Genomic DNA, 144,179 nt, shown 5'->3' on the forward strand with positions numbered 1-144,179 from the left:
CTGAGGTTGTCCTTCTCAAAACAGCTTTCTTCAAATGCAGGCAATGCTGCAGCTGCCTGCAGCAGTTAGATTTACGTGTTAGCCTAGACTGATGGTGTTAACAAGGATGCTACATTAACTCAGTCTTTACCCTTTGCTGTCTGTCAGGCCAACCAATTTAAATAAAAAGGCTCTCCATAGCATTTTGTACATTCGAGTGTTGATTTATGAGCCATGCACAAGGCAGGATTCTAGCCAAATTCCTAATGAGACTCCAAATACCCGGGGTTACTGCTGCTCTCAGTGAGTTACAGTATCACTTTTCCTCATATTCCTATCCACAAGGGGACAGTCTTTCCATCTCTTACTACCAACTAAAATAATTTAAAAGTTAGCTCCTTGAAAAACTACCATTCAGTGAATGAAATGTATTTTTTTTAAATACATGTTTCATGCTTTAGAAAAAAGTTCCAGAACTTTGTATATATGATATTACTGTACTTACAGGGCTAATCATAAGCAAAGTTTGTTTAGTGAAGCTAATGACTTGAAAATAATGACCGTGGCTACAAAATAATCAGTTTCCATTATGCTTATTGAGATATCTTTGGAAAGAATGTATTTTCTTCTCATTCAGCTTTTTTGATTGTTCACTTACATTTCTTGACTCCATCCAAAACCATGATTAATAGTACTAGTAATAAAGACATAATTTTAAAAGGGGCTTTAGTGGGACATCTTTGAATTTTCATGCAGAAAAATTACTAGACTTATTATAATATAATGTTATAAACCGTTAGATTATGAAAACATCACATTCATTTTTCTTCAGTATTTGTAAATTGTTCCAGTTGGTCTCATAGATATGATTCTTACATTTTTGCTTCTTACCTGAAACATTTGGTTTAGAAATAACTGCTTAATTTACTCTGAGTACAGAATACTTTGGGCAAAGCAGATAATTTTAAATTTTCAAACTGCTCACACCTCCCAGTTTTCATTAGTGTGGCATATGGCCCCAGTCTCTCCTGATAAGTTGATAAAGCAGTCATTTTTTCGTAGAGCCAAATCCCCACAAAAGTGGGCCAATTCCTCACTGCAGTTACAGAAAGTACTGCAAAGTGCTCTGAATGCAGGAAGAAACCAGCTATATTCTTCAGCAAAATATTTCATGCAAACCATGCAGCATAATCTTGTCACTAAGCCTGCTTTGCACATACTTGCAAGCAACCATCATTTAAAAGAAAAAGTTAAGGAGAAGAACATAAATATGAACCAAAGATGAAGAAACATTTTTTTGAAACATAATGGTATTGTTACAGATGCCACAGCCTCCTTAATAAATGAAGCTTCCTCCTTAATGAAGTAAAGCTTACAAAATATTGCAAAGTGGTTCAATGTATTCCATCTGAAATTATTTTTATGGAATATTAGAATACTAATGCAATTACAAATATTAGCAGCATATTCATGAAAGTTTTCCTGAGCTGGAAATATAAGCTAAAAATGATAATGAGAAGAAAGAGAGAGGCTTAATTGGGATTTAAAATGCTCAGTACTAAGTTACTGCTCATGTCAAGATTACTCACTGAATAGATTCTCTTAAGTGACCAAAGTGGAACTTTTTTCTTTCATTTCTGTTAAGATAAAACCACTTCTGAGTGGACAAAATTGAGGTAAATTACTCATGATAGGCAAAACAGGGTTCACTAATCCTTAAATGAAATTTCTGGGGCAACAGTAAAGTATTTTAGTTATTTAAGAGGCAGGATTCTCTGTCAAACCAGTATATAATTTTTAAGATTTCATCAGAGAAGAGGACATCTCTCTCTACATATCAGAATGACTCAAATGTGTGGTTACTAATAAAAACTGCTGAAAAGTGATTGCAATGAGTTGCCCATTGTTTGTAGCAGCTCATTATCCACTTGGGATTTGCAATAGGCTTTAATTTTACTTTATTCAATGGCAGAAGTCGTTACTACATTCTGCCTTGGCTTATTATCTTCAGTTCGTGTATCCCTTGATATCTCTGGATTCAAAGCCATGTTTCTCAATATATTTGAAAGAGGCAGTGCAGCAGTCACAGTAACAGGCAATTTCAGCTGATTCAAGAGCAGCAAGGAGAATAAATGAAAGATGTGAGGATTTCTGTAATCAGAGGGAGAGGTAATTGAGGCTAAGAGAAATATTTTAGTTACAAAGACAAGTAAGAAGGATTCTGATACATTACAGAGAAAAAAGTAGGGTCACAAGTCCTGCCAGAAGCTTGCTCCAGTGCAGGCTTCCCACAGGGTCATGGCCTCCTTTAGCATCCACCTGCTCCAGCATGGCTTCCTCCACAGGCTGTAGGTATATTTCTGCTCCACCATGGATCTCCATGGGCTGCAGGGACACAGCTGCCTCACTATGATCTGCACCACAGGCTGCAGGGGAATCTCTCTCTGGTGCCTGGAGCACCTTCTCCCCCTGCTTCTGCACTGACCTTGGTGTCTACAGAGTTGTTGTTCTCACATATTCTCACTTCTCTCTCTGGCTGTGGTTGCTCCCTCCGTCCCCCTGCCTTCTTGACCTGGACAAACTTGGGAGAATTGTGATTGTTCAGCCTGGAGAAAAGAAGGTTTCCAGTAGACCATCCAGTTCCTCAAGAGGCTTCATAAAAAGGAGAGACAGGGACTTTTCATATGGGCAGGTAGTGATAGGACAAGGGGCAATGGTTTTAAACTGATAGAAGGCTAGTTTAGTTTAGATGTTAGGAAGAAAAAGAGAATAGTGAAGCATTGAAACAGGTTGTCCAGAGAAGTTGTGGGTGGCCCATGCCTGAAAGTGTTCAGGACCAGGTTGGATTATTGCCAGGAGCAACCTGGTCTAATGAATGGCAGTCCTGCCAGGGCAGGGCTTGGAACGAGATGATCCTTAAGGCCCCTTCCAACCCAAACCATTCTGTGGTTCTGTGATTAATGCTGTTGTCCCAGGTGTGCTACCACCATTGCTGATGGGCTCAGCCTTTGCCAGCTGCAGGTCCATTTTGGAACAAGCTGGCATTGACTCTGTTGGATATGGGAGAAGCTTTTAGCAGCTTCTTACGGAAGCCACCCATGTGGCCCGCCCCACCTACAAAAATCTGGCTTTACAAAAACAATATAGAAGATATCTTGATAAACAGAACCACAGGAATCTCTATTATTTGAAAAAAAAAAAAAAAAAACAACAAACTTGAGAAGCATCACAAAATGCTTCCTGTCATAGGAAGAGGAGTGAAAGGAAATGTTATGATCAAGATATTAGGAGTAGGAGGAAGACTCTTAGTACATGTGCTTATTCTGATTTTTCTTCACACCTGTAATGTCAGGAGCAGTGTGGACTGAGGGAGATGATTGATCTCCAAATCAGAGGGATGGAGAGTAGAAAATTAGAGCAGATGTAGAGGTGAAGGACTGAATTCATCCTTGCAGGGGCCTTTAGGTACAATTTATGGGAATTATTTCCTACAGCAGTTTTAGAGGATCTAAATGGAGTATGTGGCTTAGAGAGGTCACAAACTGAAGGCTAAGCAGCCGTGACAGTCATCTTTGAAGGTAAGCTTTGACTTACTCTTCTGATAATTTTTTTACCCAGTGATGGAAACAAATAGGAGACAATGCAAGCAGACTGCTTATAGATGAGCCTGAGAATACACAGGCTCCATCTGTATCACGTTCAGTAGAAATACCCATATTTCAGTTCAAGTTCACCAAGCGAAGTTGCTGGAGGAGTAAACCAGTGAAAATGCTCCATCTATGCTGTAGACATTAGCTCATTTCCCTGGCTGTCACTCACTGGCTTGCTCTTGTCTCCATGTGATAGGCCACAGCTGGTCCTGCTAACTCCCATGCCACATGCTCCTCTTCTATGTCTAGACTTGCTATTCCATCTAGGAAGTGTCTATCAGCCCATCACAGACAGTTGAGGCCGCAGGCCTGCTGCCTTTGGTGGAGCAGTGTTTTTGGAGAAGAGGTGTTGGTAGTTGCTGATAGTGGTGTTTAATCCTCTGAACCTTGATTAGCAAACTGTAAGGCAGCTGGCAGCTCTCCAGACAATTCAGCTTTCCATGGCAGGAGACTCCATACATGTCCAAAAGCACTCATCTACCGCAAAACTATATACAAAGGGCAACATGAACTTGTATCCTCTCCTTTTCATCCTGGTGAAGAGCTCTCTCATTTGGGTGGTACCATTCCCCTGTGAAATTGCCTAATTCCTTTGACCTTCAGATCTGATGGAGCAAAAAGCCAGAACTGGTGTACTCAGAGCTTGGCATTTTTTAAATGCTCTTAAGATTTGAAGGCACCCTCTCCAGTTGGCCTCATGGTTTTGGTTAGTGGAGGTTATCTGAATGACTGTCTGGAGCAGGCAATGGTTTTTAATTTATTTTTCAGTGACTGTTTTCTGATTTAATGGAAGTTGTTGTGTTGTTGTCACTAGTCTGACTATATTTTCCTATATATCTAAAGCATGCAGAGTTGCAGATTGACTTTTTAATGTATTATATAAATCTATTTAAGTGAATAAATAACAGTTCCAGAATGGAATAAGAGTGGAAGATTGCATTGATGCTATTATGAGTAGAAATATTTTGGAAGTACCACTATCAAATCATCTGTGAAAATGCCACATAGGCACATACACATATATAATCCCCAGAGAATATGTTTTCCTTGGGATGAATGTCAAAAATTCAGGCATCCATTTTCATTTAAGTATCTGACATACTCTTCAAATCCACAGTGCTTGGCAGATACCACAGCATTTTCCACTAATCGTAAAAAGATTTAAATTGCTTTTTATTTATATTTAGCCTTCTGAAAGCAAAGTAGGGAATATTAAGATTATTTGATGTCTAGATCCTATAGGCTTTCTTTCCTGGAAAAGTCTGGTAGAAGAATAAGGCTAAATTAGTAGTACCCTAATCTGTTGTAGATAATCTAATTTATGTTGCTATGTATCACATTAATGACTCTAAACCAATGTGTACATTATATTTCTTTTTCATCTGCAGTTTGTGATTCTCAGAATAGGAGGTGCAGAGACAAGGATAATCCATGTTTTCCATGAGAGATTCATGGAAACTGAAAAATAAGGTCTTTTAATATCTTTCATGATAATTGTTTTTCTTGGCTTAAGTGTAGGTTTTAAAAAATGGTGCTCATTGTTTCGCTTGTAGTTCTTTCATGCATGAAAAACATGCTGATGATGCATTTACTTCAAGTGAATTTTCCAATTGAGAAAGTGCTCTTGAGTAGTTTAAGTACTATGAATCACCAAAACCTCATCTAAGTCCCATAAAAGTACTGGCTGAAGAAAACAGCCTTGGAAAGAAGACATATTGGGATTGTACTGCATGATTCAGCTGAAGGGAAGTATATTTGGTCAACACAGAAGAAGCTGAGGAACCTGACAGTTCTGTAAAAATGAAATTATAACATGCTAGACAGACAGAAATTAACTGCTGCAACCCCCTCTTATATGCCTCACTTGTTCCTCACAGCTTTGAAGCAGTGATTCTAAATATGAGAACCTCAGCCTTTGAAACAGAGGATTTTTGTGGGGCATATTTCATTCCTTATCTCTTTCTCAACTTGTTGGTTTCACTATTGTCTTTCTTTCTCCCTAGTTTCCCTTGTAGTCTGACTGTTGGAAGGTCTCCTTTTCCCTGGTATCACTGCCTGCACCATTTGGATGAATAGCGTTTCTGATACAATGTTTTCTTACTATTAACAAATGCAGTCTAATTATTTCTTATATATTTTGACTGAAACAACTTTGAGTCATAAGTATTTGTCAGGGAAACATTAGTGATCTTTTGAAAGCAGATAAAACTATTCAGTAAATTACAGTGTTTGAAAATTGCAAACTGTTTAATGATAACTTTAAAATATTAAACTATTGCCTTAGTTTTTTTTTTAAATTTATGATGCAACTTAATGTTACAAGTTCTTAACAGTATCGTAAATATGTTGAGAGTTAAAAAAAATTAATGTAGCTTTCTGTATCTTTCATAGAAATGTATTGTCTCAAGTGAGCAACACAAGTGTAGTGGGTTTCCTTATGCTTGGAATTTTTGTCACGATCCAAGGGTTTGGGGCCCAGATCTGGTCACAGATTGATGAGCTCTATGGTGCTCCTTTAAAGGCTCAGAGGGTCACTGTGGCCACACCACCTTTTCTGCTTGCTGCCATTTATGCAGTTGCAGTTCCTTGTTGCTGAAGTAGATGGCTTCCATGTTGTCCTGGTGAAAAAAAGTATTTTTGCCCACATGAAGCTATATAAAACATTTGCATTTTGGTTGTTTTTCCAAGAAAATTTGGATACAGTTTAAAATGTTTAGTATGAGCCTAGGGGACTTTGCACAAGAGGTCTAGCCAGCAGTGCTGACAGGCTGACCACTGATACCCAGTATCATTTTGTGATTGGCACTGCTCCTTGGGATTCTGGAAGCAGAGTGCCTGAAATGCACCTTTAGGGTAGAAGATATCTGAGAAAATTAGATGATTTATATAAAGTTTTATTTTTGGTGACACCATTGCTGCACAAGCCTTGCTTTGGGGATTAGCATTCTTGTGCTGTTCTTTGAGATAAAACATTTGTTGAAAGTAAAATGTAATTAATGTAATCACACCCTCTGATAAATTATTAGAACAATAACTGTAAAACAAGAAAGAATAAATAAATTGCCTTTTGGTCTCTACAGCTTCCTAAGGAACAGGGATGGTATCTTCCCCTTCCCCTTGTATAAAAAATATTAAAAATGCCTTGAGGGTGGTATGCAAGGGAGGGAAGCTATATGAAACATGAATGCTTAATACCCATTGAAGAGAGGAAAAAACATAAGGTGCAGTTTTGCCACAAAGGTATGAAATAATCAATGCTCACTTCTAACTCAATCTAACCTTCTTAAAGGCATGCCTCCCTTAAGTAAAAGCAATTTTTAAATCAAGAACATTTTCTTTGATTTAGAGTTAAAAAAACCCAAAACTTTCATCCAGGTCCCCACACACACACAAAGGTGAAGGAGTGATTGTGCACATCATTTGAAATATCGATCAAGCAGTTGAGAGTTATTTGGACAGAGAGTAAAAAAATGTTGAGAAAGGCCACATGTGCCTTGTTTAGCAAAACAGACTCTTGCAGTGGGACACGCAGGTTGTAGACCAGCATGACAAGCTCTCGAGCCCTCTTCCATTCCAACAGAAAGTCACTGCTAGGACTTTTTAAAGGAGCATGGCTGAGTGATGTTGTGCTGCCCAGTGTGCTACATACAGCACATTTTCCCCATATGCTACTCTTGAAAATGGGTAGTTTAGGCCATTTTAGTATTAGCAAAAGCAGGTTTTAGTATTGATTTGCAAAAGTGTGGCGTAACAGAGTTCAATGGCAAGGTTCACTCTGTTACTACAGAAAAGAAGTCAGTTTAGGATCAATTTAGAATGATTTACACTGAGACTAAGGATGCAAAAGGGTAAGAGTGCAAAAGAATAAGGGAGACCCTTCTGTTAAGTCACAAAGTTCAAAGAGGACCCCTTTGCTTTCTAAACTCCTGAGAGATCCTAGATGTAGCTAAGTCCAGTCTGAATGCCATATTTGACCAACGATTCTAATGGGCTTAGCGACACATAATTATTGATTAGTATTTATAAAGTGATCCAACAGGATTTACTGCACTCACAACAACTAAATTGTAGATTGAGGATAGCAACATTCATACTATGCATGTTAGTGGGCATTTGGATCAATTCACAAATGCATATGCACAGATGCAGAGGTATGTATATATATAAAAATATACATGTATGTATATAGGAACCCATTAGAAATCCCCTTGAGTTCTGTGAAATACTCCTGTTGAATGTCAATGCACTTCTCAAAGGGTCAGGGCTGAGCATCGGAAGAGTGGAGGGTATCAGCCCGTGCCCCATCAGCTTTTGGTGATGGTCCTTCAAGTATCATAAACTTGAGAGTTTGTGGGCTCTGAGAGGCATCCCCCTCACAGAGAGGTACTGTCACCACAGTCCATCAAAGGGCCTCACTTAGGTCCCCTGTTTATAGGGTCACAAAATGACTGACTTTAATCAATATGGCCATAATCCTGGCCACAACCCAAGTCGGTAACTACTGAAGTTTTTCAAAAGTCTGACAACAATGGTGCCATTCCACTTTAGCTACAATTCAGCTAAGTAATGTTCCAAGGCTGTCAGGGCATAATTGATTGTCCCTTATTCTCCACCCTGGTCAGGAAATGGATGTACTGTGTATGAACAGTGCCACTCCCAGCTGTGCAATTCAAGAGTTCCTGGTATGGTCAAGGAATACTTCGTTGCCCAACTCATACAGTCAAGGGACGCTTCACTGCCCAACTGGTATGGTCAAGGCTTAATGGGAATTGCTGAAGTCACAGAGCAGATCCAAGGGGGCCATGAGGGTGTGGGAAATGCACTACCACAACCCACCCCATGACTTAAAGTCGATTTGTCTTGCTCCACAGAGTGGTGATGGGTGGTGACCACCTTGTGCCTCTGGGCATATAAACAGATTAATGCCATATTCCAGTTGTAATTTGAGGGAAATTTTTAGTTGTTACAGAATTATTTAAGTTTTATTAAACATGATTGAGTAGTATTACATATGTAAGGAGGACTTTGCAACTGTGCCACCCATCTAGCTATTTTCCACACTGTTAAATAACAAGCATAATATGACATAAATAAAATTACAATGAGATTCAATTTAGAGCTCCTGTTGATGATGAGAACCACTCAAATAAAGTATCCCACTAGTGATGTTCCCTGTCCTTCTTGCTCTTTCTAGGACAGGGTGTATATCTTCTATATTAATATCTTAATGAACAGTGCTTAGAGCTCTATGTCCATGGTTTTAGACATGTATGTTGTGGGTTTTGACTCAGGTCATAGTTTTCTAGTAGTTTCTTCACCAAGGTAAAACTCATGCCAGTGGGGGTAGGCGGTAAATCTTGATGCGAGATGCGGTTAATTTGCAGCAATTGGTGGGTTGTGACAGGAGCTGAATGGTTAAAAGTGCATCCCAATTTGGTAAAATTATAGACACAAATATTTGACTGATTGCTTGTCTCTACAGTGGTGTCATCACAAAGAGTTCTCAAAATACCCGAAATCCAATTCCAACATATACAAGTACAATTTCGGGGTTTCATCAGGATACATTTCAAAATGACAAACAATTGTTTCAGTATCAAACAAATGTCTTGGCTCATAAGGGTATATCTTTCACAAATAAATCCCTGTTGTTTCTGAACAACACGTGCACCAACATCAACAGCTTTGTGTCCATTTTGTTGGCCCCATAGTCTATGTTCTGTCAGATACAGTTTCATGCTGATTTAATCCCATCGCAATGATTAGCTTTATGGTGTATCCCAAAGTATTGTCAAAATGATGTCTCCTTTAGGTCCATTTAAAGATGGAATTTGTTGGTTATCATTTTCATCTGTATGAATCCATTCCTGCCTATAAAAGGAGATGTTATTGTGTAGTGCTACTGTTGATATATTTAGATCAGGCATAGCTACATTTAGAATTACATATGCATCAACCCATAGACACCCTGTTGTACGCAAATTCCACATTTTGTGCTTAACAATAATGAAATCAAATAATAGTTCTACACTATGTTTATCCAGAGGCAAAATGTGAGTATGAGTTGTATAAAAGTAAAATTGAACCAATGGTCTGGTTCTGACAATTTATAGAAAGATTTCTTATTATTTCTTAGGTTGAAAAAAATCAGTATAATGTTTATTAATCTTGATGGGACTTTCTGGGATAGAGCTGTCAATTGCCCAGTACCCTATTTTTATTTTTTTATCTCCTATCCTAGTATTACAATTATTATTATTATTCTAATTCTTTTCCCATGAAACATCTTCCATCTTCACTTATCTTCTAGATATACCTAATTTCAATGTATAAACAAAGTAGCAAGGCTTAAGCTTGCATTACCTTTTGGCAAGATCCCCCGATGTTCCAGTACAATGCAGTGCATGATCCCAAGGCTTTTGTGTTTGATCTGGAGGGATTCTATTTTCTCAATCAAGAGGAAAACCAAGACTGTGTTAGGCCTATACAGCTATTTTCATTGCTATCAATATAGATTCTTTTTCTGCTGTAAAAGAAAAGAAATAAAATATTTTGATGGGGAAAGTGGAATTGGTTATCCCTTTTGTGATGCAGGATAAATCCACTGTGCATTGATCCTGTATTTTTCAACACTCCTATCAGTAGCTTCCCAAGCAATAAGCCGTAGGGTTTAGTCAGAGTCATAGGCACAGTTCCCATTTGTGGTAAATTTACCATACTGGGTTGTGCTGGCTGTAATGGTATCTGGTAATTTCTTTCATTGGAAGGCAAAGCATCAAGTTCAGCTTTTGCAGAGAATGCTTGATTCACAGATTGTCAATTATTCAATTGTTGAAACACTTTGGAAAGTCAAGTATCCCACTGAACCTTGTGTGTCTTAAGGCTTCTTACAATAATCCCTTAGGTCTTTCTACCATCTCGTTTTATTTGGGATAATTTGGGATGTGTAATACCCATTGCATTTCTTCTTGTTTGGCCCATCCTTCTACCTTTGTACATGAGAAGTGTGAGCCAGTATCACATTATGGGAAGTAAGTAGACTCAAGAACCAAGATCATAACCCCTGCACTTTTATTCATCAGCCTTTCAGCACTTAGTCACTGTAGGTAAGCTGGAAGACTACTGCTTCACTCTGTGAGGACAGGTTGGTATCCTACAGAGGATTTGAATGGCCTGATCCAATCAGTTTGCCATGTAGACCATAAAGTTTTCCCCTGGTTGATGCTTTAGCAGGGTGATCTGGTTGTATTTTAAGCTGCATTGATGACATTCTATAAGAGTAGCTCGACAAGTTTTTCAGCTTTTGCTCTGTGCAGCAAAATGATGTGCTGATTTGCCATTGTGACCTAATTTCTGATGTGACTGTTCTCTCAGTTGATACCACTCAGGATTTAAAAGAGTTCCCTATTTTTATCTCCCTAATTTTAGTCAATTCATCTACCTTTTCATAACAGTTTGTGCCTGGTTTATTACCCTTGGCATGAGCTTTCACCCATCCCATTTTGAATGATGTTTTCCTGTCTGTATCAAGAAGTAATTGCCAGTCTTAAGTTCTCCAAACTGAAGATCTGCCTACTTCCCAGTTCAGATATTTCCATTGACTGTGTGATGCCTATCTATACAGCATAGGACTCTACATATATCATTTTTCATCTATTTTGAGCTTCCAAAATAACTGCCCCTAATTTTCCTACTTCTGTACTACCTTCACCTTCTTCTATTATTTGTCTGCCAGTGTTACTGTTTAGTGCAGCAGCCTTACATTGCCATTTACCATTTATCTTTTTTGCTGAAGCATCAGTGAAACACTTTGAAATAGGTTACTGGAAGTACCCTGTTCAGCAAATCCCCATTCTGTTATGACAGGGTCATGAGGGTATACTGGTCTCAGTGACTGATGGTTTTAATTCCTGTATTAAGGTTTTGACTGCCTCTCCATGTTCCAAATTCCATCTCCACAGTTTTCCCACTCATAAAAGCGAATATAATGTGCAAGCAGTGGTAGAAAATCCAGATACTTGTTTTCTCTCCTATCGTAGAGTTCTCATTAACTTTTGTAACTCTTTCCTAGATTGGGATGACTGCAGCTGTTTTGTTTTTCTTAAGGTGTTTTCCTACTGCCATCTATCTTACTGCCTGCTATCCTCCAAGCACCCAGATTCTTTTGCTTCTTCACTTGGCCCTTGATATATGTTTCTGGTCAGGTCTCACCTTCTTTATGCAGTGCTTGCACTGTTACTGATGCTTCCCCATCTTTTCAGGCAAATCTCCTGCAATTACAATATCATCTATATTAACATAATTTCGCATTTGAGGAAGTGAGGCTGTCTGTAAAAGTTCAGCAAGTTCAGCAAGCACAGTATGAGCAGTTGTGGGTGAATGTTTGTACCCCCATGGGAGTCTGCTAAAGGTACATTGGCATGTTCCCAAGTAAAAGCAAATTTCTCTTTATTGTCTTCCTGTAAGGAGACCATAAAGATCATATCTTTTCTATCCAGTGCTGCCATCCATGCATGTGTGGCTACTTGTAGTGTGGCTGCTGGGTTTGCAGCATTGGGTACTGTAGCTTTTAGTGGGGCCATGTTGGTATTTAAGCACCAATAATCCATAGAAAGTTATCACCTCCCGTCTTGTTTTTGAACTGATGAAACCAACAGTTCTGGAGACAGTCTGTCATTTTTTAAAATCAACTATAACTTCCTAAATTCTGCTTCATGCTGCAACAGAAATTGAATTGGGAGGATGGGGAGAAGGTGGAGGTGGGCTGTGGGTTGAATGCACCACCACAGATGTTGCATACAACTCTTCTCTTTTCACAGCCGCCTCATCTATCATCTTCCACACTCTCCTGGGTTTTCCACCTTGCATATTTCTCCAACATTGTGCTTTACAAGGCATAGGTAGGGCCTGAGGAAATGGAAAGACCAAAAGGATGAGAGGTGCCAGGATGGGAGACACAGGGTCTGGTGAGTTGTTAGAAGATTGAAGCAGATTGTGAAACCTGACCCTTCCGGCTATACTGGTGGCATGTGTTTCTTAAATTAAATCAAAATCCAAGACGTGACCTGCCTCAAAGATGACTTTGAAATTTGGAGTTTGTAGTTTTTAAGGTGGAGGAACAAAATTACCATGGGCTACTGCAGGCTGTGGCTAAGCAAAGGAGAGCAGACAAGTGGTGCTGTGGTTGTGGAGACTAAGGCAGCTGTGGCTGTAGTTTATCCACAAGTGTGAGCACTGATACCTTCTGTGAAATAAGGATAGTTAGCACTGAGGTAGTGCTCCAAAGCTCTTCTGGAGCCATTGATCATGCACATTACAAAGTGCACAGGAGTGTGTCAGCTTAAAAGAGTGCTGCTTGATGACCGGTGAAGTTGACCAAATCTCACCTTCAGAGGAAGCTGGAGATGAAAACAAATAATGAAATGTGTGCCAGATAAGTTACACAGGATAAGCCTGGAAAATGATAAATGTAAAGCTTATCTTTAGAAAGCAGGGAAAGGAAGAGCCTGAGACTAAAGGAACAAATAATCAAACAAGCCTCAAGGACAAATGGGATTTGTCAAGTACAAATTGTATTAAACTAGCCTAATTTCTTTCTGTGACAGGATAACAGGCTTTGTGGATTAGGGAAGAAGGAATAAGAGTCTGTAAATCACAACTTCAGGGAGAGTTTTTTCATGATTACACATGGAATTCCCATAAGCATGCCAGGAAAGTACACTCTGGGTATGTCAGTCCTAAGCTACTTCAAAAACTAAAGGGAACAATTAGTAGATCACTGTCACACTGAAGCATGTTTCAAGAGAGAATGTCCCAGAGATCTGTCATGGGCCTGGTATTAGTGTTGAATATTCATTCAGAGTAAATTTCAGTGAAACATGGCTGTTGAAGTACATAGCACATTTATTAAATTTGCAGAAAACACCAAGCTAAGAGAGCTGCATACAGTTTTCAGGACAGAGCTAGGATCTAGACTATTCTTGGTGTCTTGGAGAAGGAGATAAGAAAAAAACACTGGGTGAGTTCACAAGGAAAAACCCTACACTCAGAAATGAGAACCTGCATTTCAAACCCCACAAACCTGGAAATAGCTGCAGCGCCATAAAAGCCATGGAGAAGATCTGGAATTTACCGTGAATCTGCGTTAATGATATGGCAAAAAGGCAAATATTGTACTGAAATGTATTTTTAAAAATGTCCTTTATCTGCAATGTAGATGAAGTTTTCTTACTCTGCTCAGTGCAGGTGTGGTGTTCAGCTGGAGAATGGTGTCCAGTTTTGAACACTTTTAGGACTTAAAGAAAGATGAAGGTGAAGGAAGTAAGGTGGATCTGGAAATTTTCTTTATTTTCCTCCAAACAAGATTAAGGGAAAAAGGCTTTTTCGAGCTAAAGCTTACTTCTTTGAGAAGATTTTGGCTGGTTTTGCAGAGGAGTGAGATGCCATTCCTGATAAATGATAAATTCTTTTCTCTCTCTGACTTTCTCAGCTGCCAAAATTTAGTGATTCTTTTGTTAGAGTCAGCTTTGTCTGAGGAATACAGACATGTCAAACGACAACCTGAAAATGTATGGTGTCCTTCCCTGTGGTCATGTGTTAAAAGCCAACGGGATTGTGAATTGAAGATAATTGTACACACAAATGAGCTAAAGACCCGCATGACAATTACTAATTCTAATTAAGTAAAGGTCAAATTCAGTATTTTTGGTAATGGAACACTAAATGCAATAGAATAAAAGAATATTTTCTTTCTCAAGTTTTCACAGGTAAGTTAGACTAACCCTGCCTGCATGCTTAGCTTGACATCAGCAAGGCAGTTGGTAAGTATGCAAATTAAAGGGGATGGACAAGCATGGATTTACAAGAGGCACTAAATGGTATCAGTAGAATAAAACCAATACATTCTTGTTCCATGTGATGTGCCAGCACTCTTTTAACTGCACAGTCTCTGGATTCTCTCATTATGATCAGAGTTGCAGATAGGCAATGGTGCAAGTCTTCATACATACAGTATATTTCTTTCTTGAAGTCTAAGACCATTGAACATTGAGCACCTCTTGTCATTAAAAGTAGAAGCTTTTCAACTGGGTTCTTTCCTGTCTTCTGGAGCCAGAAACACTCTACATATAATACAATAATATGGAACTCCTGGGGCAGAAGTACCACAACAAGGAAGAAAAAAGCAGCTGAACCTTTGTGGTTTCACTGTGTCCCTGATAGAATCACAAGACAGAAAGTTCAAAGCCCAAATTGATTTCAAGTTTTTGAAGAATCCATTTGGTGATTATTTCAGGTCTTCACTAAAGCTTTTGACAATAGTTTTAACATCAAAACTCTCTCAGAAACATGGATGTATAACATCAGTAAGAGGAACGATTTGTGTATTGCCAACCTGTTTTTTGCAGTCACGTGTTAAAGGTGAAATGCAGACATTTTCTGTCAATCCACGGCTTTTGAAGTACCCAGCCTCCACTAAGTCAATTACCTTTGCTGCTATCCTATCATTAGTTATATGTTATATGTAATAGCTATATGTAAAAAATATAGGTGCTTCTCTCATGCAAAAAGGAATCCCAATAGCGTGTTAAGACACTCCAGGCTTCAGTTCCAATTTTCTACCACTTTCCATGCTGTGTAAATAAATTCTGGTGACTGTAAAGGTCAGGTTGAACATATACAGGTTGCAATTAAAAAATGGTTTAACATGCACTTGTGTCTCTTGGACAGCATTTCAGCAGGCACGGATCTGCAGCTCACACTGAATGGCATGTGCTAAATTCCAAATCATGATGTAGCTGTGATACATATCTACAGATATAACAGATACAGATTGCATTAAGAAATTACACTATTTTTTTTCTTGGAGCAACTGATATAGCTGGGAAGAAACGTGTTTTCAGGCACAAGTTTCTCTGCAGGTAAAAAAAAAACCCAAAAAACTAGGAAGCTTTTCTGTGGTTTTACAACCAAGTAACCAAGAATATAATTTCTTCTGACAGATTTCCCCACTGCAACCTAGGCAGCAGAACTTGTCAGTGCTTGCTGGTGGTTTATGCTGGGACTCTGATGTCATCTGCTGCGGAACCCTTCATGGGGACTGTGGTCCTCCCGACACACTGGAAGCAGGACAAGGCAGGGATGTGGCAGCAGCCAGTGAATGAGGAGATAGAAGGAAAAACCTCACATTTGTCCCCACAAACCCTGTATCTATCCCTGAAAACCCCTCAGGTGCCCCAGCTTTGTCCCTTATTTGGACAATGTCCTGCCATCTCTATCCAACCAGGCTTCTGCCCTTTTGCTCTTTGTCCCATCTTTCCAGAAAAACCACTCACCACCCCAGCAGCAGCAGTCATCCAGCAGCCATCTGTTCCATCATTGCCAACAAGCAGCCATCACTTGCCACAGACACCAAAGATGGAAAAGGAGGAATGCCACAGCTCTTCATTGAGTTCCAGTGCAAAGCATTGCTTTCCAGAGAGTGAAATTATGGCAGAATAAGCCATACAACTGCAAGACTGATTCAGAAGTGCTAAAAGAAGCAACACAAAATATGGACATTCCCTCTTAAAGTTAAAATATGCAATCTGAAATTATGAAAGGGGTCTAAGGAGCTTTTAAAAAGGGCAAATATTTTAAGTCACATGCTACTTTTGCAGACTTGCTGACTTCAACTTCTGAATGCTGTGCTCAAATCCAGAAGTGCATAATGTCCTGCATTAACTAGACTGTATTTCCACAAAATACAGCCTAGGTACTGTTTTTTTGCCTTCTTCATATATTTACTGCGACATGAATTTGTGGTAAATGCAGAACTGTGACATTTTTGAATGCTGAGTCAAGCTCCTAATGAGGAAAACAACAGAAGTCATAAGAGAACTAATATGTACAGAGAATCTCTTTCACCCTGGAGCTGCTTCCACCTCTGTCTTTCCCTGTGTATGAGTCTGGAGAAATGATGTCTATTCAAAAGCATCAATTTCTACAGCAAGCTGGTATTCAGTGAGTGAGGTGTTCCACAAGGCGGTGCTGGTACTCCAGAGGCTGTACACACTGGGGGTTGGTTCTTTTGGAGCAAAAAGTGTCATCCTGTGCCCAAAGTAAGGGCTTTGCCTTACAAACTGCAGGTCTTTGCCCTAGCTAGTGCCTCAATACCTTTAAGGAAGCCAAAGCAATATTGCCCTCCACTGGTCCTGAAACTAGTTTAACTGCTAATGTGAGTTGGACAAAATCTTTGTTGGTGCCATCAGGGGCACTTTGAAACCAGAATTTGACTCAGATTCCTGGGGCATTGGTGTTGCCACATCTGTGCTAGGAGCTTTTGCTCTTCAGTCCCAGCTGTGGAGGCACAGTCATTACGTGCACGGCACGGCACGGCTGTGCAGCAGGAGGGGGATACAAGCAGCATCATCTCCTGTGAGGGATCTTTGTTCAGGGGATCTGTGGCTCAGCTTTTGCTCAAAACATAGAAAATCATATCAAATCAGATTTTTCAGATAGAAACTTCACTCAGCACAACTTCTGGCACTGTCCAGCCTGAGCCTGCCCGAAGGTTGGATTTGCTCTTGACAGTGAACAGTGACATTGCCATCAGGTAAAACCTGCAGGTCTACTAAGCATTTGAGATTTCTAAAGTTTGTGATGCTGTGTTGAATACCCATGTTTTCAACTATTATGTCTGCTGCTTCTCACTACTGGCGGAGGAGGAGGTGACATACAGAGGTTACAAAACCTCAAGGTCTTGCAGGCACCAGAGCTGGCTCTAAGGCACCCAACAAAGGAAGCCTCACTTTAAAAACCCAGGCAAACACCTGCATCCAACAGCTTCATGCTAAGAGGGGCTTTAAATAGTTTCCCTCGTGCTTTGAGGACCATCTGAGGACTGTGCAGGCAGGCACAGTCAGGCTGCAGGTTTATTCCTTGGGTGTGAAGATGTGAGCGCATTGGTGGGTTTTTCACTTGTGTGCTGGTGGCACATGGGAAGTCTGTTATATTATAGGGATTTCTGGTGTGGTGAGCAGCAGTGGAAAGATTAACTGTCCTGGCATTTAAGTGACCAAAATTAGGCTTCCAGTGAACAACCCTTTGAAATAAATAATAGAAATTCACACCTATCAGGATCCTACAGCTTTTCAGACTATTTGGGGCAGGCTGAAATTGGGTGTGTAAATCTCCTTGAGTACTTTGGGCGCTCTGCAGTTGTCTTAAGGAGCTCTGGCAGTCGTTGGCTTTGCCTCCCTAGTTCAGTCTTTTAACCTGCTGTTCCCAGCAGCACCTCCATGAATAAAAATGTTCCTGGTTTGCAAGGCATGCTTCCCAAAAAATTACTCTTCTAAGCACCCACAAATCTTACTTCTGTCTTGATACATCTAGAATAGCTGTGGGAAATACGTCCAAGACCCATGTGAATGGTTGAAATATGAAAGATTTTAATATTGATACATTTATTGTGACTTATCGCACATCAGAAAAACTTATTTAATTTCCACCATTGATTTCTTTCAATGAAGTTGGAAGAGGTGCATGGGAGCAGCTTGGATGTCAGAGACGTTTTTGCAGACTTAAGGACTTAATTTTAGAATAATTTTCAATAAGTTGCTAGGAAAGATTATGGGCTGAGGGTTTTTGCAGGATATTGAGAATTATATTACCCCTTCCAGAGCTATCTGCAAATCCTGTGCTGGTGTGATAAATAACCCCACACTTGTCAAAAGACAGCGAGCAACCAATGTCCTTGCAAACTAAAAGAGGTCTGTTTTCCAGACAGTGAGGTAGTGAGAGCTACAGTTGTTGTTCTAATGCTGTTAATGGGTGACTGTATGCTAATTAGTCAGATTAACTAAGCGGGTGAGTCATACACTAACCCTTCTTGAGAGAAAGTGCCCATTTTGAGATGCTAAATGAGAACATAAATGCAATCAGGTAGAGAATTCTTGAAAGATAAGATGAGAGCAGACCTGCTCGTTAATGGAGTTAGTGAAATTAATTCTGCTCTGGAAAGGGGTGCACATTTTCATGTTCAGGGTTCATTTTAATGGGGAAGGGTTCAAAACCTTCAGATCTATATAAAGCATTTTGCTAAGTAGCTTTAATGAGCTAACATAACCAAGGAATTTCTGATATTCTCTGTTATGTTTGCACCTTCAGAAAGATTTCTTTTTTCTTTTTTATTTTTTTTTAATTAGAGGCATTCAGATGTTTCAAATGAAGACAAAACTATAATATTCTGAAAAAAAAACATAAAGCCCTCTCATCTGTGATTGATGGGAAAACAGAAAAAATGTTTCTTGTGAATGCTCAAGCTATTATACAGAAAAACTACAGCCTTGCCACATTTGAGAAGCCAGCATCAATGCTGACAGGGACTGCAGGTGTAGTTCTGCTGTGGTGTTGGGAGTCACCACTGAGGGTAAGGGAAAGAGGGCTGGGGTGCCCTTCAGTGGAGAAGATCTGCATCCTTTTTTGGTGTGTGCAATCCCTTCCTGCCAGGGTGGCCACCCACTATGTGTGTTCGCCTATTTTTGCTTTTTTTTTCTTCATTGCTCATAACCCTGCAGGCATCAAGGAAGTGTAGCAGTGGTGCTAGCAGCCATCCCACACTGCATGGGATGCTTTAGGTCCTGGGATAAACAGGGCTCAGACAGCCAGGAAACCCCAGTTTCTGCTCTGAAATCCCTGTCAGCTTCCCAAGTGCCTGTCATGGTGAGAGGAGGAAGCACCAGTCCTGGCTCCCAGTAGCTGTTCAGTGATCCAGCCTGTCCATGGCATTTATTCATGGCAGCCCCCACCCACCCTTTGGGCAGTGTGAGGCTTTTGGGGAAGTTGGTCAGTGCTGCAAGGAGGCTGATGCTGGGCAGAAGTTCTGAAGGAATGATGCCCAGAGGGGTTCTGTGGTCTTCAGGACCTCCTGAAAAAACACAGGCCTTGCCACAGCCCTTAGGCACTGAATTCACCATGAAAATATTCTGCCTCAAGCTTGCTTTTGAGCATATTCTGTTGACTCATTATTTTCCAGAAATAATATTTTTTCTTAAAGTTTTTTGACTCTTCCAGTCTGATAGCAAGGCAGCAGCTTGGCAGTAGAACTGTTAGAAGTGTTGGTTCCACAATCCTGCCTTCTTTTCTAACTCAGACTCTTCCCAGTGCCACTGCAGTGGCCACCAGTTTCCAGCCCAGAGGTGGCTGCACTGAGGTGATTGGTGAAGTCATCCTTATATATATTTTCAAGACTCTGAAGTGCCTTGAGGCTTGCAAAAGGCACTATATAAATCAATTAATAACAGTATCAGAGGTCAGTCAGCCAATAAGAATACAATTTAGTTTAATGAGAGATAAATAAGACAGACAGAGTGAGAGGGAAAGGGAGCTACAATGCTACGAGCTGGCTCTAAGTACTCCAGTTCCTGGCTTTATCATAGGGATCATCAGAAACATAGAAGATAATTGTGTCATTGCCATTTCTTAGTCCAGTGTAATATCTATTACTGGTTTTGATGTCTTACTCAGCTCTGTACCAGTATGATTTTAGGAAGAGTGTACATTATTTTCATGAAAACAAATATGAGCATGAGGAAGCATTTTTCCCTTGCGTGCAATTCCTACTAAAGAATTTACATTCTTCTAATTTACTGGTTTACTGCACCACTTAGTGCACTCCTGAGATGTGCAGAATGTCCTCGCAGTTAAGAATGTGCAGATGAAATTTACCCTTTTTGCACTGAATCACTCACTCTTCCCTTGGAAGTCACCATGCTCTTTCCTCCCTCTAAATCTCCTTTAACCACTCTAATAAAAGAACAGATTATTCTGCACAGTTACAAAATGGATCCAAAACGGATGGTTGGCAGTTTATTTGGGTTTTAGGGTACTTATATATTTTTGTAACCAGTCTGCTACTAAATAGATGAATGGAAAGACACTGTTTTACATTTGATTCTTCCATTTATATGAGACTGTGGATGTCGGAGTAAAAATTCTCTATTGTAGCGCAGACAAAATGCTGGGCTACCACACCATCATCAAAGCAGTATTTGTTAAGTTGCCAGAAGATGCAGAGGACATGGAACAATAACCCTGAGGGGGGTAGGACAGGGGACTGGGGAGCCCTGTGTGGCTAAACAAGGAGGTGTTCCATGTTTGTGCCACAGCAGAACACAAGCACCACAACCCATTGCTGTGTCTGTGTCCACGTGGACCTGTTGGAATGCACTGAACAGCACTTTGGGCTCCACTGCCTGGGATGTGAAGCCTTAAGAGCTGTCAGGGAAGGCAGCAGCTCCTGTTCAACCTCTGCACATGCCCTTCCTGTGGGTCTGGAGGGAGCCTGTGCATTGCTACACATTGGTACATGGAATGTAGCTAGGGAATGTTCCAAGGCTCAGTATTATAGAAACTACCATTAGCAGCAGAGCATGAAACGTGTATCTAAAGCAGAATTAAGCACTATGAAGCACTCGTGGTGAGCAAGTCCATAGCTGTAGGGCAAGGCTGACTTGGGTTCAGATTTGACACAGTTTAGTGTAGCATCGTTACATGCAGAATTGTCTCACCTGGTTATTCCTAGATTCTTCTTTTTTTTTTTTTTTTTTCAGCTGTGTCTGCACTCACTGCATCTCTCTTTGTCTGACATTTGCATACATCTTGCTCCAGGGTGGTACTTGTTCAGACCTCAACCTGTGGCGAAGGGAGGCAAAGGAGGAAAACAGACCATCCTAAAGCTCTTTCATAAGAATCCAAAGTCAAACGGTGCTGACTTCAAGCACATCAGCACTTCCAATGCTGTGCCCCCAAAAATCTCACTTATATTTTTGAGTCCTTTCACGTGCTTCAAAACAGCAGCCTGTGGGGCTGTCTCCTTCACACTTAGGTAATCCATTTTCAGCCACTCAGACCTGGACATGAAAACATTTCTTCTGCAAGGAGGACTGCTCTTTGTTCTCTCTTCCCCATGCCAAAAAAATCCAGCCCTGAACACTGTGACAAAGGATTAGCTCAAGCTGAGGCCAGGCTTTAATGTAAATAGCCAGACAGAGAACAGAATGGCTCCTTTTATCCAACTTAACATCCCAAAGCTCTACTGATTTCATTGTCATTATGGTGGTGATTAATTTGACCCAGAGTACTGCCACCCACTGTTAAAGCCTTCACTGCATCCCTGTTGATAGCTCTCATGACAGAGATTACAGTCTGCCACTGCGTTGTCCATAATTAGTACTTGTCAAAATGAGATTTGCCTATGGTAGCCCACTGCTCATGAGAAACCCATTCAAAATTAAACATGCTTTGGAAAATAGAGGACAGTTCATCCTCTAATTGGAACCAATAAGTACAGAATGACAACTCTTTTTCTCATTTGTTAAGTGTTGTTCAGGTCTTAAAAATTATTTTTTGAGTTCTCTCCATAGCTACCAATAAGCGCCCTCTGGTAAAATATGAGAGTGTCAGTTTTGTTCTGCAGCTGGTTCCTAAAATGTTTGCACAGTTAATTCCCCAAAGCAACGTAGTTTAATTACTTCATCTGAAAGAGGGACATGGTCAGGGTACAGTGGCAGACCCTGACACATGGCCAATGCCAGCCCTGCTGCCCATCCATGAGTGACAGTGGGCCCTGGGGAAGGCCAGGGCTGGACACAGCCTGGGGAATACCAAGAGTGACAGCAGGGAGGGGGCATTTGGAAGAGCTGTCGCTTATCTCCAGGGAATGGAGGAGAGAGGAGGGAGTGAAGCCACACAGCCTGTGGCCTGCCCGATGGGCTGGCATGGAAATGTGGTGTTTGTAGTGACTGGGGTGTGGGCTACTCCAAGGCTTCATGCATTGATGTTTTGGGTTGGACTAGTCATGGAGCTGAATACACAGCTCACTTTGCAGACCAAGGCTACAGCTCTTTGGGTTTTTTTTCCTCCACTGTAAGAGCAATGGCCAGTGTTACTGCAACCCTGACTGCAAAGACTTAGTTACTAGATACAGTATCACTAAGGATTGCAACAAAAGGTTTTCGGATTAAACTCTGAACTACAGGGCCAGGGATGGAGTTAAGTATCCACATTGGAATCAACTAAAGTTCATGTCCAATGACGTTTTTTACAGGACAAGCAGGAGAGCTGGTGTTTTTCAGAAGCATAAATACATCTGTCTATGAAACTAATTGCCCTGACCAACTGCCTAAAAACAAGAGCAGGCAATCCCGAGCACGAGACCCTTGTGCTAGTCAAAATAGACCATTGTTGGAGAAATATATAAATATATCTTTTCAGTTCAGGTACTGGAAGTGCTCAGCAGCTCTTGAAAACACTAGAATATATCATGGCAAAAGCAAATGCTTGGAGAATAATTCACAGAGGTGATGATATGCCAGACATAATTCTTCACCAATATCTTTCATTTTATTCCACTAGAAGAGGCAAAAGCATATAAAAGACATCAGTAATTTTGTCCTGAATGCCCACTGATTAAGTGCCACACTTTCTTTCAGCAGGGTAATTAATCCCAGTCCTGTATGTAAACTAAAGTTTATTGGATTCCCTACCTGAATCTCACACAGTCAGATGACAGCTTTCACCCTTATCTTCAGTGGAAGCACTGGTAAGAGTGGGATGTTTTGTCTTGTGCCAAAATATCAGTCTGATCAGCTGGGACCTGGGCAAGGTTTCCTAGGGATGGAAAGACCTCGTTGCAAAGCTTCAGTCCGTTGTGATCCTGGGCTGCATTACTATAATCTAGACAGAAACCTCCTGGTCACTGTGCAGGTGAAGATGTGGGACAGGTGATGAGCTAAAAAGGGAAAACCAGAACTGCTGGTGGATATAAATTCCATAGTTAGGGAGAGATTGAGTCACAGGCTTAGAGAAAAGTGAAGACTGCTAGTCTTTGGGTTTGCAAAAAAAGCTGTTGCAAAGTGGGAATAAACAGTTCTCCTGTTTATTCCACTGAAAGCAGGAGAAGAAAAAGCAGCTTTAAAGATTCTGTCTGTTGTGTTAAGTTTTAGATTATTTAGTTATGGACTTACACTTTTGGAAAATATTTGTTTTCTATTTCAGGTTTTTCCAGGAATCGCCCCTTTAAATTAATGAGACATTTAAGCTAGACATTAGGAGGCATTTTCTGATGATGACGGTGACTCCATCCCGTCACACATGGCTACGAAGGTTAGGCGAGTCAGCAAATGTCTGCTGGGAGCGCGCCGGACATCACCGGCCCCGCCGTGCTGGGGGGGAGGCAGGGGATGACCTTGGCAAGCCCCAGCCAGTCCTGTTCCCTCTCACTCCGGCAAGTGTGAAGATTTACTTTCACCCTGAAGGTAATCAGTCAGTCGTGATTTTGACCTACAGTTTAATGTGCTCTCTTGCTATAGTTACAGACATCCTCCTTCTGGTGATGCTCCCTGCTGTGACTAATGGCATCATCGCAGTTAAGAGGTGGTTTTTAAAGAAAAACATCCAAGTTTCAGTGCTGTTACTGAGTTAACAGTTTTAGCAAAAACAGTGTCACAGCAGTCCTTGCTATGGCCTATGAACTTGTCATTTTTTGAGTGTACATGTATATTTGTATACATTTTGCAAAACCCCTACATTCGCAGGAAGCAACAATTTTTTTCTGTTAGTGTTTATGAAAAGGATCATCAGTCTTGGTATTCACTATTCACAGTGAAATACATTTTAAGTTCAGCCTCCATTCATACAAAACAGTCTTGGTCAGTCAAAGTTTTTTGAAAACTGAATTATTTTGCACAAATGGAAAGAAAAATAGAAATCAGTTTTCAAAGATCAGGAACTGAATACCACACAATATACCAAGATATTAAGGAAGCTCTACAAATCTTTACAAATCCTGCAAGTGTGATTTTTCTGGAAGATATTTAAGGGTGACATGAGAAATCATTTTTTAAAGATAAAACCAAAATGATTTTTATGATATTTTGCAAAATACCTCAACCATTTGTAACTAGTCCTTTTTAAAACACTGCAATGATTGAAGGTAATTCTCCAAACTGAAGAACAGGTTTTTAGATTTAATGATGAGACCCCTTTAAATAAATAAAACTAATTTTTTTTTTGTCTGTGTAGATGCTGATGAAAAATTTTGGAAAATGTTACATTCATTTAAATCTCCTTCCCTTGTTTTCACTTTGCAAATAGGTTGCCTGTATCTGTTCACCAAATTAAATTCAGGGCAGCAGATCACAAAAGCTAGTGCTACTAGACCAAAATTTCTACTCTGTGTGGCAAGAAAATCAGCAGAAAGTAGCTCAAGTTTTTTTTTTCTTTGCTATATAAAACTGCAGATGTTATTTGGATACTAATTGGAGTCATTGTACAATCATGTTAGATGCCCTGTTCTCATTCAATATGTGGCAGGTAACACAGTACCTATGTTCTTCAAGAAAAGATCAATGACAAAAAGGTAGTTTTCTGCTGCAGGGAGAAGACAGACAATTAGAAAATCACTATTTGTATTCAATCTCTGTTTACACTGGTTGACCACATCTCTCGCAAGTGCACATTTCTCTCCAGCTTCAGAAATACACAAATATATCAGCACCAGAAGTCTCCTCTCGTTTTAGTTTGCAATTCAGGATTGCTTTATTAATCAACGCAAGATGCATTCATTGAACTGGATTAATCCTGCATAAGTAATTTTGAAATTTCCTGCTGAAGTTATTTTTCATTTCTGGGAACAAATCATTTATTTGGATTTTCATATATCAGGATCACAGAGATTTGCCACAGTCAGATTTTAATTTTAGTTACATCTGAGCTGGCTTATATATTAGGGCGCATAGTTTTGCATGAGAGCATCTTCTAAAATCTGTAATTGGTGTGGAACACTGACATGCATAGAATACATCTGACAAGGTCCAGAGAGTTAGGTTCAGTTTTGCTGATCAACATCTATGCTGCAGATTAACTGAATCTTTTATGGCATTACAAGCCCTCTAGAATTCATTAGTGTGCTTTCCCTTCCTGCAAACCACTCTGACCTCCAGTGCTGCCATCACTGCTTCCTTGGACTGGACCCGAGAGGCTGAAACACTGACTCCTTTCCACTACTGCACTAATAACAGAAATTAAATGTGTATCTTAAAACTGCCCTGGAGTGTGTGCATTGGCACTTACCTTGGGCCTTTTAGCACTGCTTGGGATTTCTTTTTCCTTTGTCTGTACCAGAAAACTCTATTTAAATTGAAATACATCCTCTCCCTTAAAAGCAAGGGAAGTAGAGTACTTTATTGATGAGTGATTATAATACAATAGAAACCAGTACATATAATGAGGTTTGGCATGGATTTTTCTCAGAAATTGACTCACAGATGCAGCTAGCATAGGAAATCATTGTATTAAAAGCAGAAAGGGGAACGAAAACTTGAGGGAAAGCAATGCCAGCTTTTGGGAGGTGGGTGCAGAGTACCTTCAAAGACAGCACTGTAATTATTGAAAAGCATATTTTTCAAATGCCCTCTTTGTCATTCTTAAGGGCATGGGTACAGGTTGCAAGTCACCAGCAAATCAACCTTCTCACACTTCTTGGCCAGTGGATGGGACCATAGCTCAAGATCAGGGAAATACCTTCAGTCATCAGTCTGTTGTTTTCCAGGTCCTACTCTGCAAAAGTACCTAGGCAAATTTGTCATGCTGAGGATGAAATGGAGAAGATTAAGGTTTGGCAGGAAGGACAGCAGAGAAAGAGAACTATAGAACATGTGTCCAGCTCCCAAAGATGACTCTCATCCAAGAATCAGAAATGGAAAGGGCTCTTCCCTCCAATGCAGCTGGGACCAGGAATTGTGGCTCATCTGCTCTTCTTGTGCTTCCCACCACCAGCATCAGCTCTCCTCCCTTGTCACAGGTGCTGGCTGTGGTTGGGTGTTTGCCACAGCCCAGGCTGGGCAGAGAGGTGCCACTGGGCATCTCTTTGATAGGTTTTGTTGTGCTGAAGTCTGTGCATTAAAGCTTGAACACTGCAACGCCTAAGCCCTTCTGCATGTTAGCTAGACCACAGAAAATGATTGGCTGAATATCATCACCCAGTTAATTTCATGTTTATCTCATGTTGTCTTCTATTGAATTTTCTTATGTTTCTCTTCTGCCCTTTGTATTGCCTTTCCTCTAATTTTTTCCAGCCTTGCTCTGATATGTGCTTCTCAAAAACCATCTTTGCTTTCCTCATTAATCCTGATTTTTTCTGTGCTCTTGATCCTCAAAAACTTCCCACCTTCTCCTCTCACAGTCTCATTTTTGGTTCTTTCCTTTCATTTTCTTTGTCCCCTTCCTTTCTAAATCATATTTCTGCCCATTGCTTCTAGTTTTTCCTCTTCATTCTTCTTCCACATTACTTAAAAAAAAAAAAAAGCATAAATCTCCCTTCCTTCCTCTGCTGCAATAAACTCATTAATGAAACAGAAACAATTCTATTCATTGTGCTATCTTAGTGCTATCCTAGTGCTATCCAGTACCGCCCACACCTGCTTTAAACATGGGGGCCACTTTGCTCAGTGCACCCCCCTGGTTTGCATAGGCAGATTCTGGTCCCTGACAAAGGTTTGTAGGCACGAATAAGCAATGCATGAATAGTAACTGCCATCGATGATGCTTCTGCGTCCTGGTAGAACCTCCTGCTTTTACCTTCTCAGCCTGGCAATACCTCTTGTCCCAACTCCTCTACAGCATGCCCATGCCAGCACTTTCCCTCCAAGAACTGAAATACCCATAGTTACAATGGTCAGTTGCCATGGGAGGAACATTTTGAAGAGGTATGAAGTTGCCACAACAAGCACTAAATTCCCCAAAGCAAGACTGAGCTTAACAAAGCAGGGTCCTTTCCACTTACTGTGGGACAGAGGAACAGAGGGAGCAGCGCAAGGCAGAGGCATTTCACAGGCATGCAGTGGCTTCTCCAGTGTGACTAGGCACAAGGGTGGAGCTTTCCCTGCTGGAAAAAGGTGCTGCTTTCCCAGGCCAGGCACTGTGCTCTGGGGAAGACTGACTCACTACAGACCCAGGTTTTACTGTGGTCACTGCACTGACAAGCACTGAGTAATGACACTTGGAAAACAATGAGGCTGTTATGTAACACCAGAAAATAAATGAAGTTCACACATCTACATGATAAAAAAAGTTCCAAAGAATTTAATGTAGATATTATTTATACATACACTTTATAAGTAGGAATATGGCAGACAGTTGAATTAGTACATAAAGTTTTATTTAAAGTTTCCCCCCTACAGCAAGCTTCATTTACACAGTCTAATACTGTACAAAATTTACATTCTTTGTGTGACTTACTTAGTTAGCATTGTTTCCTTGGTCATGCCTTCCTGATAGAAAGATTTAGATACAGTCCTCATAAATTTTTAAATTATTTTGGTAAAAAAAGGGACCATTTAAAAGGACAAGAAGCATCCTTTAAAAATGGTACATTTTAGTAGAGACAGGTGACAGTCAATGTTCAGTGGCAGACCTTTTAAATGTCATACAAGGTTTCCTCATTTAGTATCTTAACAGTTTCCTTTTTTATATATATTTATATTTATATACTTTCAACAGGAAAGGAAAAAAAAAATCATGATTGCACCAAATATATTTTACAAGGGATCCCTTGGATCTGAATAATATAAATAAATACAAAACCAACTAAGATTGCACTATGTAGGAGAAATGGATTGAGATTTCAGGATATACACTCCACCTTTATGAGTTCCTTAGTGATGCTCACTGGAAAACTCCCCAAGGGCACATTCAAAATTAGCATCTTCAGATAATTATTTTGTTTAAACATTTTTTCTAGGAATGCAGCTACCTCATCAATTGGATTATTGCATTTGTGTGGTACCAGTCTTTACTGCATTACTCCAATTTTACAAGTTATGTAATTCTGATGCAAGCAAGGGAGTTGCAATAAAACTGGACTGATGTCAGAGAGAAACAGTCCCATGATATTTGCTCTCAAGCATCAATATATAGTGTAATTTCTGTGTACATTCACCCTTTTTCTATTTTGCAAAGCAAATAATGAAGTCTTTTTCCCATTTATTGCCTCTGCAGCCGAAACCAACCTCCAGTAGCTGCCCACTCCTTGCTTAATGCACTAGCGTTAAGTCCTGTTGTGAAAGATATGTGCAGGGCTGAAAATGCAGGATCAGAGTGTCCTTTGCCTTTTATCTGGTGAAGCCAGCTACAACTAGGCAAATTAAAGGCCAGATATTTAGCTGACATAAAGTACATCCATTGGCTTCGATGGTGCAATGTCACTTTACACTACTAAAGAGGATGGTCCTGAGAGTAATGGATGCAGCACTAGTAAACCACAGTGGAAGAATTATGCACATACTTTAATGAGGTGCAGGGTGGTGAAGAATCAGGCTCAGATTTTGTCACTGCTTTTGCAAAGCCAGGACAGAAAGACATAAGCTTAACACATAGACAGTCTGATTTGTGCAAGCAGCTATGACTTCATGAAGCAAGTCCTAAATGCTACTGATCCTGTGTGGGAGCATTCTGAACTCGCTTTGCAATGTGTAAATAATTACACAGGCTATAAGGCAGTGGAAAGTCTAGCCTTGAATTACTTTGGATCAACAGTAAAACTCTCTCAGAGTGCATCTTAAGATCAACCACACAGGACTACTTTAACTACTCACCAGTGTCTCTCCAAAAATGTGCATAAGCATTTCAGAGTCCAAAGCAATAAATTTATGATTAAATACAGTTTTCTTGTCTTTGGACAGAACTTGCACAGATGCTGATATCTAACAGGTTTGTGAAAAGGAAGTAAGGTTTCTGGTTCTTTGTTAAGTGGTCAGAGAAATAACTTATTTTACAAAGCCAGATTTTAAGCTGTAGGATCCAAATTCTGTTATACTAATGTACAACCAGTCATTCCATGTGATTTCAGTGAAATGGTTCTGATTTTACACAAGTGTGATTAGAAGAATTTGATCCTAATCCCTAAGCTGCTATTGCAAGAAGTGCTCTGTAAAGCATAGCTTTCATTGTAGTCTGCTTTCTGCTGCACTTGCACATGGGGACTTTGAAGGCAGAGTGTATTATTTGCCAAGCTGTGCAAAAACTGAATGATGTTTCTTTACCTTTTATAATCTTCTGATGCTGTGTTGCTTGCAGAGCATATGAAGTAGTTGTAGGTTAGGATTACAGAGGAGGAGACAATTCTGCAATGCAGTGTGAGCTTTTCACTATCTGAATTCTGAAACATTCATGAAAACAACATCCTCATGACTTCAACACAGATTACATGCAGGTAGATACAATGCACAATACTGATCTTGTCTCTTCAGGCTCTATTTGAACAGTTAGCCATCATTTTTTTTTTTTTAAGTTAAATTTGATGTGAGGAATGTCTCTGCAGCAGGAAAAGTTTAAATCAGTCTGAAATGGCAGTCTGTCAGCATGTAATATTCGGTGTGTTTTAGCTTCTCGCTTCATAAGACACCGGCACCTATCTGAGATGGGACAACGCTTGGTTTCTCTTGTCTTTTAGTTTGCTCCTAAAGCATAAACATGGAATGAGGGGTCAATTATGGTAGCTTTGTTTTAACAGGAATTCTTTTCTAATAAAATATTACGTCACCCGTCATTATTTTCCCAAATGCACGCAGTGTTCGTGTCAGTGCTCCTGGCCCATCACTTGTTGTACGGAACGCAGGCCGGCAATACCACAGTCGAACACGCAGGTCCTGCTAGGGGCTCCGCAACGTCACCTTCCAGTTCTGTCCAAGTCCCTTTCTCAGGACTGTAGCAAATAGTAGAAGATTTGTAGGCTCCCTGGTAGTAGAACAAAACGTTGTATTAAACGTGGCTTTGGTAAAATCCAAGTCACACATCAGCTGTAACAGTGTTTGAAAGTGACTCAGGGTCACTCTAACTTAGAAGCTCTTCAAGAGGTTTTGGTTTTTTCAGCACCCAGCCTCTGAAAATCAGTATCCTTTACAAGCACCTCATAAGCAGAGCTGTAAGCATACAGTCCCATCAATCACTTTTTCAAAATTCCTTCTGGGTTTTAAATTACTCTATATAGGTGAATAGAGTGTAATAATAACTTATCTAAATAGAGAAGCACAAAGGTGAAAAAAAACCTCCATGTTCTCTATAAGCTAAAAACCAATCTGACCCTGCTCCAGTAGCTAATTCCCCTCTCCTCTCCATCCCATCTGCATACTATGTGGACTGGCCACAAGAACTCAGAAGGAATAGAAAGGTGATTGTAGAAAGCAGGTACACACCATACTCCAGCTGTAGCCTCCTACAAGGTAAATACTGTCATCAAGGACTGCGCAGCCAGGGCCACTGCGACCCTCCAGAATAGGAGTCTGGAGGATATTCCATTGGTCACCTTTTGGATCGTAACATTCCACAAGCATTACGTCGAGATGGGAGAAACCTGGATGAGGGCATTAAGAAAAGAGAACATGTGTTATGACATTCTGTTTTATTACATATTTTACTGTTACATTTATTATAGTTACAATTATATTATTACAATGATAACATAATTGTTAAATATTTTTTTGGAAAATATTTTCATATACATTTAAGCCAACTTCTAGAACATTAATGCTTCATTATTTCAGTTCAAATAAATCTGTTGAAGGTTTTTAACATAGTTCTACAATCTACAAATCACAAGTCCATATAAGACCTGACCACTTCAGGAAACACTCAGTAATAACTTATTAGTGACACAAGCAGATTCAAACTAAATTCTTCCTTGGCTATCAGTGGTAATACAAGTTTGAACATGTAGGAAAAGATTGTCCTGGCAGTCTTTCTCAAAATTCAGCAGATCCAATCTATTCAAAATTTAACAGATTGAATTTTGCTCAGAAATCAATGTCTAACAAGTCCAGGGAGAGCTTAGACAACTGAAGCCACTTGGTTCTAGAGGGACGAAGTGCTTAGCATGATGGACATGATGTGCAGGACTAGTTTCAATTTTCCAGCTGATTTAAGGTACACTCTAAAGCACACAGCTGGGGTAAAATCTTTAAGGCAACAAAAAATGTAACCACAAAAATGGTCGTCCCATCTTTCCCTGGTAGGCCAAAAAATGCTCCGAGCAACTGCTGCTGTTTGATCACCAAAGGGCAGAGGGGTCTCAGCTCAAGATTCGCAAGCTGTATCAGTTAATATGAATTGAGTGAGCTGAACACAGACATTGAACACAGGAGTCCTGGTTCCTGCTCTAATATTTTGGCAATTCCCTATTTCAAACTACCTTCTTTATCAGAGCACTGCAGTAAAAGTATAGCTTTCTTAATATGCTGACATGCTTTTCTTAACCTTTCTGTTTTCAAGATATGACAGCAAAGAGAAGTAAGATTTTCTGTAAAAAGGGTATTTGGTGATATTGGCACTTCACAAGGGAGCTGCTTGCTTGAATATTATTTATGTCTGGAATGACTATGAAATAATATGAAATAATTCATGATGATAAACAGTTGTAGAGGCAAAAAATGCAAAGCTTATTAGAAGTAGGTGAAACTATGTGGGAAAAAAAAAAAAAAAGAAGGTGGCAGAATAAGAATAGAAGCAATTCAAGCCTCTGCAAATCAAAGTATGTGCTTTAGCTTGAGGAGAGCTGTGACAGGTTTTACTTTTGTAGGAAGAAAATCCAGCACTGCAAAGCACTGAAACCTGGCAGTTGTTCATGTGCAAGCAGCTTTTGCCCTCTTCACCTTATAAGGTCCAGTCCATAAACACCCATCCCAGCTGGGGGTGGGGAGTGGAGGCACAGCAGCACTGAACCTGCCTGCAGGGGTTTATGCACCAGTACTATTTATCAGGGAAAATTTACATCTGGGACTTTGTCCCTTGCATGCTCCACAGACACTCAGATCTCCAAAAGCAGCATGTGGCTTTAGAGTGTCATGAGGACCTGGGAACTGGAGTCAGACATGACCTGATCTTACTGGCTGTTAACACATTTTTTTACTTTTTCTTCTACAGTATGATTTTATCTTTTGTTGTTGGGAGTCTTTTACTTTTAGTTTTAAACATTAAAGGAGAAAGAAGAAAAAAGAGCATATAAACTATAAAATATTATCACAGGAGAAAGGAGCAGGAGATGTGTTTTTTGTCTAAGTGGCTGGATTAAGAAGTATCTTTAACAGCAATGACATATGGGTATTAAGATGAAAGTACTAGATGCCTAAGCAATAGTTATTTTAATATGAGACCTTTTCAAAAGATGAAAACAAGAGACCTCTAAAAAAGAATTATAATAAACAAGCTGCATTTAATACTAAAAAGGGATTTAAAGAACTTAGTCCTAATATTTAATGGCTGGAAGTTTGCTTCTTTTTTCTCTTCATTAAATCAAGAGCTTGTTTTTTGTGTGTTGCTCTGAATAAAGCTCTCTTTAACTGCACATTTTGGAAAATGATTTACAGAGGAAAATATTGCTGGTACTTTCGGGTCAAAGAATAATCTGTTTGTTTCATTGAATTCTTGGTAATGACAAATTGTCCATGCTTTTGAGTAATGGAAGCTCCCATTTTTATTATCTAAAGCATTCATTACTCATATATTTAATGTACTGTTATAATTTTAAAATAATTTGCATAAAATGTTTTTAAAATTGCTGGCTCAAGTGTCCTGTTAAATTGTGTTGCTTGGCTTTCAATGTATTTAAGAGTGACTGTCTAACAAAAATATTCTTTATCAGAGATGTGGGACACTGAGATACTTTTTCGCTATTAAAAATGTGACCTTTCAAATGGTTTCCTCCAATTGCATACAGGCGATCATTCATCACAGCCAAAGTGTGGATTGCTCGTTTTGTGTTCATGTCCTGTTTTCGGGCCCAGACATCCATCACAGGGTCATAGCAGTACAGCCAGGGGACATATTCTCCATTGTGAACACCTCCTGCAAAGTAAATACACATCAGTTCATTCATATAAATAAAGACATTGTGCTGCAGCAGGAATTTAGCTCTCTGGTTTTGGGGTTCTGCGGTTTATTTATTTTTTTATGGTGGTTTTGGGTTGGTTTTCTTGTCATACAGCAGGAATTATTCAAGACACTGGCCTGAAATATATATCTTGCCATTGTGAACGGCTCCTGCATGGGCTGCCAGGGGTTGTGGTAGCGAAGACACGTAACGCCACTCGTTTGTCTCCAGGTTGTAGCACTCAACGCTGGACAAGTAGCCAGTTTCGTTTCTTCCACCGATGACATACAAGTTCTTGTCAAGGCGGCAGGCGTAGAAACTGGCTCTCCTGGAGGACAGGGCAGAGCAGAACAAACAAGCCAACAACAAACCAATTAGCCATGTCAAACATTTCTTTTCCTTCTCCAGCTGACTCCCTGAACTAAGAGAGCTGCTCCTTCAAATGCTACATCAGAGAGAAGTAGCTTCCAGGAAGCTTCACATGTTTACAGCTATCCTAGAGACTGTGGCTGCTTTCCTAATCAAATACACAATACTCCACATCAAAAAATACTTCATTTTTTTTTGTGTCAAAACAATTAGGCACACATAAAACTGCCAGAAAATGCCCCTTTTCAAATCTGTTTGTTTCGTTTTCACACTCGTGAACGATAAAAAGGTGCTCATTAATGTATGGGGCATTACCTTGTAAGGGATATAACAACTCAGTAAGACAAAGTGAAAAATGAGGTAGATAATGTAACAATAATAAATTATCTTGACATTCACTTTCTTTATGGTCCTTCAAGGGTCATTGTTCCCAATTTACTAAGAGAACCACATCATCAAAATTTTTCTTCAATTATCATTTTTTTCTTCCTTCTGCAGTACTGCAAATAGAACAATTTCCTTATGCTAGCCACAACACTACATTTCCACCCTTTAACTCAAATGAGGTCTGTCTCCATCCAACTAACCCTGAGAAAAGTTTTAGTCACCTGTCTGCTTTTACATGCAACTCAGGTGTGTAGGAAAACAATTAAGTTTTCTGGCCAGGACTGTTGGGCAAATATTAGTTTGTCTTCCTTGTGCCTCCAAAATCAATGTTGAGTGTTTGTTGCTGAAGTAAAAATTGAGCAGTAGATGATTTTGAGAGACTTTGGTTGGTGTAATCCACTCCAGGGAAAAGCTCCCTGGATCATTCAGCAACAGGAAGGTTTACTAGAGTAGAGACCTTTAATTTCAAGCTGCAATAACATGAGAAAGAAAATTGCAAAAGAGCACAGCTAGGCTAGGATGAAGAGCTGAACAAAATATTGAACGGCAAGAGTCATCAGTGCCCAACATAAAATTTTCTCCTGGGTGAAACCAGAATGACATGGGAGCCCAGAAATGAGCAGGCAGGACAGGCACAGCAAAGATAGGTCTGACAGCTCCTGCAAAGCAGGCACTCTGGAGTGTGGCTGTAGCTTGCCAAACCCTGCTCTGTGGCTGATTCAATGCACTCTGGTTCCTGCCCAGATGCCTTAATTTGAATCTGGGAGTAGCTGCATATTTCACTCCTGAATCATGCACTAAATCTTGAGGCCTTGATGGTCAGCTGCACCACCAAGGACTTGAACCTGCAGATGACTGCAAAGCACTTGGATGAGCAGTGGTACACACAGAGCACAGCATCCTCCGTGAACAGCTTCGGCATGTCCAACTCCTTCTCGGGCTTCCTGAGAGCCATCCTGTGACCAGGCCAGCTACCAAAGCCTGGTGTGCCCTGTCCCTAACCTGACATCTAGCCAGGCATGTTCAGGAGCATTTCCTTCAGTGAAGGCAGGAATAAGATCTTGCTCTTTTGCACAGCTACCTATTTTCACAAAATTTGCAGCATCCTTTAACATTTTGGAGAAATTTCCCTCTTAGTTAAAAGTGCCTGAGACTGGCTGGTGGTTTATAAGCTGGAAGAGAAGTCAGGCAGACACCAAGGAATACAGCCATGGAAACAGCAGGGCTTGCTGGGCATCCAGGGAACTGATTTGATGCATCACTGCCAGTTTCTGACCTTACTTTTTGGATTTGGTGCACACCTGACAGGGTTCCTCACCAGCCAGGGTCACTGAACACCTCCTGTCCACTTCTTTGCTTTCACCCTGCCTGCACATGGGCAACTTGGATGGTGTGGGACAGAACCCCTTTCTGAATGTGGCTGAGAGTTCCACCACAGGGAAGACTTCTGAAAAAAAAAAAATGTGGGAATAGGAGGACAGGAATACTGGCAAGTGTCTCCAGATCAACTGATGAATTAAAAAAGACCATTTAATTTATCTGTCAGTGGGCAGATAGAAGCTGATGGCATATTTTGCTCCGCATGGTCGGGCAGCAAATTGTGCATCTATGTTTTTAGCCTGATATTCTATGGAAACCAAGCTAATTTGATTACACTGTACCCATGTCTGCCTACTGTTGTCTCTTAAAAAAACCCTGCTGACTTATTTCAATCTAATTTGACAGAGGCTATAGGTGTTACAGGCAATCAAGTGTCCATAAGCTTTCTGAGAATATGTGATGGGCCTGAGGCAACACAGCCCACAGTTGCCCCAAAAGTAGGAAAAGCTACAGAGGTCACCTCCTATTAGATATGAGAGAGCCTGCATAGGTAGGTACACATTTTTCAACCCTCCTCTGTCCAGCAACCACAAGGCACAAAACCAGAGTGTGCCTGTTGTCAGTGCTCCCACATCCACTCATCTGTCCTCGTGCACCTTCTCTGGTGAACCCATGAGCAAACTGCTCTCGGCAGGTTTTGCCTTTTTTTTTCTTTTTTTTCTTTCAGTTCAGGTTTAATAAACAGAGGTAGACACAACTTGCATGCATTATTCTCTTAACTAGGGTTTCACTGACGATATTCTGTACGTGTACTCCTGGTTTCATCCACACAGTGTCACTATAAGGAGCAAAAATGAAAACATCAGCATACTTCACTCTTCTGCTCAGATATGAACATTCACTCAGTAGCTTCTGTCACAAATATTTTAAGCTTTTTGGGTTTTTTTTAGTTTTCAATGATAGAGTGTGTAAAGGCATGCTGTTACAGCATGCAAAGGCATGCTGTCAAGTGATGGCTTTTAAACTGCTGTAAAATATGATTCAGATTAAACTGTAATACAGCAATCTTTGCATGACAATGTTCCCCTCAATACTGAGAAGACACTATCCATTCTAACCAGGTAACTAAAATGTACCTCAGGATCTGAGTACGAACAATAAGACAATAATTTTGTGATTTTCTTCAGGACTTGGAAGTACTCAATGTTCACTGGTCTCCTAAATGCTTCTCCTTCACGCCCCTTCACCCAACCATCAACCCAACCAACTCTTCTTTCAAGTATACACTAAAAAAGGGAAGATTTCCTCATGATTTTCACACATGATGAATTTATGTCCTGAAACACCAAATAGAGCTACCAGTCTGAGATTTAAATTTACCAATGCTATTACTGGACATATCTGGACCTGATTTCAGAATCACTTATAAGAGTGCATGCTTTGCTTTTTAAAAAATAAATAATCTTAATAGGGGTTGACATTACTATTATTAAAGTCAAAAATAAAGTGTGAATTTTTAAAATCTCTTTTTCTGTGCCTTTTCTTCACTCAGCTGAGTGTACACAGACTTGCTCACTTTCCACTTCCACTTGTGCTTCTTCAGAACCTGGTACAATGCCATGCTTTTTGCTGGTCTTCAAACAAAAATTTTTAATTCGGAATATAAGAAAAAGCAAGTTGTCTTAAATGCTGTTTTGCTCCACACACCTTTTAAAGCTCTGTGTTGAGCTGGCAAGGTGCAATAGTTCTGACTGAGGTGTCCAGCTGAGGCTTGCACCTCAAGTTCAGATACAACTGCTACAAAGACTGCTCCTTCAGTAGGCATCATAGTCTAAATGAACTGTTCTTCAAAAACCTTCCTGTTGGTATGGCATCATCAGGCAGATGTGTATTTCCAAAGCTTATGAGTCACTTGCTGGTTCTCTAAACAACTAACTCCTGAAAATAGTACATATTTTTCAAAAGCATTTATATTTGAGATGTTCTTCAAGGGAAAAGAAACCAAACTTAGCTTTAAAGAAAATACACTGGCAACATTGAATCTATAATGGGATTAGACTTTTCTTTATAGCTCACACAGTAAAATCAATCAGATATGGATTTTGGCATGTGAGATAAAAGTTTACTTATCAAATATTTCATACAGATTTTTGACTTGAGAATATACTGCCTGTGAACGAGTCACACATTTACCTGGCAGTCATTTCAAAGGAGCTATTATAGTCTATCCAGCCAATTATTCTCAGACTAAAATTCCTAAATAGGTTTTGACTTGATGGACCATAATGACTCAGAAAAACCCATTTAACAGTCTGTCTTGTCAATGGTGCTGCATTATGGCAGCAGAGACAGGGCATGACCCTGTACTCCTAGCAGGGGGAAAATAGCCTGTTGACTTTAATGGGAACTTTATCTCACTAAAGGAGCTCGGAAAGAAAACTGCAAAAAAGCTCTCCCTTATTTGCGTGATCTTCTACAAACTAGGCCAGTCCATACCTCTGAAAGCTGCAATAACTCTGAGGAAGTCATTAGGACTGAACAAACAATACATCAAAAACATTTTAGAGAGTGTAAAATCTCTTTTTTTCCCAACAATAGCCCTAATGCTTAGGAGCCTTTAAAGAAAAACAACAGGCAAGCCCATGAGCTATGTATCCTGAACAAAAGAGGTGACAATTAACGTTGTCATAGCAAAGCCCCTTGCAGAAGGAACTATGTATGAGTGGACCATTGTATTTCAGTCCCTCTGAATGGAGCTGTGGTGTTCATACATTACAGTTTGTTAAAGGCAGGAGTGCGGGGCACAGCTGAATTTCGGCCTCTTGGCTGAAGGCAGCACCAGAGCACAGGGCCAGTCACCTGCCACACGGTTTTCCAGAGCAACACAACTGGCCAGTGTGGTGGTGGGAAGATTCCTACTGCCTCCTTTCTCCAGCCCTCAGCTGCCTCCTTCTGCTTTCTGTAGTTTGTCAGCCAAATAAACCCAACTGCTCAGCCAGCTGCCGGCACTCTTCAGGAATTTGGCTTGGAGATACCCAGAGAGCCTAATTAGAACTCAGATTAGACTCCACAGAAAAGCTCCAGGCTCCATACAAACATCAGTTGGTCTCCTAGCCAGTCTCCCAGCTCAGCAAGGATGCCCACTCTGATGCTCACCTCCTGTTTCCCCCATGCCAACACCTAAACTGGTGGTGACTCACTCTAGGAAGCTGAACCAGAGGGGAAGGTGTCCCTCTGTTTTAAAATAAACAATCACAGCTGTGAAGGGTATCCCACAGTGCTGGTGGGAAAAAGGGAGAAGGCTAGGTGCTGCCAAAGCAGGGACTTAGGTCAATCAAACTGAATCTTGAACAAAGGTCCTTCAAAAGTTCTGCAGACTGACATTCTACCCCTGAAAATTTGAAAAAACAGCCATATTTCCAAGCATCTCATAAGACACACCTTGAATCACAACACTGCACTGAATTCAATATATTTATGACTGCCAGACACCTGAATAGTGTAGACAGTCAACAAAAAAAGAACTGTAATACTGTCATGGAATAAAGAAAGCATTTGAGGGCTAAAGCATTGAGGGAGACACTGTGAGATCTTTTGTACATGGGATCCATGAGAAGATGGGTGTTTAACTGAAGGAAGGACACTGAATATTTTATTCAAATAACATTGTAACTTTGGATCTTCTGTCTTTGAGATTCTTACGAAACATGCACAATTCTGTTCAGGTTTCTGGGATTTTTTTCCTGTGAGGGTAGGATTTGGGATCCACAGTTAAGTTTACGTCATCTTTACGAGTCATTGCTTAAGTCCACATCCACCTTTGCTCTTTGGTACACAGCAAGATTAAATCACGAGCTACTCTAATATGCATTTACTGACAGCAACTTCTCTCAAAGACCACCTAGGATTAAGAGTCCTCTGACAAGAGGAGACATGTTCAGGAGAGCTTTTCGTAGCTGGTGTGGTGAAACAGGATGGAGTCAACATGTGAAGGTTTCAGTTCCCTCTAAGATATCTGACTATAATTACTGCTTGTTTACTGCAAACTCATCATGACACTTCAGTCAGGGAACATGACAGGACACTATGGAGACTTCAGGAAAATCCTTCAGACCATACTGAGGCAACCAGTAATTGCATAAAGTCCATGACTATTTTGCATGAGTTAGCACTGCAGGACTTGGCATCTGGAGTTCCAAATTTGGAAAGTTTTAAAAATTAAGAAGCAAATGGGACACAGCTGCATGCTGCAGTTTTATCTGTGTTTTCAATGCTTCTATAGGCCTTCTTACTCCCAGAACTAAGCCAAACCTCAGCTGCTCCTAAATGAGAAAACAGAAATTGAAAAACACATAGCAAGTTTTTACCTCTCTTGCATGGGTGGAAGTTGTATCCAGCTGTTAAACCTGGGATCGTATCGGCTAACAAAGTTTGTACTGTGTTTCCCTGTAAAGATAGATTATTTTGACACTCAGCTGTTTGTTTCATGTATTTAACATCATGATTGTAATATATATTACATATACTTCACAAGTTGACACCTTTTATGAAGGGTTCCCCCTTTTACAACAATGTATGATTACACTGTGTGTACAGTAATAATTCAACAAATGGGGCACTGCAAGGCTTGAATTAGCAGTCACTAGCAGTAAAAGCAGATAGTGATTATTGTTGGTCTTTGTAATAAGATCTTGAAAACGTGTATTTAAATTTACTTATACAGGCTGTGGTATTTTTACAGCTGTAATAAATCACAGCACTAAACAAAATTACTGCCCAAAGAGGGCATCCCCATGGTATTTTTATGACTAGAATTTTGTCAAGTAGAAAAATTAAAGGGAGAACACGTTCTTTTCTTTCTCCTTACGTTCTCTCTGTGTGGAACACGGCAAAAACCCGTTGTGCAAATAACCAGGAGCTGCATAAGCCATCAGCATGGGGTATGCAGTGTTTGCACTAGATAGTTTATTCTACCATGTACTTTCAGTGTAACTTAGAAGGAATTACAGATGTGCATCGAAGGGGGAATACACTCTTAAGAGTTTTATTCTAACTCTGTTAGCTAAAATATGAAGCATGAGCAACATACACCAGCTAACTAGCTTCTCCCTGCTGTCAAGCCCAAGAACTGTGTTCATGTCTTCACGATATTAAGATTTCACCTTATTTTACATGCAGATTGACACCAAAGCAAGAAAACTGAAGCAAGAAAGAGCATGGCAATTTCCTGTAACACCTGAGACTTCAATAGATGAGCATTTTGAAAACAGAAACCTTTGTTTATGTATGTGTGACTAAAAAATTAAATTAGAGGCTTCACAGGCCAGCAGAATAACCTAACTGTGTATGTCACAGTTCTATAAATGGTCACTGGGCATTCTACAAGGTGAATATTTTTGCATCAGACAAGCCTCTGCAGGATTGGCTCGCTTTGCCTGCTTCATTCCACACTTACTTCAGCATGGGTAAATAGACCATCAAGACAGTAGAGAAGAATAACAATACAGCTAGAATTTATATTCATTATAATTTAAGTTCATGTTCTACAAGAAAACAGAGAAAGAAACCACACTGACCACTTTGGAAGTAAACTGATTTCCTTGCCATGTTATAAGCATGTTCTATATGAGGTGGGCAAAGCAGAAGACTGATGAATAATGCAGCATTTCCCTTCAAATCCAGCATGGTGCCTAATGAGGACCGTGCTGAGTGCCACTCAAAGACATGACCATCTCAGTACAACCTCAAGACACAGGGTGAGATTCCCATACTATAAGGGCAAATGGTCATTCTGCCACTGGGCTTAGTGAAGCGAGCCTTTGCTTTTGGTCCTTATTTGGATTCCTTTAGTCTACACTGACAATTTAGAAAAAGAGGCATCGAGAGCTATAGATTCAATAATAGCAAAACACTAATAGCAAGTTTGAACAGGTTCTAGATTTCACTAAGACATTCACTAATCTATTTGCATTTCAAAAAGCAAGAATTCAAAATAATATAAATATTGATCCTAAGTTTAAACTTCTATTTATTTTCTAGGTTTTAATGCTGCTGTATTCACTACATCTTTCAGAATTACTGGAACTTCAGTGCTCGTTAGTTATGCATTGTTGTCATACAAATCTATAATTTGGCTGCCTAACACATGTCATACACATAATACAAACACCACGTATGTAGAAGATTGTAACGTGCAGGGTAGAAGAAGGGTTTAGTAAGCCTAGACTGGTAGTGCAGGATACAAATCTGGGTCCTTTGCAGGAAGGAAGATGAAATCAAACTAGAAAAGTCACAGAGAAGAGCTATTGTGGCAACAGGAAGAACAGAAAGTTTACCTTATGGCAGGAAACAAAGAACTTGGCCTGTTGCACCTAGAAATACAAAAGCTGAAAGGGGATAGGCGGTAAGGTCTGTAATACTATAGAGGAACAACTCTCCAAGAGGGGAAAAAACTGCTAAAATAAAGGCCAGCCTTGGCATGAGAACAAGGTGATTTAGACAGTCAAAGAATACTTTTTATTTGCTGTCAGAATAAGGCTCCTAGTCATTTAGAGCAATTGGATTCTGTAACAGCTTTCCAAGAGGAGTAGTGGGGGCTGGAAATCCAACTGCTCTTCAAATGTAGCTTAGAAAATTTAGAAAATTGGATTATATTATGCCTGTGACTGCAGGGAAAGGACTTGGTGACCTACTTAATCTGCCTGGTGTAACTGGTTTGACTGCAGTTTAAGTCAGGAGTTCAGTCTGAAAGAGAACTCTACCTATGTTTTGCTTTGCTTATCAGCCAGGAGATTGCACATGTTAGGATGCATCTGTTCTGTCAGAACACAAAACTTGGGACAAGCCAACAAAAATCAGGATTAGCAAATCAGGATGATGGCACAAAAGGAGGCAGATACTGTTCTCTGCTCTGCAGCCATGCTAGAAGGTGATGGGCTCTGAAGGTTACGAAGGTTGGTCTTAAATCCATGCCTATGTTGTGCACCCTGCTTTCATCAGTGTTTACTCATGCAAGAAGCCCTTGTGACTAGAAAGGCATAGCTACTGGAGGATGCAAAAAAGTGAGAAAAAATGTCTCCCATACTTTCTGGGTTGTCAGGAAGTCAGTGGAGCACGAAGGAGGCATGAGCACTCCATGCATTTTCTCAAGAACCAGACAGTCTGATGGCTAAAGCAATGTCTTACCATTGCCATCACCTCTGAGATAATTCTTTACTTTGGGAAAAACATCTGGAATATCCTCATTTGAAGCAGAAGCTTTGTAAAGCCTTGGCAAGATGGTTCCAGGTAGGTCCATCTGAAGTCCCTCCTGTGCTCTGAGGATAGTAGTCAAGGGCCTTTACATAAATTCAAGTAGGCATGTGTGAGCTGCCCCCATGTAGCTGCACATTTAGAGCAAAGTGGTTTCAAGAAAGAATATACCCAGCACAGGATGTAGTTTATGATTTCAGGTCCACTTTCAGTGACAAGTAAGATCCATTTGATAAAGTGATCAATATAGCAATGCTCATACCTTTTTTTATTGCTATCTTCTCTATGGAAAAAATCCCAGCACTGGTATTCACAGGTCAGGGAAATTGGTAAACGTCTTCAGCAACATCTTCAGCCCAGAGGTTGACCCAGATCTAGGCAATCTCAGGCCTTAGGTACTATTCCTCTCACAAACAACTGTGTTTGACTTGTATCTCAGATGCAAGATATGTACCCCTTCTACCATCTCTCCATCACCTTGCAAGTCAGCTTCCACATCTTTAAAGTGTGGGTAATTATACTTCTTTTCTTTTACCCTTCATGTGACATGGCCATTTAATTATAAACTGTCTGGAACAAGGTCTGGCTGTCCATATGCCTACCACCAACAACAGGAGCCCTCACTGGATGGATGTGGCCAACGATCCTAAAAGAAATTGTCATTAGTGATATTGCATTGTCTCGTGCTCCAAATAAAAGACACGCAACAATATTCAACAATAGAACTAAGGGGCCCTTCTCCTAAGACATATAGTGATATTCTTAACTACACCAGAAACATGCTTATAGGGTGGCCTGGATTGTTTGTCTCAGGTTTTAGGGAGTGAACAGATGTAACAATTTTCTATAATTTGGTTTAGTGCAGATGCTGAAATGGGGCATTCACAATAAAATATATGCAGTATATGTAATTTCAGCTGGATCCTCTGGTGTTTTAAAGTAAAAATGTGTACCTGCAAGCTGTTTTATGGTTTCTCAGTCATAATTATCTCTGTTACACAGACTGCTACAACTACAACTCTTTCTTCATGTGCAAGCTTTTTAACAATGTCTTGACAATTCTGTGAATTTTGCAAGGCATGGTATTCTCCTTTTGCTTTGCTCAGAAGCCTGTTAAATTGTTTAATTTCTCTTTGCGGTAAATTTATGAAGTAATCAAATGAAAGAAGGTAGCAGCAGATAATCTGTATGAGAAGCTCTTGCACAAGACTGAAAAAAGGATCAGTTTAAGAATCTCAAAGTATAGATAATTAACACATTAACAACTTGAGCTGCGAGTATCTTGTTTGACAATAGAAAAGAAGCATTCATCTACTGCAATTGCATTATTATATTATGACTGGAAGGAGCCTGAAAATGAAGGTTAAAATTCTTAACAGCTTCTGCCTGGTGCATGCACTTGAAAGAGTCTGTTCTGCTGCCTGTGGCATTTCTCAAGGGATGTGGGAGCTGACGAATGACAGAGATGCTAATGCTAAAGTACCAAATATTTATTACATCAATACTGAAGAGTAGCCTCTTCTAGGTTCAACAATTAGGCTGAAGGTCCTCAAAATCCCTTGCTAATCACTACATCAGCTGACCTGACAGACAGGAAGGCACAGGAAGGCAGATGCTCCCTTTGCCTTTCAGTATTCTACACATACCATTAGGGTTCCACTGGTCTTCTCCTCCCAGCACGAACAAGAAGTTTTCCACTTCCACGACGCAGTGATGGGCACTGTTGTATGGCATAACTGCAAACAAAGCAAGAATTCTTTGTCAGCTCAGGACACTGATTTTATCAAATATTTCCACTTTACCATCTGTAAGAAATAATATGAGTCACCCCAGGCATGTACGAACACTGACTTAGCAGCAGACAAAGCCACTTATTGGTAAACTTATGCAATTCAATTTTGCAAATAATTAAGGAAAAAATCAGGAATTCTGGTCCCTCAGTGCCCCCTCACCTGCCCAAATACTGTACATGCTGATCTAAAAAGAACTTGTAAAAAGGGGTGAAGTTGCATGATATTTCCCTGAAAATAAGCAGATGCTAGGAATCCTAGTATGCTAGAAAACATTAAAAAACCTCAGCTATGCTTTGTTCTTCTAGTAATGTTTCCACAAGAAGAGTCAGTATGTTCAGTAGCTTTCTATTACACAGCAATGAACAAGCTGCATTTCCATACAGTTTTAAGTTTTTAAATTAAGGTCCTGCTGATTTAATGCCTTTTCCAAATGTATACGCTTAATTTCCTGTACAATGTCATTAGCAGCACGATCACACATCTTCTATTCATCTAATCAGGAAGCCCTTTGTTAACAAAGATCAAAACTGTGGCATTAGGTTTGCAATAACCCTTTTTTATGGGGGGAGGTATCATGATTACTATGGACCAGCTAAAGATGCAAACATCTATTTCTTAATACTTACTTTTTCCACTGCAAATGGTAAAATGCAAAAACAAGGATTACATGTACATAATACACACATATTACTGCAGTGTGCCATACCCACTTTAATGGTATCATATGGAAAATGTAAACTTATATAGCATTAGTTACTATACCACATAAAGTAGTTTTGGCCCAGTGACACCAGTAGGAAAAATGATGTCCTTGTTCAGCTCATCATATGGGCACCTTAAATCTAGGTGAGGACAAATGGGGAGGTGATGTGCATGTACAGGCAGGGAACTTATTGCTTGACACGGATCAACAGAGCACTTAGGAAACCAGTGCAGTGGGAAATCAATATGACTCAGGGCCAGCTCTTACTTTGTGCTCTTTTGCCAATGCCAAAAAAAAAAAAAAAAAGAGGCAGCCTATCTCACACTTGGATTATTTTGGGTGATATATCTCTCATTTCATTTGTTTTATTATCTTTTATTTTTCTCAGAATGCAGTTGTGCAGTATAGCATATGCAAATAATAATAAGAAGAAATACGCACAGCTTTGCTATTTAGGATACATTTTCTCAAAGATCAAGTGGGCTCATTTAAGCTTCTTACTGAAGTTTTTGCCTAGGCAATGATGAATAAATAAGGTATGTTTTTAGCTTCTAGTAAAGGTCGAATATCTTTTTCATAGTTTGTGCTCTTACAAGTCATGTAAGTGAAGCAGTTCTTAAATTAGGCAGCCAGGTACAGTGAAAGTTCATTAATTAAGGTTATTTGTTACTGATTCAATTTATATTAACTGGGAACTAATCTTATACTAGACAATGCAAAAGATTTTATACTACCTAGAGATTCCTACAGCAGGATGAAAGGATGAAGTCTGTTTTTGCTATCTTTTGAGACACCGTATCATCATTATTTCACTCTTTAGTCTTAGATATTTTCCTATTTAAAACCTTCTCTCTCAAAACCACAGAACTTTTCTTGATTTTGTGGATGCTTGTAGTAAATAAAGAATTTGGTCTCTTGAGAAATTTGCTGTCTTCCTTAGATGCTTTTTGAGACCCTTCCTCTCAAGAAGAGACTGCCCAGGATCAGTCTGTAAGGGTTTCAAGTTTAAAGTAATACAATGCTCTGTTCTGTTACAGTTTCCAATTAGGTCCAGGCTGCTGGATGCACGTTCAACCTCTTATATTGTTGGGTCTGGAGAACTCCAGCATTTACAGGAAAAACTGTCTGCAGGCAGCATACATACATATTTTTCACATTGTGTTTTCACTTTTTGCAAAAATTTATGTTTATTTATCCACCATATTGACACAAAGAGGGTCAGTAGAGGAAGAAATTCTGCTTTAAGCTTTTCTGCTGTTACCGTGCATATAAGGTATGCAGTAAGACTCCCGTAATTATTATGATAATTAAACCTTGCAAACGAATGGCTAAATCCTGGCTCCTACTGAAATTGATGGCAACATTCCCACTGACACAGGATTGGGCCCAAACGACCCAAACTACTGTCCATAACTCATGGAAAACCTAAAAGGAAGCTTGCCCTAGAAAGGAGGGTAGTGTTTGGCCTTCAGAAAGAAAGGTGACTGCAATAAAACACTGCAGACCTTTACTGTGACCTTTGTTTCTCTCACAGCTTTGGGGAAAACTGTTCTTAGTCTCATGAATCTACCCATGGGACTGAAGGGAGCTGGAAAAAACAGGGAGGATGGAGCAACACTGTGGACATCTAAGAGGGAAGGGACTCTAACTGAGAAATCAACCACCTCAGTCTTTCTCCTTGACCCCTCAGAATTGGGAGTTATACACAGAAATCAAAACTATGTGAATGAACAAATTTTTTTTCCATTATAAAATATCCCTTGAGAGCACAGAAAACTTGCACTAAAAACCATGATTCTTGTGAACATACACCCAGATAGGACCTAACTTTTCATAAACAACAGTCAAAATTACATGGCAATGAGCATGCTAAATTCAGTATCTGGTAGAAGCAATCTTCTCAAACTCACTGGGCTTGCCAGGGTGTAACTGGAAGAATTTGGCCCATCACACAGTCTGGCCAGACTGCTGCTTTCATTAATTTTATATGAGTCTTTGTCTGCTGTTTGGCTTTAATAGTGTGAAAATCCCATCTTCTCATTTTTTTATCTCAACTCATTGGAACACCTGCCTGCCCCACAAAAAGGGTATGTGAAGAGAAGTTTGTACGCCACGCTCAAACACAGCCCTGCATGAGTTTTTAGCGTGTCAGTCAGTGAGTTAGAGGGAAAGGGTAAGGAGAAGCTAATCAGGATGAAATGAGATTAAAGGCTGTCTAATTTTACAGCAACTGTGATCCATCAGCCACTGTGAAAGTGACAGTGGAAATGAATGATGGAGACAGACAGGTGGGGCTGTACATTTCACTGATTTATCCTCAAATGCACTGGGCCTTATTTTATTGAGTGAACATGACCGCATTTATCATGACTGTCATCTAAACCCACTTCCCTCCATTTAAAAAGGTCACTTTACTAGGAGGGAGTAGGATAGAGGCACTTTCAAAACAGATTTAAAATTTAATAACACATGTTTATAAGACCCTGTGCAAAAATTCTTAACTTTATTAAAGACTGATTTAAAAAGAAGGCAAAAAACACTATTAAAAAGAGGAGAAGATAAAAAAAGCCATGGTCATCTGAGAAACATGCCAAGGTGATAGGTGCCAGAGAAATATGTTAGATAGAAGATATAAATAGAGTAGCTGGAGTGGGCAGAAACCACCTCTCCTAAGTCCCTGCCCCTCACACACATTTCCCAAAGCTCAGGATGCTTTCCTGCACCAAGAGCACAAACAAGTGCAAACAGCCCTGCTGAAGACAGCACCCCCACCAGCCTCCTTCCCATGCATTTGATGTATGATCGGTAGGAGACGCCTGGTAAGGTGGAAGGAAATTTCTCAGGTACAGATATGTAACATGCAAAGCTGTCTAGGTCAAAACCAAATGGAAGATTTATACTTGAGAATGATCTGGAAGGCAGAGGAGTCCAAGACTGCAGTGGTGTTTGCTAAGAAATACTTCACTACACAAACATCAGTGACATTGTGCAGGAGGTGACACTCAGTTGTTCTTCAGATACAGATAAGGTGGAAGACACAGCAGCACTGCATATCAGGATAGATATCCCAAGAAGAAATTCCTCACATATGCCACAGCTCAGCTAATAAAAAGCGGACAATGTTCTGGGACCTACTGTCAAAATCAGGTTATAGCCAAATGCTCATGAAATTAGACACTCTCAACTATGAAGCCTGTGAGGTCAGCCAGATGCAATGATGCTTCAAAGGCACCTCATGCACCTAACAAGCAACAATATGTGCTCCTTGTCTTGCCCAGTTTTGCTTAGTTTCTGCCAATTATTGCACATTTAGGAAACAGCATCTGATTGTTCTCCATAAATTAATCAAAGGGTCATCAGTTCCTCCTCCTCCTTACACCTTCCCCTGTCTATTGTCGCTTCAACACTAACTACCAGGGAAGAAGGGAAAACTGGAAGACAGAAGGAAAATGAGCTCAAGTCCCAGGACATCTGAAATCTGTGATAAGGCTATACCCATTCCCCTGCTCTGCTAAAAACTCCTTCCAGAAATTCTACTCGATTCCCCTACTCAAAAAAAACAAACAAACAAAACAAACAAACAAACAAACAAAAACCCCCAACAACAACAAACAAACAACAAAACAAAACAAAACAAAACAATAAAAAAACCCAATCCCAAACCAACCAAAAATCCCCAAAACCAAACCACAACAAAAGAACACACTGCCCTGAAGCAGTCAGCTGCTTTAGATACAGGAAGTACTGCAAGGAAAGCCAAGAAATCTCTTCCTCAACTGCTGCACAGCTTGAGCATAGCCCCTTCAAGACTCAGTACACACCAAGAAGTCATGCTCAGCATCTCTAATGACCTGTGCAGATGATGCAAGAGAAGAGAGTGTTTCCAGAACAAAGATGTCATTATCAGAGGACATATGGATTCAATAATGACCTTCCAAAATATTAACAGCCTATCATATTGACTACATAATATTCAACTACAGCTTCTTGAAAACTGGTTATTTCTACAGCTCTGAAGAGGGCAGTGCAACGAGAGATGTCTCTTTCCAGTACAGAAGGCACCTACAGACTAATTTAGGAGACCGTGATTTGCTCATGGCAGAGACACAATATTCATGCAGAGACACAATATTCATTTAATTCCCAACCCTATCAGCAGAATGCTGGGCAGACCACAGCTGGTCCAATTATTGCCTGAGAACAAAATATCAGATACTGATATTTTTCTGATATTTTTACTGATACTTTCTGTGTTTCATACATCATTTGCAGAAAGACTATGCATTTATTACAGAATGCTACTTGTTATTTCTCACCAAGGAGGTTATATAAATAAACACTACGATTCCTCTGTTAATTGTTCTCTTCAATTGTTTGTTATTTAATAACTGTGGGGAAAGACTGACCACAACAAGTATGAAATTCTAGCCTTGGGGAACGTGGTGGTAGTTGTGCACTGGCTTTAAAGGCATCAGATATTCATTCACTGGTATTTTCTCAAAAGATAATGGAAAGAAAGTTAAGAAAATGATCAGCATAGATGGAAAATACCCCTGTAGTATTCCTGGCCAAACTGCATTCTGCCACCTCAAATTCAAGGAAATACATGCAAAATGTTTTTCGAGTAACATACCAATGCCAGCTTTGAGTCTGAGCTCAACTCATTGAGGGAAGGCTGGGACCATCCAACAGCAGTTACCATAAGCAGAAAGTCTTACAATGAAGCGCTGTGCCTCAAAGTCACCTTTGAGGGAACATAACTGATACAGCTCTGGTCCAGCTACATCACTGAGAGCATCATCAGCTCAGCTGGAAACCTCACCACCTCTTCCTTCCCATGCCAGCTTTGTGGCAACTTCATTCAAGCCATCACAAGTAGGATGGGCACAGAGCTGCTGAGTTCATCTAGGATACAGTCCATACTTCTACTGCGGTTAAGGATAACATAAGCATCAAGAAAGAGTTATTTGAGCAGATCAAAGACCATTCACAACACAGTGAATGATATTTCATGTCAATTACAGTATTTCTCATTGTGAAGATACTTCTAAACAATTTTTTTTTTCATTCAAATGTCATGAGTTACTCTTTTATACATTCAGCCAGATTTTTTAACACCAGCCAGGTTTTTCTGGAGGTCAGGGAGTTCCTTGGTTTAGTTATTTTAGTGAGCTAAAATTTTCATATGTGAGCATCGAAAATAAGACACTTAAATTCATGCTGACACAACAGGTCAGGCAAACATAACATCAGGAATAGCTGGCATGCTCAGCTCCCTCCTGAGATAAATTGCTGTAAAGTTACTTGGATGCAAGTTCTGAGTACAGACCTGTCTGTTTCTGCAGGCAAAATTCATCCTGTGGGAGAATGTTCTGTTGGGTTTTCAGCAACATATAGATTTGGCTGCTTACATGAACAAATTTTATCCATACATTTTCAAAGCTGCAAGCACCCATTTGGATTTCATTTGAATAATGCTAGCTACTTAGATCAACAGTGTTTAAATAAGGTAGATAAATACTGCACTCCCACCTTAAAAACTGATATTCCCGTATCAAAAACCTGACACTATCTTCCCCATGAAGTGCATAGAAAACCTACGCACAGCTTGTTGTGCTCCCCTGCTGCCTTCCCCATGGGAATGACTCGGTGCAGCTGAGCTGCCAATGCAGGTCTGAGAAGTTCATGTAAATGAATACACCAAAAATCTTGGCACAACTTTGGAGTGGAGGATGTAATGCATGGTCCTGTGGAAAGCTTCAAAGTGACAATTTTTCTTGTTTTATTATTCCCTGCTTACCCACCTACCCGCTGAAGGTTGCCCCTCACCACCCAGATGCCCCATGGATTTCCACAGAGCATTTATCAAGAGACACTTGTCCACTACCATGAGTTATGCAATGCTACCTCAGTGATGGCTGCCCCCAGTAGAATATCTTGTGTACCTACTCAGGCCTGGGTTTACAATCACTGAAGTGGAGCCCAACATGTATTCCTGGGAAATGACATCTCGTCACATCATAACAGTCTCATGATGTGACATTTTGCACAACAAAAGCTTCTCATGGACGAAATGATGAATAGTCCCTGATGGGAGAAAACCACTGCAGAGTTGCCAGAAAGCTCTGGAAAGAAATACTATTTTGTCCCAGTGGGGGCTTTCAGATTCTCCTAGATGTCAGCTCAAGGACATGCATTCCCTCCTTCAACAGTGCCACAGGGCAGAAAACTGTAACCAGGAATGGTGTGTTAACACCCAGCTGCTTGTGACCAGTTGTATTCATTTATGGCCCAATTTCTACCTGACCTTGAAATGCACACATTCTCCTGGTCTCCTCTGAAGGCAACCTTCCAAGCTCAGAACAATCACAGACCCTCTTTGTGTTTCCCTGGTTGGTACTCCTTGGGGACCCATGTCTTTAAAGGCATTCATCACATGCAGAAATATCTTACTTGGCCCCTACCACCCCAAAACCCAAGTCTTCCACAACCTTCTCTCCCAGTCTCACTATTTCCTACTCAGCTCTTGACTGACATACTATTTTGGGGTTACTTAGGGTTTTGTTTCTTCCCACTAACTCTCAAAGTCATTCCAGGGAAAGAAAAATGTGATTTTCCATTTGGAAAACTCTACATGGAGGAAGGATATACCCATATTTCACCCTATTAAAAAAGCAGTTTCGATACACCTAAGTTCATTTATAACAGATGAAATGGAATTCACTGCTAAAATTCACTGCTACAGATTTTTCAAGTTTTCATTTTAAGTACTTCAATATTTGCAAATGAAAGGGTTTTTTTACATGAAAGTCCAGCCTGTACCTAAAGCACTAGACCTAAAGCAGAAGGTGGAGGAAGGATCTGTCCAACACCTACCACCTGGAAAAAATCTTCCTTTCCCAGAAGATATATACTTTATATGGGTATCTGAAGAAAAGCTTGAATCCAACATGCCTAACTTCCCACATGCTCAGTCACAGCACGCAGGAGGACTGTCCAAATAGAAGCTAGACAAATACAAATACAGAAGGAAGCACAGGAATTGAACCACATAAACTAGGTAACACCAAAGACTGGTTTCTCCAACAGAAACAAGGCAGAAATGTTTCTCTCCCAGACCTCTCTCCACAGTTGAGCTCCTAAGGAAGGGAGAGACAGACCCTCAGAAAATTTTCAAATTCAGGGCAGGAAATTATCTAGGCAGCAAAACCACATACGTAAAATTTGCATAGATTTACTTTTTAAATCTATACACAGAAGACAAAATCAGAATGTATAGCTGAAAAAAAATCCATTAATAGATGTGGACTTAATTTATGTTAATTTTCTTCTGCTTTGTATGAAAACAGTACTATTTAATATTTTCATTTAAAAAACCGTTGTGAAAAATGTGTTGTGATGCCTATTAATAACAATCCCAAAAATTCACTCCATATAAGCACTCATACCCCTGTGTTTTCAAAAACCTTTTGTAGATTTAGAAAGAGAAAGCATCCCGTCAGAAAACCATGTCTCTCAAAACTGAATACCAAGCAGAGTATCATAGTACAAGTGGCTGCTATTTAAATCAAGAAGTGTCAAAATTCATGGGCTGAGCCACGTTCACATGGAATCACAAATAATTCACAAGTCACACACTAGTGCATGGTCGTGGGCTGCTGACAAACAGGATGAAAGGTCATGTTAATTCAAATTACTGGCCATGCTGGCACTGCGAGATTCAACACAGACAGCAGACTAAAGTACAGCTGTTGTGATCAATCCCAAAGACTTAAAATATACCCAACTGTGTATTTTATAATATAATAATATATTTAATTATCTTCAAACAGCTTCCATCTTTTGTTGAAGACATTTATTTTGCAAAGAGAATTGTTTAGGAAGGTATAATTTTCAGTTAGGTGGAGGAAAGCGAGGACTGAGACACGGAGTCTGCATGAATGAAACTGGGACTCGCTGTGCTAGTAAACACGGCTTGGACCAGGTTCTGGTGGAGATTGAATTGAAGGAATGAAACTGAAAAGGGCAGGGATGGATCAGGACAGGTCAGAGGGGACACAACAAAAGTACTGGATCTGAAGGAAGAGACAGCAAAGTCTGCAAACACAGCAGCACATACTGATCCAGAACTCTAAGTCTTGCAGTCTTCAATTCCTCTGCTGTCAGCACATCTGGGTAGAACCCAGACATGTTTACACCCCCTGGTTCCCAGGAGAACCTTCCTGAAGGTCCAGTTCCATGCACACCAGAGGTCTGTGGAAACTGCTACTGCAAAAAAAACTTTAGCTCCTTCTTGTCTCAGGATCCATCATTCTATGTGATGGCCTGTGCACACATGAAGCCAAGAAATAAATAATCGAGAAACCACATTATTTTTTTAAGGTGCATTGCATTTAACCCTGATCTATTCTCCACTAGGCTTTCCTGCCAGGTCACACAAATTGGAGTGAGCAGGAGTGCGAGGTTGTGAGAAGAAGGGAAGAACTGATGTATTAACAGCAGCACCAGTTTGCATCAGCTTATAATGGTTGTGAAACTACGTCCTCAGCACATAATACCAAGCCATTGAAATGGTTTTAACCCAGGGTTGCTGTGGCCCTGTCCTTCTTACAGCCCAGGCAACCCAGAACCCCCCAGTGAGTCCTTTCAAAGCAAGAACCTGACAGAAAAATGATTCTGTAAAGAAGAAAGTATATTTTCATTTTAGTTTAAGCTGTTTGTTTTCTACAGCTACCCATTTCTCCTGTTCTGAGAACACTAATTAACTGTGCTTCATTTTCAGAGCATGATATGATCTCCTGATATGCAGGAGCACTCTGTGCTCACTGCTGTAACAGAAGTAGGTGGGAAAGGCCATCTGGAAAGCATGGGGTCTTAAAATAGGCATACCAAAATAAAGGATACCTTTTACTTTAATCACATTGCACCTCTGTTCCTCATCTGCAAAATGGGAACAATGATAGACTATGCTCCTCATAAAGAGGGTGGTACAAAAATATCACAATGAATGTCCATGAAGCAGTTGACCTCTGTTGTTGTAAAGTCTGTGAAGAAACCCTTCTAAAAAAATTCCGTCTTCTGAAGAGTATTTCAGAAGCATATGACAGACAGGATCTATTTGCTGAACACCAGAGGAGAAATACTGTGAGCAGAAATTCGTCACAGTCCCTTCTGTGCACTGATGTGTGACAAAGAATAGTGTGTGATATCATTGGAGATTTTATCTTAGTGCTTATGCAAACAGAGGCCGAATTAAGGTTGCAGAGGCAGCTTAATTCTCACATTTCTTAACTCCAGAGGGCTTAGTATCGCCGTCTGTCTAACACTCTTTCCGAGCTGGGTGCGAGTCTCTCGTGCGTGCTTCACCCCAGGTGTGACAGACAGCCAACACCTTCCTGCTGCTTCAGCATCTCCGGATCACCCACGGAGGTGACGCGGAGTCCGAAGTCTACGAAGCCCATGGCCGGAGTTGCAGGAGCCCTCTTCCTTCTCCTCCTCCTCCTCTTCCTCCCGCTGCTGCCGCATTTCCTTCCCGCCGGCAGTGCGAGGCTAAGCCACTAGATGGGGTGCGGTGTGCCCGGCTCCCCCCTCCCCGGGGAGAGGCGTTTCAATCATCTTTTGGCTTCAGGTTTTGCAGCCAACCAAAAAACAAAAGAGGTGAAACGCAGCACAGAAAAAAGGCATAGCCAGCTTCCTCCCAAGCAGTTAACTTCTGCTTGTTCCTCGTGTTCGGCGTGAAAGGGAAGAAACCAAACGGAGTACACAAACCCCCGGGAATGCTCGGTGCATCGATCCTGGCAGATGCGGAGCCCGCGCCGGCTCCCGCTGCCTGCAATGGGCATGGCAGGTGCTCAGGCTTTGGCACGGGTATCAGTCATACCTGCTTTGTCTCGTCTTGTCTCAGCTCCTCGAACCCAGACTGCGCAAGGATCAGTCAGCGATTTCCCTGGCAGTCCACACACATCTGCTTTTCTACTCCACGCGCCAGTCCCGGTGAAATACAGCAGGCACAGTTCCCGTCCCCACCAATACACCGCCAAATCCCTCTTCCTCTCTCTCTTAATAACGATCTGGAAGCTGGGTAAAAACAACATGTTCGCTTTTAGCAGAGTGTGCTTCCTCATTACAGGGGTAAGAGGAAAGAGGACGTGAGGAAACTGTGACACAAAAAGATAACTACAGAATTAAAGGAAAAAAATCCTTTCTAAAAAAGTCAATCCTTTCCAATGGGAAGACAGTGCTTTACTCAGTTAGTTGCCAGCTGAACTGCATAATGGTGGCCAGATTACAGCTCTCTCCTCATCTTCCTGAAGAATGACATTTTGGAGAAGGCATGATGAAGCTGAAACATGTCTAGTCCATCCAGGAAGGAGTGAAGGGACTTGTATTTACCTGCATTTCCACCACTGCTGAATTACACCTTCTCTCACTCTTCCCCGACAGCTTACGAGAAGAATTGTCTCTCTGAAGGCACCATCCATCTCAATAACAATACTTATATTAAACCTGTATATAAAATACAGCCAAACACTCCTTTCCAACATCCAGCTTCTTCCAGTTTCCCACAAAAATACCAACATCCGAGATCCTCTGCACAGTACCCTCTCATGACCTGGCCCGGCCTTGTAAGCTCCTACAGCCTCCTTCTCCATGGCCAAGAGAAGGAGAGCAAAAAGCCAGGATGATTTTGAAGTCAGGCTTTTCTTTTCCTTGTATGGTATCAATGGAGAAAGTCCTCCTGCTCAGCAGAGGAACACCACCTGAGAGCAGCTGCTGGGGATGCTCCTAACACAGGGCAGTAGTACAGGTGGGGGTAACCACACCCTCCATTCTCCTCTTTACCCCAGCAATAGAACAACTTGAATTTTGCAGTCTGTCACAGACAATACTGCACAGACTGATTTCCCTGCAAGTGTCTCAAAAACCACCTTGAAAGAGCCACATGCAGGGGTATACCCAAGTGGCTGTGCAGCACTTGGATTTGGCAGGATTGCTCTTGAGTTGTGAACTGGGAGAGGAGCACAGGCAGACAGATATGTGCCTGCCCAACAGTGTGTCCTGTCACATACCCTGCAGGTGAAAACTCAATTTAACTTTCATTCCCGATGAATTTGGACTTTCACAGATGTAAAAAATGTGGCAGAAAAAGAAACATAAAGGAAATAAAATAAGAAAGTGCATTTGAGCTGTTGGTTTTTTAATTCATTCCAAAAATGCTGATAAAATGTGCAGTGCATCACCCCTGGACATTTAACGCAAACTGATCCTGCCTAAGGAGTTTGCAGTCTTTATATAAATTAATAGACAGAATATAATCCCAAGTGCAGTGCATTTGATCATATATATTAATATGGAGACTGCTGATCCACATCTGGGTAAAATAAATGTGTTTTTACACTAATTAGGTTACCACTGATACAAACACTTTTGGTTCATACTACAGAGCACGAACAGATGATCAACACGCTTGCTTTGGTGTAGCACTGTGCTTGAGGAAGTCACCACTTATCAGCTGGGCTGTGGTAATTGCTCCTAGCCTTTTACAATTAGAAGAAGCCACTAGCTTAAACTACCTTAAGCACTGATTACATAGTTTAAATGAGCACATTTTACCTTACATTTGTAACCACTTAGGAACAGGAGCACTAGCAGGCATTGTGGCTCAACTACTGGATGCTACCCTTGGGGAAAAGCAGATCAACCGGATCTCTTGCAATCCTTTGGCCACAACAGAATTGCAAAAATTCCAGACTCAACAAACTTCTGCAGGTGACAAGAATAGCAACTACCTGCAAAATGAGCTGATGAAAGCAACCTACTCTTTATGCCAATGTACCCTATTTATACAATACTAAAACTCTGAAATTTTGCACTGACTATACATATCCCAAGAAGCAGTATGGAATATTTATTGCAGAAATAATTTTGTTAAAATTCTGTAGAGTCCTTAAAGTCAACCCTTAGCCATTAAGTCTGCGAAGACAGCTCCACATGATCAGCTCTATGTAAGCTTTCAAATGGTAACTCCTCTGATTTATTTTGTTTTCTGATATAAAGTACTTTTTGGCATTCTGCAATATGTGGAGCATCTGAACAACTGCAAAAGCCTGTTTGGGACACTTGCTGAGATCCATTTCACTGGATCTTCACAAATAAATTCATTCCTATTGCAGCACCAGGGTGCATAAACATAGTTTTGATAAAAATGAATACTAAGCAAGTTTACAAAATTTTTGTCTTCAAATCATATTACCATGAAGGCTTAGTTATTTGTTCTCTACTCTACAGTACAAGTGCTGATAACCCAAAACATTTTCAAAAATTACAAGCCACACCACTATATCCAAGACACTACATATGCTTGATGCCCCTTCAATTTACTTTCCTCAATTTGCTTTCAATTGACTTTTAATTTTCAACCATAAGATCAAAACCTCCCATTTGAAAACAATCAGTTGAATCACACAGCTTTGTCTTAATATACTAAATGTGCAAGATAAGAGATAAAGTTGTTGGCAACACAGCTAATGTAAGTCTGCAGCAAGTTCCCTGAAGTAATCAGAATTAGGTACTCAGTTACGCTTTATTTGGGCCCATGACAAAGGGCAGCATTATTGTTGTGCTCTGAGGGGACAGTCCTAGGGTAGAACTGTGAGTACCAAAATGATTATGGTGTGGTGTAGTGATAACTGAACTAACTTCATGTTACTGACCTAGCCCCATCTGGTGTGCTCTTGAGTTCTCCTTTGTTTTAAAGGTCCCAGATGGTCAAGGGCCCGAGTTCAGTAGGTACTCTATTCACCAATGGCAGGAAAAAGTGCATTAAAAAGGCATATATAAATGATCAAAAATGGGTAAATTGAGTATTTCTTCCCAGTTTTTAGTATCTGTCTGTGCGTTGATCTATTGGACAACCACAAATCATTTATAAGTAGAACAGACATTAAATTCTTAATAAATTTCATTTCACCCATAGATTTCGCAGACTGACATGAATTTGGTCCACGCCATTCTCTTTGCTTACCTCTGATAGCCCAGACTCTCCTTTGCTTGTGTGGTTTTTTTTTTCCTTCTATACTTGCCTGATATTTTTGCACCAGGCTCTGGAGGCCACCCAAAAAAATTCCAGCTGTGGACTCGTGAGCAGCTCTGGTGTCTGCCCTCATTGTCCAACCCAACCAACCAAAACCAGTCACTCCTCAACCCCAGCTGCACCCTCTGTAGGGCTCCTGACACCCAAAACTGGTGTGTATTCATTCATTCCCCAATTTGGTGCTACTTTTGCAGCCTTGCTTTTGTGAAGAGGAAGAGGATTCCCATCCCTGGCTTTGCACATCCGGGCCACTCCAGCAGCCACTGAAACCTAACCCTGAAGCACCCTGCAAAACCTCTGAGCCTCAGGGGAAACACAGAGCCCTCAAGAACATTTTTTGCATACTGCTAAAAGGTAATTAGGGACTTCTGAAGAAGAGGTAAAAAAAACACGGTGTCAAATGTAGCGTCATTCCCACTGAACAGCACTGTTTTGTGCCATGTAAAGCCAGAACACTTTTCCCTCCATTATTTTCTCTGACGACAATGAATTATTTTCCAATACTGAAAGTTTCAAATGAAAGCCCTGAAGTGACTGCAACTACTTCAGGTGGGCACCAATGCTTTACCTGGGGGGGATCCCCTTTCCATGTCAGCCTTGCCTCTCTGAGGAAAAGCCAGGCTGCTAAAATAAAGCTGCTGGAGTGAAGCCAAATCATGGCTTCAGGAAAACGGATGCTATGTCAGGGCTTTATTGACGCTGTAAATCTTTGCAGTTAAGAAAAATCAAATTTCTGAGTGCTGAAGTGATCATTTCTTGGAGCAGTGCTAGAGACACCATGGGAGCTGACAGAAGGACAGTGGCTCCAATCTTGCTGGGTGAAATATGTCCTGGTGCAGAAAACCCCTAAAACATCCTGCATATTAACAGGACTTAAGCTGGAGGTTGAGTATTGGATAAATCCTTACACGGGACATCTCTGCCCTGAACATGCCTCTATTTCCTGGAGCTGGAGTTAATGGCAGCCAGTAAATGCCCAGCTGATTCCAGCAGTGGTGATTCTGCTGAATAAAACAAAGTTTAAACGAGCTTGTGTGGACATTAGTGGTAATGCAGCTGGGAGACAAGGGCTGCATGGGGACTGGCCATAAGGCTGGGATTTGGACACCACAGATCATCCAGCTCTGTGCTACTGGCTGCCACAGTACTTAAAATAATTGCAGTCCTCTGGAGAGAGTCTATAGATAAACTCTGTTCTGTGTTAATACACCATCATATAGAGCTGTTTACAGGCAGTACTTAGTAAAGTACTTAAGCATGTATTTAAACAGGCTGCTGAACATCAGTGTGATTAATACTTTGCTGAATTAGAGATATAATATGAATACATTTTTCTGCTGTTGCAGTTTTTCATTAGATATACTTATAAACTGGACAAAAGGATTTTCTTTCAGTTTTGCATCCAGCAAATGAGTTAATTTGGGAGTCAAATTCTGCCTTAGTTATGCCTGCACAATGCCTTTCATATGCATGAGGGCTGAAGACTTCTTTTTAATTGGACTTATTTTTTGTTAGTCTACAATCAAGAAAAAAAAAACAAATCTGGTTCTTTCTTTTTGATCTTGCAGCTCTTTGACACTCTTTCCATGTCACTTCAATCAGAAATGTATCTTTTACATATGGTGTGTATGTTGGTTAAGGCTGTGCACACACAGCAGCTGCAATTCTTGACCACCAAGCAAGCAGCTGCTGTTGAGTACAGATTGGAGCCACACACTTTGTTTTTCTGCATGTAAAACTGGGGGGGGGGGAGGGAGGAAAAGAGAAGAAACATGGCTCATACATCACTCATCATGGTAATTCTATTTAAATATATTTTAATGATTTCTAACAACATAATTTGCCAACCCTCCCCACCTCAAAGTGATGCAAGCACATTTTTCTCTTAATTTTTCCTTTGCTCCTTAGCCTAGGAGAAACATTTACCATCTTCTAGTAAGTTTTGGAGTCAAACCTTTTTCAATCCACATAAATATATATATATATATATATATATATATATATATATATTTATATATTTATATATATATATATATGAGTATATATGTATATGAGTAGGCTAATGTCATCACTGCAGAACCATCACTTGCATTTACTTGCAGTTTCTGCTCACAAGGAAACAAGTTTGATTTAATAGTTTTAGGCACAGCCATCTCAAGAGTTGAAGACTTCCCCCTGCTCCAAATTAAAGCTAAATCGTGTGCATTAAATACATTATCTACTTGTAATAAAATGGGAATTTTTAAGATGATTCAGTCACAGATAATTTGTTGCTGCAAACGACAGGCTCACATCAGCCACTGGCCGCTCTGAGTGTTTGCTGAGCCCAGGGAACGCTCGGGCAGCTTACCCACTTCATGGAAAACAGATGTTTGCACTGTGGAAAAGATTCCTATTCCCTTTCGTGGTCTTAAGGATCCTGAGTGGGATGTCTCATGTCAAACAGCCAGAGCGCTGGGCTTGCTCATCCACCTAAGCCCTCACATGCAGGTTAGTCCAGGGCACTGCAGCAGGAAACCAGCCCCCATTCCATGCCAAAAACACAGCCCAGTTTATTTCACACTCAGCCCCCAAGAAGCCATCAGAGTACTTCTCCAGAACAGCTCTGGAGGGGCTCAAAGGCACCCCTTTTTTTCAGCCTGGGGGTGATCTATTCACAAGCAGAGGCAGCACAGCTGTGGGGCAAGGAAGGGCAGCTGATACTACAGCTGCCTTTGTTGCTCCTGCCTGGCAAATACCAGAAGAGACCACTTGTCTAGACTGATGGGAAGGCATATGTTAAAGCAATTAATTAATTTGCCCTAAAAGATTGAGGCCAGGCTAGGATTTGTCCCTTTCCCAGTGCTCAGTTTGATTGTAAGCAATGGGACTTCCACCATTTCCCATGGGAGTTTATTCCACAACCTAATAGATCTCAATGTCAGGAAGTTTTTTCCTGATATTCAGCCATAATTCATATCCATGAATTATGAGCTACTGTCGACATCACATCCATTGAGGCATTCCTAGAGCCTGCTTCATTTAAAATTATATGCTCTAGTTATGCAGGGTTTCTGTGTACTAGGGCAAAATGCTTTTTCTGCAGGTTAATTCATTACTATTCAATTTGTTAACACTTTTTTTCTCGGTGTGAACAGTCATTCTGCAGTTGCATACCCTGTATAGTAGCACAATCCCCATTTGGGAGCAGAATCACAATATATAAATGTGACAAAACAACATACCAAAACCCATCCCTGTAAAGACATATTAGTCTGTTCCTGCAGATACTCCAGCGTTCAGTTAAATCAAAGCAGTAGCTCATACAACACCTGGTATGAGACAGAAAGCTTAGAGAAAACCCTTCTCAAGTATGTAATAAATTTTATTTCTGTCTTAAACAGGCGAACGTAGGAGAGTAGGGGGGGGCAATAGGGAAGGGGAAAGGGATGGAGAAGGGAAGGGAGAAAGGAACTTAAGCTGTGAGGAAATAGAGGAAAATTGAAAAGAGAATGACTTGCTATAATCAATGAGCCTCTACAACATAGTAAGAACATACAACAGCAAATAAAGTCGAGGATGCAAAATGTTCACTTCTTACCACTAAAGCACTTAGAAAAATGGAGAAAGCTAAGGCAGGCTTCAATAATCTGTATTGCAAATAATTGTGTACAAAACACTTCTAAGAAGGAAACTGCCTTTTAATAACATTTGAGAGGAGAAAATTCATAAAATGTACCAATCTCTCAAAGAAATTGGAGGATTTCAATGAGAGTTTTTTATTGTTACATTTTACCCAGCTAGAAGAGTTCTGCCATCCTGTTTGCAACTCATTTTACATAAATGCCACATTAGCCACTGGAAAAGGGAATGCTTTCCAAAGTAAGAATCTAGAAACACACTTGAGTTCATTTTCATCTCCATACATGCCTAGCTCCCATTAATGCTACATAAATCCCAGAGCAAGTAGGTAAGAATAAACACACAAATTTTACCTGTAATTAACTAAAAAACAGAAAGCAATGTTTGCAAGGAGCACTGAGTTTGCACAGTGACATGTAATTTTGTGTTAAAGTTATTCCAGATTTAGAGACAGTAGTCATATAGTATTGAGGGATCTACACAAACAGGTCTGGTAAGAACGTTTTGGTGATGTAGAAATGATGTGACTTTACTAAAATCTGTATCTAGCCAGGTGGGACACTTGCTTTGGACAGAGGACAGGACAAGGCAGCTCCCAGTTCCTACTGGACTAGATGTGTGTACATAACAGACAGACAATGCCCATAGGCTGAGATGGACTCAAAGTGTTGCAGAGCCTCTAGGGTGGCATTAAGCCCATGTATCTACATTCTGTTGATCACCTGGTGAAGTCATAGCAACTTGTCATTTGTAGCTAGGCAGTTTCTGGTTTGCAGTTAGCCTTGCAAAGCTTGACAAAACTTTCTTTGTTGGAGCTGTGAAATGTCCCTTGGGACATCTATGAAGAATTCACAAGCTAGAAAATTGTGCTCTAACTGCAATCCTCTTCCACAAGAGATGTTGAGAAGAGAAGGGATGTTCTGATGTGACTCTGGTTTTACCAAAACATTTTACATTTTTTTTTTTTTTGTTTTGCCTTGGAACTAAGCAGTAGAAGTTGCTGCAAAATGGAACTGTCATCCAACTGTCATTTACATACCTGTAAAGATATGTAAATCAAATTGAAAGATGACTTGGAAAAAGGTAAGCTCTGTGATCCAGGAGGAAGGGTTTGAGTCAAAGGTGCTGATGCCCCTGCAAGGATGTAGCAAGAAGTGGCATCTCCAGGAGCCAGCATCTTTCATTTTTAAGATGTCCCCACAGCTGCCTGATATCAGCATCTGCTGTGAAAATGGCACCGATCATGGGGTAACTCATCTGTCTTACACCTTCTGCCTTCTCACTCAGCTCTCCACTGCCTCAGTGCCCTGCCTGAGGAAGGGGCACTCCTCAGTATTTTGGAAGGTGATTGTGCCCTGTTATCTCATCCCACTCAGTTTTTCAACAATAAAGGTTCCTGGCTGAGCACAGGCAGGGAACAGGGCATTCAGGTAACACTTATGGACTCTCCCTAGAAGTAACTGTTTGCCAATGGCATTTTTGAGGATGAAAATAAGTAGGTAGTTTCAGGCATCTTTGTATATGCAAGAGGAAATGAACAGCCTGGTTTCCACACAGGTGGGTATTCACAAGTTCATAACAAAAGACAGAGTAGCCAAGAGAAGCTGAAAGACTGTTGAGAGCTTTAGCACAAACAGACTGAATGTAGTGAAAAGGGCTGTTTCAAAGATACACCACAGCAATTTGTGTAGGCACTGGGAACACGGGAATAGACAGCTATCCAGAATTTACAACACACCACATTTACAAGTAAGGCACAGGGAATAGAAGAAACAATCAAGTAACACTTGTGTAAATGGAGAAGTTGACAACATTGTAATCAAAAACAAAAACGTGCTCAAAGAGGTCTGACATTTCTTGAAAGTTATCTCAAATGGCAGTGCAGAAGAAAATAATATTTAACACATAAATAAAGCAATCATTGTGAGAACCTGCTACGTTCTCACCCGCTATGTTTTACTCATTCTCAGACTTCTGTCTTGCTCTTAGATACGCAGGCGTGCGCCATTAATGGCACTTGCACAGTTGAACTCCCACGCATCATCCTCAGAATGGGAGCTGTGGTTAACCTCTGCTATGTCACATGTAGAAAAATACTCTTCACTGTATTTCTGTTTCTCACTTCTATATTCTTACTTCCCTGTAGGTATAAAACATGTGGCTTATTAGCAGAGTGTATGACCACCTTGAAATACTCTCCTAAATCCAGGCTTAAAGCTGGATAGTCATACCAATCAGCCAAGTTTTCCGTGTGTGAATCTTTTATCCTTTGTGACTGTATTTGCCTGCTTCTGAACCTTTTAAAAGGGTCTAAGGATGAAAAATATAGATGGAATTTGTCTTAAAATTAGCTTTCAGTGCAATCCATGTGTTTCTTTAAGGAGGATGCATAGAAGCATGTGCATATGTGTACATGTACAACTTCTACATACATCTCCCACATTTATTAAATCTGTCTAGTGGGTAATATAAAGACTACTGGCTTAGAAATGTGCTAATGCTTGCTCAAGCTTTTCAATGCAGTGCTGAAACCATCCTTGACACAGCACTGAAGCAGAAGCTGCAGCATCCCCAACTGCTGCATAAATGGAGTAAGAGAGATGAAATTTATCAGGGCTGCCAAGAAGTGCTCATCAAGACACATTTTTTTGACAAACATAAGTGTGCACTATTCTCACAACTACAGGAAAAAAAAAAAAAGGAGGGGGAGGAAGAAATTAGAACAAGCATTTATCAAGACAACCTGTCCATCTGATTTCATACATTTTTTGCAAACATCACTTCTTTTATTCAGTTACCAACTGTTTTGGGGCAAATTGAAGGAGGAAACTTTCGCTTCTAATATCATTCTTCAAAAAAGTAAAAACTTTACAGTGATTGAGTGTATTTACTTGAAAGACACCACATTTCCAAAGGCATAATGTGTGCTAGGCATCTAGTAGTACTCAAGCTGACACTTAAGCCTGTGAAAATTTCTTCCAAGAACCTCTGATGTGAGCTATAATCATACTGTTTGTCTTACAAGTAGCCAACCTGGAAAATAGAAAACACTCCAACACATGAAGGATTGAGAAGTTCTCAGAGACTCAAAAGACATTTCAGGAAAAGTGGAACATGAGTTTTGCTCAGGAAAGATAAAGTATCATTCAGTATAGGAAAGGCTGATACAACTGAGCACCACAGAACTGCCAAAGAAAACATGGAAGAAAGAAATATAACCTAGTGCAGCAGAAACAATGCAGGCTGGGGACTGGAGTGACCCAGGTTCTCTGATGCTGACTTTGAAGTAAACCATTCTACCTTCCTTCCACTTGACTTCCCTTGGGATAAAGTACATAAATAATGATGTTCAAAGGGTTTCGAGAGCCATCAGTATGCCTAAATGCTGGCTAACATGCAAAAATGTTACTGAAGATGGAGGACTGCTGCACTGTCACAGAATATATTCAAGGGAAATTTAAAAAGTCAAAATGACAGAAATAACATATGTTGTATTCAGACCAGACTACCTGCAGGGTAGTACTGCTTCATGCAAAAATGACAGCACAGCCAGCCTGGGGAAGGAAGGAAAAGGTGGACTGCCTTTATCAGAGCATCAAGGATGGAAAGGTTTCTGACTGCTCATTATGGTCAGGGAATCAGATGTAGATGACAATGTTTTAAAACGGTGTGATTGCTGCTGGCAGGAAGGAGAGGGATTGGGAAAGAAATCAAAGTGCCTGCTTCATTGTTTGTCTTTACACATGAACCAAACACAGCTGACTTAAACATACCTAGCAAAGGGCAGGAAGGCCAGGACAAACAGAAAAAAAGACTAAGGGATAACTAGGAGAAGAAGAAATATGAAAAGAGATGCTGATCATCCTGACTAAACTCTCCAATCTGTCAATTTTCTGGACATTTCCCTGTCTTTCCCAAAAAAATATGAGATGATTCTCATTGGACAATGATGTTGGCTTTTATGCTGGATTAAAATCCAAACCTAGTGCAATCCCTAAGCATAAATGCATTATGGCCCATACATGTATTTGCCATTATTGTGAAGTTCACTGAATTCTCTCCATGATTCACCCACATGATGTGGTGAACTAGGGAGGTTAAACAATTTTACAATTAACATCTTATTGAAAAACAAAGTATTGATATGAAAACAGTATCTGCTGCAGCTTCACATGGATGGAACATGTTCATGTAAGAGTTCAGTAAGGCTTCCAACATTTTACCTTTTGTGCTTCAGAGAAAAAGGAATTTTAGATTGAAGCAAGGAATCACTGCATATCTAGAAACCTGTAAGACCCAATTTCTCTTCTAGTCATCACTTCCAATCAGACATATGGATAAATTGCTATAGAAAAAAAAACACAAAAGAACCTCACCTAAAACAATGACTGCATCATTTTTATTTATTTCTTGCATTCCCTGTTCACATAGCAAGAAATTTAATTCCAGTTAGATCATTCTCTTGTGATACTTTTTTCTTTCATTTAATATATTTTTAAATGCTTAGAAGCATTATGACAGAAAAGCATGTATTTTTTTGCCCCAGTTTATACCCATCATCCTTACCATTACAACAAGACAAAAGCATTAAAGTAAAATTAATCATGTCAAAAGATTTTAGCAAAAAACAAGGGAGACCATGCATAAAGCATCGCTTTGTCTAGTGTGAAGTCACGCTCTGATTAAAAACATATAATGAAAGTGAAAGTAATACATCATTGCCTTAGCAGTAGGGTTTTTGGGAAAGCTATACAATTCTAAACACAAAAAAATCTTTATAGGCTCTGGATTTTGCAATTATTATAGAATAATTCTAACAAACAAAACACTGTTTCATTTCCTTAAAGTTTAATTAATCTTAAATGTTGCAGTTAAAACAAACAACCAGAGGACTTCTAGAATTAAATACAATTAGACTCCTGGCAGGACCATAACTGGTAATTAAAACCCAAGCAGCAGTGGCTGGTTCTGAGCAGTGAGGTATGAGGTGGTGACACAGAGACCCCCTGCAAAGCCCCACATCCAGTAAGTAGCTATGAACGCTACAAAATATCATGGAATAATGAATACCCATTAACAGAGCAGAACTTTTGCTGTTACTGAGGACTGTCACACCCCCATCAGCTGTTCCATTTCTGTCACTGGGCAATGGTAGCCTGTTGCTGCTACATGACCTATGAAGTACCCAGTTAAAAACTGAACTGTGTTTGTGCACATGTAGGCAAATCTGAAAAGAAAACATGCAGTGAAGATATTTGCTGTATGTTACCAAAAAGTCCATAAAAGTCTCGACTTTGCTCAGGCACAACTGTGCAAGAAGTGTTTAAAATTAAACACCAACATGCACATTATGATGTGCATAATATTATTTATAATCTCAGATTAGGATTGTGCCCACATCAAACAAAATTAGGTGGTAAAAAATGTTTGTAGAATGCCACTAACTTACTTTTTTTTTTCCTCTTTATTCTACCTCTATGTTGTCAACATATAAACAATAACTCTCTGAGAAATACCAGATAGGAAAAATACAGAGTAATACTAGACTGTGAAAAATCTACTGATCCCCTGAGCCATAGCATTCTTGCCTATAGATGATGACATTAAAAAATTGGAAATGGGTGCATGCTTCCCCTCCTCTCCTGGGTCTGTGAACAAGGCAAGTTGTTTTCCTGATACCTTTCGAATTACTCCCATTAGTACTGATGCATTTGGTGCTTTGGCTATCCAGGCAGAGAGAGGTGGGCAGGATCCCCTGCCAATAGATCTAGTCTTGTCTAGGGAACAAAATGAGATTGCTCCTCTGCTGAGCTGTCATACTCGATAGCTCGTGCTGTTCCACCTGCACCCGTCCTCGCAGCTCCAGCTGCAGAGCCATGGAGTCAGTAGTTCCTGATGGTTGATCTTCTCCTGTTCCTTATGCATCACACAAGGCAGGACACAGAGCCCTAAGCAACTGAGTGCTGAGAAGTGAGCCACTCTCCATGCTGAGAAGGAGAAAGGAAACAGGCAAGCAGCTCCCTCTCAGATGGGTCTGCAAGCCCTGAGAGAGACTGCTGGGGCTCCTCTCAGTGCAGAGTGACAAGAGGAGATTCAGGCTCCTCTCATCCACCTCCTCCTCAGTGACCCTGCCACTGCACTCAGGATTGAGTGTTTGCTCATTTCCCACCATCCCTACCCCAAATGCCACTGGCACAGAGAGCAGAAAATGAGGAATGTAAATGGGTTTGGAGGAAGGGAGGGGGATTTTCTGTGCACACTTACATTGGATCAGTAAGCCTCTAAGTGCAAAATGTGGCATTTTGTTGGTGTGTGGGGGAGCCTATTGGCAGCCAGAAGGTTAAAGGAAAAACTTTGTAACAGGAGAAAATCAAATACACCTAAGGCGATAATAAAATAGAACATCTTGAAATACCAGACTACAGGAACTGATATTCTTCCCATCACAGAACCTCAAGAGCAGGACATAGCTTTTGCTCTGTCCCTATTCACTAAGGAGCAAACCCATCATTTGCACTGACAAGTTGAGAATGAACTGCAACACTGGGACTGAAAGTACTATCTAAATAAGAAAAAAAAAAAACCAACAAAACAAATAGAAAAAAAAACTTCTGCCTTTGCTGCTGATTGTCTATCTCTAATAAGACAACAGTGGATTGAGAGAGAGGTAAAAAGGTAAAGAAAGAAAACTCCTTCCTAAATTGCAAAAAATACATGATAAATAAAGACAGAACTATGTCCTTAAATTTATTTACACCCCCCCAAATGTCACAGTATGTTGCTAGCACACCACGGCTGCACTAAACTACCACTATGTTTTAAGCTTGTACAGTTTGTTGTCTTCCCTAAGACTTTTCAGTCACAGTTCTTCAAGTCCTTGCACTCCTATGCTGTAGTTCTTCAGTGTTTCACAGAAAGGACAGAAGATCTACTTGGATTTATCTCCCATTCTCTGTTAAGTTAGGAAAAAAGGGGATACTTGAAACTCTTATTTCAACTAGGTTTTTTTTAAAAATAGTTATTGCTACCATTTTGTGAGTAGTAAAATATTTTCTAAGAAATTATGCTTGTTAACATTTTGTCTTTTTCAGTGTGAAAAGACAGGCATTCTCCTCTGTGTTCTTCAAACTTTAGCCCTGACCAAGAAGGCATCCTCTTCTGGCAGGATTTGCAAGAACAGGATTACTCATGTCAAGAGAGGACTGTGTATTTGGCAGCTGTTTTCTCAGCCAGCACTGGGACAGATCCTGGGACCTTCAGGACTTCCAGTGCTGAGCAGCAAGTGTTTGAACCTGAGCTGGCCAGGACTGTAACAGATGCCTTGTTTTTAACCGCAGCATAGAATGTTACCTGCACTGCCACAATGGAAAGAGAACGTTTCTTCCCTACTTCTAAAGGTAACATGGAAAAGACTAAATTCTCTACATAAAATTATCCTGAAACACCTCTCAACACCACCACAAACAGTTGGTCCAACACTAGAGACGGGCATTTAACCAGAGCATTAAGGTATCCTGCCTCTGGGTAGTTTCCCAAATTCTTGGAGACTGCAACACAATGTAAATAACCAAGAGTTGAGTAACTTCCATTCTTACAAAATCTGACAATCTACAGCTAGTTAAGATTCAGAAAAAAAGCTTTTTACTTGAATTCAGTAGAGAGTTCAGACCTTGAAGCAAGAGATCCATTCCTCCTGCCTCTCCTGCTGAGCCACTGGATTAGACATAGCAAATGAAAAAAACACCTGGACAATTCTGCCTTAGGCAGTATCATTGATTTTTCACTGACTTACCATCTTCTGGATTTTCTTAGAAGTAGTTTACAGAGGTGGGTATTGTAACTCATTATGCTGCAAAATGTGAAGCATAATATATGCCCTAGCACAGATGCTATAAACTTTAATAATGTACACTTCCTATAACCTTTTCTAATTGTCATTCTTTCACAACACCCTCAACTATTGGTCCAGATCATGTATATGTAATGTTTATGTGGCACCATTTTGTAAAAGGCTCCTAAATCTACCATAGGAAAAAATCAGTCTGCAAGGGCATTATTTCAAGTCCTGCATCATAGCAATTTTAAAAAGTTTTTCATCCTAACCTGTGCATATAATATCAATGTGAATGTATGCCATTATAGGGCTTTGGATAAGGGAGAAGAAAAAAATTCTGTAAAATGTATTTTACTGGGAAAAAAAAAAAAAGGAGGTCTAATAGGAAATCCAGGTTTTACCAGTTGTCCAGTTTTAGAAGTATGGTTTTGATTTATGGATCAAAATTGCTCATTTATTATTTTATCTGTACTGCTTTGGGCAATTTTGACAGTTAAAATTTAGTTTTATTGACCAATGCAGCCAGTTTAGCCACAAGGGGACTAATGCACACACAGCCTGCTGCACTCAAGAAGCTATGATTTGATTCCATGACCAAGTCAGACTGGGAATCACAACCAACATAACAATAAGTTCCAAATCTCGATGCTCGAGGCAAAATACTTACTCTAAAACCAATCCACTATTAAAAGAAGGTGGGAAAGAATTTTGTGATAGCAGCCTCCATGCACTGTTTATTGTAGCTGATATATTCCACCAATGCTTCTGTCAGCAATGGACGCAGGGTAGTACAGAGGAAACCTTTCTTTAATGATTGTGGACAACAGATAAAGCTGGAAGAAGGAAATGAAAATGCAAAACAGAATCAAAGGTGTGCTCTAGTACTACAGCTTAGCAGGGATCTGACTTTTGAGAAAAATGTCTCGTAAAAACTGCCTTTTTTTTTTTTCCTAAACCAGATTTTATTCATATATACATAAATATGCATGGGCTCATGTTGCAGCTTGAAAGACTTACAAGTTTACTTAAAAAAAAAAAACTTACTGGAATGATTTTAAGCCAATGTTAATTTAGGCCTATCCTATTATAAAATTAGCATCTTCTGCAATCTCAATTTATTGCTCCATTGTGAAGCCCCTTGTGATACATAAACAAATCTCTGAAGAGAAACAAATCAATAAAGTGTCTAATTTGATTAACCATGTTTTTAAATTCATCAAGACAACTGTACAAAAATAAACCACTTACTTGTCAGTATTTTCCACGTCTTCTTTTCATCATCATAATACTGAACCAAATTGCTGGGTAGCCGGTCAGGTCCGGGAGGCAATCCTCCAACCAGTAACAGCATTTTCTTATTGGAACGAATTCTTCACCCAAAACAAGAGGAAAGATGAACAACCACATTACTGAAGAGTATTTTTAGTGGCAACAAAATCATAACCATCAAAAGAATGTTCACTGCTTGCAGTTTTCTATTTCATTTTCTTGTGTTTCTTTTCCCAATCATGTCTCAACAATTTCTTGAACCAAGCAGAAAAATGATCAGAAAAGCTGCGTATCTCTCTACTCATGGAATAATAAGCTTCCTTTATGCAATTTGTTAGAGGTTCATTCTAGAACGACCTTTTTCTTATATTATCCCTTTAAATCATCACTCTTTACAGCTGAATACACATGAAATGCTCTGGAGTTGTACTAAGGTTAAGCATTAAAGTTGCATGTCAAAAATCGTATTAGTCAAAATCATTATTATAAGCCATTCTACACTCAAAGAACCTTGAAAAAATTAAGGTTATGCAGAGAGTTTGTGAGCCAACTCTTTAATCACACACTGAACTTCAGATATATAGTTTAGTACAATTAGCAGCACTGGGCTAATGGTTATGGGTTAAATGCTACTTACAAGCACTTTTGTTTGTTTAATTTAGTCCAGACTCTTGCTTTCATTCTCCCCCCTGGCTCCCCCCCTCGTCTTTGCTCTCCCCCTGTGCACCACTGGCTATAGCAACACCAATTGGTAAAAATGAGACTGTGATGTTGTTGTGAGCCTCCCCAGAGTGGAGCCCTGCCAATGCTTGCCACTGATCCAGCGGCATGAACCTGCTCAACTGTGCAAAGTCACTCTAATTCCCTCCCTCTGTTTTTCTACCTTCTCCCCCAGGGGGCAACCACTGAAAGGAGTGACTACCCACCCATCAAGAGCTGGCAATTCGCTGCTATTAACCGTGACCGTGATTCCCAATCTGCCTGGCAGTTCTTAAGAACAGGACTGCAATGTCTCATCTGCAGTAAAAGTGGTTATCTGCACCCTGGCCTCCAATGCCCCACCTGATGAACGTACGATTTCTCTGCAGCATTAAGGGATTTAGCACAATTGTAAGTGAAAACTGGAGGGGAGGCACAGACCCCCAGATGAGCCCTGATGCTTCAATAGTCACTTTGCATATAATTGAACTTTCACCAATTATACTCAGCTTGGGTGAGGTAACACTGAAATAAAGGTCTAGGCTCAAAATGTTCCTGTTAGGTAGGAAGGTGACGTAGCCTGGAAAACAGCCATCCATATGCATGACTGTGCAGCGGGACCACACATTTGATGGAAGGCACCCTTGTCAAACACCATTTTTCCAGGCACGACAACACCTGTGTAGCACTGTGTGTGACAGTCTGCAGCAATCACCCCGGCCAAGAGAGGCACAGAACACCAGGAACCAAATCCTACCACCAGAGATGCTCATGGCGGGGTCAAAGCACCACTCAAGAGCTCCAAGCTCAGTAGCGCACTCCAGCAGTGGGAGCTTTATGACTGAGGCACACTCATGGCTTCACTCCAGCTGCTACCTAGAATGTGTACTGGTGACCCAGTGATTACACTTGTAGCAGGACTGCATCTTCTCTTGAGAAGAATGGTCCAAAATTAACTAGATTGTGCTGTAGACATGCACCAACTACAAGGAACACCCTTCAGGAAGGGAACACACAGCTGAGGGCTTGATCCACACAATGCTCCAGAATAAAATTTGTCAAATATCTGTCCCAAAGACAACTATTGACTACAGATACATCTATGATAAGGATGGCCAGGGAACTATCTGGCATATGGCCTTATCGTTTTTTTAAACAGATTTAGGGCTCAGAGAAGGTCATGAATTGACAGCGGATGAAACAAAATCCTCAGTGCCGGAGCAGGAGTTAAACCATGGGGGCAATGACACTGTCCCACACTGTCCTACCCCTTGATTCTCTCCCAACTTGGGGAGAGCCCCTGCAGTCCCTCAGTCTTTCTGACAAGCCAGCCTTTGATGCCTGCACGGCACCTGCTCTATGCTGACAATGAGGACTGTTACCTGTCCAGCAGACTGCAGCTGTGTGGGATATCAGGAATCATCTCATGATCACTGTCAGCATAGATTCCATAGTGAAACCAAGCTCTGGGGAAAGCTTACTAAAGCACTGCCAGCATCTTTTAACATTCAGTCTCCCCAGTAAAGTTTTTAATGAGAGAACATTTGATGTGTTCTATGCAACATGGGAGTATGATAAACTGTTTTTGGTATGAGTTAGGGATGACTGCACACGTAACAAGTGGCAGAGCAAACCAGAGCCATAAGTCAGTTATGCATGGCCATCCCTAACAATAGAGAATAAATTGTTTATTCCAACCCTCCTGTGTTGTATGTTATATCACAATCAACTCCCTGTGCATTGTAAAATTCAGAATGCCCTTGCAAGGTTTACTTGATAAAGGAGTTTATTTTGATTTTCATCTTTCATCTGTAAAACTCCCTTCTAACTCCAAAGCACTGTGAAAATCCAATGAATGGCCAAGGCTCAATAGTTAACGTGAAGAATGAAATGTCAGATATAACTCTGAGTTTCCAGACTTTGGCAGTTGCAACTATCCTTAACATTACTTTTTCAGCCAAGCAGCCTGAGAAGCTACTGTTTCTTGAGAAGAAGCAGTGCTGCTATATTGGTATGCTTAAAAAATATTAATTTTTAAAATATGTTTAAAATGGGAAGTAACAAGAACAGAGACTTTTAGTAAAAGTTTAGTAAGAACTTAACAGTCAGCAAAATCGCTACCAAAAGCACTGGGAAATTTCACATGGCAAAGAAGAGATGGGTACTTATACCCAAAATACCTAACTCATCTACATTGAGAGCTCTTCCAATGAACAAAGTAAAGATAATACAGTGGCTAAAGACATGCAGGTTTTAAACTAATATGTTCCCTTGGAGCCAAATCTGGTTTTTAAGTTCTAATGTGAAATGCTGCAGTTTAGGTTTTGAAAGAAGATTTTCTTTATTATGCCATATTTATGTTTCATATTGCACTAAGCAGTACTGTTAGAATCTTACAATGCATTCTAAAATATGGAAAACATGTACATGGCCACTGCTTATATGCAGAAGACTTTTCCAAATATTAATAAAAATGTTATTCAGTGAAACACTATGATGAAGACAGGATTTAAAAAGATGTGCAATACATTAAGCAAGATAAAGATTCCCCCTTTCATGTATTATTACATGTTTGCTATTTGGATAACTCAAGAATTGAATGTGAAATGTTCTTCATTATATATGACATTATATAATGTTCTTCATTATATATACTCTATTTTTTTTTTCCTCACAGTCTTTATTTTACAGTCTAATATACTATTCAGTTAATGCTGTGGTTCACAGTGTCCCCAGCAAGGATTTTATGATCACCTTGTGTTCTGTTAACAGTAGTGGGTCTTCGGTCAGGGAAGGCTAAACTGTGGACAGGCAGGCTGATGTCATGGCAAAAAAGTTGAGATAAATTTGTCCACATGCTTTCTTGAAAGCATTACTTAGATTTAGACTCCAAAACTCTAGTTCTCACTGATGTTGTTATTATTCTGCACACACTTTGCAGTTTCTGTTCGGCTAAGATTTTAAAACACTTAATTCACCTTAATTAAGTTCCTGGGTACCTCATGTGGTGTGAAATTTATTTTGTCTACTTACAAGACTGGAAACCAAAGTGTATTTCAAAGTCAACATTTTCAAACTTGTGTAGTTTCCCTCAGGCACACAAACCCAAGAATCTGAGTACTCACAGAAGTGGCTTCATTTTCAGAGATACCCATCAACATAACTAAATCCTACTCACTTCAAAGGTAGCAGCAGATGCCCATCAGCTTGAAAACTCAGATTGCCAGTCCATGGTCTAAACTAACCATAAATATTCATGGAAAGAGGCTGAGCCCAAGAGAGTTTATAGACTCACAAGAAATCAGTAGAAAAGGCTGTAAGAGACCTCAACACTCCTGACAACCACTCCTACTCTTTCGCAACCTTGATGGCCTCATGTTAATAGAAAACGCATGAATGGGAAATACTCTTCTTGTACATTGTTTTTCTTTATTAACATATCCATCAATCTTGCACTGGTGGGTTTTCCTTATCTGGGCAATTAGTAGAAGTTCATTCTACAAAAGCTGGCAGGAAAACAAGCCTCAACAACAGGTTTGCTCCAGACTCTTCCAGTTTTTAAACAATGCAGTAAGGCTCTGCTTTCTGCATTAGGGAATGCAAAGAAAAGGAAAGAACACAACCATGAAGTGGCAATCCTGTGGTTCTTAATGCATCCAGTGTAGTGTTACACATCAGAAAAACAAATGCATCCTAAGACATACAAGTGATCATGGTCATCAATGAAAAAAAAAAAAAGAAGAAAACAAGTGTTCAACTATACTTTTCTCTTAACTCAGGGATATGAGAAGTCTGGATCATTAATTATCTTTTCATATATGATATCACTATGTCTTTGAGTATAGGTAGCTCTTCAGAGCAGGGACTTGACAGATATGATGGCATCCTTGCTTCTGCTTCAGTGCTGACCTTAAACACAGCAGAGCCAAACTGAACTCCAGGTGTTTGCCCACTGAACTCAAGCACAACAAAATCAGTACAGACCCAACAAGGGCAGGTGAATGCATGGTGAATTTATCTACATCCTCATATCTCATTACATCAAAGGATTTGAGAAACCGGAGTCTGACAGTGATACTGTCAAAATAAGTAGCAAGAACCTCAAAAAAAGAGGCTGAGTTAACCTGCAGCAGAAACAACTTATTTCAGAGAGGTTTAGATACAAACATTGAGGTAATAGAAAAAGAGATACATACTATCCCAATCAACAATTCAGTTGCAGACGTTTTGTTTGCAAGCACCAAAAACTTAATTTCATTTCAGAAACCAGGATGGTCTTTAGAAACCCTTTTCTTCTCAAAAGGCATCTGAAGGGATGCTGTGTTCAACAAAAAATGTAGTTGACAATCTAGTTTCAGTCTGCAAAACTGAACAAATGTTGCAAGCATCCATTTGCCCATGACTGAAAAAAATGTTTTGCTATCAAGAACATGGGATGTGATCTTCAACAATTACCTTCCCAGCTCCTGGATGGGCATTTCAGTACAACAAAAGTATCATATGTAAACTGCTTATTTCAATGGATTTTGGCTTCCATAGCTGACTGCAAAGATAGCCATGATTAGTAACACATGTTTAATAGAGAGGAAATCTAATTATCCGGGAGTTTAACTATGAACTCAATGAAAGCCATAAGATACAATGTAAAATTTATTTTGGACAAAGGAATTTTATGAGGTTTTGTCATCACATAAAATGAATAAACAAACATCACAACCTATAGGTGAATGGGCATCCAGAATCTCTTCCTAACTCTATGGCAGCGCTAGGGGAAGGACCCGAGTTCTCACAGTCAACAGACCAAATCCTGCATAATGGCTTTCTCCTTATGTATAAAGTAAAGACATTAAGACTATCCTGATTTTATCAAAACGTAAAGCGCAATAAAGTCTCTTGCAAATTATGACCAATAAATTTTTTAGTTCTTCAGTTCAAAGAATGTTCAAAAATTTGCTGAATGTATGGAAGTTGCTTTATGAATTGATTTTTTTGCCTCTTCTAATTTGCACCTATTGCCCCAGGCACACTAGAAAGAATGTGAAAATACTTTCTAGAAATACTAAAAACCTGGAAACCAGTCTTATAATGAAGATTTTGGATTTCATCTTTTCATTCTCCATGTAGGCAGGCTTGGCAGAAGACCCCAGTTTTCATTGCAGCAGAGCTCACAGTAATGTTCACTGAAGAGGATGTTCATTTAATACATGTTGCTGACCACTGACAGAATTAAGTTTAGGAAGACAAATACTAAGCTGAGAATGATTTGCTGCAAACATTGATTGTTGGTTTTCTCCTCTGAATTGACTAGAATTTTTTTTACATTTTGTCCAATACTTTAAAAAAGCACAGAAAAAGTTAATGTTTGCTTTAACAATAATGATTCCTTTTCCTTCTAAAAGCAGAAGTCTAAGGGTAAGTGAATATTTTACCTGGCAGGCCACACTTAACTGTTATAGAGTTACCTTACAAGTTAAAGATTCCTTTATTTCTAAAGTTGTCAGGCAATTTTCCATCCCCTGTATTAAAATAACTTAGAATCTGTTTGAAGCTCTGAAAACCCCATTTTTCTTTATGAAAGCAATCCCACTACTGTTGATTTCTAAGTTAATATTTAAGAGTTAGCTTGAGCTTTTAGCTGGAAGATTTTTTAAAGTCAATGTCCATTCCTTTTTGGGGTAAAAGCCTCTGATGTAACAGGTACCTTAGCAGTGACAACTATCCTGGAAGAGGGACACCTATCCAGTTCTCCTTTGGGAAGAACACAGAGGAGTGTCCTTCTCATCTTTGCCTCCTTGCACTACCAGATCTGAATGCTAAAGATATTTAGCACTAGCCACACACTGAGTACCTGGAGCACTGCAAGGGAGGTGAATTCAAAGGAATGGTACTAGCAAAGCAAATTGGTGAATGAGACACAAAACCTCTCGTGTCATGAATCTTCTTGGTAAAACTACTCAAAGATTTTCCTCACTGATGGAAGTTCTAAAAAACCTTTAAGCAATTATTTTTATCCTGAATTAAAAAAAAAAAAAAGTCAAAGATAAGTACTTTTGCAAATTGCTTCCCTTCCTCATATCATTTTGTTTGGCCTTTTTTTGGGTTTGGTTTGTTTGCTGGTTCTCTTTTTGGGTTATTTTGAGGGTTTGGGGGGGGGGGTTTGGTTTGGTTTTTTTTTTTTGTTTGTTTTTGTTTTGTTTGGTTTTTTTTTTAATTTTTCTGACAGTGATTGTAAAATGTAAAAGGTTTATAGAATTCTTCAAAGTCATCAAATCATCTTTTTCATTTTTGTCCCTTAGGAAATTTCAACCAACTCTTATTTTTTGAAGTTCAGATTGTGTAAAGCCAAGAAAGTCCTTTTTTATTTGATTCTGTGTCTGATGTCCATGTCAACAGAAGGTTAACACAGCATCAGAGGCTGCGTTCTCTCCAGCTGAAGCTCCTTTTCCTTAGGAAGCCAAAGGAAAGAAACACACCTTGCTGCCAGCTCACTCAAGGTATGACTTGCTACCGTTTGGGGTTTTTTTTGTTTGTTTGTTTTTTTTTTTTTTTTTTTTTTTTAACTGAAAGAAGGCATCAGTTGGGGAATACAGGAAGAACCAACTGTGGCACCAACTTCTATTTACTTCCAGCTTCACTGCAAACCGTCTGCTTCCATTGAACTTGGCAGCTGACAATATTTGCTCAGTTTATTGTCTGCTTTCCAAGAATACAGCAAATGTTGACTATTAAGTACTAGGCATGACAGTTTTTAAAGAAAATTTCAGGGAGGCAGCAAATATGAAAAATGATGCCAGGAAGTATCTACCAATAGTTTTCAACTTTCCATAGCTTTCAATTTCTTTAGATGATCCTTTGGTAAACGTGTAACACCAGAAAGAATCTGTTTCAACAAAACCAACATGAGAGATATTTACAGAGCAGGGGAGTCCTGCTCAAACCCTTCTTTTAGGATTCTTATTCCCTGCTCAATCTTTCCAGGTCATGCTGAGCAAAGGATAATAACAAATCTTGCTCTGATTCGAAAAAGTTTTGGATTTTTAAAACACAGGAGTTGTTTGAAAAGATGAAACAGTGTTTTTACAGATTATATGATTTTTTTCATAACATGAGTTTATCAGAACCAAAGCTTTTTCCTGGCAAACTGTTTTCTGTTGATTTTGTATTCTACATTACCTCTCCTCACCCCCCTTGCCCCCAAAGCTCCCTGTGCTTTCTCTTCAAGTACAAATCCAAACAATTACACCATCACAGCTCTGTTCCATTTACTGCTCAGCAGTTACAAACTCAGAACCTCCATATTCTTTTGCTATAAAGAAAAAAACGATAGTGACCCCAGGCCACCCCATGCCCTCTAAGACTCTCTGCTTTTTATCTCTTCTCTCCACATGAAGGTGATGCACATCAGGCAAAGAGTGAACAGAAAAGTCTCAGACCAGTAGCAAAGACATATATGTCTGATGCTCACCATGATCCTACAGCACTCCATTTGCAAAAAGGTACACCCTAAGCAGAAATCATTCCAGGAGGATTTTGTCTGAAATGGGACTTCCTTGTCTAGAAGGCTCCGCACCACTTGCAATCTATGTACTTGCCAACAGGACAGAGATGGGTTGTGTTGCCAAAGGATGGGCAAGAACAGTGCAGGAACTCATGGCAACAGCTCTGCTTTTAGGGACCTGCATGACTTGTAAAGCTGCTATACAGACTGTCACAGGGGGTGGAAAGGGGCATTTTTGCTCCAGCATTTGAGGAAGAAGTTCCCATTTTGAAAGATACTTTGTCATCAGTTTGCATGGCTTACTAAAATTACTTGTTTTTAAACTTAGTTTAATTTTCCCTCTAGAACAAGCTGTTTTGAAATGCAGTGAAATATTTCCCTTCAGAAAAAGAGTTTGGAGATGCAGATGCAGGTATTTGAAGCTGCTTCAAGTGCTAAAATGACAGGGTGACAAAGCCAAGGAGGAGCACGTTTCAGCGAACTGTAAAGATCCAAGCACAGAGGTCTGGAGCAGTGGGGATCGGTGTGTGCAGGTCAGGACCTCCTGGTGGGAGGAACACTCATGAGTTGGGGTAACAGAGGATTCCAGAGAGGGGACAGATAAAGTTCAGGACCTGGGGAAGAGCCCTATCATTTAAGGACATGGATCAGGAGGCACTGCCAGTTCACAGAGGACACTATTCCAAGGTAGTGCCTCTGACTGGGAAACTGGCTGGCAGGGCAAGTACCTGCACAAAGAGCCTGGCAACTCTTCTTCACCTGCAGCTGTTGGACAGATGGCTGTCCATAAAAAAGGCCATTAAATGCTCTTCATAAATTATGTTTCTCCTAACAAATACTGTAATTGACCCAAAAAAATGGCTATCACCTATGCCTCTGCAGCTCTCAAGGATTTTACCAGCCAGGACATATGTGTCTTTAAAAAGGCTCCCAAGGACTTTCCTGACCTACAGCAGTCCCTTTAGCAGAGTGGTGCTCCCTCTGTCCATAATGTGAGCTCCAGGCCTCCCACCCTTTTGGAAACTCCACATCTCTCCACTTACACTTCAGCATGAGCTTGTCTCCAATGGTAAATGAATGCACATGAGGGAAGTAAGGAAAGTAGGTGAGACTAGCTAGGATTAAACTGACTACAGGTCTGTGGTTCACTACCCCACAGCCTCAAATGTGTCAGTCTCCCTTCTGCAGCTCAGCTAAGAGAGTCCTGGCACATGTACAATTTCCTGATATTAATTCAGGCACATAAAAACTGATCCAAAGCTCACTAAAATAAACCAGAGCCTCACATCCACTTTATCCATGTTGCAACACAAAACTTAATAATTCATATACATTTTAAGATGTGTTTTTCTTATCAGAATGGAAATTCAGGAGCTGTAGTATTTCTTACTTGCAATTAATCATGAATAAGAATATTAGTTAAAAATCCAAATATTGCTGTTATGATCACAAAGGGACAGGCTGTAACCAGAAGACAGAGTGCATTTCAATGAAAAAACACAGACTTTTTTTACAACCACCAAACATGTCCTGCTGAGATTCTACAAAAATCTCAGTAGAAAAAGAAGTAAAATTGAACTGCAGTCTGTGAGATTTGGAGACAAATAGTGTATGCAAGAAAGAAATTATTTAATTGCCAAGGGATGTAACTGGTTTCTACAAATTTTTAATCTCCTCTGTAGAAAGTAAAGCAGATCAGGCATATATGTGTTCCACATAAATGCCACTGTCTCACACTGTTCAGCACCTCACATTTTCCTTCTTCAACAGTTATCATCTTCCTACTGAATGAAAACTGTTCATATCATCTTCATCACCTGTCACTGTTTAATTTGCTATCACTTTCACTAATATTGCCTACCACCAAACAGTCTGGATGACACCCTCTTTCAACTGAAATGAAATTTAAAAAAAAAAACCAAACAAATAGCAAAACAAACCAGCTCTACAACTAGCTTTAGCAGGACCAGAATTTGCACTTCTAATCTCCCCAAGGTCTAGTAGTCCAGGGAACAAAAGTATAAAAAACCAGCTGGGTTTGTACATGCTGGGACTTTGCTGAAACCATAAAACAGCATGGGCAGGCTTAGCCTTCTTATCTCTTTGTCTCCTTATTTCCCCTCTTTTCTCTTGTGCGCTTTAATTCTGTATTTTCTGCCTAGGACTATTCCTATCTTATGTCAGTTGGTTGATCCCCCCATCCATTTTTCCTCCCCAAATCTGAAAAAGCTTTTCCAGAAACTGCAATACTCAGCTGCCATTGACAACAGATGCTGTTTCTACCAAGAGTTAGTGTTCCCCCTTTTGTTTCATTCCCTATCTTCTTTTTATCTGCCAGGGTCTTTTTTCTTTTGCTAGTTTCCTTTCCTGTCTGGTATCCTATTACATTTTTCTCCCTTCAAAACTATCCTTCTCTCATCTCTTGCCTCATTTGTACTGTCCTATTTCCACTACTTATATCCCATTTCTCCCCTGGGGTATCTCAACTCCTTTCTTTTTTCTGCATTTCCCCCTCTCTCCCAGTTTTACTTCCCTCAGTCCCCTCTGCCTTCAGGTATGCAGCTGTACTTGCTGCTCTGCCGGCAGATCCTGGGAGGGGCAGACCAGCCCAAACACCCTATGCTGGTGAGAGGAGCTGCAGGTGGTAATGTTCTATCCCCAAACTTTTAAAAAATTGAAAATACATACGGTATATTATATAAAATACATTATATTACACAATAAAACACAGAGACATTTTAATCAACTCAATACTCTGGTGAGGATCCGAGAGTCAAATAAATGTCCAGAATATGAACTTTCCTCTATGTAAATGCATCTTCTTCCCAGAACTACAGAAGATGATACAGCACAGAGCTACGTGTCTCTTTCAGGGACAGACAAACATAATTTAAGCCTAATGTTCAGGGTCACTCACCCCACTCCAAGTTGAAATCAAATATGATTTTTCCTAGTGACATCAAGACTGACTGTGTCTCCAGAGGCTTTAACCACAGCTTGTATGCTGAGGCCTTGGTGAGGTGAGGATCACTGAGCCAACAGTATTACTAACTTTGCTTAGAGTTGAGCATCTGATGAAATGTCAAATCAAAGCCAAAACACCTATCCCCTGTGGTGAAGTCCTAAACCTCAGAGTGCACAGCAAGGCTCATGAGTCAGGAACATAAATCCTCAACTTTTTAAATTCTGATAATTTAATTGTAGTATCTTGAAAATTAATACTACAAAAATACATCAGGACATTGAATCATTACCTTCTCTTAGGAAATTTCATGGAAAAACCCCTAGTCTCTCTGTAGGTAAATAGCGTTTTTCACTGCAGCACAAAAGACAACTCAGGTACTTCTAGCCCCAGCATCACTTGCACTGCAGGATCTGCATTTGTGGCACAAACATTATAAATACTTTTGCTCACAGAGCACAGACTGGCTCTTGTGAGCCCAAATCTCTTTTTTCTCCAGCCCTGATCACAGGATTAAGTTTATAGTTACATTTCAGAGGAGAATCAGCATATTTTGAGCTTCCCATTACATTTATTTCTATTAAGAAATAGTAGCCCTGATGCATATTTACTCCAAAGTGTGCATATGGATATGTAACATAGGTGCTTTTAAGTAGCTTGTTAAAAAAAAAAGTTCTTTTTAAAAATGTAGAAAAGTTATTGGCAAATTCTAACACTGAGTGCAATTCTCATTTCTTGAACATGCAGGAAGCAGGTGGCTATGGCATTGGGCTGCTTGCATTTCTCATCAACTGTACTGTGCAGGAGCTATTACACTGCACAAGTGGAACAGTTAATCTCTTTCTAAAGACATGTGCATCTTTGGCGAATGACCTTTCATTAAATTCCAAATTACCAAAGTCACCATTACTCACAGAAAAAAGTAATCAAAGTTTTGAAGTCTTTTTCTGTGTAATAATTTTTATGTATTTGCACATGTACTTCACTGTTAGTTACTTTTAAGATTTCCTTCTACAAATTACTAACTTAAGGAACTCTTTGCAGATTTTCTTCCTTAAAATTTTACTGAATGAATGTCAACCTGTTAAAATTGCTACTTTAGAAAAACTATGAGTAACAGAGAGGACAAATCTGGAAATCTTTGTAGTCTTGAATGTTTCTTTTTTTTCCCTCCTTCATACACTTAGGCAGCCTGGCAAAATCTTGAAGTGATTAAGATTCAAAGATGGGCCTTTGTGACCTTTATGAATTTCCAGGAATATCATCCAAGACCAAAAATGAAAATATAACAATTTCATTCTGCGTTAGTAAGTATTCCAACACCTCCAACACTTTAACATTTGGAGTAAGTTCTAATGCCTGCTTATAAATAAATCCGAACAGTTCTGCTCCCATTTCACTACCACTAAAGAACTCAATCAAGAGAGGCTAGTTCCAAGACTGTTATTAGACACACAGTAAAGTTGGGAAGGTGACAGCATGTTTTCACCCACTGTGGTTAAGGGTGTCTGAAATACCACTGTCTGCACAGACATGCAGACCTACTACAAATAAAAAGAGTAGCATTTGTGGTATTTGGAGTCTCCTGTAAGTCATTAAGTACAACTTAGACTCTCATCTACGACTGCCTAAAGTGCAATCCCTTTGTGTATGCTCCCACTTGCAGGGAAAGCCAGCTCCCAGCACCAGCAGTATCGGATTCTTGCAGCATCCATGACATTTGTAAGCATTCAGTGGTCAGAACACCACTACATATCCTTCAAATGACATGGACCACTGAAGCTGGAAAGGTATCTTCACTGAACCAAGCCGGCTGGTATCTCAGCAATCCACCAGGACACGAGCATCAGCTCGCCCCCAGTGGCGTGCAGAATCTTGCCCGAGGAGTTTGTGGGGTTTGCATTTTTGAAAGTCATCACTTTTGAGTGTTGAAGTGCAAAGGGTAGGCACCAACTTACGACAGTGGCATCTCAGAAATACTTTATGCTGCAAAATAGTTGTATTTGATGTTTTTGATTTCAGAGTGAGAATCAGTTAGACAACAAGGTGATAAGCATGACAGAACACTAACACAGTGAGCTAGCCAGAAATAATAAGAGGGCACACCATCTCCAAAGTTAAACCATCTGAGTAGTGTCCATTACATAAAGAATCCTCTGCATTAATGCTAATAGAGTGTATTATTTAAAATATTTATTAATGTACTAGTTTCTTTCTTGCTGCTGTCAAATAATTAGTAATATGCACCCATTAGTTAAAAAGCTTATAATAAGCTGAATAATACAAAGTGTGGTTTGATTTCTGTGCTACCACATCACTTTATTATACCAGCACTAGAAGATGGTATTATCTTTCCATCTGTGAATGAAGTACAAACATATTTTAAAAGAAGATAAATAAATTTTGTGTATATTTAATCCTTGTTAAACTACGTGCTGTGCATTCACTTCCTAACACCAACCTCATATTGTCAATCTTTGACATCGTGATTCATTACCTTATTAAATGAAAATAACTGACATGTCGTAGATATAAGGACTATGAAGTCACAAGTTTCCACGCACAAACAGGGACATCACCCCACCGTCAGCAACATCAGGTCGTGCATGGATGATGCAGTTATTTATGAAAATAACAGATGTAGGATTTGGCTATTACAGTTATAAGACGTAACTCCTTGCTAAGGAATAACACTGTGGCAGGAAAAAATTATTAATTATGGTCAAAAAATCCCCCCAAGCCCAGATTCCCAACGCGCGGATGGCCAGAGGGCCGAGGGGAGGGGACGAAAAGTTTGGTGGTGCAGGGGGCGGGCGGCTCGGCCCCGCCGCCGCCCCCCTCCAGCCGCTCCGGCCGCCGCGCCGCCCCCGGCCCCGCGGTGTCTGTGCCCGCCGGGACTCCCCGCTCCCGCAGCCCCCGCGGGCCGCAGCCGCCGAGGGGCGTCCGTGAGGGCAGCCCCCCTCCCCGCCGCCGCTCACCTGCTGGCCAGGCTCTGCCGGCAGTGCTGCCTGAAGGGCATCAGGTGGTAGTTCATGGCGTCCAGCAGCAGCTTCTGGCAGACGGGGTCGGTGCGCATGAAATCCACCGACTGGACCCGCTCCACCAGCTCCGGCGCCGGGATGAGGGCGAAGCGGAGGCGCTTCATCAGGTCCGGGGCGTACTGCATGCGGGTCTCCCGGTCGTGCTCCAGCCAGAGCACGGACATCTGGAAGAGCGCCAGCTCCGACTCGACGGGGGGGGGCAGCGAGTCGAGAAGGGCGCGCATCTCCTCGAAGTTGAGCAGCAGCACGTCCTCCACCAGGTACTTGTTGGCCAGCTTCTTGGTCTCCTCCAGGCCGTGCAGGGCGGCAATCTTGCACACCTGCTTGTAGTTCTGCACCGAGATCTGGTCGTTGAGGAACTGCACGCACAGCTTGGTGACCTGCGGGATGTGCAGGATCTTGCTGACCGACAGCACCTCCTCCACCGTGTCCAGCGAGAGGGTCACGTTGGCCGTGTACAGGTACTCCAGCACCAGCCGCAGCCCGATGGACGAGCAGCCCTGCAGCACCAGGTTGTTGATGGCCCGCGGGCTGGCCAGCAGCTTGTCCTCCGGGGAGGAGGATGGGGTGCCGGGCTCCTCCTGCGTCTGCGGCGGCGGCGGCTCCTTCGGCGGACCTCCCAGCCCGTCCTGGGCGGCCGGCCCCAGCCCCAGGGCGTGGGGGTGCCCGCCGCTCCCGCCGCCGCTGGAGAACAGGGATCGGAAGTACTGGGAGCAGGAGGCCAGCACGGCCTTGTGGCAGTGGAACTGCTGGCCCTGGGCCGTCAGGGTCACGTCGCAGAAGAGCTGCTTCCTCCACAGCAGGTTGAGGCCGTGCAGCAGGTTGTCGCTGTGGCTGGGGTCGAAGGTGGAGGTCCTGTCCCCGGATCTGGACATGGCGAGCGGCCTCCGGCACACCTGCCTTTTAAACCCTCCTCCAACCTGGGCAGAGGAGTGGGGAGGAGAACGGGGTGGGGGGACACACGGGACGACACAACAATAAACACAGAGCTTTAGAGGCCCGGAGGGCGCATCCCGGCTGTGTCCGCAAGGGTGGCGAGGGGCGCAGCCGGGGGACGGGCTCCCCTCTGCCCGCCGAGCCGAGCCGCCCCCCCGCCCGGGACACGGGCGGGCTCGGAGGGGCTGCAACTTGGGAGGGCCGGAGGAGATCTGGGGTTTTTTTTGCCTCTTCCCTCTTCACCCCCGCCCCCGTTTTCCTCCCTCCTCGGTGCCAACCGGGCAGTTCTCCAGGGGAGGAGCAAGGAAGCCGGGGACATTTTCAAAGCTGAGCCACCCCCTCCCAGGTTCCCCCCTCCCAAACACCCAAGCAATCAAACACACCCCAAATAACACCACCACCACCCCCCCCCCTCCCCCGCCCCCCAACTCCGCGACGCACAGAGAAACTACCAAGTGACTGAAACTCTGCCGGGCAGGCGAGCAGCCCTGCCGCCCCGCTCGCCGCCAGCCCCCGGTCCCCTCCGGCCCCTTTGGCAACTCGGCGGCGCCAGGACCCGCTTCCTCCCCGGGGGCGGCGTGCCCGGAGCGGGGGCTCCGGCACTGGCCGGGACCGAAGTTGAGCCCCACTGCTCGGCTCAGCGCGGGGGTTGCAATACTTCGCACCCCGGAGCGGGGACGGGGGGATGGAAGCGGCAGCCCCAGGCCCGGCGAGGGGCCGCCCGGCGCTGTCCTGCCCGGCTTGCTTCTCCTCGCAGCAGACGGCGCCGCGGCCGTAACTCCGGTAACTACGTGAAGTTCAAGTTGGGGGAAGGACGGGGGAGGCGGGAGCGGGCGGCAGGGAACGGGGCCATGCCCGGCGGCCCCCCGGTCCGGCCGGACCCCGCCGCGCCCCCCAGCCCCGGCCCGGGGAGGGGGGGTGGGCGAGGCTGCCCGGAGCCGCGGCCGCACCTGCGGAGGCTGCGCAACCGCCGACCCGCGCTGACCGCATCCCGCCCCGCGGAGCGCCGCCGCCGCTCTTCCTCCTCCTCCTCCTCCTCCTCAGCGGGATCCCGCCGAGACCTGCTCCTGCCATTGCAGCGCTCTCAGTCGCTTCTCGCCAATACTGGGCTTCCTCTGCCTCCCTTCACCCCCGCCTCGCCCCATTTATCGGCACAGCGAGGGGCTCCCTCCAGCCGCTACCCCTGCCCCGGCGCCGCTCAGCCCCGCTCCGCGCCCCGCCGGCGGCTACAGAAACCTCCCGGAGCCTCTCCCTTTAAGTGGACCCGGTCAATCCCCCCCTCCCCACCGCACACACACACACACGCATATATACATACATGCACACACATACACAGACACACACACTCCTCCTCTTCTCCCTCCCCTTCTTTCTTTCTCGTTTTGCCCATTTCTTGCAATCGGAGTTTATTCCGCAAACGCGTTCGTTACACAACTGCCCCCCCACCCCGCACACACAAACACCCCTTTCCTCTCCCCCAGCAACAAACAAATCAGGAGGCACTAGAAAATGCACGGAGACGGTTAGACACAAGGCCAGAAACTTACCTGCTCCACAACCAGCTGCCAAAGTAAAGGTTCACTTAAGCTCCCCCCCAAAAAAATCAATTGTCCTTCCTTTTTAAAGGTTTGCTCGCTCCTTCAAAAAAAAAAAAAAAAAAAAAAAAAAGATAAAAAAAGAAAAAAAAAGAAAAAAAAAAGGAGAGAAAGAAAGAAAGAAAAAAAAAACCTTCTGGTTCCCAACTCGGAGCAGTCACTCTTTACAATTTATTTTGTCGTACATCATTTGATCACCATGAATTAGCAACAGCAAGAAAATGTACGAGAGAGAGAGAAGGAGAGAGAGAGAAAGAGAGAGAGAGAGCGCAGAGCTTTCTGCAAGAGAAGAAGAAGAAAAAATGTACGTGTGACAAATTATGCTACCAAGAAACAACACATCATTATCCTTGGGCCTGGGGCTCAGTGAGTCGTAACGAGAGTAATAGGAAATCCACGGTTGGGGAGAGAAACGGTCGTGCATGGCCAGTGGAGAGAGACCATACAGGGGGATGGATGCTGGAGAGACTCGCAAAATTATGGCTCAAGGCTATTGTAAAAATTGTCGAGCGTAAATGACTGCGATTTCAAACATCTTTGGAAGAAAGAAGGGGAAAAAGCGAGCCCCCCCCACCCCCCCCCGCCTCCCTCCCTCTCGCTCTCCCTCTCTCTTCTCTCTCTCTATAAAGAACCGTCAAGTTTTAGTGCGCATTGCTAATTAGTCAATTTCTCTCTGCCTTCACAGGCTGGCGACTTTGCTGCTGAGCTGAAACTGCTAATTTCTGTGACCAGCTTTTTTCTTAGCTGTGATCTGGATGAATGAGTAGCTGTCTCACAGAGATGACAAAAATAAACTCTAATCCCCCCAAAAATTTCCACTACATCTTTCTCATGCATAGATTTATGATCTTCAAGGGCCCTGTGCAATATGCAAACTTTTTTGTGTGTGTGTGTTGGGGGGGGGCAGGGGGGGACTAAGTCTTGTATTCAGGTTGCACAGTATTTGTTTTGTATTTCTGCTCTCCCCCCACACCCCAGGAGTGATGAAAATAATGTCTGGTTTCAGTAGCCGATATATTGTCACCCCCCATCCCCTTGTATTCATATTATTGCTTTGACCGGATACATCCTCCTTCCTTGCAAGTATGATGAGGCTGGAGGGATGGAAGGGAGAGAAAGTGAGGCTACTAAATGGTGTTAGTGGTAAAACATTCCTTTTACATTTGTTCCCCTGCACTGTTCAAGATTTATGATCTTGTTTGAAGGCATATTTTCTCTATCATTTTTTCTGGTTAGACAACCGTCTCTGAACTTCACTGTCAGCTCTTCAACAGATAAGGGTTCAGAAGTCACATTTTTTTATTGGAAGATTAGCATATTGTCAGATTTGTCTTTCGGTTTCAAGACTTTGCAAAGCAGAAGCCTGAACCAAATGGCAGGAAAGCAGCTGCTATTTCTCAAACATAACCTTTCAACTTTCTGCCAGAGCTGATACCCTAGAAACGTGCATAGCACAGCCCATGGGTTGGGGCTTTGTTTTGGTTTTTGCTCCTTTATAGTTGTAAGAAGCAGAGGGAATTCTTATTTTAGACATTTTTGGCTTTTTCTTTCTACCAAGGGACATTTTGGTAGAGGACATGTTCTCCACACTTTATCTCATGATATATTGTACCCTCACATTTATAGCTCTGTTCTTCTGTTGTCAAACCTCCAATTGGAAAAAAAAAAAAAAAAAAAAAAAAAAAAGGTGGAATGGTGGAATGTATGCCCTTGAATGAAATGCACATGAAAGGAGACTGGAACAAGCTGGAACAAGCACTCACAGAAAGTTTTACCTGGTGTGAAAGCCTTGAGCCCCATCCCCTTTCACAGATGATGCTCAGGCTCCTGTTAATTAAAACACACACCAGGAGTGGGACTTAGAATGCCAGGTCTCATGGTCTTTCTCTTTGACTTGGCCAAGGATGCCAATGCATTTACAGAGCTGGAGTCAGATTGCTCAGGAATGCAAAGGACTGGAACTGAAAGGCATCAAGGCAGTTTTTGCTTTTATTTATTTTCTGGTGACCTTAATAAAGAAGTTCTGCCATACCTCTCTCTTTTTCCTAGCCAGATAGATCCCTTCCCCCTCCTTTGTATGTCAATTATTTCTGCAAGAAATTTCCAAGAGAGGTAAGGCAGCTGGTGTTGTGGTGCATGGTATTCTTCCCAAAATGACACCATCCTCTGCTGTTTCTAAAACCATGTTCTTTGATTTGCTCTCATTGTGGCTTCCTCTCTGCTGTATTCTGTTGGCCACACGATTTTGATCCTGTTGAGAGAAATGTGAATTACAAGATGCCTCCATTTTGATAGTAGCTGGTGTCTTCAGTGATGTGAGTAGATGAGTAGTATCATCAACTGTGGTAGATGGGAAGAATGATTTTTATATCACACTTTTTATGTTGAACTTTGCTGCCATAATGGCTGTAAATAAACCCCATGGGGTTTTTTATCAGTTTGCACTGACTGATGTGTCACACACACACACCCCCCATTGTAAGCTGCCAAAATACATCCTGGTAGCAAGTTTCTTGGACTAGCATACTGGTATGTTTTGCTTTTTAGTGAAAAGACCTGGTTAATTTTTATTTAACTTTGCTACACTAACTCGAGTTGAAATAAAGTTCAGTTTTAACTTATGTGTATGATTTGTGGAGACTTATGAATTACATTGTAGAAATATTTCCAAAAGTCCTGGGTATGGTATTTTCTCAATAGACTTAAATATTTTGAAGGGAAACTTCAAAGTTTCTAAGTTGGGTGGTTGATTTCAAAGTGAAAAATTAAAGTTCACTCTTTACTCATCTTACAGATGGCAGCTGTTGACAGAAAATACTATGTGCTTGCTTTCTTCTTCTGTTACTCCCAGACCTGCATCATGTAAGAATTATCTATTTTTTCTCTTTGGAGCAAAAGTAGATGTACTTGACACTTGGTTTAAGCAGAGTCTTCACATCTCTAATTTATTTACCTAAAACAGTCACAGGCTTCAGGGGAACCACTGGGAGCAAAAACCCTCTCCCTTGAGGCACTGAATACATAAGAACCCTGAAGCCTTCTCTGTCATAGCTATAGGGCTCTGCCCCTAAACTGAACTTCCAAAGAACAGTGGGCAGTGGCCCATGCTTTCATCTTTTCAAAGCCAGGGGTTTGGGGATGTTGTGCTTTTAGTCATCATCCTTTTCCTTAGCTCTTCCCCTCCCTGCAGATTCCTCAGTTTACCAAAGTCTGATTGCAGAGGCTAGTGATGGGGAGGTCAATACTACAAGATCCAAATCACATCTTGCCATTAAAGGAAGAGGTTCTGGTGCAGAAGACAGGCTAAAAGTCATTGAAGTCCTAGGGAAGAAACTCAGTAAATATACAAGCTAAATACATTTCAGTAAGATTAATTTTATAAAAAAAGAGAAATTTTGAATGCCTTTATTGTCTGTGCTTGTAATAAAAAAATATATCTCTGCACAACTGATGTTTTATGGGGGATTTTTTGCATGTTTTGTTGTGATATATACTGGTATCCTGGTACATTTCAGAAGTCAAGTTACATGCACAGTATCTTTATTATTAAGAACTGAAATAAGTATCAATTCTGAACACCTGCCCTTTTGTCATTGAGATTGCTGTCAGAAACAGAGCTTCAGTTGCCTCCCCTCTCTGGGGCACAGAATTTGCCTTCTGGCTTGCTGAACTCTCTCAACAGTCTGCATTTCTGCCACTGTTGCATTTCAAATGGCAGAACAGAGATTCTGGCACTCACCAGAGCTATGTGGATGTGGATGGGACCACAGGAAAATAAAGTTCTTTCCAAAGGCCTTCCAGAAAGGTAAAGACTACAGGTGGGCCAAGCTGGGCTAATTGTTTGGACAGATCTGAGCACACAGGTCCCTTTTGAGGTACAAGTGCTGCACAAATAGATGAACAAGAGCAGGACTAGCAGTTACCAATGACACTGCTATTCTTGCTGAACGTTGTTGTATAATCCACCCTTGAAGCTTCTGACATGGAAGTCTGCAAGCTCACACTTCTGAAGGCAGACTTGGCATCTCAGTGCACTGTTCCTGGAGTACAGATTAACTACTCACTCCATCACTGGTAGTCTCAGTGTAGGAGTAGGGCAGGAGAGGAAGATTTCAGGAGGCCGTGGTGGTGGTTGTTAGACCCACCCCCCAGAGTCTGGACATCTGGATTCCCACCACTGGCACACAGTGATTGTACTTACGCTGGCTTGCACACTTTATTTTAGCACCTGGGAACCATCCAAAGCTCCTATGTACCTTGCTGTTCTCTGAGGAAACTCTTTCCCTGGAAACCAAGGAGATGTGAGGCACTGCAAGGAGCTGGAAGGGCAAGAGAATAAAAAGTTGTCTTGAGTCTAATAATATAGATGTAACAACCTTGACCCAGGTGCATTCTTTAGTATCTCTATGCTTCAGTTAACAAATGCTAAAAAAGATTTTCATTAGTGCAGTCCAAGCCTCTCTCAGCCTGTGGTTCCTCAGCCCTGCTGAGCACATCTGCCCAGCTTCACACCCAGCTGGGTATTTTTGAATGTTTACTATCACAATTGTGATGCCAGTGGCTACTGTGTGACTGTAGACACTGGCACAACTGGGTCCTGAGGTGTCACAGGCATCCTGATTGCCTGTGAGGTGTCCTGGTTAATCCATGCTTGCCTAGTGCTTTGAGATTCCTCCAGGACTAGTGACTGGTTCTATTTATCTCACAGATATATTGTCAAGTGTTGTTTTTGTGCCTGAATGTAAAAAACCCAGAAATTTTACTGTAACAAAGAGTCATAATGCCATTAAGTATTCAGACTTTTGCCCTGTTTACCCAAAACTCTAGTGGGGGTGAACTGGGCACTGCTACATAGTACCCTAAATGAATGAACCTAAGAGGACTGAAAGGCAAGTTGTTCCTCCTCTCATAGTCCACAAAAAGGCAATAAAGTAAACGACATTAAAAAAAAAAGTCATTTAATGCAATGCTGTGCAATCAAGATGACATGAAAAAAGTTTGTAGAAAACCAGCTTCTTAAATATCAAAATATAAGGTATTTCCTCTGAAAGAGTTATTAAAATAACTTAGGGGGGAGGCAGAACTCAGAACTGTTAAAAGAAGCAGCTAAGCTTGGGGAAATTGCAATCTAAGAGCAAGGTGGATTAAGCAAATCCTTCTGTACAGAACCATGCTACAGCTAGGAACCCTCTAACCATCACTTGGAAAAGCTTACGCTCTGGGACTCGATTTTCAGGCATATAATACGAGCTTTAGTGATTGTGCCTGCACTGTACTCCCAATTAAGGGATACTCTCTTGTGCTTAAGTCCATTTCTGTTCAGGAAAGCATTTAAGCATTTCTTAAACCATATTCTTAAGTACTCTCTTGAAAGGGAATGCCTTCCTGTTGTGGGATATGTGTCTACATTGCTAGTCAGTTTGGCTGAGTTTTCCCAGCTTGGTGCACACAGGACTCATTGCAAAACTAAGAGGAGGATACATTGGTGGCAAGTGACACTGCTGATTTCTCCAAAGTCACAGTCAGGCTTTGTAAGTGTTACATCCCAGTTGCTTGGTTTCTCGAGGCAGTGTTTTGAGACACATGGGGGAAAGGGCAAGCTTCAGAGCAACAGGAACTAACTGGATTGCAGTGGCTAGAGTACATTTTTGTGCTGAAGAAATATATAAGCCATAGGTTTATTGTGACTCTCATAAGCCCCAAAAGAACACTATCAGTTTTTAAGGGAGAGAGGAGTTGCAAAAAATTTTTTAAATCCCTTTCAAGCAAAATGTGCTGACAAAGAATTTTGTTCTCCATAAGTCTAAGTGCTCTGGGGACAGAAATCTTTCCTGTAGTGCTCCATTTTAACTGTCCCAGGATTGTCTTCTCCCTTTGGATGTGGCAGAGAGGACTCACTGGACATCCAGTACTTCATGTGGAAGTAATGATGTGAAATAAACTGTTTGACCACCAAGTGCTTATTCATTAAAATTTTTGGGGACATATGTATAAAAAATAAAAGGAAAGGTGAGTTAAGACTTCTGGTTTCCACTCAGTTTTCTCCATCTTTGTAAGACAAAACAGAGCACCTTCTGACCTGGCTGCTTGTAGACTAGGGCTGTGCTTAAATAGTAGAGTCTTGCTCTGCTGCAGAGCAGAAGGTGATCTCTCTTGATCTCTCTGTGGAGATCATGTGTCATTGCTTTCTCAGTAACCAGACTTAGCACCACTGTGAAACAGTGAATGTGCTGCTTCTCCCCTTCCCCAGATTGTATTTTTAAACTCAAAACCTCATAATTCAAATTAGTTTGCTGAGACAAACAATGCAAACACAAAACATAGGGCTTCATGAGATTAAAAACAGGTAATCTTTAACTTTATGTAGTCAGTGAAGGTCAAGCATTATTCCCCTAATTGGTGTTGACCCTCACTAGCTGGTGAGGGTGATTTTGGTGAAATCTAACAATGGCTCCAGCTAGCTACTCAGATAAACAAGTCCTCTGTCTTGTTTCTACCAGGTCCAACTGCAAAATAGCTACCTGAGGTTGGTGTAGCATTGTAAAAATACCATTTTTTTTTTTCTTTGGTCAGGGATTATATAAATTTGGTATGAGATAATTGGGGGGGGGGTGGAAATTATGAGAAAGAAAAGAATGCCTTTCCTTTGCTCAGGTGAAATTGTATCCAGCTCTCTCTGGCACAAATCTGGCCCAGGCAGCAGAAACCAAGAAGAAGTCATCACTGAAAGGCTGGCAGGGCTCTGTGTGTCACCAGCCAGCTCTTTCAGCCCAGCATCTAGTTCACATAATAAAAATATCCTTATATTTGGCTCTGAGTGACATTGCCTTGGAATAAAAGCAGATCATCTATGGTCTGCTTTGTCAGGAAGGATATGCCAGCCATTCACAGCTGGAAATTGAAGATTTCCATAGTGTCAAATGGGAAAAGTGAGGCAATCAACAGTAGCTCCATTTCTGTTGTACCAGAGGATGAAGAGAAGACTATAGTTTTCTCGGATATCAACGAGCTCATCCATGAGCCCTGTATCGAAGGTTAAAAAAGCAGGTGTGAAGGTAGATATCATTAATTCTAAAAAAAATGGTGATGAAATAGAACAAAGCAATATTTGATGTCAGAGCCCAGTCATGAGAATTGAATTTTTTTTTTTTTCCTTAGGCTCAAGTTGCCTGGGTGATTTTCAGGTACCTATTATTCACAAGATAACATCTTCCTGTCTGCCCAATGCCTCATATTCATTTATGCTAAGATATAAGTAAACATCACAAAAATTCTAGAGCTGAGAAATAACACTGGAGAAAAAAGAAAAAAGGCAATTTTAACTTTATTTGGATACAGCTCTTCAGCAGACAGTTCATTGCTGGTATAAAGAGACAGTCCTGGTGGACCCAGTGGCTGCTCACACAAGCTGTTAATCTGGCCCACTTTTATTTTACATATGATAAAACTGGGAGACAAGCAAAATGAATAACATCCTTTGTGGAGAATTTTTTTTTTTTCAAATTAGACATATTTTAGTTACAAAAGATTGCAAAGCTGTTCAAAATAACAAAAACTTAGGATTTCTGTGCTGCTTGTCTCAAGAATAGCTATGATGATGATTTAAAAAGAACCAGATTAAAAGGAAATTCATTTTTTGCTCCTTGGCTTTGGTTTCAGACCTGAATGGATTTTAAGTGCCAAGTGACAAACCCTTTAAAATTGGGTTAACAATGGAAATTCTGTCTTTTTTTAAGCCACTGTGGCACTACTGTAACATCCAGGCTTTTTCACAGACTCAGGTCCACTGTCAAGGACTCCCAGTGACAGACACCCAGACTAAAACTAGGGCAGTGACCTGAGTTATTTTGGAAGTTACAGCTCAACATACTAGATTTCATGCAGTAGTTCTGATGACAAAAATGAATTTACCACATGGAATCTCACAACATATTGTGCGGTAACTCAGAAAATAACTTGGGCTACCATTGCAAATATATATATTTATATAAAATACACATTAACAGCATTTATAGACACTGATCTATTAAGTCATTTTCCTACACTACCTTCAGACCTTTTGTCTGAAGCAGAAAAACCATCATTAAAGCTATGGTTTGCCAGACAATTACTTTGTCAAATCTCAAGAAATTGCATAATAAATTGTATACATGCATCAAACATGAACAGCAGAGGGGTATAACAAGCTGTGTATTTCCAGTCCACTTGCTCTTTCATCTAAACAGTAGCTGTTGTTTTGAAGAGTAATCCTATGTTCTTTTCAAGGCACAAAATGTACATATACATTTATCTATCAAACTAAGTAGAAATAATTGAAACACTTAATATGCACAGTAATAAAGAAATGCATGAACAACTTCATTATTAATGTATATTGATTATTTATGTTTTCAAATAGTCAAATGTAGCTACTAATATTTTATCATGTTAGTCTATATGTGCATTTTGGCTTTACCTGTTTATTGGCAAGTTTACTATCCACATTATGGGTATTTTTATTGCTGTACACTCATTTGCTATGCGCATAACTGAGGTCAGTTTACGAACTGACTAGTGTTTACTCAATTTGATTACTATGTAACATTGCTGAGACTATTCTCCCTTTGGAAAATTAACTGTACAAGGAAGCCCAGTAAATCTTTACTTAAAAATTCCAAACTTTAGATTGATTTCAGCAGTGGGTCTGTATTGATCTAAAAAGCTTTGCGTTCCTAACTAAAAACTAATCTTTATTTCACCCTTTAGTGACTGCAGCCATAAATATGTTCACTCATACTGGAGTTTAGTGGATTAATGGTTATTGGAGATTGTGGCTTCCAACTGGGGTTGGTAAACCTTAACCTTTGGAGGACAACAGGAAGGCATTTACCCCTTGTCATCTGTAATAGCTGGGTCCCCTTCTGACAGTTACCTGGGTGTTAAAGAGGAGGCAGAGCAGGGATAGGAATTAAAGTACTAGTGGCTCACTTTATCTACCAATCACTCGTTATACTGACCACTGTATCCTGATGCAAAGACGTGGAAATGAAACAATTTGTTTAATCCGTGATAACAGAACTCTGAAATTTCCAAGCACTAGAATTAGTTGTTCCTCAAAATTAATGAACAGAAGTCTTGTGTCTCCTTTCATTTCACCATATTTGTGGGAGATATTTAATGTGATTCAGGACTGATCTTTCTCACTGTCTCTGACAGAAGATTTTCAAAGGCAGCTGGTAGGAGACATTGCCTTACATTCCACTGCAGTGACTTACTAGTTACTATCCCAAACATAATTACACTAATTGTTATAAAAACCATAATTGCAATAATGACTTGCAGTAGGGTTTATTCCAGAATGTCATGTTCAGAAATAGATGTCAATTAGCACTTAAGTTATGAACAAGCCATCCCTACAAAACTTTAATTCACTCAAGTCAGTTTAAGTAACTCAAAAAAAGCATTGTGAGGGTAGAAATTATTCCCACATGTAAGGACTGAAAGATCTGCCCTAACTTTTCATTAAAGAGAATAATGATTATTGAGAACATAAAAAAATTATTTCATTAGCAATACAGAGAAGGTTTCATTGGAACACGAAATATACAAAATGGTAGATGTCAAGTGATTATATTAACAGACACAATTCAATATCCATTGTTCCAGAAAATATACTGAGCTTAAAAGAGAGATTTCTTCTGCAAGAAATATTGACTCGAGCCTGCCTAAATTTAAGGGAGAGATTTATTTTTCATAAGCAGGTACCATCTTGTGGGTGTCATTTCTATAATTATTCCCATTTGAGAGCATAAGGGATACTGGTGTCAAAAAGGGTGCCTGGTTTTTGGAAACTGATCTTATTTTAAAACCTTTCTTTCTATTTCTATTAATTCTTCTATTTTTGCAAATCAAATTCCCAGGAAGGGAGATAGCTTTTGTAATAACATAGAATTGCAGTTGCTGGCAGCTGTTGCAAATGATTCCAGGCAATTTACGTCCCTTGAGACATTTTCCCAACATCAAGGTAATCAGGGCCAGTGGGATATAATCTGGGAACAGTTTTAACAATGAGTTTCCCATCCTGGACCAAAAAACACAGTCCCAGTGGAGGTGGAGGTTGCCTGTTGTGCCTTGACATACACTCCTAACACTTAGCTGTAGATTTTGCATCTGTTATGTTTATCAAACTAAGAGTGGTGACTCAAATATTTAAACAAAGGTAACAAGACTGTGGGAATACCAGACATCTGCTAATCAAAATGTTGCCCTTATTCTAACATTTCATTTGTTTTAGTGTTCATCTTCCTTCAGTTTTCTCTGACCCATCTCACAGATTCAGATTGCTTCAGATTTTAATCAAGAAGGTCAAATTGCCCAAAAGGGGTGCATGGGGTGTGGCCCCGCTGTTTGCTGTGCTCATATCAGATGGAAATAGGATTTCTGGGGGTCTTTTACAAGCTTTGGCTATCAGCAACAAACACTGTGGCTTTGTGAAAATAATCTCAATTTTATTAATAACAAAGCATTGGCTTTCTGAAGTGTGTAGGTTTCTTGAAATCTTTGATGATCTGGACTGAAATTTGCTATCCCTTAGTTGGCAAAACAAGCCTTAAACTGGAGACAATGGAAAGAACAGAGGGTCCTGCTGCAAGAGGTTGAGGGGGGAAAAATCCATCTCTGTTCCCCCTTCAAGCATGCAAGGAGAGTGTACACAAAATGATGGCTGTTAAGATTATCCTAAAAACATTAGCTCATTAACGGTCCCTAAAAGATTTGTGCCATATAAATAAAGCCACAGTAATTGCAGGTGTTTTCTGGTTGCCCTTGGGGTGGAAGAAGGAATGGTCAAATGCTAAAACTGGCCTCTCTGGTTTACATTGAAAGCCTCCTCTGAATGCACATGTATTTGATACCACATAGACAACAGCAGCAAGAAGAATGAAATTGGTCATTTAGGCCCAGCATGAAGCAAGAAAAGCATGTAGTGCTCCTGTGCATCAGCTAGAAGAGATTGTCCCTCCCTTCAGCACCAGCTGTAGAGATTTTCCGGCATGTGGGAAATACTTTCATCTGCCTGCCGGGGATGAACAGAAGGAAAATGGGTGTGCCTCTTGACTGCCTATTCCTCTGGTAGAGCAGACCCAGTGGTTGTGTGAGCCATTGCTGTAGAGTCAGTTTTGGCAGGAGAGCTCAGTGCCCCAGGGAGCAGTGGTGACAGGAGACCACCAAGTTTGTTTCTACTGAATCAGTTTCACAAAACAATTGCAGGGCAAGGTGACCACCTGAGTGCTACCAGGCTACTGGGGTCAATAAGTCTGGTGGATCAGTGGGATGATGGCACAAAACAAGGGAAATGAGAGTAGACACTTGATGTTTTCTGGCTGAGAAAGAAGTATATGGAAGAGGCATGGGGTTTTTTATGTGTGAAGGAGGCATCACAGGCATTATCGGGTGAGGCATAAAATATTTCTAGGAATCTTTGTTAAACCTATGGCAGCTCATCACTCATGGTCATCTAGTTGAGATCAAAGCAGGGCCACTTAGAGTAAGACTCCTGTTCACCTCCGGGAATGCCAGGATGCTTAGAATATTACAGGAAAAAAAAAATCAAAGGAATTAAAAATGACCACATCACTTCACACAACAGTAAATATGTCATAAAAATTTTTTATCACATGGACTTGATGCACATTGGGCAGTAAGAAAATAGATTTGATCAACAGGAATAACCACCCTAGAGCTAATATGATCTACTGAGTCACAAATCCTCTTTTTCATAATGCTTAAATACGGATTTACATGATGGACTATAACAACTCCAAAAGCACCATTTATATTTATCATGTAAATAATGATGACCTTTCAAATTAGAATGCAGATCAAAATAGCACACTAGTTATTCAAATTGCTTCTTGGTTCAGAAACTCACATTTTTGAATAGTTCAAAAGTATCAACTGTTTTGACTGTGAGCATGCATTCCTGAGGCCCATGTGAGTAATGTGCACATGAAAGTGGTCCTGCTGAACTCGGTAGGTTTCCTCAGCTATATAAAGTTGCTTATGGCTGGATTTGCCTGCAGAGGTGTCAAAGTCAGTAAGAACAATTTATTTTTCTTTGTCAGCTTCCAAAGATTCTGTGAGCTGAGCACAAAGACCATGTTAGCACCCACTGTTTACTGCCAGGGGAATAATTTCTGTGTACAAAGCATATATGATCACTAGTATGCTATTTTTTCTATCCTTTTCTTCCACAATTCAGTACTTTTAGAAATGCAAGAAACTTTGCTAGGCTCCTCTTTATGTGCGTGCGCCTTCAGAAATCCTGTGCTACCCTCTCTCAGCCTGCCTTTGCACCCCTGGGCTGCATACAAGCCCTTCATCTTGAGTGCACCTAGTGTAGGTCCTGTGTTTGGTGTTTATATCTTTAATAGTTAAGCAGTAAATTGTTCTCCAGACTGTCCAGCGTTGCTGGAAAATGGAAATATTTTCACCTTTGATACTAAGATCCCAGCTAGGGGTGGCTTCTGTATTTCTCCAATGCTAAAAACTAGTCTTGTGCAAAAGGCCAGTACAAAGGTCTTACAAGTCAAGTTATTCAACTCCTCCCTCAGCCCTGAAAATCATTGCTGACTGCTGTAGTTTGCAGCAGACAACAGGCTTTTTTTGGCTGTCTCTCAGTAAAAAGATGAAGTCTAAAAATAATTGAGGTTCAGGGGATACTAGAAAGCTCAAAGGTTATTGGGCACTATGTGGTTAGGTTATGTGGCATTATCTTTTCCCAGTCTGTACCCATCTCCCCCTAAACAGACGGAGTCCATCCCCTTCTACTTTCTCTGAGTTAATTATAACTTGCACTGAGTAGTGTCATGGAGAGAGACATAAAAAGCAGCAACACTAATAGTACTCAAGGGGAATTTAGCAGCTCTACAGCAGAACAAAAATCTCCCAGCAAAGAGTTGTGGCAATAAATGAGCCAGTTTGATACCAGTCAAAGTCCACATGCAGATAGATTTATTTGCTCTATATTGGCCATGCTTTTCCAATTTCATGAGATAGGGATATTTCTGCAGGAAGGATTCCACATTGAGTTTGAGAGGCAGCTTGTCCCTGTAAAATAAAGCATTCACTGGCCACTGCACCAACACAGGGACACTGGAGTTCAAATAAGCTTTTGCAAATCCCCAAGAGGGGAAGAAAAAAAAGACTTGGTGACTTCTTGGAAAGAAATATTTGAAATTACATTTCAGCATAGTTGAGGGAGAATAGATGGGGGTGTCTTGCTGCTTCTGTGCACTCTTGAGACAAATCAGAGACAGCCAGAAGCAACCATGTTATGAGCAGAGCTGTGTGGGGGCTTTCCCAGCCTGGATGCTCCAGAGCCATGTGCTTGATCTCAGATCAGGGGCAGAGGACAGCATGGAGGTGATGCAGGGAGCAATACAAAACAGATCTGTGGTGCCAACAGTTAGCTGCTTTCTTCTGTTTAATCTGTTTGTGCTGTTTTAGATGTTAGGCAAATTCTCAGGGTCACTAGTACCTTACTCAAGTCAACAGCTAGAGGGGACAATGTTAAGATACTCATAGCTGGAATCCCAACCAGCCATCCCCTTCCTTCCCTTTCATTACTACTGGTTTATCCAAAGTATCATACTCTTCGACCTGAAATTCAGCTGCAGTCCTTGCTTCCTTCTCCCTCTCTGGTGACCTCTCTTTGTCTATTCTCAGCAAGAAATTATCCAGCTTTTCATTAATGGTCTGAGCAGTCTTTTGCTTTTCTGGCATATTCCCCCTTGTAGGAGGAAAATGGTTGTTTTTAATCAAGAGGGTCAACAAAGTAGCAGAGATATAGCCAGAATTCACTGGGTTCATTTAACTATATTTTGCTGTAGAATTTTCCCTTGTGATGGCCAAATTCCTACATGCAAAGTGTGTTGACAATCATGATCCTTGGTAAAAGGTGAACAGAATGAAGTCAGTGTTGTGGATACCATCCCAGTTCAGAATCCATATCTCAGAGATATCTATTTCCTATGGAACATCTTCACATAGTGGAGGGCTTGAACTTGTGCTGTGAACTCATGCCAATGACTTGGATCAGACAAAACTGACAAAAGAAAAAAATTGTTTCTGAATCTGCACATAGCTGTCCCCAACACCAAAACAGCCTTTACAATTTAATGCTTAAAGGTCTGAAAACATAAGAATGATTCCTAAGGTCTAGAATTTGTAGCTTATATTTGTTTTTTTGGGCTGCCTGTTTTTGAGACATGCTGCCTATGCAGTATAGTTGATGGGGAAGTGTTGTTTGTCTAAAGAAGCTGTGAACCTTTTCCTCTGACTAGAGCAAAGACAGCAGACAGCTTTGTGAGCCATGGATCTGTGGGGAGCCTGACTTAATTTTTACTGTTTCCCTTCTTTGCAAAAAGATAAAGATTTTCTTTTGGTACTTCTAGCCAATTTCTACAGCAGTGAAGACATCCAAATGGCTGCACCAAGTCTTCCAGGCACTCCATAGACTTTTCTCCAGATGGAAAAGACCAATAAAGTGCTGAAAACTCTGATGGAGAGGAGAAAATGTAAGGACAAAAAAAGTCCTAAATGCTGATTAAACATAGAAAAGTAGAAGCATTTACTGTGATTTCCTGTCCCAGTGTTCATGTCAAACTAAGTTTGTTGACTACCACTTGGTCTTTTTCTAAGGTTTATGAAAAATAAACAGTCCTCCTGTGAAATTACATTGAACAAGCACCAGATACAGAGCTCCCTTCCCCCATCACCTTTCTGCACTCTTTCAAAGACTTACTTAATGATTTACATTGTTCACAGAGTCACTCAAGCAGGCAAAGTGGAATTCCACCTGATCGGTAACATGGGGTACTTCCCATCTGAGCTGGAGTGTGAGCTTTTTGTCAGCTCTCCTAACATGCCAAGAGCTATATGGGAACTGCTGAGGTGACTATAGATTATAAGGGAAAAAAATCTGCTTTTATTTTTGCAATGGCATGAAAAAAAAAAAAAACCAAAACATAGACAATGTCATTAGGACAAGGGACAAAGTGAACGTATGCACATCAACACATTATCCAGCCTCAATAGCACATGGTACATTGTCTCCATTATCAGACAAAAAAACCTCACAAGAGACAGAGATCAAAGGGTTAGCTTTTCAGTGATCTTGTCATGCGGCTTCTTAAATGATAATGTAAAGGTTTTAAAAAACATTTACCGTAATTTCTGCTAAGTGTCACAGCCTAGTGAACCATTAAAAGTGAAGCAGCTCACTGAACCGCACGGAAGTGAACAGATGGAATTCCACCCTCCCTCTGCTCCAGAGCCTCCTCGAACAATGCAAAGTCTTCTTTCAAATCTCCTCCTCTGAGCTCATTACCCAGGGCAAATATGTGGCAGGTTCTACTGCCACAAAGGCTGGGGCTTGCACTTCTTCGTGGCCAGGCTGTACGGTAGAATTTTTCAAAAATTAAAATAATAATTCAGTCTGGTTTCTGCACTTACACAATCCTTTCTTTGTTCCTCATTTATAAAGGTACTTTGAGAAAAGGAGGACATCCTGATTTGAGCTTTCCAGGTTCTCATGGATCACTGCCATTCTTGTTTTCTCCAGACTTCACTTACAAACAAAGCTATCCATTTTCTTTGGAAACAGTAGTTTGCACCTCCACGGTTCTGAATTAGGGAGAGATATGTAGCCCTGCTGTTGCACTAACCTCCTCCTTTTACATCCTCCTCTCTGCTTCCCTGCCTAGGTGACAAGTAATTCTGCACAGGTATGCATGATCTTGCACTCTCCCTGCTAATTTTTTAGATTGCTTTATGGGCTCATGGAAATTTGGATCATTATCTCAGGGCTGAAATTTCCACTGAGTTTTGTGGGTTTTGTGAGCACAGTGTGAACCATCTCCTCAGGCCAGCTTACAGTAGAGGCTTGTAGGGGTCCTGCAAGCTCCAGTGAGGCATTTGAATCAGTGGTGCAGCAGCTGCAGGGAGAGGAGGCTGTGGGGAGAGGTGGGGGATGCTCAATGCTTGATAGGTGCCAAAGGGCTTAGGGGGAAAGGATTCATGCAATAAACTCTAGTTCCATGCTGTGCCATCCTCTCTCTCCAAGGAGATGGGTGAAGGATATCACACAAAGGAATGATCTTTGCTTGTATCTGGACACATTTCACACCCCAACACAGAACTAAAAGGTCCCCATCTACCTGGGGACTTGGTAAGCTGAATTTGTGCTTAGTTCATTACTACAGTGTGTAACTGGACAAAATTGAACACTTTTTCATCTTTATCTTTGAAATAACATGGCAGTCTTTTGTTCTGAAGGTTCTTGGAGAGCATGGAGGCCAGAATTTGTAAGCGATGGAAAAACCCTACAATTAAGTTTTTTTTTTTTAGTATTCTGAGTCTCTTTGACAGGTATCAGTGCAGCAGAGGAAAAGTCACCATTTTGTCCTCAGCTTAAGCATGCTGTAATATCAGAAGAGCTGTCTTGGAGCTTGGGTGCTAGCCATGAAGCCTGCTTTGGAATCTGGAATATAATATGCACCTTGGCATCTTGGGCTTTCCACTTTGCAAGTTTGAACTGAAAGAAGTAATTCCAACCTTTCTGGATACTGGAGAAGGTTGGAGTTTAACTTCATGGTATAGCTGGCTGGTGATGTAGACTGAGAAACACATGACTGTGGGGAAGGAAGATGGAAAGCTCTGGTTACCTCCTTCCCAGGGAGAAGCAGCAGCCCCTGTCACAGGCTGTGTACAGAAGCAGGAGATGCTGCCAGCTGAACAACACATCCCTACAGGGGCACAAAGTGCTGCTTAGCCAGGCACAACCAGCCCGGGCTCTGCCTGGCCACGCTCTCTGCTGACTGCAGCATGCTCTCACCAAGGGCACCCTGCTTCTCCTCGGGAAGAGTCAAAGCACCTCCCTCAGCACATTCCCCTTTACCCACCACACAGCCTCCCGTTTTCACACCCGTCTGCTGTCTGTCCGTTTCTCTGCTGGGTCTGTTACAGGGCAACATCTTCCTGTTCCTTTCTAGAGTTACACTTAGCCATATGACTCTGACCCTCCCACCACTAGTTGAGCAGAAGGAAAAGGGACCTCTCTGGTGTGAGAAACTGTGGTGTTCAGGAGAAGATCCAGTTTGTTTAGGTATGGCAGCTGAAAGCTTAGGTAAACTGGGAAGGGCTGAGTTAGCTTGCTGGGAAAGGTTACATCACCCGTCACCTGGATGCAGCGGCCATCCAAGGAAAGGCACAGTACCTGGCTGCGACTCTGTGGAAGGAAATGTGTGTGCTTGAACCACATCTCTGACCATTTAACCATTTGGAGTAATTTGTATGGCTCAAGATACACTTCCTCTTGAACCTTCCATGTTGTCATGGCAAGTGAGAATAGCCACCATATCGCCAGGGTAGACCCTGTGCCGACTCTTACGCATCCACTTTTAAGTGGTCTTGTGCACCATAACAATGGGATCAGACCTTTCTATATGAAAATTAACCTGGTTTCCCATTGCCAGCAGCTTCATTAAGGATGTACTCCCTGAATTGCCCCAACTCATATCCTCTCTCTGCCACAGCCATGGGAGCTACTCTCAGAATGGAGGGCTGAGCACTGGTCCTTTATTAGTGGAAATAGATACAAATGAGTGCTCCATGTTTCACTATCCTATTTCTTTTTTTTTTTTTTTCTTCTTCTTCTTTGCCATTTACATCGTATGCATTCAGTTGAACAACTTGGCTTCAGTCTTGATTGAAATATTTAATGGATATTATTCATTGTTGGTATTCTCTTGATGTTGTTCTCATTCATTTTAAAACTGCCAAACCTTCCCATTTTTCAAGGATGCCTGGCCTTTTAAATAAGGAAAGCATTTTTATACCTTTATTGCATTTTTTGAGGCCACATTAGCTTGTTTTTGCTATCATTTTGACTTTGATTTTAATAAACTGAATAGAAATAGCAGTCTCTCCATTTCTTAAATACTGCATGCTTTTCCATTATTGTCCACAAACAGTTGATTCCAATCAACTTTCTACAACTCATTCTGTCCTCAGAATTATTGTACTTTTATAACCATTCACAAATATTTTCAGAAGCGCTTCCAGTGTGATGATATTATAACCTAGCCCTAAGGGTTTATTATCTTCCACATTATTCATTTCACCTAGTCTCATTTCCTTGGACTAAGTCCAAAATAGCCCCTGGTCTTGTTGATTGCTCCTCAAACCGAAAAAAACCTCTTTGGTGCTGCACTCAGAAGCACGCATCCATCCTTAATGACTCCACTACTGCTATGCCCATCAATGTCAGTATAATTGAAATTCCACTGTAGTCACTGCCTCTGCCTTTTTGCAGCTTACCCCTTATCTATGTAAGTGTTTCCTGATCTACTACTTTGTTTTAACCACTTTTCACATGCATGCCAGTTTTCTTTTTGGATTGTTTCATACCTTGAAGAGGTCCTTATTCATGCTTCACATTTTTCAATTATTTGACAAGGTGAATGGAAAAGAAATAGCGTTATAAGGAACACTTTACCTGTTTTTGGATTTCCCCTTGATGTGGGCATGTCTCAGAGAATTTGCCAATGATGGTTACTCAGGTGCAAAAGAAAGTGGTGAACGTAAATAGAAGGAAAACACCTCCACATTTAAGCCACATATATTCTTTTCCACAGGCAGTTTTTCTTGGAAAATCCTGGCGGTAAAATAAAGCAGAACATTTAAGATGCTTCAAATAATACAACCCTCCTCCTGGTGAGCAAACCATGAGGGGGCTTCCTGACCCTAGCAGTGTTGCAGTGCCAGCAGAGAGAAACCACTCTTCCATTGCTTAGGCATACACTCAGCCTTTGAGAGCCTAATTTGGCTTTTTATATAAGCAGATCTTCCTTAAACAGAATTTCGAGGTAGCAATCAGCCCTTTACACTGTAATTCTGAGAAAGAGAGGGCCTTTCCCCTCATTTATTAAAAAAGAGAAAGTTTTACTCTTACATGGCATGCTGAGATCTTGGATTATTGAGGTGGGTGGATAGAATAGTTTACTTCCAAAACTGCATAATCTCACTGCTAAACTGTGTGCGATTTTAAACGGAGCCCAGTGCTGCTGAGACTCAGTGAAACGAAACCTTCACAGGTCTCAAGGTCCCCTGAGCATCAGCTTTACTGCGGGGGGGGCTAAGGGGCCTGTCGCTTGAAACAGTTGAGGATGCAGGTAGAATAAATACCAAATAAAGCTTAAGGGCTTGAGAACCCTTGCTACATGTTGCTGCCTGTGAGCAGAAAGGCTCTGGTGTATTACTAAGAAGCCCAGCTGACTGCCGTCCTGAAATCTGAACACACCCAGCCCGCAGTCCCAGGAGGAACTCATCCGTGTTTCCGAACGAGGACCCTGCTTCCTCAAGGGGCTAAGTCTGCTGAGCCCCTGGCTCCGTCCCTTCAGTGGGGAGCCAGCAGTGTCTTGCAGGGCCAAGCTGACACAGATAGTGGCATTCCTTTTGTCCAGGCACCCCTACTCACACAGGGATGCTGCACCTTCCAGGTGTTTCCAGTGGGCAGCTCACACCAGGGTGCTGCCTTCTCACTATCTCAGTGCCTCAGGAAGTTGTTAGTGAAAGGATTACAAGGTCCCTTCATTTTTCATATGCCTGCCAGTGTAATATTGTGCCTAACCTCACATTTGGGCATCGCCCATTCTGCAGTGCATGTCTAGTGTTTATTTCAGTATCTGTCAGAGACCCAGGGTTAAAACTATTGGAGGTCCAGATGACATCTGGCTTCTCAGCTCCTCCAGAATATTGGCTGCAGTGTTTATCAGTGCATTATTCATCAAAACTGATGATGCAAAGTACAACATGCTGTCTGCAGCTCAGCGTAAGAGTGGAAGGAAGTTGGCAGAAATGCCTAGTGTTCTGTGAGCAGCATGTAATCAATAGTCTGGGTGCTTGTTCACTTTATGTTGATGACTATTCCCTCTGGTACGTCTTTGTATATTTTTGGGTTCTCTGTATTACCAGCTGTGCGATTTTTCGCTCTCTTTTCTTGATACCAGCTTTGATAGAACAGAAGGGGCAACCTTTTGTGCAGTAGGTGTCAAATCAAATAAACTATTTGCACAAAGCCTGGAAATGAGAGTCAGAGAAAAAAAGATTTAGTTGAGACTTTCCATGACAGACTGATTTTTTTTCCTTCTTACCTTTTTTCTACTTTTTTTTTTTTTTTTTTTTTTAAGGAAAAGGGGAGAGATTAAATGTAGTAGAGCTAAAGACTGTTTTAACTGTCATTAAAATTTTGAACTGAATTCTGCTTTTCAGGTAAGGTACATGTAGCAAGACTCCAGAGTCTTCAGTGAAGTTACTCCCATTTACACCACTGTAACAGAGCAGAGTGTGAATGCTTATCTTTAATGCAAGAACTTGCAAAACAATAATCAGATTCTCAGCTGGGGTAAGTTGGCAAGTTTCCATTAAAGTCAATGGACCTAGGCTGATTTACACCAGCTGACGATCTGCCCCAGTATCTGCTACACTACACACACCACACGCACACACAAGCCACTGCTTGTTTATTTTCAGTGTTAGACCTGCATGTAAAATTGGTGCAACAACAACCAAAGAACAGCGGTAGGTGAGTCTTTTTAAAAAGCCATATCACAGATAAGAGCAGCATTATTCTTACAGATCTCTCCTTAGCATGTGGCTATCAGTATGCAAAGTCTTACTGGTCCTGTCCAGTGCAGAAATTATAAAGAAGAGTGGAACTAAAAATGGCTGTTTCACTTGTGGCCCAAAGCAAAATAGCAATCTTCAAAATTCTGAAATGAAGACTTAGTGCTAATTCTCCTAAGCAAAACATAAGGGAAGCAAAGCAAAGGAAAGCAAAATCTTGTTATGTCATTTAATGGCTCTTCTTAGAAGGGCTGTGTAATTTCTTTTTTCCAAAGGGGTTCACAAATGTGTTAACCAGCAGTATGTGGATCAGTATGCACCATAGCAGAGGGGGGCTGCTATTCATCAGTTCTCTGCCATTTTCCCAAAGCCACACAAGGCCAGACCATGCACAGAACAGATATGACTGCTGCTAGATATGAACAGCGGGTCAGTCCCAGAGCATCATTTAGCCAGTTTGATGTGGCTTTTATATTTGAACAGGACTACTGATAAACAGTAAGCGTTGTATGGTTGTCTAGGTAAGACAAGCTCAGAATCGAAAACATGGGAGTGTAAATCAGCAGTTTATTTGCTCTTTCAACACAGATCTGTTGTGCTTTTGAGACTGAGATATGCACCATAGGGTGATTAGGAAAAAAATAGAGAGAGGAACAATGACTTTCAGGCTTCAGAATGTTTGTCTAGGTAATGTTACTGGAATTGAAGTTGAAATGATGTTCATGAAGCTGTATAAACTCAATAGGTGCCGTCTGCAGCTCTTCTGTCACTGCATGCTCTCTTCCTGCCTGGGACAGGGAAGTAATAACTTCAGTTCTATTGCCATAGCTAAGCAGCCTTCCAAGACTCACTAGGGTCACAAATGCAGGCCTTGTGGGCCCACATGGAGAATGGAGGAATAGCAGAGGGCCTGTCTTGCACCTACTCTGTCTTGGGCACTTGGAGATATATTTTTAGCAGCTGCAGAATCCCCAGTGTTTGGACCAGAGAAAATGGTGGGATGAGAAACACTCCCCCACTGAGAAGGAAGAGATTTTATATTCCTAAAGGTTTGTAGTTTTAGGTCAAAAGACAAACTGTCCTTGAGGATGTGCAAGACTGAGGGAACGTGGGTTATGCTGGAGTTGGTATCTCTGCCTTGGCACTATTCCACATGCTTTCTGCAATATGTGGAGTATGTCCTGGAAGCATAATCTTTCCTAAAGGAGAGTTCTGATTAGCTCGTCAGACTGACCTGCTCATCTTATTTGTCTCAGTTCAGTAGGCATGCTGCTAAGCTCAGGCTTTTTGGATCTCTCTGAGTCATGGGGTGCTCTGGCACAGCAGATCTCCTAGGCTGGGAGTTAAAGAAGTGACAATGCTAGAGGCAAGTGATTTTTGAGAACCACAGAGGAGACGAGAAAATAAAGAGTGAAAGTGGGTCACCACTGCTACACACTGGTGTTAGATTTGATTTTGAACACAGCCTGTTGCCAAATCGTGGCACATTTAGCCTTGTCCCTCAGGGGACTGTGGTACCAGAAGATCTTGCTGTGGGCAAGAGGAAGGAAAGAGTGTTATTGTGGTTACCCATAAAACATTCATCAAGACAGAATTTTATTGCAAGGACTGTTTCACCTGGATGCAGACTGCAGGATTTGGACTGGAACAGCTAAAGAATTTGCTTGCAGTTGTGTAACAGGTCAGGAGATGGGTCAGACCAAGGACCAAGAACATGTGACGTGGTTGTACCATCCTGTAATCGTTAAACCACTCGTCACCCCTTGCTCCTTTACTTTTCAGGCTTTCAAAGGCTGAGCATATCTTCAACAAAATCAGACAACAGGAACCCATCATGAATGTTGCAACCTGTAACTAATGTTGTATATTTGTATAGTCCTGTGGCTCTCTCCTCCCCACAGTGTTCTCTGCCCTTCAGTGAACTCTGAGATCTGCATGATGATACTCCTCCTCATACCCATTCCTCTTTCTTTCTAAGAACACATACATTATAGAAATATTAAAAATAGAAACATCTGAAATATCTTGGTTTGCCTCCTTACATATTCAAAGTATTTATTCTTCAAAACAAAAATTAAAATTTCCAAACTAGGGTGCTCGCTGGCATGTAGGATTGTGTTGTTTCATTTCATAGAGAAGAGAAATTTGTTAAAAATTCTGGTTTAGCAAAGTGCTTTACAAATGTTTTGCTTGGTAGACTGAGAGAACACGGGCAAATGCGTAGCTTTGGGAGGATCTGGGTTCACACATTCAGAAAATAAAGTAAGAAAGCTAGTGAAGACCTCTGGGATATTTTTTGCTGGAAGATATCAAGTCATGGAAGTAATATATTCCAGTGGAAGCCTTTTCTGGCATATGTTCTGGTCAGGTTTATTTCAATATAACTTTTTCTCAGGGCTCTTCAGGGGAAGAATAAGACTCCAGCTGACTGGAACCTTGTACTCCAGTGTTAAGTTGACTGGATAGCTGCACTGGCCCAATGTGGGGAGCCAAGATTTATTTTCATTCTCTTTTTTTGTGTGTCTTGAACAGTTCACCAGTGCAACACCATATGCCTAGCATTGCTCTCCTATTCAGTGGGAAGCTGGAGCTTCCTCAGGATCACAGAAGACCAAGGCTTCCCAAGTCATCTTACTTCCCAGCATGGATGCCCTGGTTTGCACTGGCACGTCCTGCTTGGCTGCTGAGCCTGATTGATTGTCAGGAGAAAAAGACACCACACTGAAGCTTGCATGAATTATTTGCACCTCCCAGCAGTTGCATCATCCTCTCTGAAAGGTGCATTGCCTGCTTCATTTAAGGCTTTACTTTGCAAGAACACAAATAGACACTCACTTAAATTACTGGAAACATGCTCATAAAGACAACTGAAACATTTATCTTCATACCTGTAACATCCTGCCTAAACCTTTCTGTGGTGTCGCGTTGTCTTCCAGCCCCAGGCAGCTCTGGAGCCTGACAAGGGCTCTGCTTCTTGACGGGACCGGGTTCGCCACTTGTCCCCGGGCGCGGCTTCGTTCCACGCACCGGGAAGGTGGGCTGGCTGTGCTTTGCTGCCGTGCACGAGGGATGAGGGAAAGAGAGAAGGAATTGTCCACTTTATCCGCGAAGGAGGCTGAAGAGGTTTTATTGTGGCCGCAGGGCTGCGACAGAGAAACGCGACCCACTCCCAGCGCCCACATGGACGAAAAATGGCCACAAACAAAGGAACGCATCGGGTCTTATAGGGGGTGGGCTGAGGGAGGCAGAAGCCCTCCTCGCCCAATGGGGACAGGCACCGTGGCGGTGACATGGACCACGGCGACCAACGGCGATGCAACAGGGGTGGGCCCTGGCTGCGGGGTGAGTGGGGCTGTGGGATTGGGATAACACACAGGGAAGTTTCAGGAAGGAATGGGGTGTGGTTACTGGAGTGATGTGGGGAAGCTCCAATAGCAGGCAGCCTGGAGCAGACCACCGTGGGGGGGGAAACACGGGGGGGTGCACGGGGGTAAGCAGAACCAGCTAACTAACACATATCAGAACCCCTAATCTGAACCCAAACCCGGGATGCAACACCTTTCTACTTCCCAAAAGGGTCTCTCTGCACCATGCCCAAATAAGTATTTTCTCTGCTTCACAGATTTCAGAGTTGGTCAGTGAGGAAATCTTGGGATGGTACTTTGTACTAGGGATGGGAGTACAGGCTCTCACATACCTTCTCACGCAGGTGCACACGCTTTTATGGAGACACAGATCCTCCAAGTCAGTAATATCTGGAATGACTGGTAGAGTCATAGCCACTGCTGTATAAGGATTGGTGAATGGTAGTTAGAAAATGCATATTCCTTTTCATACAGGTCTGGTTTCTAATCAAATCTGAGATAAATTTAAAGACCAGAGGAAAGCAAGTGTTTAGCTTTCTGTGACTCTTACTTTCAACTTCTATCTCAGATCCCCCAACAGAGAGAGATTTTACTGTAGCATATCATGTAAGCAAAATGTCCCAGTGTCGGGGTTTCCCAATTTTCACTTTTTGTCCCTTGCAATGTGACTCTGTTTCATGCTGTGCTCTATCCACAGCTGTTCACCACCTCCCTAATAACTCCTGCCACTTGCTAGGAAATGCTGCTCCACCTGACAGCTGTCCTGCAGGTGAGGGATCACCTTATTCCCTCACAGAGCTGAGCAGGGCACAGTGACAGAAGTGCACAGCACCACCCACAGCCACATCCTTTTCCTGTCACAAGTGGCACTTTCCATCACTCCTGCCCTGGGGCTGCACTCCTGCAACTTGGTCTCTGGACAGGCATTCTGCTCTGGTGGGGACTCCAGCAGCTCCCTAGCAGCTGTCCCACCCTGTCCCTGCCCTCCCAGCCTCCACAACATAAACCCATCCATGCTGCCTTGACTTTCCCTGTTGTATTTTACAAAGCTGGGCCACCTCCAGATTGAAAATATCTGAATTAAAATGAAAAGGGAGAAGTCATTTGGTTCTTTTACACTTATAAGATTGTGTATGATGTCAAGTTTTAAGTATGATGTCAAGTTCAGAGCATCCCCTGCATGGAATAATCCAATTGCCTAGCCACTAAAAATAGACCCTAATCCAGCTCCAGGTGAGCTGAGCATTGGTTTCCAAAGGTGTGTTTATCACATATGTTCTAAAATGAAAATGTAGCTATTATTCTTGCTAGACATAAACAAGATTTTAATATTATCATCATGAGTCATTCACTAGCCAAATATCCACAAGGATTTTATTTGTGAGAAAAAAGATGGCAAAATTATTCATCAGTATTGTGGCATCCACAACCTTGGGTCAAAACCTGTAGTGCTGTAGGGAAAGAGACTCCCATTTGCTTCAAAGTGGGAATGTGACTTAATGAATTGAACATACATGAAACAAGGCCCTTAGAAATCAACCCTTTTGATATTCTGTCTAATTATTTTTTAATTATCTAAAATATCATCTAAGTTTCTTTTTAAGCTTCTTATAAACCAACCAAAGTTCATTATGCTACTATTAGCATTTAGTATGACTTACTATAAATAATAATGTGAATATTTATCTATCTCAGGGTTGTATTAAAAAGAACCTCAGGCAAATGAGGCCACACAGAGAATTTTGCTGCAGGACCAATATTTTTTAGGGGAATAGTGATTTGGAGTGACTCAGGTTAAAAAACTTGAGAGCACTTTTCAGTTAAAATATCAACTAATTTAAGACTAACCAATCTAACTTTTACCCAGTCCAGAAAATATTAGTCTATTTCTCACAAGAAGGGAGGACATAGATTCCACACCTACCTTTTCAGGAGCTTTCTCTCTGATTAAATAATCTTATAAGAATATTTCTTATGTAGGAGTGAAATTGTGTAAAAAAAATTCACTCAGACAAAACAAGCAAACAAACAAGACCCCAAAGCCATTTGAAATGTTTCTGGCTTTAGTGGCATAGCAATGGAATGAATCAGCATTAAAACCAAAGAAAATTTAGCTTCTTTCCTTTTCTTTTTCCTTTGTAAACCATTCAGTTTGGATAATCCACTTTTTTAAAAAAAGCATCTGCAAATCAATTACCCAAGCACTTTAGAATGCCATAATCTCATTTTGTGACCAGGATGTGAAATTCAAATGTCATCCAATTCTATCAGTAAATGACATTTTGGTGCCTTATACTAGATACTGCACTATATCAAAAACTCCACGCTTTTTTTGTCTGTTTTTAAACACAAGAATATGTAAGAGAAAACAGGTATAGTATTTATTTTCTTGATTCATCAGAGAGATAGATAGGATTGGTTTTATCAGATACTGGGTAAAGACAAAAGGATTTTAAATTCACTTTATGAATTCACAGTATAAACTCAGTGCTGGGCTGTAAGTGTTGCAGGTGTATTATTTCCCATGTACATTTTTGACACATGCACTCAGATATTTTCACCAGCAGATCTGTAGACACAGTTCTGTATGGGCAAAAATGGAGTCTACTAAGTGCACAGTAGAAAATTTTTCCCTAAAATATTGATTACTTTCCTCGTTGTTAAATCATTATTGAAGCAGGTTGAAAACTCGTTTGCAGTCTCTTCTAATACTACTACTGTCACAAATGACATCACTTTTTAACAAGATGGATGCTTTCAGTGCTGGGCTCAGAAATGCCAAACTGGAATTAGCAACTTTAAAAAAAATACATTTCAATGTTTATGCATGGTGACAAGTGCTTCTCACACTGTACCTCCACGTTGTTGGCCCCCATGATGGGGCTGCAATTTTCTTTTAACTCACCAGCACAGGGCAGCTCCAAGGAGGAAAAGCAGGAGAAAGCTTGGCAGGGCACAGCCTGGTGAAGCGTGCTGGGGGCTGAATTCCACCCTCCCCATTGCTCCAGTCCAGTGAGCTGCATCCTTCTGAATGCTCCCTATGCTGCAGCCACCAGAATTACAATAAAAAAATATTTGCAAAGTATTCTTGAGTTGTCTGAAGAAAGGGACTTCATGCAGAGAAGATGTCGAGCATAAAACTTAAAGCCTTTAAAAAATATTAGTGTAGGGCAGACATGCACATTCAGAAGCATCTCTTCTGCTGCTAAGAAAGGAACAAAAAACAGGCACAAGCTTTGCATGGAAGATGATTTGCTGAAATGGAATCGATGGTGATATGACCCTTTCAGACACTGGAATTAAGTGGTGAGCTGTTATTCCCCAGCTCCAGTGTTCTACCACTGCTGTTGTCACATTTCTGTCTTTTCTGTCATGGGCAAAATGATCTCTTTGGAAATTACTTCAGAACCTCTTCAAATCCTTTATCCCTTTCTCAGGAACAAAGTTGTCAGCACTACATTGTCTGTTTCATTTTTTGCATTATTATTGTCTTTCATCACAATAAGTAAGTTGGCCACGGCTCCAAAGAGGGGGATTTTTCTCTCAAGCCATGCCTGGCCTTATCCTTGTTTTGTTCTCCTCACTCCATAAGTAACCAGCAAGAAGTGCAGTCAATAATGTGTTCTCTCAATTGACAAGTGTAAGGGATCTGTAATTCCAGTTTGCCAGCTGGAGGGGGGAGGGACAGGGAGGAGCCTCTGAGGAACCAGTGAAAAATGTACACCACCACATGCACATGAAATACTGTTATTTGATTAAAGAACTATAAAAACTCTGAAGAATGTTATGACACGTGAAATATAAAAAAAGAATCCTTTGGGAATTATTCTGCATTTAGGATTCCAATGATCTTTCTATGCTGACTGTTGGGCTGACTCTCCTTAACTGGCACTGCCCTTAAAATGTCTTCCAACATGCTTCCAGCAGGAAAAGTGTTTGTAGGACATGGCAACCAGCTGTTAGGCAGACATCTCTACTACAGAGTCCCACGCTGCCCCTGAAATGAACAAGGTTTTATAGGTCTACCTTGAAGTCATGTTTTCTCCTTCATTTGACCCTTAGCTATTATTGCCCTGGGAAGTAACTGCAAGTCTGTTTAGTGTTCTGTGGTTTATCTAAGATCATGGAGAAAGAATCATAGGAAACACAATGAAAATATTACATAATATAAAGAAGAGCAGAATCCAGATGAATGCAAACAAAGTGCCTTTTAAAGGGACTTTTTCTCATGGCTGAGGACAAAGAGGTGTGAGATGATGCCTTGGAGCATGTATTGTTGCTCTTTATGTGTTGCACTGGGAAATCAAATTTAACTGAACAGTAGGAAGGGTGGAAACAGTGAAACCCCAAGCAACATTAGTATATACAGCCGAGCCACAGCACCCAAGAGAAAAGAATCTGGGTCACAGTCTTGTCTTACCTTACAACATGATGAAATGGCCTCTGAAGAGCACAGCCAATGACCAAAAAGCAAGGAGAGAGGAGTTTGGCTACTCTAAAGCCTCAGCAACAAGACTGCCTTTTCTTTCTCTGTAAGGGACATTTGAAACCTAAATCAAATTCCTAAAAGGGGAAAATTGTGCCATGAAGCAAAAATTCAGACCCCTCCTGCTATTTTTCTTTCTTATCACTGTTTTTTGGCTTTTCAGTGTGCATTGCATCAGATGTGAAGCTTTATGCCTTATCTTACTTGTTTGTGTGTAAAAGGTACTTGCATTTTGCCAAAGCATGAGCTGAGACACAGGCCATAGTAAGTCTGTCTTTGGTGGTTATGCTTAATTCAGTTTGCATTTCAGAATCAAGAGCTATAGGGCAGTTGCTTCTAAGCAGCATTTTAAGGATTGAGCTCACATGGTGAGTATGATACAACACAATTTTCAAAGCAACTAAATGTCTGCACCTACCTTTAAACTTCCAGGAGAACTAGAATTGCTCAGCCCATCTGGAAGAAAAAAGGTGTTGCTGCTGTAATAAAATCTCTGAAAGAGACAGGTTAATAGCTCTGACTAAGTAAATTTTTCCTCATTAACACTTTCCTCCCTTACCAGTGCAGGGAACCCTGCAGATTCTCAGGCACAGCTAGCACTTCTCTTTGCTCCAGACAAAGCCAACAAGAAAGCAACCAAGTCTATAATCCTTTGTGGATTGCTGTGCACATAAATTCAATGCTGACCTATTCTTTCAGTTCAGGTTTACAGCTATTTTGGTTAGCAACAATAAAACATGAGGTTTGCACAAGGCTTTACCCATGCTGTTAATGAGCAGTCAGAGAGTTACATGGCAAAATATATTTCCAGTTTCTCACTTAAACTTTGTCTAGCTTTGTATCACACCTAAACTGTCCTACAGAAGCTGAGAGATCAGGGTATCATGTATATAATGGCAAAGATGACATTGGAATTTAGCTGTGATTTTGGTTCAAACTCACATCAGGGAAATCTGCACAAATTGTGATGTTGCCCTCGTCAGGTGTGTCTGGAAAATTCTGCCCAGGACAACTCAAAAGAAACTCATGACTTGTTCAGTTTGTCACACAGAGCATGGCCAGCTTCGCATGGTCTCTGCTGACCCTCCAGATGGGCCTTTGGCAATTCTTCCATACCAGTTCCTTTCTTTTCTGCCAGCCTCATCCTCACAAAAGGAAACAACAGCTTTGTTCTGCCCTGAGAGCAGTGCTGGAAAGGGTTAATTTCACACTGTCTGACTTCTGTGTAAATACTGCTGACATTTCATCACCGGGATTTGTCACTAGCCAAAATAAGATCACATTCACCAGTTTAAAGGCACTGAAGAAGTGTCACTGGCATCTCTGTGCTTAGGGCTGCATTACTGTCTTGCTACAGATCTTGTTTTCACAGATTAAGAACATCCACAGAAAGTTCTGTATGCACGGCTGAAGCTATTTAAGAACTGTGTTGTAGAGGAAATGTGAGGACAGAGAGAAAAATGCAAAGAAACACATGAGGCAGAATAACAACAGTCAGAAGGAATATATTAATTAAAATACTCTCCTAGAAAAAGGGATGTCCCTCCTTAGGCTTAGATGGGAACTCCAAAAAACCTATTGCCAAAAGCAAGGTGGGGCTTTTTGGTGCCTTATCCACTTTTGAATAACTATACCCAAACAGAAGACAAGAATGTAGGGTGGGGATGAATGAAAGGAAATGCTTCTTTCTAAGGCACTTTGCCTGGTTTGGTACCTGGGTTTATAAATGGAAATCTCTGGAAGTGAAACAGCTCAAGGCTGTGTTACAACTCTCTGGACACTCTCTTTGACTTCTACAGCACAACTAAAATGAGGTGAGGACAACTGTGCAGCAGTTTCTCTTATGAGCTGCTGGGGAGAGGGGCTGTAAACTGAGGGCAAACCTTGCCCTAATAATTTTAATGGGTGACATTTAAAGCACAATATAAATTTAAGGCAAACAATATGAGCTAAACCAATACAATATAATCTATGATTTGTAAGTGCTGTTGCTACTTACTCTTTTTGTGCAAGTACTGTAAAATGACAGCCAGCCCAGGATAAGTTAATGCCAAAAGATGGGTTTGTGCTCTGAGCTCTGCTATGCCTGAGCTAATCTTCTGGGTAGGAAAAGCATAAAAATTACAAGTATCCAAGAATAAGTAACGCTTGTAAGTTTTCAGCAAGGAGATAATGAGACAAGTTCACCAGTTGGCTCAGCCTTACTGATCCAGACACAGTGATGACTCCTGGCAGGCACAAGGATGCAATATAAAAAGCAGGTCACAACTTTTAATCTAATAGGTCAGAAAAGTGAGATTCAAGGCAGAAAAGTCTGTGGTTTGGGTGTCCAACCCTCTGCTCCAAAATAACATAGCCTGTCCTGGGCTGCAGGGAGGACTTGGCTCCCATTCTGAGTACCCCCAGGCTTCATCCTGCAGGCAGTACTAGCACTGAGGAGGAGAGCTTATTCTGGAAAGTCATTATTTTTTTTCTTCCTGTGGTGGACATTAGGACCACCAGTTGGTCTTTGCTTTTGGGAAGAAAACCTGAGGCTTGTGTTCCTTACAAGGCAACAGTCGCAGTCTGTGGTGATCTATATAGGTGCTTATAAACTGTAAAAATGAAAGGTTTGAGTCCATATTCTGATTAAATAATCCCAGGAATACTTCAGAATCAGATACTTCAGAATCAGATCATTTTAGCTCCAAGGGGAAAAATTTTGTCTCGGTGCCCAAAGTGAACCAGTCCTGCAACACCCTAAAACTGCAACCCCTGCTCTCCACAACGCTGTACAAGGCAGTCCTTGACCACATGGGTAGATGGAGCAGCTGATTGTGGAGCCAGGAAGCACCAGCACATCCAGCAAGGCTGTTGGTGGAAGGGGAAGGAGAGGCCTCTGTGTAGCCAAACACCACACAGGAGACACCCACCTGAAAGGAATCAGAGATGCTGGCACTGGCCATGATGGTGTACACATCCATAGTGGGGGCTAGAGGAGGAGTTCGGCAGCTGCACATCTCCCTCATGCCCATCTTGGCTGTTTGCCATGAAGCAGTGCTTCCCTGTCCTCCCAGCTTCCATGCACAGTGCTTTCCTTGCCTGTAGATCCTGGTGTAGACACACTAACTGCACACTGCATGCAACCCCAGCACTAGAGGTGCAGCACACACCACTCTGCCAGGGAGGGAGCTCACCTTCTACCAGGAGAGAGGCAGTGGGTAACACCACGCACAGAAGTCATGTGTGCCTTGTGAAAGTGGCACAGCTGCAGCATAGCAAGGAAGACCTTGCAGGAGAGGATGCTGTGGGAAGGAGAAAGTCTGTGGAGGCCTGAGCTGAAAAGTAAAAGACAGAAGCTTGGAGAATTTAATCTCTCAAACTGGCTCTCAAAGACCCAGTTCAGGGCTTGGGGCATTGAAAAGATCATAGAATCATAGAACCATTGAGGTTGGAAAAGACCTCCAAGATCGAGTCCAACATTTGATTGAACATGACCACGCCACCTAAACCACAGCACTAAGTGCCACATCCAGTCATTTCTAGACAGCTTCCAGGGATGGTGACTCCAACTTCCTACACTGCCCAGTCCAGTGCTTAACCACCCATTCCTGATATGGAACCTGTACCCACCCTGGTCCAGTGTGAGACTATGTCCTCTCATCTTGTTGCTTGCAGCGGGAAGAGACTGACCCCCACCTGGCTACAACCTCCTTTCAGGCAGTGCTAGAGAGTGATAAGGTCTCCCCTGAGTGTCCTTTTCTCCAGGATAAACAACCCCATCTCTCTCACATGAAACTCTCTAGACCCTTCACCAGCTTCCCTGCTCTTCTCTGGACATGCACATCGCTGTCTTTCCTGTAGTAAGCACCCAGATCTGGACAGAGCCCTCAAGGTGCAACCTCGCCAGTGCCGAGGTGTGGCCTCACCAGTGCTTCTGGCACATCTTCTGGATGTGGAAGACAGGAAAGAAGATAGAGCCTATCTTCTCTGGTCCATGAGTTCACACTTGGCCCATGGTGGCAGATACTAATTGCTATTTCTGCATGATGGGTGTTTGTAACACCCATATTTCTACAAAGGGGTTTCAGGATGACTGAAACGGCTGGAAATCTGCAGTGACACAAAGCTGGCAATAAAATTGCTGGAGGCTGGAGGAGTCCCTGCTAGAGTGTTGGGAGGAGACGTACCCTAGGTCCTGACTCAGCCCTGCTAGGTAGACATGAGAGGTCCTTGCAGGGATTTTCTGTGGCTCATGTGACATGTACAGCAGCCAGAGTGGCATATCCCTGTACAAAATGAGGTGAGATGTTTGCCCTCCCAACAATTTGGTAAATGGCACCAGAACAACAATCAGCCAGCACCCCACCCTCTAGGAAAACACCAACATTTTAACAACTAAACAGGCACCTCCTCTTAATGGATCTCAATGGCACCCAAAAACTGAACTGGTGATGGTGTGATGAGAGAAGGAAGACACTGCAGAAATTTAGTATTTGGCTGGTGTGGCTGTGGGGCACATCTGTTAGGCAGATGAATAGAAAAACATGGTCAAGTCTTTAAGATTACACTCTTCAGGCAGAACAGAAGGAGCTGCCTGCTGGTTCAGGTCACACCAAGCTACAGCTGATAATAACATGGGTTAATATGTATGTTCCTAGTCAGCCTTGTAATTTGAGTAGAAAGAATGAGTATTGGTTAATTTTTATTCTTGTTTTTTGCTGGGACATAGTAACAAAGAGGACACAATAGACTCACAATAGACTAGTATGAGATGTCACACTTTAAATTCATGTGGCTTTGTCCTTAAACAGTAAAGATTTTTTTATCAATACTGACACTTCAATATAATGCAAAGGACACCCTGAAATGGTCATTGCTATTTCAAATGAATGAACATCAGTACACCACATTGTCAAAAGGAATTATCCACAAAACCAAGGCATTTGAAAGCTGAAGTTCCATATAGTTATGGGATTTTATGCAGCTGAGAAACTGGTAGCAATAGGAAATAACTCCATGCGGTGTTTTACATGGACATGTTTGAATTACACATACAACAAGAGCCTCCCATTGTTCACTCTGCTAGTGTGAGTATATAATTTTCCTGCTGTCTTTTCCCCCCTTTTGTTCTTTTCAGCTATTTTGTGATTAACACCGTCTGGGGAAGAATTTCAGTATTTTCTCTGGTTTAGCAGGATGTGAGCGAGGTGGTGCTGCTGCATGAATCTTTTAAAAGCAGCCTAAGAAATATTTAAGACCTTAGTCTAGGAGGAACAGCTCTCCCAGGCATAATTTTTGGTGCTGGTTGCAGCAGGGAGCGTATGCTGTGAGGAAAGTATTATTTTTCTAAATGGAAGGTGTCAGATGGTCACGCAATGTGACTGCATGTTCGAGATCACTGCCTCCCATCTGCAATTTGTGACGTGTGAAAGATTCTGCCCAAATGTGCTCACCAACTGGAAACCCTCGGCACTTTTTTTTTCTTATCAGGAGAGACCAAGATAACCAATGGTTTTACAGATCAGGGATCCTATCAAATTAATATCATTCTAGGATAAAATCTGCTTTAAATACAACCACTAAACTCCAGCAAAGTTAACTAGTACATACAAGTTCATTCAACTGATTAAAAATCCCTACTAGTAAAACAAGAAAATATATGTGGAATTTTTTCAAGAAAAGTATTCTGCTCCTATCTTTTAGTCGAGGGTTTGGTATAAAACATGGCAGTCTTTTACAGCACTAATTAATGCCACCTAATTATAACACTTACTAGGCTCAAGCCAGGCATTAATATATTGTGAATAGTTTCTCCTTGTCCAGCTTCCCGCTGGATCACACAAGATGATTGCTTTTTGCCTCTCTCTATTGGTTAAATGGATGCCACTGTGGCTAGGGCAGAGGCTTAACAAAGATTATTTGCCTTCAGCAGAGAATATGCAACCTACCAAGAGGGGAAGGTGCTCCAGACCAGGGTGGTTGGCAGTGCCTGCCCTGCCCTCTGCTCAGTGAGGGCAGCCCTTCAAAGGGGTTATGAGCCAGTGAGTCAAACTCCATCTGTGCTGATGGTGGGGGCCAGGGGATGGCTGCCTCTGGACTCCAGGGTGCCTGCTGCAAGGTTCAGGGGCTGCATAGAGCCAGGAGATCCTGCTGGCAATTGCCCCGGTTGAGACAGGACAGAAAATGGTTTTGTGAGGCAGTAGTCAGGCTACCCCAGCGTCCCATCTGGCCAGTGTATGGTTACAAACCTGTGTGATCTTCGCCTACCACAGGGCTATGGTGTGGCTCACCTAGTGTTAGTAAATCCCAGAGTAGCCCAAACAGGAGTACTTGGAGAATTCAGGGGATGGATATAAACTCACCCAGCCACTGGAGCATCCTCAAGTGTTTTATAGTCTGAGCTGACAGCTACCAGAGGAGAACTCCTCTCATGTGAGTTACTATTTTTGATGATCAGTAAGTTCTCTGCATTTTATTTCCCTTCTTGGTTCACTCAGGAGGTGAACAGCAGGGTATCCGTGCACGGATACAGCAGGTATCCATGCCAGCTCCCTGAAAAGGAGCAGATGTGCTCATGACTCAGCACTGGATGCCCATCCGAGGAGGGGCTGCTGACCAAGGCTGTGTGATGAACAGGGCCATTACAGGTGTGGCTGCAGCTGTTTGCATGCAGCAGAGCTATCTGTGACCTAGCTGGTGCACATACACTGAGGAACAGAAGAGGGAGGCACTTAGACAAATTGGTTAGAACCTTTCCAGGAAGATAGGGACTTGCCCACATGCCAAGGACACAGTTAGCATCACTGTTATTGGTGCTGGGGTTAATGGATTACAGGTACCCCTACTGTCCCCCATTGCCATATAGACAGGCTTCAGGGATGTGTTCTTAAAGAAAAGACAGTGAACAAGGTGCAGGTGGAAAGCATTTGAATAACAACCCTTCATTTGTTAAATGGGTATAGCAAAGGTAGATGACAAAGCTGGCTGCATTGCCTTGGGAGAGGGCCATCACACCAACCTGGAAAAGAGGAAAGATTTTGTCTTTACACCTGATAGATGTCTCTCCTAGGATAAATACCAAGTACTACTTACAGGTGCAGGCATCTTTACTTGAGAAATGACCCCTGGGCCAGGGAGCCCCTCCTTATGTGGAGCCATGCCAGATATACCCACTGAGCTCTGCTTGGTCTGTCTTACCCCAGTTTAGCAGGAAGCCTAGTGTTTCAGAGACACCTTCTAGTTGAGTAGAAGCCTCCCTAATCAGCCTATACCCATGTATGTTTCTGTCTACACTGTCCTGTACACTCTTCTCCATCCCTGTGTTATCTTTTTACATGACTTACGGATGCACACAGCCAGAGGGGAAATATTTCTTCAGAGCCTTTTTTTTTTTACACAAAATAAATGCCCTATGGTCTCACATACAAAAAGATCTTCATTCCCCTGAGCCTTCCAGCCATTCTCTGTGCCTGCCCAGACCGTGCTCCTTTTCTTGCGCTTTAGTCGCCTCTCTATTTCAGATGATGCCTTGTCCTTGCACAGTGGATGAGTATTTCCCTATTCATGCCACAGCTATGTGATCTGATACAGCCCAGGCTGAATGGCTTCAGCAGGTTGTTTTTTCTTAGTTACCCTTTGATGTACTAGTATGGGTCCTTCTTTTCCCAAGTGTCACGGTTTAACCCCAGCTGGCAAATAAGTGCTCAAGGTAAGCAGTACTTAGCAACAACTAAAACATCAGTGTGTTATCAGCATTAGCATCCTGAATTCAAAACAGAGCACTGTACCAGCTACTGAGAAAAAAGAAATGCTATCCCAGACAAAACCAGGACACCAAGCAGTATCTATTCAATCAACTCCCAGTTCACTAAAACAGAAACAAACACTTAGATTCCACTACTTTTTTTAAGCAAGAGGAGTGGGTAGCTTGCTAAAGGTACTTCAAAATGAATTTGAAATGGAGATCTTTTTCCAAGGTGTTCAGGCATGGTGGAAGATTTATACCCTACAGTACTTCTGAGCACAGCTTCCTGCATTTAGCTTGAAGCCCATCTCAACCAGGCTTGCTCATAGCTGTCAGTCCATGAGCACCAGAGCCCTGGACAATTTGCTCTTAGGAAAACACACAGTACTCAGGCTCCAAAAGAAGGTCTCTGCCATGCTCAGCACTGATTTAACAAATCAATACCTTACTCTAAGCCTCCCATCCTTCATCTCTCTCTGCTCTTTCCCCACAGGAAGTGATGGCAGCCTTCTGACTGTATTTATGCTTACTTTTGCCATAATTACTCTCTCTTCCCCCTCATTTCCCTGCTGCAGCAGGTAGCTCACAAGTAGTACTGGTGGTTTCTCTTTGGTGGCCACAGGGCCACCATGTCCTTTACAGCTGCTGAGTGAGGAGCTTGCTCTAAATCACAGAAGTGCAGTAAATGTGTTTTGTCAGCATTCAGTGGTAGGAAAGTCAAATGAAAAAAGGGAAAATAACTACTGAATTTCAGGGACCGGAGCCTGGTGAGACATTTTCCAACAAAGACCATACTATAGTATCCTTTTTTTTTTGCTTATTTTTAAAGCCTGAAACAAAACAGCCAAAGTTTTAGAAGCTCTAGGGAAAAAAAACCCAAACAATAGGCCAATAATTTGCCACCTACTCTATCCCAAGACAAAGTGAGCCTGAACTGACAAATGACCAAAATGTATCCAAATATTATGCGCATAAGGCAGGAAGTTTGGTGGGGACAGATTTGAAGGAAGATTTTGTATTGTTCAGAGAGTCACCCAAGCATGGCAAGGTTGGAATTCCATCTGTTTGGCTGTGGTCAATGAACTGGGTCATTTTCAATGGTTCACTGAGTTCTAGCTATCTAAAAAGTAGAGTTATTATGCTTTTAAAATCTGGGCTGCAAGGCAAGTTCACCTTACTGTTTTTCACTATCATCCATGAGTTTAGCATCTCTGAAAGAGGGTTAAAATGTAGTTCACAACCTAGAAGATGAGTCGTGTGTCATACACAGCACCTGGGTTTCTGGAAAAGAGATGTGAGCAAATTTACTCACATAATAAACATGCTTGTGTCAGAGAAATCCTTGGCAGGACTTTGTTTCCTGAACAACTAATCTCTAAAATTTGCAAAAGCTGACTTCCAAGACTGATCTTTTTGTTTTAGACCCCATGAAGGTCTCTGTACTCTTGAGACTGATCTCTAGATGCAGTGAAAGACAGTAAACTTTTGGATGGCCTTTTTTGCACAGTTCCTGTTTATTGTAAGAACAGCTACAAAAGCAGTCGGAAGACATGGAAAGACAGTGTCATTGGGAGCAAAAAACCCCAACTTGCTCAAAGGTGGAAAGAGAGATGAGAGAAAGAGCTGTATCTACCTTTGCCAAAATATGAACACTAGGGTTTAAGAAGGTGATCTTTACTTCAAAGTATGGAACTCACTTCTCATTTCTATATTGAGTTATACTTTATCCCTACATAGATTACACTGGGGCAAATGTATATTACTATTTTTAGTGTCATAACTTGTTTTTCCTCTGTACAAATGGGCTATTAACAGCTGCCTTCCAAAGGTGATTTATTGTGTTATAAAAAATATAATGTCAACAAAACCAAGAGAGTTAAAGAATGAGCACAGTTCACCAACAAAACTATATGGACCTCTAAACAGAATCCACTGAAATCAGCACTTTGGAATTTAATGTGAAGAGCACATTATGGAGGCTGCAATTAAAGACTTTTTCCCCCTAGATGGTCACATAAATAAATGAACCATTCAGAGTGAATCAGTTCACTGAGGAGCAGGAAAGTGCACAGCATCAGCTTTCTGATCACCTCTTGACATGAGTACTATAACTTCTACACCCTGACCTCCTCCATGCCCAAGTTCCTCCTCTTTAGTCCATTTGGGTCATTGGCAGATAAGTACTCAGGATGAAACTCCTTGTGGAGATATTTAACCTGCTAAGCCCTAAATGTACCTATTGAGTCACTGCAGATGCTGTATATTTAATCTTCTTCCCACCTGGCAAACAAAAAAGGTTCAGTTTTTGGTGCAAAGCAGCAGCACAAAATAATGGTACCTCCCACACCCAGATATGGACAGCTTGGTGGAGAAGCTGTGGTCTCACATGTTTGGTAGGAAGAGGAGGTCTCTCTGAGGTTGAGATAGTCCTGCTGTTGAGGTGCAGTGTGCAAATTGTGCTGTGAGATGGTTTAGGTTTTTCTACACAGGAAAAAAAGTTTGCTATTTATATCGCTAAGGAAAGAACACACACTGAAAACTGCTTGATTTCTTGCAGGTTTGGGTTTTTTTAGTAAAAAAGAGTGTCAAGGGCAGTAAAATATACACCAATGCAAGTTATTTTTTTTTAGGAAATTAAAGTGATTTTAAACATTATTGGCTGATTCTCATGTGATTCTCTTCTAAATCTTAATTTCCATTTTCTGACTAATCACATTCAGTTTTGCCTTACTTTCTTGCATACATTTCTTCAGTCTCTGACCCACACAAGCAAGAAAATAAAAATATATGGAAGAACTTTTCAGTTAGTTTGAAGTTTACCTTCAAAACAAACATTCAGACATATCTCAAGAAGTGACCACTACCTCTGTTTGTTGATTTTATTCTCTCTCCTGTGTCTAGACTGATCTTATTTAACTACCCTGCAATTTCATTGTTTTTCCTTATTCTCTATTTCTTCTGTGGTTGCTGGTGAGGAGATGAGCCCTGTGGTGCAGGATACTGCACCAGCCCATCAACCTGCTCTTTAATTTTTCATTTAACAAAGGTAGTAGGGATGTAAGTCTCAGATCTGGGCAGTGAGCAAGCATCACAAATTTGTTCTAACCCAATATCTGATGCCTTGCAGAGTAGTTTCTCCAAGCCTTATTTAAAGATACATGCATTATTTCTCTGATTGAAGAGGTGCATGTTATTTCTGTCTGCCCATGCAGCCAACCCACAATGCAGTCATTGTGGGAAGGTGAGAGGACATAAAGCTCCTCTACCTGCTTAGCTGTGGGGATTGTTGGAAATCCTGAGGCTGCCCAATGGAACTTCAAGATTCAGGCAACTAGAAAAGAGGAAGGAGAGGTTTTCTTCAGAGCTGCACTAACTAAGAAACAAACATAACTCACCTGCAAGGTAAGGGGAAGCAAACAAACAAAGAAAGAAACAAAAAGTAATATTTGACAATAGATCAGTACTTACAAGATGCAAAGTTTCATCAGTGCTCCTGCCCTTCACAGCAGGCAACATGATACATTTTTCAGAAGGTACCACTGGACTTGCAGAAGCATGTTCCATAATCATATTTTTACAGCTCATAGGGTGTCAGAGCCTCCACAGAATTCTCTCTCCACATCCCCTATTCTCACCATTTCTGCTTCATAGAAGCAGGTGCATTGAAGTGTAGGGAAGAAAACAGCCACACCAGCAAAAACAATTTCTAATTGGAGCTCATGAGCAGGAACTGAAGGAACAGCCCACATGGCCAGTGCTTGACTTCTACCTCAGAGGCACCTAAGGCTGAGAGAGGAGGGAATGAACTCCAGACTAAGAGATCTTAGTAAGTCACAGTGGGAATGGGATGTGCGGTGCCTCTGATAGTGCAGATGCTCTCATGCTGCTCAGATGCCAGGGACTGAGGCACCTGGAGAGGGAGCCACCGTTGAAAACAGCAGTGTGTTTAATTTACCCTCAGTTTAGCCTGATTATGCATTGTCTTGCATTTTGCTATTGCTTATATATTTCTGCAATGAGGTGAAAGCACCTGTTGGACAGTCCCCCTGCCTTGGGAATGTCCTGGGTCTATAAGTAATGCTATGTAGAAAATGTTTCTGTGAATCAATAAAGTAACTGTGATTTTCAAACCCAAATAACTATTTTATTTGACTGAGTGGTTATTATGAAATAAAAATAATTTTATGCCTGGTTTGATAAGAGTATTTTTTTTGTTTTGTTGGGGTTTTTTGGTTGTTTTTTTTTTGCCTGTTTTTTTTTTTTTTTTTTTTTTTTGTTTGGTTGGTTGGTTGGGTTTTTTTGTTCAAATTTTTGGGAGTGTTTTTTGGTGGGGTTTTCAGTTTGTTGGTTGGGGCTTTTTCTCATTTGTTTGTTTTTTAAAAAGAGCCAGATGAGCAAAGGAAAAGGAAGAAAAGCACTCTACATCAACTGCACCACTACTTGCTTCTGTGTCATTGGCAGCTCTGAAGGAAATTATCTCAAATGTTATGATCCAAAGTATAGCAGATAAGGAATAAGATGAAATCACAATTGAGAACTTCTCTGGGCTTCCAAATCACACAAGAGAACAGGATGGCCATTCCTTTAAACATCTTTATATAAAATGTAGGAGGAAAAAAGCTGTATTACATGAACAGAATTCAATGTGATTGACATGTGCAGGAAGTATCTGGCTGGTAGAACTAAAATGTCCTTGGAATTTTTTAAAAGCACGGATGACAGCTTTATAACCTACAGTACAACAAAAACCCCCATGTTGGTTGTATCCAACATTGTGAAAGTTATACAGGAATTCATCTAATAGAAGAAGAGAAATTTATGTCTGAAATAAAATCTGACAACTGCTCAGGACTGTAAATTGTCTGTGTTTGTTATGTGAAAACAGAATACAGCCCAACCCCCCAGTACATCTCTTTGTCGCTTTAGAAAAAGTGTATTTTACATGGCCTAAAATATCTGAGTTCTGTAATTTAAGCAGAAAAATATGAATGGTACCTGAAAACAGTTTGAGAAATCATTATCTCACCAAATTCACATAAGTCCAGGAAAAATAAAAGGTATATAAGCTAAGAAAGCATGGAAATATAAGCACTTTAAAGACTGAAATAAAAAGAAAAAAGTTATAAAATGAGATGCCAATATTAATGAGCATACATTAAGCAGAAAACGAAAAAAACCACCTAGAATCCAAGCTAGTGAACAAGAGGAAATTAATGGATAAAAAATTAAAAGAAAAATAAAAGAAGAATCTTTTTAGACTTAAAAGAATAAAAAAATGACTTGAAGGGTGTTTATAATGATGAAGATGAATCTTTAGAATAAACATTTATAATACAAAATTGTAGAAACATTCAAAAGTTGTGTCTTTTTCATTTAGGGAAAAAAAATATATCTATAGCCAAAGGATAAGAACTGTTGCTGAACTGTTTTTCAGCGTTCCCAGCAATGTGTAATTGATGATGATAGACAGGCATTCTGAAAGCTAAATATTTAAAATCATCAGGTGTTTTATGTAGAGATGTTTTACTTAGATTTGTTCCTTTAGATTGATTTTCAGTAATTTTTGAAACAAGTCAGATGTTGCAGAGGAAAAGCAGAAAGACAGCATTTTGCCAGTGTTTAAAAAAGAGAAAATACTATGGTCCCATTAGCTACAGACCTCTCAGTCTGATGTTAGTCCTGAGCTCTGAAATGGGACTATTGTCAGAGAATTTGTTTGATAGATAATGTAGTTTAACTAGTGACAATTAACATGGTTTTATAGAAAACTGTTCTTGTAAAACTAACTTCCTAAGATGTTTATGAGATTGCTAATTTAATTGATAATTATATTGAGGTAATATACATGAAGTTCTGTAAAGTATCCTACTTGTTTATTCAAAGTATTTTGATTAACACAGTACAGCAACAGAAAACCAGTGTGGCTCATGTTAAATGCATTAAAGCCAGTTAAAAGATATGTTTCAAGATGTAGTTATAAGGAAGTATCACCACTGTCTGTGTTTGTAGTTGCTAGTAGGGTTCTGCAGGTATTGGTTCTTGGCTGTCTATCATTTAACATTATCAGTGACATGGAAGAAAAGATAAAATCATTATGAAAGAGTTTGCAGATGGCATGACATTTGTGGCCATGTTAAATAATGACCTGCAGAGATCTCTGCTGCAGGAGGGTCTGATTGATGGGACAATGGGTGCAAAACACCAGTAATTTCAGTGAAGCCATATATTCGGTACCTAGGGGGAAAATTCTTGAAAGGGAGGGAATATCTTCATAACAGAGCCAGGGAAAAAGATGGTAATTGTGATGACAGGTCAGCTGGGTCTGATCCTGAACCCTGTGTCACATCTGAGCATATAAACGCAAGACTGCAGTGTCAGCCATAAGGCTGTCCTTTGCCTTGCCTACGTGCCCACAACTCACGCAGGTTGAGGCCAAGCTGTAGGTGGAATGTGGAAGAGTATCAAACATAATTACACTAGAATTACATGAGAAAACTTCTTCTTATCTGGTCAGGATGGAGGATAAAGATGTTTCTGAATGATGGAACATTGAAGCTAAATAGGTCTTCAGATTTCTAGTCAGAAATACAGCAGCTGCAGGGGCTGAAGCAGGAACCTTAACATTCATGAGCTATACTATGAATGAATGGCTTTGCACTAACGAGCAAATGGTCAGTCTGTCCCAAATAAAACCCACCCTTTTCTGTCTTCTTGAGGTTGAATGCTGTTGATTTTGCTGTTTAGAGCAATAGAATCATAGAAAAGCTAGGTCCAGAGCTAAAGGCAGAATGTTCAGGAATCGAAAGTTTAACAAATCCTACTAATAAGTCCATTATTTCCATTCCCTAAACAGGGTACTGTAGATCTTACTCTACCTGGGAACTGGGTAAAAACAGCCAGTTAATGTACTAAAGGTCAGAATTTCAGATGTGCTCTACAAATGCATTACAACCAACTACTAATAATTCTCTCCTTTTTTAAGGGGTCTGGTCATGTCCAAGGGAATGCCAGCTACATTTTTCTTAATGTATGAGCACAAGTTACACATAACAACCTAACAACACAATACTGCCTCTTTAATGCTAATCTATTCCTTGCAATCTACTAGATACATGTAGAATCATTGGTGTGTATCAAGAGAGCAAAATCAGATTCTGAAAATATCTGAAAGGATGCACTAGAGTGTACATAATAATGTATTTTAATCTGCCAGGCCTTAAAATTAATCATGAATTCCCACAGAGATTTTAATAATTTTGAGATGATGGGGTTTTTTTCATATAGTGATATTCTTGGACAGAGTTGTTGAAATGCTACATGGAAATGGGTGGGGGAGGGAAAAATTGGGACCATTTTTCAATTACCAGGTTAGCTAAGATACAGATACAAGAGCTACTGTTTAATTGGTTGTTTTATTCTTTTTCTTCCACCTAATAGATAATCAGTAAGGTACCTCAAACACAAACTTTTATCACATCATAAAGTTGGCATACAGCATAAAGTTTATCTCTTTGGGCATATACTTATGGGAACAATTCTTGTCAGCAAATGCCATAGTGAATGACTTGAAACTTCCTGGGGAAGATTGCAGTTTTAGGATCTCATCTGCTGTTTTGTCCTGAACATTTTGCCTCTTTATGGAAAAAAATATGTCGTGGTTCTTCATGGCATCAAGCCACAACAGGGCCATAGTTTTTGTCCAAATACCTGCAGCTCCCACTACTAAATGTATTTTACCAGAACCACTTTGCACAGTCACAACAGAAGCACTATAACTACCCCAAACCCAAACTATCTTCCTTATTTTTGTTAAATACTCTGATGTGTGACCATGCATGATGCGCAGTAAACAGCTCAGTGTTGCTGAAAGTATATGATTTTCAGGGCCAAAACAAAGGTATTATTCTAAAAATCACTGCTGAATTCACCAAAAAAAGGTGGTTCTAATACACATGGAATTAAACCAAGAGGTAAATTATTACTGTGCATCCTGCTACTGGTCCCTGGGAGATACTAATGTTGAAAGGGATCAAGCATGATAAGCAAAATGCATTTAACTCATTGAAAAAAAAAAAAAAACCAAAGCCTTGTAATTTTTTAATTAAAGAGTATTACTTATGTTCCACCACTTATATGAATTTTGCACAGCTGTTTGCACTAATATGCGTTAAAATGGGTAATTACCATAGCAATCATGGTGTGAGAAAACACTCTTGCTCCATTTTAAATATATAGCCCTGCTTTTATCTCTCTCTTGCCCACAGACACACCTGATTTTATGCTATTTGCTTTCTTGTTTGTTCCTTTCTACTAGTTGGAGCCAAGAAATATTTCAAACACCAAATATCTGACACATTTCTGGATCTTATGTTAACAGCCTATGGGCTGTGGTTTTGGTTCCCTGTTTTAATGGTTAGGAGAAGCAAGAGGCAAACAGAATAGTGATGTTTATGATGAGAGGGTAGATGAAGGGGCGAGGAAAACTGGGAATAGCTGAAGTGTGTCTGACACAGCAGTTTCTCTTCTGTATCACTATTTTATTTTTATGAGGCTGCAGCAAATTGATAGCTTCTGATACCATAGTCAATAAAACGTTGTGTAAATTCCAGCGATGGGCTGGAAAAAGATTGAATTAAAAGGGAGGTATTGGGTCACATCCATATTTCAAGTCATTTGTGTGCTGCCTTATCGCAGTACCTGAGGGAAACAGTTTCTTCACAACTAACCACCCAATTAGCACCTGCTGAGCACCCGATGTTTGATTTTCTTCTGTTCGTCCCTCTCTTTCCATGCAAACCAATTTCCTAACAGTTTCTTTTTCAGCCCAAAAGAAAACTTTTTTTTTATTAGCAAGTTTGGACAAGTTGCAAAACAGGATTTTAGGAAAAAAAAATTCACAAATCTTCCTAATCTCAGCAAATATTTTTTTGCAAATATGATGTGGCAGTCTGTTTAGCCATAACTATTGATGCAGTTGGTACTGCTTCTGCCAGGCAAATTTCTTCAGAGTCACAGGAAAATTCAGGTTAGAAGGGACCTCTGCATGGTCCTCACCCAACCATCTTTAAGCAGGCTCAGCCATGAGCTCAGATCAGCTGCCTGGGGATTTCTCTTGTCAAGTCTTGTAAAGCTCCAAGGATGGGTACTGCACAAGCTCCCTGGGCAGCCTGTGGCACTGCCTCAGTGTGGGGAAATTCTCCTCCTTGTATCAATGTGACTATGTCATATTTTCAACTTGTCCCTGTTGTCTCTTGGCCTCTCACCATACACTGATATAAGAGACCAGCTCCATCTTCTTCATGAATGAATGATGAGGTCTTTTTTTATCCAAATCATATAGACTTCAATACGTCCAGTTTACAAACACCACCCTCTTCCCCCAAGCCCAACACCATGTCTCCACCTTTGAAAATTGTACTGAGGAATTCCAGAGGTGACTTTTTCTGCCATCAACCTGGCCACACTGTAAATCTAGTACACTACCTGTCTTTTCATACTTTGTAAGGAAAAGAACAAGAGCAACAAAAATCTTAGAAGGAGAGATCTTTGGGAGAGATCTTAGGGAGACTAAGGTGGGGCTTTTTGGACTATCTCTGCGTATGGATTTATTCCCTTCTCTAAGAATTTGAGAAAAAAATATTACATCCCTCAGCTGATTTCTGAAAGGCCTTAATGTTCATCATTACATTAATTTGATAGGCTACGACAAGTGTGAAATATATTTAGAGCTTCCCCTGCAAGTGATGGTGCTCATAATACTAAAATATAGTTTACACTTTATGCAGCACCTTTTATACAGGGGGACCTCCAAGCATTTACAAACACAAAGAAACACAAACCAATAGGAATCTGCTTACCACTGAAATGCAGCCTGGAGCTGGAGGTGAGTACTCAGCAGTGCAGAACAGAAAAGGAGTTTATGACAGAACATAAAGAAAAATTTTGCACCTACCAGAAACTGCAAGGGGAATTTAGCTAAGCGAGATGAAATTCCCTAACTCAGCATCTGGAAAGGACATCCTGCTTATGTACTTTTCCTCCTGGAAAAATGTCTCATTTCTGGCTCTTCGCACTCAGCCTTTTAGACCATGCTGACTCACCATGAGCAGTGGAACTTGGAGAAATAATAGGGGTGAAACCGATGGGATTCAAAGAAATTGCTCTGAATAACAGATGGGATTTACTAGAGAATTATTTAAATTTTGGAGAACTGAAGAGCTAACCTATTGAACCAAGCAGCATTTATAGCTCACACTTCTTCTAGGATGTCATAGGGTGGTGTAAACTCCCCGTGGAAAGAGGCATCACTATGTCGGATTTTTCCAGAAGAGCAGCATTAAGAAAGCCATACATAAGTGCCTCACACTCATTATGATGCCACTGTTAGCACCTTCAGGATCCTCTCCTCACCAGCAGCCATTTCCACTGCTCATGGCAGCGGCTCCGCACAGCACTGCTGGGACAGCCAGGAGCGCTGGGAAGGGTCCTGCAGGCAGCCTGGGGAATGCTGCAGGCAACATGGCACCACTGCAGTGCCAAGGTGTAAATGGCAGCCAGAGTGCAGGGGCTGTTGTCCCCCAGATGCTGCAATGTGACAGCTGCTGATGAGCAGGGCAACCTCTGCAAAATAAGACAAACTGTAACCACTGCATAATCATTCAAAAGAACTAAGCAATCTTTAAAATAACAACTATGAGTGCAATTTATGAATCTTTCATTAATGCACATTTAGTTATGACATGATTCTAAATTAATGTGATATTTACTGAATTGCTAACATTTTGTCCTTTTAATTAAACACCTCTTTAACCAAAGCAAGGTTGGATCCAACATACCCAAATGAAGCACATAGCACTGCGCAACTCACTTGAAAAATATCAGTTGTTTATTAGTGAGCATTGGTGTCTAAAGTTGGTAGACTGTTTTGCTTTTGCACCTTGTATGGATGATGTGTCACTATTTCCCAGAAAAAGACAAGTATAAATGACATTAGAATAAAAGCAGACAAAGCAATGGTGAAAGAAGAAGACATTTTAACAGAGATCTCCAAGTGATTTTCTTTCTGGCCCCAACTATGTGTACCAAAGTAATCCACGAACAAAGGTCATGTCATACAGAGTATTTTGTATCTCCACTTTGCAACTTAATTCATTATTTATTGCTTGTTTAAAAGTGAGGGGTCTAACTTCCATATTACCTGCCCTTTTGCATTCACACCTTCAGTGTCAGATTCATGCAGTTTTGCATGTTGTCCTTCTTAATAGACAATACCAGTTTTCCTTCTCCATTTCATGTCTGCTTTTTTTGCCCAAACATTACCCTTTTTTTCACAAGGAAACATTAGCTCAGCATCAGACTCTGGAAAACTAAGAGGGCATATTGCTGAGAGAGATGGAGGCAGCAGTCATGGCCATCTCTTCGTTGAAAGGCATGGATAAAAGTGAGACAGTGAATGTCAGAGTGGGATAGGACATCTCTCTGGCACGGGAGATTCCCATGGGGTTGACATTGCCGCAGAGCAGACAGGACAGGCAGGTACTTTCAGTGCTTTCCTGGAGCAGGGGCAGTAGTGGGGCTTCTGTTTTACTCGGTGGCCCCTATGGCATTTGTGCATCCCGTGCGATTTTGTGCCGTGATTGTGGTGGAAGGCAGAGTCCTGCAGACAAACTGGTGAGCTGGGAGGTGCTGGCAGACCCACTCCCCACTGGCAGACAGCCCATGGAAGGACATGGGCTCTACCAAACCCTGTACAACACATTGTGTTATTTCACTCTTTTAGCCTTGTAAGTGCACGGAAGATCTTTGCCTGTGGTTCTACTGAGCCCAGAGGGAAACCTGAGATGCTGCAACCTCCAAGCAGCACCTGAGATTTACAAGAGGGAAGTAATTTGTGGCCAGAACCAGAGCATTTACTGCTAAGGTGGTACAGAAGCAAACACGGCCTTTGTTTGGTATTTCACATTTGTTTGCTATTTTACAGTAGATCAACTTGGCAGGGCAGTATTCCCTCCTGCCTGACAGTGGTGAAAACACTCTGGGGCACAGAGGGGCTGCAGAAAAGCAGCATTTTCTCCCTCACACCTCAGCTCTTTCCTGCAGTGAGGTAATCAGGGGAGCAGATGATCAGCATAGTATGGTTTCCAGTCTAATTGTCAGGAAAGTGAAGAGCTCAGCCCAAGCTACACTGCAGCAGATTCAGCGTGTCCTGCAGCCACCATCAGTGCTGCACAAAGACCAGGGCAGCAGTCAGTCCTTCTAATTCCTTAGCCTCAGTGATATATTAAATCCCATTCATAGCTAAGGGCTGCAGTATTTTTGCCCGATGGGAACACCCTGGAGCTGCAGGAGAGTAGTGAGGTGCTTTTGTGCCATGATGCTGCTGTGCCCTGAGGCTCTGAGAGACAAATAGCCTGAGCTTTCTCAAGCTCAGCACAGGCACATGCACACACATCTCAGTGCACCGACAGAGACGCATCCTGAAACTCAGGGAAATGCTCAATGCCTTTTGCCTGGTGCCCTTGGCTGCCTGGGAGCTGAGGCTGAGCAGAACAGAGCAGCTCCTCAGCACAAGAGCCGCTGCAGCTGTCCATCCTTAAAGTGGAGAAAACAACACTGACCATGTGCTCTCACCTCACAAATCTGAGGAGGTTAGGACAGATCTGGCACTTTGCTGCATGCTGTGGTGTTGTCCCTCCTTGTTGGCAAGGGTTTCTCCTGCATTTCAAACGAGAGAAGCGAAAAGCAGCAGAAACACAAGTTCTTGCAGCTTCTTGTCTGTGCTGGCAGACACCTTCACTGGGCTGAACCTTTGAGTTATATCTCAAGCTCTGCATAAGCCAGCCTTGAGATTGACAGTTCTTTGACCTTTCTAGCAATTTTCTAATCTGAGGGTCTGCATTTTCTGAGCAGTCACTGAGCCCACTCCAAGGATAATCAGGGCCCTTTTCAGGTGCATCCCTGCTGTTCTCCAGAATTTTATTTTCCCCTGCGGAGTTTAACACTTATATCCTCATGCTGGGAGTGAGGGATCTGCCCCTCACCTAATCTCATAACTATTCATAGTATCTATCACAAAACTATGAATTGAACAAATTTCACCAGCATTAAGAACCTAGGATTCTCAGGAAATTTGAAATTTCTGATCAGATTTTAACAAAAGACAATAAATAGACCATTCAGTTAATGCAATTTCATTATAGAACAGTAGTCTTCACTCAAATATCAATAGAATGGTTTTATAACTTCTCTCAGCAACACCCCAAAATAGTGTGAATATTTCTTAATTAAAACACATGGAATGGGCAAAATAATGCATATTTCTAAGTCAAACACTTTGAAGTGTTAATTTGAAGTCATAACCTATTATTATGTGTGTCTTGGTCAAACCAGTCTTTATTAATATATTTATTTTTAAAATTTTGACTGTAATTTGTAATTACTATGAAACAATATTTAAAACCTCTAGTAGATAATATTTATAAAAATATTTTAGGGGTACAAATACTTTGTAAGTTATTTTTGCACATGCTATCCTGGATATAACAATATGGTCTGTCAAGACAATATCACCACTGTAATAATTTTGGTGTAGCCATAAGCCAGTTACTGACTTTTAAAGGCAGTGAATGTCAAGAATGACTTTTCAGCACTTCTAGTTTTAAGGACTTCCTATGACCTGAGATAACTGAATTCCAGGACTGAAATTAGAGGATTTTTATGGAACAACATGGTTACTTCCATGTCCTGACTCTGCAAAACTATAAGTATGTGTTCAGCTGTAAATCCACAAGTGTCATTGTCCTTAATGGCACCATTTGTGTGTCTAAAAATCAATCATGTATACACATGAAGAATTGGAATCACAATAACAGAAAACAGAGGCAATGATTAATTACCCAATTGAAAGCTGTTCACGAATACCATGTCTGACAACTCTATAAATCCATTGAAATCTCTGTTAACAATAAATGATCAAAGCCTAATGCTAAGGGTATAGCCTAACTGGTAGGACAGGAAGTGGTAAATTCAAAAGGTAATAATGAAAATGATATTTAAATGTTGGGGAAAATCTTCCTGGAAACAAAAGCAATGAAATGTGCTCAAAAATTGTTCAAGTAAATTATGGAGTTGCCACCACTGAGGAATTTTAAAGAAGAGGTTGAGAAAATTTTCCAGTTGTTTTTTTTTTCTGGTTTTACTCCTGTGTCTTGTGGCAGAGGACCAGGCAAGGTGATCTATGCTCCTATGGACCTGGTCTGTGTGTAGAAAAGGACCTTGATCTAGCAAACTGGGAGGGGGCTGGACATCATCAACACATGGATAGCACTAGAGTCTTCGGTGGAGTGTGCAGCCTTCTGCTGCTGATGTAGTAATCATCCAGTATATAACCAGTATATATCCAGGATATATATTTATGCAATATATACTAGGAAAAGTACTTCTAGCCTGTGAGGCAAAGATCCTCAGCTTAAATCCAACACAAATGTAAAGATCTGAGCACTTTGTCCTGGGCCTTCAACTGTGCTAAGAAAGAAGCATACTGTTCTTTCTGCATATTGCTCCTAGAGATCTGCATGGAGATCCATGTTTTTAATATGTTTATTTAAGACTTTGCTGGACTGTTGTATTTCTGTCCCAGGGAATCAGTGCAGATGGTGCTAATTATTTCTTTCTTCATCTTCATCCCACGCAAAGCCATTTTATAAGGCAGAATGCACGTACCTTGTTGAGGAAGCTTGCAAGACAATGAGAGGGGACAGAGAAAGGCTGGTTGGCTAAGCAGCAGCACACTGGAGGAACTTGGGATAAACGTGGAAATAGCACATTCAGTCTGCTGTGTGTTTACATTGTTTACTCTTTCCTTGTGCAGTCTAGTTTTACTGACAGCTGTGCTCTATCACTTACAGTTTCATATATATACTTTATACTGTGTTACTTATAGTTATTATTTATAGCTGAAAGAAGTAACTTGATTAAGCTGCTTAAGGTCTGTTCTTTCCCCCCTCCTTTATTCTCTAGCCCCACACCTCACCCTTGTGAGTTGGCATGACTTGGGTGCCATGGTGAGGGCAGCAAGAGCGCACAAAGGGTGAAAGCCTACCCTGTGTCCCAGCCAGCATGACAGTCTTTTGGAGGTGTGGACTATTTTGGCTAAGGAGTAAGCAAAATAATAAGCAAGTAAAGAAATTTTGGACTCATTTTCAGGCAGCAATTTTAACTGCACTATCCTGAAATCTCCTGCAGCTCCCTTGCTTTCTTTGCAGCCTCCTTTGCCTTTGCTTTCTTTCTTCTTCTTTCAGATATCATCTAGAAGTTCCTTGTGCCCCTTAGATGACCTCTTGTTCATCTTTCCTGGCCAAACAAAATTTTCTTTCAGTCCTTCACACATCTCTATGTCAGATCCTTCATACTGTCTGCTTTTCTGATGTCTCCTTAAGGATAACTAGCCACCAGTTCAAGGCTCAGATGACAAAAACAGAGATCTTATTTTTTCCTTCAAATGTCTCCCTGCTTGCTCTGCCTTTTATCTACACCATCACCAAGATGTTGGTCACTGTGGTCTGGGCCAGCTTTGACATAGCTCTTTTTTATATGTGTCAATGCCATATCTAAACCTCTGTTCATGTAATTTTCTCAACATTTCTGCCTTCTAAAAAATACCACGATATCCTGTGTGTCCTCGGCCCTGTGAGACGTTGACTGTTCCCTGGCTCAGCCGAGGAGCTCCCATCCACCCAGCTGCCACATCCAAGCAAGCACTACCTCACTTTTCCTGTTGCTATTCTTCAAAAGTGGGAAGACCACTATCCCAACATCAGCAGAGTCACTTCTTTGTTTTCTTTAAATTCTGTTTTTTTTTTTTTTTCCCTCTCAGGTACCTATAAAAATTAAAATTGGCACCAGTTCTACAGCTTCTGTGCTGAGCACTCTGTCGTGCCTTTATCTGAAAGTCCCCCTCTATGCATCCTCCAGCCATGTGCTGCCTCTCTGGGCTTGCAGGCTCTCTGGGCTGTGATTCACTCGTAGCTCTGTGTTGGGGCAGCACCTAACACTGTGGGTTCAGGACATATATAGCCTGTAGGGCTGCCAGCACTGCTAAGATCTGATGGAAATGTATGAAGTAAGTAGCAATGTATGCTTCTGCAAAGTATTGTCTCTGACACTACCATCTGGATCATCTTAAGGTTTAATAAGCTGTATAAATGCCTTGTAACAGCTACTTGTAGCAAGAACAAAAATTCTTTAATGCCCTGTGTTAGGGATCAAAACCAGAGAAGGGGGTGTTCAACAGCTACTGCTACTACCTTCTTTTACATTGGTTTTGTTCTCTTACCAGAGAAATCCTGAAGTCATGGAAGAACTGAGGACATCACCATGCAGGTTCATATGATGTTTCTGACTGTGCTGTGCACGATATTTCTTCTGTAACACTGCCACTGTGTGCTGACATGGAATTTTGGATACCCTTGTCTTTCATGGTCAAATTGCCCCAGGAGATAGAAGTATGTGTAAATGGGAATGTGATTTCGAAACTTTTTGCAACTAAAGTTTATGGATGGTCTTCAAATCTTTAATAATTTTGTAAGGAAGGAAGCAGAAAGCATTTTTCTCACTCTAGTCAGAAATGTGCCAGATTGCTGTTTATCCGTGATCTTCCCAGCATCTATGAAATTTGAAGCCTGGATTGATGCATATTTAGGTCTTGGAATCAGCAATTTCAGTTTGATGCCACTTTCTCATCAAGTGTAGAGTATGGTGTACGTCTCCAGATGGCCTATACAAATGCTCTGCCGTACTTCACTCACTTTTTGAATGTCAAGCATCTCTGGGATTCAGCATATCACCAATTAGCATCTTATATCCATTTGACAGAAATGATTCCTCATTATTTCATACATTTCTTCTTTAATAATATTTGTACACTGAATTTCCCTTCTGATAAGAGAAAGCAAGATAACTCTAAGGTCAGGGACTATTTGTAAACCACTTTTTCTTCTGTGCTGTCCTGAGTTTTTGCTTGTTTAAGCTAGTGTTTATCTCTGTGTTGAAGCTCTCTCAGTGAAGGGCAGTCATATTTTGGTCTTAAACAGCACCGAGCACTCAGCACTTTTTAATTTTATTATTAACATAGGACATTATTAACAGTCTTCTACACCCAGATCCTCTCACCCAAGAAGCAATGAAGTGCAGGGTACAAGAAACTGCCTTTCTACTTAAGACTGCCCCAAACCCCTTACCTTCACTGATTGCTTCTCTGAAATCTACATTTACCCACAGTCTCTGAAACACTTAGAGCTGCCATTGCTCTCCAGGCTGTTCTGAAACACCTTTGTAGTGTTTGAAGAGATGCCTTTACCAGCCTGCTTTGCCCACAGTATACACTTGGCTTCTACACGTTCCTTAAAGTGTGCACTTGCACCCCTCCACATGATGCCGGATAAAAGAACCACAACTACAAACACAACTAAGCAGATCTGACTCCAAATACTGCAATGCCAGAGCCTTTCAGCTACATGTTTTCAAACCACAGATGCATGTGGTGGAAACCAGCTTTTATTTAGAAGCCCACTTCATCACCCAAATCCAGAAATGAATGCTTCCAGGGGAAATCTATGAGCAAGATTTGCCACATAGCTGGCAACACTGGTGACATTGCAGTCCAAATCATCACTATGTGGGCAAGCTGTACTTAACCTCAAAACTTCATCCACCTCCATGGATGAAAAGGGGTAATTAATAAGCTATTCTCCTCTATGGATTGCACTATTTAGTTCTTTCAAGTACGTGTGTGTGAATGTAAGAGCTCTGTAAAGATGTAAAGAAGGAAGCCAAAGAGGGCTACAAGGGTGAGAGGGCAGAATGCTTCCTGGGGAAAAAGAGTGCCTGCAAGTCCCTAGGAATTCTCAGGCTTAAGTCCTGCTCTGCATTAGCTTGGTGAGAGTATGCGGACACCTATGCATGCATATACAAGTGGAAAGGGAATGAGGCTGCTTGCTTGTATGTTTAATATATAAATATTTGCATGATAGTGATAAAAGCAAAGGTCACTTTTTAAAAATAGAAATGCGTAGGTGTCTTTTCTCTGTACGCCTCCTTTCCAGTCTGTGCCTCGTGGTGAGGATGGCTGAACTTGTGTGTCCTCTGCTCACAACGCACAAAACAGGTCAGGCAGGTCAGCAGCTGCAGGGGGGAACTGCAGCATATTCAGAAGAGCTGGGATTGTTCAATGCCTCCCACAAGCAATGTCTGCAAGACTGAGGGGAAACCTCCAGTGGCCCTGTGCTCAAGCCTAGACCCCAGCCTGGCCTGATGCTTGTGGCTTCCTAAAATCAGCTCCAAAAGTCAACTTGCTCCTACCTCATGAATGCAGGGCCAGGGCAGCATTTGCTCTGTCTGCAAAACCATAGGGTACAATCTCATTCAAGAGAGAGAGATGTATCCATCAGGATTTTACAGCTGAGGTCCCCTCCCTCTGACCCCCTCCCCACACAGCTCAGGTGGCCTGTGAGTGCTGGTGACATCTCAACACGCTCTGCTTTCAGTGCACGTGTATGTGGGTGCCTGCAGCACACGCAGCTCACCCTGGGCTCGAGGCACAGCCGCCAGCTGCAGCGGTGTAAAACAGCAGAGGCTCAGCGATGCTCTGCTGAGATGCTCACTCCTCACACCTGTTCTAACAGCAAATGTACCCACAGGGACATGGAGCAAAAGCTGCTGGAGAGAGATGCAAAGGGAATGGGGACACTGGAGGTGGCACTATGAGGCAACAGAGCCCAGTCTTCATCAGCTTTTCCACTTGTTTTTTGTTTTGTTTTGAACCAAACATGTCATGGACGGACACAGAAAATAAAATATGTCCCTGCATTCAGCTACTCAGGTAAAAATGTAAAATGTATGCTAGCAGTTTTTTAAAATGCATATTATGTTTCTGATAGACCAGAACTGCTGGAGCAGATCAGATCTCTCAGTTAAATATGCATTCATACATTTTTAAAAAATGTATAATATTGACTACATCAGATGTAATGGCTCCTGTAGAGTCATTACAGTGCACAGTGCAGGCTCTTTATTTGGTATTGTATCAATTTGTTGGGTGGACTGTCATAGTGTTAATACAGATGTATGTTAATAACAGTATGGAAGCAGAGAAAATGCTGCATGCCAGCAGCTGGATTTTAATTCCAGCATTTTAGCCTGTTAAAAATACGTCCAAGCTTAAATCCTCCCTCTTCTCTGCCCAGTGAGCAGGTCTGAAGCACGGTCCTGTGCTGGTGTTATGTGTGGGTCACCAGCACACAGCTGGGGGCAGGTACACACTGGGTGTACAATGGGGAGCTGCAATGCAGGGTGGAAGAGAGGGAATTTGGCCTGAAAAGATCAGGTGGTTCATGTCTTCATTGGCAAATGAAGGCTACAACACAGGATGTGTGAAAAGATCAGAAAATGGCTTGATTTGTGTTTGCTTTGACATGAGATAAAAATGTCTAAAGTAATTTCCGTTAAAGTATGAAAGGAAAAATATGTTTACTGAGCTCAGATACAATATTGCATGTCTTGAGTGTGTGAACAATTTTATAACCAATTTATAAATACTTAAAAAACTGTTTTTCTGAAGAAAAACAAACAGCTAAAGAGAAATAAACAGCATCCCTGCAATAATTCTGTAACTTCATACTGAGGTAACCCAACAGCTCACAGAAGAAGCCCTCCATGTAAAGGAAACCAGAGAAACTATAATGATTTTCAGATACAGTTGACAAGAGACCATTTAGTAAACTTTTATTTTTTTTAACTAACAGTATGCAGGGATGTTGTATTCTAGGCTGCTACTAATAATCTCATCAGAATGCAAAAGCAGTGACTGTGTTATAAAATCAATGATCTGTTATATTCTGCAAGAATTTACAAAAGCCTAATGTCATTTACTACACCATGAGAACCATACTTGGATTAAAAAAACAAAAACCCCAACAAAAAACAGAATTAAAAAAAATTATTACAGCAGATGAAAAAAACCCCTGCTTGCTAATGCCAAGTTT

General features: G+C 41.1%; 1 protein-coding gene and 1 long non-coding RNA gene across 2 annotated transcripts; both read right to left on the minus strand.

Annotated features, from left to right (window-relative positions):
* Positions 1-30,260: 30,260 nt before the first annotated feature.
* On the minus strand, positions 30,261-86,243 carry KLHL14 (kelch like family member 14). The gene is made up of 8 exons (XM_053958820.1): positions 85,306-86,243; positions 71,148-71,269; positions 44,502-44,591; positions 39,972-40,050; positions 33,666-33,856; positions 33,345-33,503; positions 30,860-31,017; positions 30,261-30,401 (listed from the first exon to the last, which is right to left on the minus strand). Exons 1-8 carry the CDS (start codon positions 86,241-86,243, stop codon positions 30,261-30,263), a joined length of 1,878 nt encoding a protein of 625 aa, XP_053814795.1.
* Positions 86,244-91,110: 4,867 nt separating this feature from the next.
* On the minus strand, positions 91,111-92,370 carry LOC128799397 (uncharacterized). The gene is made up of 4 exons (XR_008434719.1): positions 92,276-92,370; positions 92,101-92,183; positions 91,639-91,783; positions 91,111-91,220 (listed from the first exon to the last, which is right to left on the minus strand). It is a non-coding gene; the product is annotated as an uncharacterized LOC128799397 (long non-coding RNA).
* Positions 92,371-144,179: the final 51,809 nt, after the last annotated feature.

The sequence above is a fragment of the Vidua chalybeata genome, chromosome 1 (assembly GCF_026979565.1).
Source record: "Vidua chalybeata isolate OUT-0048 chromosome 1, bVidCha1 merged haplotype, whole genome shotgun sequence".
Lineage (NCBI taxonomy): Eukaryota > Metazoa > Chordata > Aves > Passeriformes > Viduidae > Vidua > Vidua chalybeata.

Bases quoted from the DNA above. Each gene is read 5' to 3' on its own strand.
- KLHL14 (XM_053958820.1), bottom strand. From the start codon at position 86,243: ATGTCCAGATCCGGGGACAGGACCTCCACCTTCGACCCCAGCCACAGC. The intron at 71,270-85,305 runs GTGAGCGGCGGC...TTTTGGGTGAAG, and splicing joins CGGCAGAGCCTGGCCAGCAG to AATTCGTTCCAATAAGAAAA. The intron at 30,402-30,859 runs GTGTGTACCTGC...TTCTACTACCAG, and splicing joins GAGGCTACAGCTGGAGTATG to GGAGCCTACAAATCTTCTAC.